Source organism: Doryrhamphus excisus, linkage group LG1 (assembly GCF_037039965.1).
Source record: "Doryrhamphus excisus strain RoL-2023G ecotype Guam linkage group LG1, RoL_Dexc_Guam_v1.1, whole genome shotgun sequence".
Lineage (NCBI taxonomy): Eukaryota > Metazoa > Chordata > Actinopteri > Syngnathiformes > Syngnathidae > Doryrhamphus > Doryrhamphus excisus.
This window is the reverse complement of record NC_136357.1, coordinates 22,609,232-22,740,953: the sequence shown is the minus strand read 5'-3', so window position 1 is coordinate 22,740,953 and position 131,722 is coordinate 22,609,232. Positions and strand designations below refer to the sequence as shown.

General features: G+C 41.8%; 6 protein-coding genes across 13 annotated transcripts; all 6 read left to right on the top strand.

The window, feature by feature from the left end:
* The first annotated feature begins 20,891 nt into the window (after positions 1 to 20,891).
* LOC131132688 (protocadherin-10-like) lies at positions 20,892 to 27,468 on the top strand. Its single transcript, XM_058078538.2, has 4 exons — positions 20,892 to 23,572; positions 26,435 to 26,496; positions 26,573 to 26,685; positions 26,756 to 27,468. The coding sequence occupies exons 1-4, from the start codon at positions 21,044 to 21,046 to the stop codon at positions 27,025 to 27,027; spliced, it is 2,976 nt and encodes a 991-aa protein (XP_057934521.2). The 5' UTR covers positions 20,892 to 21,043; the 3' UTR covers positions 27,028 to 27,468.
* Positions 27,469 to 33,224: 5,756 nt separating this feature from the next.
* LOC131132633 (protocadherin alpha-C2-like) lies at positions 33,225 to 40,862 on the top strand. 4 transcript variants are annotated; one of them, XM_078792188.1, is made up of 3 exons: positions 33,225 to 35,756; positions 37,482 to 37,518; positions 38,045 to 40,862. In XM_078792188.1, the coding sequence occupies exons 1-2, from the start codon at positions 33,333 to 33,335 to the stop codon at positions 37,491 to 37,493; spliced, it is 2,436 nt and encodes an 811-aa protein (XP_078648314.1). In that variant the 5' UTR covers positions 33,225 to 33,332; the 3' UTR covers positions 37,494 to 37,518; positions 38,045 to 40,862. The 4 variants fall into 4 exon arrangements, with proteins under 4 accessions (XP_078648314.1, XP_057934429.2, XP_057934428.2 ...); XM_058078446.2 differs by having other exon boundaries at positions 38,042 to 40,862; XM_058078445.2 differs by lacking the exon at positions 37,482 to 37,518.
* Positions 40,863 to 51,017: 10,155 nt separating this feature from the next.
* On the top strand, positions 51,018 to 74,788 carry LOC131132347 (protocadherin alpha-C2-like). The gene is made up of 4 exons (XM_058077888.2): positions 51,018 to 53,950; positions 57,908 to 57,966; positions 62,377 to 62,462; positions 69,123 to 74,788. The coding sequence occupies exons 1-4, from the start codon at positions 51,407 to 51,409 to the stop codon at positions 69,431 to 69,433; spliced, it is 3,000 nt and encodes a 999-aa protein (XP_057933871.2). The 5' UTR covers positions 51,018 to 51,406; the 3' UTR covers positions 69,434 to 74,788.
* Positions 74,789 to 84,786: 9,998 nt separating this feature from the next.
* On the top strand, positions 84,787 to 95,001 carry LOC131132582 (uncharacterized). Of its 2 annotated transcripts, XM_078792154.1 has the most exons (5): positions 84,787 to 85,094; positions 85,175 to 85,293; positions 87,472 to 90,318; positions 92,124 to 92,198; positions 94,225 to 95,001. In XM_078792154.1, exons 3-5 carry the CDS (start codon positions 87,536 to 87,538, stop codon positions 94,442 to 94,444), a joined length of 3,078 nt encoding a protein of 1,025 aa, XP_078648280.1. In that variant the 5' UTR covers positions 84,787 to 85,094; positions 85,175 to 85,293; positions 87,472 to 87,535; the 3' UTR covers positions 94,445 to 95,001. The 2 variants fall into 2 exon arrangements, with proteins under 2 accessions (XP_078648280.1, XP_078648278.1); XM_078792152.1 differs by lacking the exon at positions 85,175 to 85,293.
* A 6,503-nt stretch (positions 95,002 to 101,504) lies between these two features.
* hrh2b (histamine receptor H2b) lies at positions 101,505 to 107,500 on the top strand. The gene is made up of 4 exons (XM_078793778.1): positions 101,505 to 101,692; positions 101,953 to 101,982; positions 104,307 to 105,114; positions 107,048 to 107,500. Exons 3-4 carry the CDS (start codon positions 104,494 to 104,496, stop codon positions 107,498 to 107,500), a joined length of 1,074 nt encoding a protein of 357 aa, XP_078649904.1. The 5' UTR covers positions 101,505 to 101,692; positions 101,953 to 101,982; positions 104,307 to 104,493.
* Positions 107,501 to 111,751: 4,251 nt separating this feature from the next.
* On the top strand, positions 111,752 to 129,470 carry kcnip1b (Kv channel interacting protein 1 b). Of its 4 annotated transcripts, none has more exons than XM_058078340.2 (8): positions 111,760 to 112,305; positions 125,902 to 126,026; positions 126,086 to 126,155; positions 126,234 to 126,304; positions 126,378 to 126,485; positions 127,327 to 127,431; positions 127,504 to 127,566; positions 128,813 to 129,470. In XM_058078340.2, exons 1-8 carry the CDS (start codon positions 112,218 to 112,220, stop codon positions 128,858 to 128,860), a joined length of 678 nt encoding a protein of 225 aa, XP_057934323.2. In that variant the 5' UTR covers positions 111,760 to 112,217; the 3' UTR covers positions 128,861 to 129,470. The 4 variants fall into 4 exon arrangements, with proteins under 4 accessions (XP_057934321.2, XP_057934323.2, XP_057934322.2 ...); XM_058078341.2 differs by lacking the exon at positions 111,760 to 112,305 and adding an exon at positions 122,135 to 122,471; XM_058078338.2 differs by having other exon boundaries at positions 111,752 to 112,305; positions 126,086 to 126,304.
* The last annotated feature ends 2,252 nt before the right edge of the window (positions 129,471 to 131,722 follow it).

Sequence of the window (131,722 nt, the reverse complement as noted above, 5' to 3'; positions counted from 1 at the left end):
ACTTGTCGCACAATTCGTTAGGAGCAGCTGCATGGAGCAAATTCATGATATGCACCTTCTTCAGAATGATTTGGTTTATTTCCATCATGGTATATGTCGGGTGGGTAATGGTACACGTACAATAACTGGGTGTTTATCACGGTTAACTGGTTTCCGCAAACTGATTCCTTATTTATAAATGGAATATTTTCATAGTGAGACTATAGAAACCTTCTGACCTTAGCATTGCAGCTGCCAACGGGACGATTGAAATAATTATAGTGTAAAAATATAATTAAAGTGGTATCTCGGAGTGTGTGCCTCGGTTTGTGCTGTTTTTCACTTTAGGTCAAACATTTCTGTAAAAATGTTGAGCAATGGTCTCACCTTGGCCACCCCATTGGAACAGTTCTGACAGCGAGCAACAAGAAGACTTCGGACGAGAGGCGGCGTCCACCCGACACAATCTCAAAAAGCGAAAAATTGTGGCCTTTAATTCAACCCCAAGCAACAAAAGTGAGCGTGGAGGCTATAAAATGCCAGCCAATCACAGGGCACATATAGACAAACAACCATTCACACTCATATTCATACCTATGGACAATTTGGAGTCGTCAATTAACCTAGCATGTTTTTGGAATGTGGGAGGAAACCGGAGTAAAAAACTCCACAAACTCCACACAGGGATGGCCGAGGGTGGAATTGAACCCGGGTCTCCTAGCTGTAAGGTCTGCGCAGCCCCTTAGGTCAAACATTTCTGTAAAAATGTTGAGCAATGGTCTCACCTTGGCCACCCCATTGAAACTGTTCTGACAGCGAGCAACAAGAAGACTTCGGACAAGAGGCGGGGTACACCCTGGACTGGAGGCCAGCCAACCACAGGGCACATATAGACAAACAACCATTCACACTCACATTCATACCTATGGACAATTTAGAGTGGCCAATGAAGCTAACATTTTTTGGAATGTGGGAGGAAACCCACAGAACATGCAAACTCCACACAGAGATGGCAGAGGGTGGAATTGAACTCGGGTCTCCTAGCTGTGAGGCCTGCGCGCTCATCACTCATCCGCCGTGCGGCCAAGTTGTGATGTTGACGTTCATAATTCCAGTGTTTGTGATTTCACCTCGCCGCGACTGCGATTGCAGAATAATGAGGCAGTGGTGTGTGTTGGTTTGGAGAGCAACCTTCAAGCAGATGTTGCAGGAGGCGGAGTCTGCATACATTTAGCACCAAAATGAGTGACTTGTCACTTGGAAGCAGCCACGTTCCACCACACAGTGCCGGAGAAGTGAGTCACGGGTGTCAGATGTTCACAACTCGGCATTGCGTTACAGCTCCGATATAATCTCAAAAAGCGGAAAATTGTGGGGTTTAATTCAACCCTAAGCGACAAAAGTGAGGGTGGAAGCTATAAAATGCAAATGTAACCAAAGTAAATGTTAGCATATTGTTTTGGTATACAGCACTTGCATTTCTCATATAGCAGCTGGTTTGTGTTAGCGACTGCATGTTCGCGGTTGGATGTGCATTCGTGTCAAGCCCTCAAATGTGACACTTATTTGATGTACGAGCATTACCAGTAGCACTAATCTGTCTTTGATATTCACCATTAAGCCTCTGTAAAATCGAAACTTGAAAAAAGTTTGGAATGAGTACTGTTTTGTAGGAGTTCATGATAAGCCTATCCAGTGGAAAATCCTCCATAGTGGATGTCCTTTCATGTAATATTGAAGCTTTTAGGGCTTCTGTCAGAATAAAGCAAGTGGGAATTTTCTCCAATACACTTGTGCCTCACGACATTTCGCTTGAAATTTCACGACTTCGCCGTCTCATGGACTAGTATTAGTCCAGAAATATGCATATTTAAGCAAATGTTATGTATTTTAGCCCAAATTAAACTTTTTAAGCATCAATATGACTAAATGAAACAAAATAAAATAAGGCATTCAGAAGACGCATTCAAAGGCATGTAGTAATTTGTTTTATTCTACAGTGGTCGAGGTGTCAGTCATGTTGCAATGATGACACAATAGTCACAACAGGAAGTACCATACAGAAACCGTTCCCAAACTCTCCCAATGCTAACGAGTGTGAATCCAACCATCCATCCTTAGCCAATGTTGGGTCGTAGGAGCAGCAGCCAAAGCGGAAAAGTCTGGACCTTCCTCTCCCTGGCTGCTTTATCCAGCTCCTCCTGGCGGATCCTGGGGCATTCCCAGGCCAGTTGAGAGATGTAGTCTCTCCAATGTGTCCTGGGTCTTCCCCAAGGCCTCCTGTCGGTCAGATGTACCAGGTCGGCGCCACCTCAACTGCAGCATCCATACTCTGAGTTTCTTCCCAACGATGGTGCTTCTCACCTTATCTCTAAAGGGAGAATCCAGCCACCCTGCAGAGAAAACTCATTTGGCCGCTTGTACTACCCAAAGCTTGTCGGAATGTCGATGGAGCCCTTTGGGTGCCCTTGGGGTGCCCTTGGGGTGCCCTTAGCCCCCAGTGTGACTTTTGAACATTGTGTCATTTTAACATAGAAAGAAATACAGTATCCTCTTGAAGTGTTTGCATGTTAAGACATCCATTCTATCTGGACATCAACTGAACTCCTGATGGAACCCTTGAGAGCCTCATGCTGTACTATCATGAATTTCCCAGCAGATGTAGAGAATGTGTTTTATTGTGCTTTCAGCATCTATCTAGAATTGCATCTTTTTATCGAGAGGAATATTTCCTGTAACCAGTAAGGATATTTCTTCTTTATGTCTTTAAGCAGAACAGAGCTACATACTTCTTTAAATGTTATACTTCAGTATAGAAATAGCCAGTATGTCATAGAGAGCGTCAAAAAGCAAGGTATGGCTCTAAAAACACACAAGTAGGAGATAAAAAGCAGAATACAGAATAGGCGGTAAAGAGTCACGGGTGTGCTGATATCCTCCGCTCATGCCACAATCCATTTTTTTGCTGCAGGGGGAAAAAAACTGCATTGTGTTTCCGAATGACAGCGTTATTGTTTGCCAGTAGCTCTCCACTGAGCTAGTCACCTAACACCAAAGTAAAGAGGAGGGCAGGAGGGATTGCCTGCACGCTGCCCACCCAGGCAATCAACTGTTGGAGGACTTGTGGGAGGCGGAATTAGTCCTTCTTCGCTGGCTCTGACTACTGCTTTGGCAATTTCTATACCCAATACTTGGAGCCAGGCTGCCAACCCCAGCTTCATCTTTCCACTGACTGACTCCTTTCAAATCCAACACACGACACACAAAAATGGGCTAGAAAGCATGAAAAATGGTTATTTGGCATTTGGCTTTCCATCTACCGAAACCGGTTCTGTTGTGTACAACAACACTGAACTGGACTTTGGACATATGGAGCCTATCAGCCTAACCAGCCTCACCCCCAGGTGCCTCCAGGTGGTGCCAAAAACATCAGCAAACAATTCTGCTCTGATATAATTACATATATTTCATCTCGCTAAATCCATCCACATATGCCTCTCCTTCTGGATCCTGAGGTCTCCCCAGGCCAGCTGAGAGGCCAACTTGTCCTGGGGTACATTGGAGAACCTAGAGTGACACCACAAATGCTCAAAAAGTGACTATAGGGGTGTTACGTCATGTCTAGAGGCTTTAAAATGTATTTAGGAATGTTTTTTCTATGCTGTAACTACGAAAATATCTGTGCTGTCCTCACAACACGTGTCTGTATGCTACTAGACAGCCAGCAAACCAATGAAGAAAACTCTGCATACAAGGCTTGCTGTTCTTGCTTTATGAAGCTTTTTTGTAAAAATAAGTGGTAACTGAAACATACAGAAAAAATAAAATGAAGTTCCAATACTGCTCATGTTGAAGGCTAAACACACATCAGCTAACAGTTAGCTAACACACGTACACCAACTGCAAATGCAAGCTAGCAGTAGCATGAAGCTAGCGAACTTGACAAACAAGTACAATTTTTGAAATAGCAGATGCATCTATATAAGTGCTTTATACACCAATGTACTTACAAAGACGATAATTTCTCAAGAAACAAGCGTTTAGAGCAACTTTCAGTGTGTTCATGAGGTTTTCCCGTTTCGTTTCTGCCATGAGGCCAGCCTGCTTTTCACCGAGAGCAAACGACAAAGCTTGTCTATATAGGAGATCACTCTCTAGTGGCCCAAAACAATACTTTCTAGAGATGATGTCTCACTCTGTAAACTTTTTAACCTGAGCGTTTTTAACAATATTTATTAGGACTTTTAGCAATTTATTACTTTCATTTTAACACCGAGAGCAAACGACAAAGCTTGTCTATATGCAAGAGCACTCTCTAGTGGCCCAAAACGATACTTTCTAGAGCAGATGTCTCACTCTGTAAACTTTTTAACCTGAGCGTTTTTAACAATATTTATTGGAACTTTTAGCTATTTATTACTTTCATTTTAACTAACTTATGAAACGTATGAATTGTTAATGTCTTTGACCCAAAGACATGACAATATCCATCCATTTATTTTCTTTGCCGCTTTCACACTTGCATTAACAGCTATGGAGAACTCCACACAGAGATGCCAAAGCTGGGATTCCAATTCAAGTCTTCCCGAGTGGCCTACATGCTAACCACCACATCTCTGCTGGTTCTGGTTAGTACATTTTAGACCAGCCAAAGGGTCCTTCCAGACCAGTAGAGAGGTTATCCAACATTGTGTCCCCAGAACAGACTTGTGTGAATCCTTTGTATATGTCCTAAGTCGAACATTGGAGGAAGTCGTGCATTAGAGGTTTTACGTAAAGAAGAGCTTTTAACTGTTTGATATTTAAAATGGAATTTAATTTCCAGACACTTTTTGGTTTGGTGTGCTAATCGGGGAACTGGAGATTTGTTGATATAAAACAAAAACACATTTTTGCTGTAGACTACAAAGGTTTGATTGGACATCAACTGTGACGTCAGTGGTTTAGTTCTTCTTCAGTGCATTCCAAATGTGCCAAATATTGCAATGGCTAACATTGATTTTCCATTTTCATTCAGATTCACAATTGCTTGTTTTTCAGCCATAGACAGATTTTCATGTTGTTTTAACCTCTAAATGCCATCTGCACAGGCAAAACCTAATCTCCAACACCACCTCCAAAGAGGCAGCCTTACACGCTGACCTTTCCAAAGACGCACAGTGTCACTTTGGCTATTTCTGTGCAGCCTTTTCCTATTATTCACAGTCTTTAAAAGACAGAAAAAGAGGAGTTTGGCACCTAAATGTGACCCATTTTGTTGAAAATTAATTTGCAAATTAGAGTAGAAAGATTGGAATATGATGTATAAGTTAGAGACTTACCTTGAGGCGTTAGTTATAAAGTTATAAATGTAGTCAATAATCCATTTTGGCATGTTTTGACTTTGACCGATTCCAGCTAATATTAATTGGCAAGATAGAGCCCTCCTGAATGTGGGCTAGAATTTAAGAAGGGAAGGAGTGAGCTAAAATAGCACACCTTGTGCATATTTTAAATGGAGTATGTACTCTACCTCATGCTGTTCACGTCTCTCACTTGCACTTTGTAAATGTTACACTGCCAACTGCCACACGTGCTTTTGCTGTTGGAGGGTTTCAACGTATCAATTATACTCCTCAAGCCTCGGAGACAACAGAAACAAGAATAACAGATATAACAGACCGTGTCTAAGCAGATCTCCCACGTAATATTCGGCATTTTAGTTGGCGGCGATGAAACCATTCATACAGGGGTGTCCGAAGTGCGGCCCGGGGGAGTGATCCGCCACTAGCGGCTGTTAAAAACGTCATCTAACCGGAAAACTAAAAAAAAAACAGATAGGAAATCCAACAATAACTTGTTAGCAATACCGTATTTTCTGGACTATAAGTCGCTCCGGAGTATAAGTCGCACAAGGCCAAAAATGCATAATTAGATGAATAATTAGATAAAAACATACACAAGTCGCACTGGAGTATAAGTCGCTTTTTTATTTTGCTTTTTTATTTTACAAACTACTTGACCAAAACAGACATTATGTCCTTTTGGAAGGCAAGGTCTAACAATAAAAGAATAGAGAACAGGCTGAATAGGTGTAAGATATGCTAACACAATAAAATAAAGTGTCCAGTGTTTATGTAACAAACACATTTTTTCATTTATAAGCCAATATAAATATAAACAGCAAATCTATGAAAAAAAGTGCGACGTATAGTCCGAAAAATATAGTAATATTAACTATTCCAATACCAAAGACGTATTTATACATTTTCATAATCCCAAACGCCCGATCCCATAAAAGGAAGGAGGAAGACCGAGAGCGTGGAGGAGTGGAGCGTGTAGAAGGTTGCGGATTGTAGGGAACACATGCACACACACACGTGCACATACATAGTTCCCTTCCAAATGAGAAAACTGTAAATACTTTAATAATGTAATACTTGAGATATTTCATCAGTCACAACAGAAAAAGAACTATTTATGTCAAAGTATAAGTTATGCTTGAAATATATATTTTTACCAGGCAATAAGTGGATATCTTAAATGTCTAGATGGCCAGAGGGGTGGCCGGAAAGCCACCATTGGCCACCATGTAGCTCCACCTTTTTTTTCACAAAAGCTGTTTTTCTCCCTTTTTTAGTCGGGAACTGATATTTTCCCGAAACTTTGTTCTTCTGCTGATTAAAAAGTAGAAATTTACTTTTTTTCTGTTGAATGACAAGAGTCTAATATTTCTTTTGATTCCGTTTCATGTTTACATGTTTACATGTTTAGGGCTGGGATTGAATGAGTAAAGAGAAAAAAGTTGTCATTTTAAGCGAATAAGTTAATAAGTTGAAGTTGCCAGATGATTTCAGGGGAAGCTTCTTTCTGGTTTCTTGCTGCCCTGGTGTTCTTTTCCTTTTCTCTTTTTTATCTTCTCCGCATAGGGGTGCAACTACTGGTCATATGCCAGTCATAACAAAAACAGCTGGAATTTAATGAAAATAAAATTTTCTCTTCATAATGACAAAAAGCTGCAATTTGATGAGGATAAATTGGTAATTTTATGAGAAAAATAAGGATATTTTAATGTACAAAACTGAAATTTAAAAAACTCATGTTTAAAGTCATAAAATTATGAAGAACAAAAAAATGTTAACTTAATTAACTTGCAGAAATTGTTATGTTCCAAAAAAATATTCATAAAATTAAAGCCATTACAAGAGGAAAATTTAAAAGAAGGGAGTTGAAATACTGAAAGTTATGTACAGTAAAGTCTCGTTATATCGATATCGTTATAACGAATTACTGCTTATTACGATACTATTTTCATTTCCCGGCAAATTTCTAGTCTTTTATGATATAATTAGTTCCGTTAGTACGATACCCGGTTATTATGATAATCCGGTTACTACGATGCCCTTTTCAGCTCCCGCCAGCCAATTTGGTCTGCTTATATCGATACAAAAGCAGCTTAAATCAATCTTTGCTTAAGGATTTCAATACCAAAAAAGAACACGGCGAACGGCTGCTTCCAGTCAACTTTATTTTTCACACTTCCACCACCAGAGCGCAGCACACACACCGATTCCCGCACTTCCTGGTTCACAGGTCATGCTCAACCCGCCCCACATAGCTGGCCAAACACATGCCTGCAACAGAAGAACCAACTGACATAGCATACACACCTATTCCAACAAAGACACAAGCGTACAAATACATGTATTTAATTGTGTTGTATTCAGATATCTTTTTATCGCTTGCAATAATCACTGTTTTTCATATGTACATGCTGGCGTTCGTGGTTTCTCTCGTGTGTATAGATTCTATACACACGAGAGAAACCACAAACGCAGTTGGTTCTTCTGTTGCAGGCATGTGTTTGGCCAGCTATGTGGGGCGGGTTGAGCATGACCTGTGAACCAGGAAGTGCGGGAATCGGTGTGTGTGCTGCGCTCTGGTGGTGGAAGTGTGAAAAATAAAGTTGACTGGAAGCAGCCGTTCGCCGTGTTCTTTTTTGGTATTGAAATCCTTAAGCAAAGATTGATTTTAAGCTGCTCGACATTGTTCTATATTATAGAACAATTTTATGGGAATGAAGTCAAAATAATCCAAAAAAGAAAATTTACAAAGATCATTTAAGAGGGTCAAAATATTTGGAAATTTAAACAAAAAGCAAAAATGTGGGGTGAAAGAGCAAAGAGTGACGTTGCTAGTAATTGTGGGCTTTGCACTGTATGACGAAGCTAACTTGTTAGCATATCTACTCGTGTTGCTTTACAAAATATCAAAGTAGGAATTTTTCACTGGGTGGCCCTCGCTGGAAAAGGTTTGAAGGCCCCTGCATGAAAAGATGAACTTGTTGCGAACAGCGTGCATTTGTATGTTAGCTTATTTTAGCCAGCACATGCTATCCTGGCAACTTATGTTCGATTTACACGTGTGTCGGTTTGCTTTTCATTCCTCTGAATACGCCGTTTGAATGCAGTATCCGTCTGTCAGAACGATTATAGCGTTGCGTTTTTCTCGAGAAGGAACCAAAGAAATGACGCTGTGGAACACTTTGCTCCCGGCATTGAGTGTTCTCTGACTATTTGCATTTTGGTTAATGCAGTGTCAAGAATAATGTGCTTTCTGAATCTACATAATGTTTACATTAGACATGCAATTTCTCGGTGAGGGCAGTACGTAAGCTTATGGGAATCTCAGCTAAATTATGCTTTTAAATTGTGCTCATCGAGTGTGATCAATAAAAAGTCATCTCAACTGAAACGTTCTGTAATCATGAGAGCAAAGTGTTTTCATAGTAGTGAACCATAATACCCCTAAAGTACTACATTCAAGAAGTAGTGACATTATTTTAGTTATCGGCACTGGTAACGGCTTAAAAATAGTCAATATTGATTTCCCAATGAGAATATGGTGTCTTAAAAGGGTGGGGAGCATATCCATAATGGTATGATAAAATGATTACAGACATGTGCTGCCCTCTACAGGCACAACCCTGCCTTGCAACCATGACACTTCCAACTAAAGGGCACATTTGGGGCTTCTATCGATGCATGGTATGCATTTCTGCAGCAGATATTGTGTGCAGGCATACAAGGAGATGTTTTAATACGGCTCATCTGCGCGGTGACGTGGCGTCATCAGAAATGAGGCACTCTGCCAAAAAGTGGTGGCAAAGCTACAGGGAGGCTGGAGGGGAAAGTGAATAACTGCTATCAGCCTCTACTGACAAACAACCGCAGGCTTGACTGAATCGGGGAAAATAGAGCAGAGGAGGGACGGGATGGGGGGGGGGGTTTGGGGTGATGGGGTAGGCATCAGAGCGCAAAGTGAAGATGACAGCCTTTAGGAAATAAGTGGCAGCAATTGAGGGTAGAATGAGTGTCGGTGGAGGGAAATGCCATACAGGTGCGGCAGGCATTAATGGTGATTGGCACCTGAGCCATTGGCAGCGGAATGCAGCTCACCGCTCGCCGGTCAGCTTAGGAGCTGATGTCTCATTGCACAGGTGGTTATGGCCGATTTGTGTGGGGAGACTTGACAAGGCTGGCTTCCACGTCCAAGCCAAGCTTCGCTTATTTCATACATTACCCAGACAATTTGGGATTTTTTTTTCTTGGAAGATACGACAGTTGGGTATTTCATATCGTGGGAACGTGTGATGTGCACACCGATACTGAAATGTTCATGCTCGAAAATCCATTCTCAAATTAAAATGGACGCACACAGTCTCAGAGTAGCCAAAGTGCCACCAAGAAGGCCAGGGAAGCAGCACAGAAAGGGGGTGGAGCCACCTGACCTGGCCCGGCAAGGTGGACTGTGGTCGGACACATTCTCCGAGAACCTGACGGTGTGCTGCCATGTTGCTGAGAATATAATAATAATAATATTTAGCTGCACGGCGGTAGAGTGGTTAGGGCGCAGACCTCACAGCTAGGAGACCTGAGTTCAATTCCACCTTCGGCCATCTCTGTGTGGAGTTTGCATGTTCTCCCCGTGCATGTGTGGCTTTTCTCCGGGTACTCCGGTTTCCTCCCACATTCCAAAAACATGCTAGGTTAATTGGCCACTCCAAATTGTCCATAGGTATGAATGTGAGTGTGAATGGTTGTTTGTCTATATGTGCCCTGTGATTGGCTGGCCATCAGTCCAGGGTGTACCCCGCCTCTCGCCCGAAGACAGCTGGGATAGGCTCCAGCACCCCCGGTGAGGATAAGCGGTAGAAAATGAATGAATGAATAATACATTTAATACATATAACTACATCTGCTGGTCACATGTGGTATTACACGTGTTCCATGCAATCTGTATGGACGATGGAAGATGCAACACTTGGTATCACTGTGTGACCGAGTGATGTGTGGATCGATACTTCCGATACCTGCGCTCCACACTTGAAAATCCATTACCAAATCAAATATTGATACTTACAATATTGGTCCAATATGAGGGAATTATGACGTCACACCGCGAAATTGGATAACATTAACTCATTTAACTCATTTTAACTCATAACTTCCAACTTCACTTTCGTTTTGCGGCTTCACCTCTATCATGGCGGTACATCCCATCGTGCAGTGGTTCCCAGAGTGGGGCACCCGTACCCCCAGGTAGGGGTGCGTCAATTGCCATGGGGGGTATGTGAATAAATATGAAAAACAATTACCGCCTAACACTCAAAAATACTAGTGCGCCTGAACAGAACGACACAGATGCTCTTTGTGCATCATATCAACAAATCACGGCCCCAGCGGTGAAAACCTGGTCTTGGTTTCTTTACTACGCTGAGTAATCAAAGTGTAAAGGTAACTATAGGGGTGTTATTTCAGTTCTAGAGGGCTCTAATTATAAGTTTAAAAAATTTATTTAGAAGGTTGTCAAGATTTTCTATGGTGTAACTATGAAAATATTCTATCTATAAATAAGGACTCCTGTTTTGCGAAAGTCACTTATCATGATTTTTATTCTATTTTTACAATTAGCTGTGTTTGACCTCTGAAGCCTTGGGGGTCCTGTTTGAAATTGGCATAACCCAGGGGTCAGCAACCCACGGCTCCAGAGCCGCATGTGGCTCTTCAGCCTCTTTGTTGTGACTCCCTTTGCAATGCTCAATTTTTTTTTTAACACCCGAGTGGAAGTTTTTAAAAAATCCAACTTTGTGTGAGACCATGAATGCATCCTGGCTGAGTCCTGACTGGTGATTCTATGTTCTAACTGGTGAGGATGAGCTGACAGGATGCTATTCAGTTCTCTAAGTCGTACTTTCCCAGAGCTGTTTGACATTTCTCAAAAATAAATAATAATAAATACATAATTTTAAATACCTAAATCAAATCAGGTAAGTTTACAGTAATTGACACATACATATATGTAAGATTATCTCCGATACTAGAGACAAGAGTACTCCATCAACTCTTTGTTTTTTATCTGAACTACTTTGATACCCCAAAGTTCCTTCCAAAATTGATGTCCAAAACCAGGCTACTAATTTACTGTGCAAACACTACACTTCATTTTCTTCTATTCTCTTAGACTTTAGAAGATGTTTTTTAAACCTGTTTTCATAATAAAGGTTGCCGACCCCTGGCATAATCAGCGTTTCTTTAATATTCACACCAGTACAACTGTCATAATATGCATTGTTCAAGCAATATTAATTTAATGGTATATTTACAATCTAGCTGTAACATTGAAATCTTGCAAACATCAATTTAAATAATACAAATAATCTACTTAAAGGTGATAATAATCTGCCATGTCTTTTGCCAGACTTCCACATGAAGAAAACAACATAATCCTTCATTCAGTCTGACTGTGAAGAAGACAGTGAAGACTGTGATGCCAAGCACGTGAAGCTGCTTTCTTTCTTGCAGCCAGCAGGAGGAGACAACCTCACATCATCACTATGTAAATGAATAAGACTTCATATAACACATTGGAAGCAAATATGTCCATAAAAAGCACAAAGAAATATTAAAATAACCAACATGAATTTCCATATCAACACTATTCATCTTCCAGCATATTATGTCATATGTTATGATATTGCAATAATATTTAGTGAGAGGAGGTGTTGAGTACCTTGGTGTGTGCTTTCTTGTTAATTTGGATGTGCCGCCGCTTTCATTGTGCTGCTATGATGTTGTACTGTCGTATTTTCTATTGTATAGGATAAACAGTTAGCATTATTTTTATGAGAAGTTCAAATAATATTCAAGGTTATGGTGAGGCGGATGGCCAAGCAGAGAGGGAAGCATCTATGTATGCTAGGTCAACAATTCACAGTTGACCTCAGTGGACTGAAATAATGAGGAAGAAGCGAAGCTGCAGGAAGTAAAGCCTCTGTAGTTCATAAGGGATTACCCTAATTCCCAGACGAGAGGACACTGGTATTCAAACCGCACCCACTAAATTTAAAGAGAAAAACAGATCCGTAGATGAGCCGCACCGGTCTACTGCATAGTTAGTACACAGAAAGATGTCACCCACAAAGATTCAACATAAACAGCAGCCCACCAAAGACCAGACGTTTTGAAGAATGAGCTTGCAATGGAACGTGGAGCCCGGCCAAGCAAGGTGCACTGCGGTCGGATGCACGCTCCGAGCAGCCCATGTGCCGCCATGTTGTCATACCGGAATAACGGACGGATCTTCAGAAGTTGGCTCATCGTTGCTGAGGCTAGAACTACATCTCCTGGTCTCATTTGGGATTACATGGATCACATGTTCACGGTTCACATATTAGCCGTGTCGCTGTTTTAGACGGCAGGGTAGTCGCGGCTTATCGGGTAGAAGCGGCACTTTAATATTCATGGAAGCAGGCAGGATGGTATTATTATGCAAAGGCGAGATGTGCAACACGTTTGTCTTTGTTGAGAAGCATCCTGAATAAGTGGAATGGTTCGATAAATGTGAGACTTTGAATATGTATGAGAGAAATGTGCTGAACACAACCCATTGTTCTCAACTGCTTTTCCATAATTGGACATAATTATGATTGCCCCGGCTGACTTCAAATGGCAAACTTATTACACAGTCTCTGCGAGCTGTCGCCAAATGAGGTTAAAGTTGGGCACAAATGACATTTTCAGACGTCTCGTGCACGGTTATTCTCCTCCCACCTGCCGCTGCTGCTGTTCAAGGTCACTCAAAGCAACACGTCTGACTTTTATGTCAGCAAATCATAAAGCTGAAGTTGTGTGGAAAGGGAATGCCACTGCATTATGACACATGCTATTATAATCACTCTCTTATGAGGATTAAGTCAAGGGGTGCCCAATGTGGGACCCGGGCGCCATTTACAGCCTGTAGCTTGATATTTTATTGGCCCACGGTAGAGATACAATTAAACAAAATAAGAGAAGTAGCTGAAAATATTATAAATATAACATAAAAAATAACAAGTGTTATAGCGTACATATACATATACATATACATATACATATACATATACATATACATATACATATACATATACATATACATATACATATACATATACATATACATATACATATACATATACATATAGCGTAGCTTAAAGGGGAACTGCACTTTTTTGGACTTCTTCCCATCATTTAAAATCTTGATGTGAAACATGAACACATTTCTTTCCCTTTTCTGTATTGTAACACGATAAAACGAGTTAGTATGAGCTAGCTAACAACAGACATCATTGGAAACTGGAAAAGCCCTCACAAAAAAACTCCAACAGTGTTTCATTTACATAACTGTAGCCAAGCTACAACAATATTATTATTATTGTAGCAGCTAACACGTGAAACATTTTTTGTCTGGCCGACTAACACGACGCCTCGCTAACCAAAGTGGATACCTAGCTCTCCATTTGGCTACAAAGACTCAACAAGTTTTGGACCTGAGGACTGAGGCAAGATACGGCCATCCCAAGGAGAGCGGACATCATAAATGTTGTTGCTGTATCTATGCTGCTGTTGTTATTGAAGGAACTAGCATAAGGGTAGTGTTTTAAATGCAACTATTCCATGTTATCATGTGTGTGTTAATGCATGATCACAGCATGGATATCAAACCATGTAATGTTTTTAGAGGGATTTTTAGTCGGAATAGGTACAGTAAGTCCCAATGGTGTGCATTGTTAGCTAGCTCATATTAACTAGTCTTCTGGAGTCACAATGCACAGAAAAGGAAAATAAATATCTGTTATGTTTGTTTAAATATCTTAAATTTTAATAGATGCTTTGACGTATTTCCAAGTTGTTTTGCTGAAAGTACAGTAATTCCTCATCTTTTGCAGTTATTTGACTCCAGACCAGAATATTTATAAATATTAGACACAGAAAACCAGATTACCAACTTCTACATACATTTTTCAACATACATTTTTTTAACATACAACAGACTCCTATGACCCAATATGGTAGACATAAAGGGAAATAGTGTAAGATATATTTTCTCAATGTAACATTACTGACAACGAGTGACCAGTGTTTTTAGAATGTCTTAAATATAAGTAATAATAAATATAATGCCTTATATTTGTACACTACTTCATTCAGCCACTCTTTCCTTCAAAATGCTGAGTTCAGGCTACATGTGTAGTATTTACAGATGATGCATACTGTATATTTGACTAATAGTCAACCAAAGGCGGGGATTACCGTAGCTCTTTGAACACAACACGGCATTGACGCCTTTTACCACTCCTGTCATCATATTGTTGATACATTATACACTGTAATTGTTTAAATGTTATGGCTGCCAAAGCGATGCTAAATGTTTAACGCAACCTTTCCCAAGGTTGCAAGCACAACAAAGCAAACTCTGATCCTGACTTGTGCAGTTCCGGATCATCCTGTGGCGAGCAAGCAGAACTTGGCAGGCTATCAAGCGGCTGCTTCTGGAGACAAAGAAAAGAAAGATGGCCTTAAAGAGCTTTCCCCACTGATACGTGGGGCGGGTTTATGTTATCTCTGAGACATCTGCTTGTTGGCCCCTTAATTGTTTCGCCTCTGCACATCTGCCAGTGACCTGAATCGTGGCCTAATCTCCGGCCTTTAAGCGACTCCGTGTGTTTGCATCGCCTGCTTCATCTGCAAATGGAGCAGATTGTTTACAGACAAAGTCTCTTTAAAAACGTCTTATGTCACCTCTCATATCTTTATCATCAATTCTAATGATTCAATTCAACTCTTCATATAGGAAGTCATAAAAAGGCATTGTGTATATATTTTTTTTACAAACATAAGTACAAGTCAAGGTTGCACGGCGGACGAGTGGTTAGCGCGCAGACCTCATAGCTAGGAGAGCAGGGTTCAATTCCACCCTCGGCCATCTCTGTGTGGAGTTTGCATGTTCTCCCCGTGCATGCGTGGGTTTTCTCCGGGTACTCCGGTTTCCTCCCACATTCCGAAAACATGCTAGGTTAATTGGCCACTCCAAATTGTCCATAGGTACACTGTAAACTGTAAGTTATGCATACTCAAAGTTCTTAAAAAAGTTCTAATACCTTAATGATGTCAACTTTATTTAACATGTTACATTTTGAGTACTTTTAACTAATATGTTTTGATTAAATTAATCAGGCTTTTAACTAATATTTTTAAACTTTTCTTATGTTTTTATCTTTTTAGTCCTATTTTATGCTTTTAGTCTTTGGATTTGGAGGGGGGGGTCCGCCACACTGGGGGCTGTGTCGGGTCTGCTGAGGGGGTGCCATCCTTGGGTCCCTTCCACCTGGCCGGCTGGGGGGTTCCTCCCTTTAAAGTGGGGGTCCGCCCGTCTGTCGCAGTCGGGGGGCCGGCTGCTGGTCCCCGATGGCACGGCCTGCGGCTCCACCCAGTGTGGACGGCCCACAGGTGGCGTTTCCTTGATCCTCAGTGCCATGCCATGTCTCCCTACTGTGTGTGATTGTGTGTGTGTGTGGGTGTGTGTGTGTGTGTGTCTAGTATGGAGGGTGGGAGGGAGGGGCTTTCTTAATAATTGTTTTTCCTTTTAATTGTGGTAATTGTTTTTAATTCTGTAAAGTACTTTGTGTTGCATGTCTTTGCAGGAAAAGTGCTATACAAATAAAGTTGATTTAATTTGATTTGATAAATTGAACTATGGCTATATGAAGTAAGATTAACTTAAAAACATAATTTACATACAACTTAAGACACTGTAAATCCGAATGCTCAAAATAATTAATTGGTATAAATATAGTTAACTTAAAATTTTCTTAAAAGTTCTACTAAATGTTGATTGCCAGTTGCATTATCTGTCTTTTCGGTTTATTTAACTTGTAATTTTTTATTAATATGAATATGAAGAATTTGTAGTTACTTATAAAAAAGTATCTATTAAACATGATTAAATCAAAGAATCAATTAAGAATAAATCCATTGCATCAGATAGATTTGTACTGTGTAGGTTACACATGCACACCTTCTTCCTATGGAAAGAGTTGAAATGGAACGAAAATTAAAGAATGGAGAATGCATGGCAGAGAGAATGTGAAAAAGAAAGCTATTTCTCTCTTCACCCCAAAATTAAAAAGTATATCTAATATCAACTCCAAATATTAAAGCTCTGATATACTCAAATGTTTGAGTTTATGAACTCGAAAAAAATGTGGCAATTGATTGCCTCACTTTTTTGAGTTCTGCTAACTAATTCGGGTTTATGGTGTATGAATGTGAGTGTGAATGGTTGTTTGTCTATATGTGCCCTGTGATTGGCTGGCCACCAGTCCGGGGTATACCCCGCCTCTCGCCCAAAGACAGCTGGGATAGGCTCCAGCACCCACGCGACCCTTGTGAGGATAAGCAGTAGAAAATGAATGAATTAATGAATGAAGATCAAGTCATGTGACCCTGACCTCACTTCACCTCCACAGGTGTGGGCGTGTCTGTGCGGGGATATTAGCGTATCGGGACACTCACATTTGATGCTGTGATTTCCCATTAAGTAATTCAAAGGTTTAGCAATGGCATAGAAGACAATCCATACCAACAATACGACATTGTGTTGGACGTAGGTCTGCTGCAGGCAACTCACGATGGGAATATTCTCCTACGCGACCATCAGCTTCCCTCTGTGTGGAGCAGTCAGGACACGGATGTTTACAAAGCGCCCGCCACGAGCGACAAATCTCAAAGTCACATGTCAGTAACGTTGCTCCCAGTGCATGTGGATTTGTAAAAAGGGACAAAAAGAAAAGAATGCATCTGAGTATATTAGTTCTGCTACGTGAGCAAGCTCTGGAAGGGAAATGGAAAAGATGGCAGGTGAACAGACTCATTTTGTTGCTTCCGCAGAGAAGCATTCCATGTCAAATCCTCCAGAGCTTTTCATAAAATGTCTGACGCGCCCGTGTGACAACCCCAATACGTGTTTTGTCCAGCTTACATTTTAGCCATCCACGCTGAGCTTGGCTTCATAACGCAGGTGATGACCTCTCGGAATGATAGATTCACGTTGAGGGAGGGGGGGTTGAGTGATCTGTGACATTATGAGGGCTCCAAATGTGTCCCTCAAGAAGAAATAAATACCTGCAGGCTGCTTATATTTCATCATTTCTACAGACGTTCATAAGAAGTCAAGCATGCAAGAATAAATGTTGATATGATTTTACAGACCAGTGAATCAGGAAATCTATCCATAACAATCTATGCTTACAGTTCCAATACAGTAATCCCTCACATCCTCACCATTTTCAACTTTAAAAAATATACAAATTATTCAATCATGCTGATTTGTGGTGGAAATTGTTTTTTTAAAAATGGCTAAAGGTAGGTAAAATACAAATATAAGGCATTCAGAAGCCACATCCACAGGTTGTGATATGTAGTATTCTACACTGGTCACTAGGTGTCAGTGATGCTACTGTAAGACACACCAGTACCAGACTTGATCTCTGGAACAACAGGCTTTTATTTCAGGTCTAAATTGGGCTAAAATGCAACTATGCTCCAACTTCAAACACATTCTTCTTTTTGGGCTTTTTTCGCTTCAGGGGTCGCCACAGCAAACCATTCTCCTCCATCTGATCCTGTCTTCTAACATCTAAAAACTACAAAAATATTCTTATATACTTAACCTGGCCGGGTCTGGAACCAACAAACTTCTATAACGTCTGATGACTGTCTTATTAAAAGTGACTATAGGGGTGTTACTTCATGTTGAGGGCTCTAACAATGTTCAAAAACATATTTAGAAGGTTGTAAACAGGTTTATATGTCTTTCTATGAAAGTCTTCATTTCATTAATAAGGAATCCTACTTTGCCGAAATTCATTTATCGCGGTTGTCTCAGGAACCAATTATTATTCTCTACAAGAGAGGAGAAATATGATCTCAGGGAAGAACTAAATTTGAAACACTTCTATGCTAGGACTACGTTAAAAAGCCATAGCATTTCAGTATGTGGAATCAAACTATGGTGTGTATGATGTGCTATATATATCACTATATTGACACTTACTATGGTACCCATTATGTCATTGGATGCTCATATCACCTTGTACTTCGGCACGTGACAAAAAATTTAAAAAAATAAAATAAAAAAATTTTTTTAAAAACTTAAATTATAATAGAAAAGCAGGAAGTGAACAAATGTAACAGTTACTGATTGTAAAAGTACCAGATGGAGGGGTAGGATTTAATAAGCTTTGCTTCTTCCTACTCCTTTTGGACATGTGGAACTGGGAACTGATTATGGGATGCACTCAATTGTAATCTGATGCATGTTCAAATGAAATAAAACCATCACCATTACCATTAATTAACCAATTATGCGCAATAAACAAGCGACAACTGTCAACATTTCAGCTTTTTTGTGCCCTTTTTGCTCAATTTTTCCCATTTTTGTAGGTAATTTTTTCGTTCATATAATTTGCCACAGGCCAATAATAAATGAGTCGCCAGCTAGACTCCTTTCTTCAACATTTTCTCTTATTATTTCTTTTTTGAAAATGATTATTGTGTTGTCAGGGTGTGGTGAAGCTCCTTTTGACCCTGTTGTGCAGCATGGAGGAACTTTGACACAAAGAGGGGGGTGGACGGCGGTGGTAATTGTTATTAACCGCATAACCAGAGCAGTCAATCATTTTACAAGAAGCACAATTTTGCTTTTGGCATTTCGAGAGCAGGTAGGGCAGAAGATTTGCATGTTTTTTTTTTGGGTGAAAATCATAATTAGTTGACCTCGAAAAAAATTATTTCAACCATTTGAGCAACATGCACAACAGTTTTTCCCAGCTAAAAGCGATTAAGTGGAAGAAGCTGCAGCAGAGTACAATCCAACCTATTCTAATCCCACCCTTTTAAAGATAAAAAGCAGTTAAGGACAAAGGGATTGGTATTCTGCTTTTGCCCTTGAATGAGTGAAAGAGGGAGATAGAGTGTGAGTGTGTGTGTGTGTAGGCGAGAGCGACAAGGAGATAATCTCTTTTGTATTTTTTTTTATCCCTAAATGTGGTGGTTGTGTCGCCGTATTCCAGCTACTTAGCGTGCAGTGGGTAAGTGATGCCATGCACTTAGGCTGTGAAAAGCAGGTCAATATGACCACTGAGAGGAAAGCACATGTGCATCACATGGATAGCCTTGGGATTATTTCTCACAAAATGTCTTAATTCCTCTGTTCACTAATGATCCAGGGAAAATGCCCTCTAATCTCCATTCCATTAATTAAAAAGAGCATGAGCCCGTGGAAAAACCTCACCATCTGCTGCTGTTTCATTGCCGCAGACAGATTGTGTTTTCACTTTTCAGCCGAGGTAACTGTTTTTTTTTTTTTTTCGGGGGGTCGAGCATGCAGGGAGATGATGATAAACAGATCCAACTGCTCTGTTGAAGTGATAATACTCTTAAATGTTCACTCACAGACCGCCACGTTAGGCACGTTAACTTAATTGTGCCCTTTGTAAAAAAAAAAAAAAAATTGGAGAAATGATCATTTTCACTTTCAGTTGGCGCCTTCAGCGATAAGACCTCCCACACTCTAGCCGCTAACGGACCAACCCGGATGGAAACACCTCTCAGCGTACGCACCACAACAGTAGCTACATTTAGTCAAATGGGAGTATTCTTACCGTACACTGGACCACCACCAAAGAAGACGTAAGTTGAAATGTCAAGACTGAGATGGGAGGAGGGCAGGCCTACAGCGTATCTGGGCACGCCCATATAAGACAGCCCATGCATTGACGTCACAAAGCTCGGTGTTAGAAAAAACTCTCTGAAACACGAGAATTCAACGGGTTCAACACGATAATACAACATTCTAACAACATTTATAGGTCCGAAAAGTGGAAAAAGCATAATCGTTCCCCTTCTAATCCAATGTAAAGTAGTCAGTGTGCAGCTCAAAATAGCAGCATGCATCTGCTGTCCTCTCATACCCAAACAAACAACAAATAGTTGCTCTACATAACGATGTTCTTGAAGGTTGCCAGCACCGAGAAACTGACCAGGGTGGCTACAACCATAACGGCTAAAGCCAAAGCTGCGCCGACTGCAAGCGGTATGTAAGTTTAACATGATTACTTTGGTCAGTTAAATTTTCTCACAATGTTGACTTTGATTTAAATTCTGAGACAACAAATTGCTCAGAATTGCTCTAATGGATGGTCCAAAAACATCGGCGGAGCTACAGGGTGGCCGCGGCCACTCACCGGCCACCCCATTGGCCATCTAGACAATTCAGGTATCAACTTATTGCCACCCCTGTTTGAGTAATGGTCTCACCTTGATCACACTAATAAATATGTCTGGATCCGCCATGGCTCACAAGTGGCCCCCGGGCCTCACTTTGGACACCCCTAACTTAAAGCCTTGAGACTGTGGCATGAATTGGACTGGGTGCAATAAAGATTATCCAAGCAGATGTCCAATTGAACCAATGACACACACACACACAGTAATCTGTGATAGCCCACTTGAGCCCCCCCCCCACTCCCACTCCCTTTCCCTCTCTCCTTTCTCTCAGGCAGACAGGAGCTGCTTCAGTCCCACCAATGTCAAGTTTTATATATATATTTAGTTATTGTTCCCCCCGATCCCGCACCCCCCCTCACTGCACTGCGCGCCATCTACGAGCAGAGTCAAGTTTGGATGGGAGTTGAGACAGCCTCCAAATGGACAAACAGCGTGTGCAGCGACGAAAGGCGTGCGTAAAATGGCCCATAGTTTGTGTTTTCGTCTTCATCGTTTGCTTCTCGGACTCGGCTCGTGGTCAGATCCGCTACTCCATCCCAGAGGAGCTGGAACATGGCGCCTTTGTGGGGAACATAGCGGAGGACTTGGGTTTGGATTTGGATAAACTCTCGGCGCGCAGGTTCCGCATCGTTTCCGGCACGAGGAGGCAGTACGTGGAGGTGAATTTGGAAAATGGAGTTTTATTCGTCAACGAGAGGATAGACCGCGAGGAACTGTGCGAGCAGAGTTTGGGCTGTTCCTTCCACCTGCAGGTGGTCATAGAAAGTCCTCTGGAGCTGTACCGAGTGGAGGTGGAAATCGTGGACGTGAATGACAACTCTCCCGGCTTCCCGTGGACTGAATTTAATCTGGACATTTCGGAATCTGCGGCACCGGGGTCCCGCTTCCCGCTCGAAAGCGCGCAAGATTTGGACGTGGGTTCCAACGCGCTGCGCACGTACCTGCTGAGCGTCAACGAGCATTTCACTTTGGACATACAGACTCGAAGTGACGGCAGTAAATTCGCGGAACTCGTTCTCCGGAGCCCTTTGGACCGGGAGCAGCAGAGCGCGCACCAGATGGTTCTGACCGCGGTGGATGGGGGCTCTCCGGAGAGGTCCGGTACTGCGCAAATTGACATCACGGTCTTGGACGCGAACGACAACGCGCCCGTGTTCGACCAGACCTTCTACAGGGTGAGACTGGCTGAAAACGCACCCAAAGGCGCAGTGGTCATCAAGTTGAACGCGTCCGACTCGGACGAGGGCGCCAACGCTGACATCACCTACTCCTTCAGCGGGCACGCGCCCATCAAAGTGCGCCAGCTTTTCAGCGTGGACGCGCGCACCGGGGAAATCAAAGTGAAAGGGGTGATCGATTATGAAAAAGCAAGGATGCATGAGATTTACATCCAGGCCAAGGACAAAGGTCCCTCAGCTGTCGCGGTGCACTGCAAGGTGCTGGTGAACGTCTTGGATCGGAACGACAACCTCCCGGAGGTCATACTGACGTCAGTGTCTACACCTGTGCACGAGGACGCGCCCCCCGGCACCGTCATTGCTGTCATCAGCGTCACGGATAAGGACTCTGGGGAAAGCGGGAACGTGGATTGTGAGATCCCAAATCTGGTCCCGTTCCAGCTGCACTCCTCTTTTAAAAACTACTACACGCTGGTGACCAGTGATTTCCTGGACCGGGAGGGGGTGGCGGAGTATAACATCACACTGACGGCGAGAGATATGGGCTCTCCGCCTTTGTTCACCAGGAAAACCATTCTGGTTCAGGTGTCCGACGTGAACGATAACGCGCCCGCGTTTAAACAACCGTCTTATACCGTCTATTTGACGGAGAATAACGCGCCGGGGGCTTCCATTTGCTCTGTGGTAGCACAGGACCCGGATTTCGGACAAAATGCGTACCTCTCTTATTCAATACTCGATGACAACATCCAAGGCATGCCTGTCTCCACATACGTGTCCATCAATTCGGATAACGGGAATATTTACGCCCTACGATCGTTCGACCACGAACAGCTAAAATCCTTCCAAATCACGGTGCAAGCTCAAGACGCCGGATTCCCGCCTTTAAGCAGCAATGTTTCCGTGACCATATTTATTTTGGATCAAAACGACAACGCACCCGTTATCGTTTCGCCTCTGCCTCAAAATGGAACACCCCCAACTGAAGCAGTGCCGAGATACGTGGACGCCGGGTACCTGATCGGCAAAATAAGCGCGGTGGACGCGGACGGAGGTCAGAACTCGCGTCTTTTCTACCAAATGCTGCAAGCGACCGACCCTAGCTTGTTCAGCGTGGCTTTGTACACGGGGGAAATCAGGACAATCCGGCAGTTGGTGGAGAAAGACCCCACCAGGCAACGATTGGTCATACTGGTGAAGGACAATGGCCAACCGCCCCTCTCGGCCACAGTTTCCATCATCCTGTCAGTGGTTGACAGCCTGCCAGAATCCCAGCCCGATTCGGGTGACCTGTCACTGAGCCCCCATCACAGCTCCAACTTTAGCCTCTACTTAATCGTGTCCCTGGGCGCCATCTCCTTCACGTTCCTCGTGGCCATCATCGTCCTTGTTACAGTGAGGCGGTTGAAGGACAGAGCATCCGGCAGAGAGTCCAGCTTCCCCTCCGCCAACTTGTGCTCCTGCTGCTGGCGCTCGGGGTCACCCGGCGGCTCAGATATCTTCAAAAAGTCCAATTTGACCATCAGGATGTCTGCGGACTCCGCCGGCTGCGCGGAGGCCAACGGCGGCGCAGCGCTGCCGCAAGCGTACTGCTATAAAATGTGTCTGACTCCGGAATCGTCCAAAAGTGACTTTATGTTTCTCAAGCCCTGCAGCCCCGTGTTGTCGGCACGGCAGAATAACGCCAAGAGTACAGACTACCTGACTTCTGGCTGGAGCGCGCTGGACCGCAACGAGCTGGCCAACCGCAGGACATCGACTCCACCAGAGGTAAGTCCTTTAGTCCGGCGCCACTTCCAGCGGCACATTTTGCGGCTTCACTCCAAAATGTATGCTGGTTCATCATAGCATAAAGAAATCATATTTAAGCAAATGTTATGTCTTTTTCATATAAATTAAGCATTTTCAAGCATAAAAATGGCCAAATAAAATACAAATACAGGGAATAAATAAAAGGGAATTTCTACCAAGTAGGATTCCATATTAAGAAACTAAATATTTTTGTAGTTAGAGCATAGAAAACCGGTTTATGACTTTCTAAATGAGTTTTAACATTATGAGCTGTGGTGTCCATGTGTCAATTAGCATGAGAGGCGCCTTGAACGCCTTCTGGTTTGGTAATGGTAATGGTTTAATTTCATTTGAACATGCATCAGATTACAATTGAGTGCATCCCATAATCAGTTCACAGTTCCACATGCCCGAAAGGAGTAGGAAGAAGCAAAGCTTATTAAATCCTACCCCTCCATCTGGCACTTTTACAATCAGTAATTGTTACATTTGTTCACTTCCTGCTTTCCTAATATGGTTTAATAGTTTTTTTTAATTGTTTTTTATTTTATTTTGTCACGTACCGATGTAGGAGGTGATATGAGCATCCAATGCCATAATGGGTACCATAGTAAGTGTCAATATAGTGATATATATAGCACATCATGACTGGTTCAAGACTCTTCATCCTTGTATTTAGCAAACATCAACTGCTTGTATTGTTTCTTGAATTGGCTCATCGTTGTGCGATGTTTGCGTCTAACAAGCATGAAAGCTGTCCAAGCATCGCCTGCATGAATGTTATGATAGTGCAAGGTTTTATTTTTCATCAACATCATTTTTACATCGGTTCAGGGAACTTGTCACATGTTGTGTCATTGGGCCATTTATGGTGGCCCCCTCAAATGTACTGCTTGATGACCGTATACTGTATCTTAGGGGTGTACCATCATTTTTTTTAAATGCTCTAAGTAGATGAGCTTACATGTACGTCAACTTCTTTTGTGTTCACTTGAAAACATTCACTGTAAGAGAACGGACATGGTACCAAATAATTTGTGATGGGGGGGTTACCCATCAAGTATTCAAAAGACCTTATCAGCCAGCCCCCTGAAACGCCAGCGCCGTGGCGTTTGAAAACTGCAAAAGTTTGCCAGAGACCTCCAGAGCTGTACGCTGGCTGCTCAGAACATGTGTCCGAATACAGTGCACCTTTCTGGGCCACAGCAGGTGGCTCCTCCCCCTCTATACTCTGGTTCTCCTGACCTTGCAGCTTGGAGCATGAACCCACACACTTAAAACTACATTTTAAAAAGTAGATATTAAAGTTATTGTTATCATATCGGTTTCAGGAAGCATAAAGTTTGGCTTTGAGCAAAATGTTATCGTTTATCTCTAGTGTATATATATAAGAAATGCCAAATTCTACCTGGAGTGTGAGCTGCTAAATTTGCAACCACATTCATTATTCATTCCATTAGTCATTCCGTGCACTCCAAGTAATGTGATGCATCACACCGAGTCAATTTGTAGCTCATTACCTCATCATTATCTCGTTAGAGGTTCTTTTTTCCGACTCCTTCGGCATATATAGAGCAACTCGCAGGCAAATGTGAAATGTAAGCGCTTCTGTCACGGATGAGTATTCGATCGTGATTCGCGTATTTGTTAGGACCTTTCAGTCACAACATTGGGTACACTCGCGTAATATAATCATGGCTTTGACTTGCAAGAAATCTGAAAAATATTCCAGTCATCTCAAGGGAACAATTTGATTTGATGATGATGATGTTTTATCAGGGTTTCCGTAGCAGCAGCTTACGATATTCAAGCATCGTGTGACAGGTTGCGATCTTGCGATGTTAGCGCAAAAGTGTGCAGTATTTCCATAACGAGCCGCTATTTGACTTAAACCTGCATTTACTTTACTATCACCTCATACTTCGGTACATGACAAAAATAAATAAATACATTTTAAAAACTTGGAAAAAAAATTATATATATTATATTATATATTATATAAATATTAGGAAAGCAGGAAGTGAACAAATGTAACAGTTACTGATTGTAAAAGTACCAGATGGAGGGGTAGGATTTAATAAGCTTTGCTTCTTCCTACTCCTTTTGGACATGTGGAACTGTGAACTGATTATGTGATGCACTCAATTGTAATCTGATGCATGTTCAAATGAAATAAAACCATTACCATTACCATTACCATTACCATTACCATTACTTAGATGTCAGTTTTAGGGTGGAGGTCTCCAAAGTGCAGCCCGGGCGCCATTTGTGGCCTGATGCTTCAGTTTTAATTATCCTGTGGCACATTGTAAAAACTGAATTTTATTGAAAGACAGCAAAAATGGGGAAAATATGGCAAAAAGACAAAATGGAAAGAGAAAAACATGAAATTCCATGACTAATGTACAGTCTATAGACACACACTGTAATACGGTATGTAAGTATATATACTATAATATGTAATATTTTCAAATGTAATTTTATAAATTATTTTCATAAATACATAAGCTATTGATTGTTTGTAATGTTATTAAATATTGAAATATATGTCATGAGGGTGGGAGGATGGAACCTGCATCCAAACCTGCAGTAGCAGCAGCTGTAGCATTACACTAGCCAGGACCGCAAGGAAAGGGGCTGAATTCTGCCATTTTATTTGTTTCTATGATTGTGGCAACATTTGCCTAGTATGCGGCCCCCATGACTCGGAACGTTGGCCTGCGCAGCCTGTGAGCTGTCAGCATAACAAAAGGAGAAAAGGGCACCCCGGTCGAGCAGAAAACACATTTGCTGCACTCCAGCAAGTTATTGATTTACGTGTGCTGTGCTTCAACCATGCAGCTGAAGTATTCCAGCAAGGACTGGACCTGGGCCAAAAATCAACGCAATTCGGCATACAAGAGGTGAATATTTCTGAATATTATGGCACGTCTTGCAAATGTAGGAGCACGTACTTACGCTGTGTGTCTCCCTCTTCAGGTACAGTTCAGGAAACATGGAGGGGACTCTGTCACGTCCTCAGCAGTACGACGCCGATGCTTATTTCTGCTCTGTGGCACCACAGTACTGGACCTGGGGCAACCATATGAGCGGTAACGTTTGTTCAGACAGTCCGGAAATGCAGAAGAAGCAGGACGCTAAATCATGAATTGGTGTTTGCAGAGTGCAAGATGTCTCTTCAAGAGGAAAGCCATCCCAGCTTGGCGTGGACGCCAAAGTACGCCCAGCCCCAGTCTGAGGCAGCGGACTACCAGCACAACGTGTACATTCCTGGCACCACGTCGGGTTACAGCACGCTCAAGCTGGCGCCGAGAGGTGACTTGGATGTGTATAACACCTTCTCCACGTTTGGCAAGAAGAAGAAATTCATCTCCAACTATGAAGCGTCTTTGGACAAAGATGACGGGCTCATTAGCAATGCTATTTTCAAATGAGGCATCATCAATTGTGCTTATCAGAAAACATTTATGCTGAGGTTATGCTATGGAAACAGGATGCCATAACCGCACAGCATATGCCCAAATGTATTGAAATGATGGTCGTTATGGGCTTGTAATGAATGCAAGCATCAAACGTCAATACGATGCTCAACATCTCATAAAAGGTCATTGGGTCAACCTGGGGGGTCCGAAGTCTATGTACGGCCAACGTACATCCACTTGATTAACCAATCATGTAAAGAAAAAAGTTGTTAATGAGAAAAAGTTGCAATTTTACAAGAATAAGGAAATATGAGGAAAATATTATTAATATATATAAAATCATTTTAGTGGCATAAAATTCATTTTAGGATCAGAGATTTTAAATATTTTTAAAAATACCCTTTTTTTCTTTTATGAAAAACTACTGTACATTTTTGGAAAATTAGCCTGGGAAAAAAGATAATATTATTATAATAATTATTATAATAATAATAATTTTTATTAACTATATATTATAATTCTAATATATAATTATATTACAATTACAATAGTTATTAATAATTATAATATTGAAAAATATAATAATAATAATAAATAGTAAAAATATTATAATACAATTAAAATAATATAAAAATAACATAATTATTATTATAATAATTATTAATAATAATTATTCTAATTATAATATAATTATATATTATAAGTATAATATAGTTAATATAATATAACTATATATATGTAGTTAATAATAATAATTAACTATTATTAGTTAATAATAGTTAATAATTATTATTATTATTATAAATATTATAATAATATTATCTTTTCTTCACATAACGTTTCTTGAAATCTGTATAACCTCTGAGCATATCTTTACAAAATATATGTAGAATTGGTACAGTTGCATCCTTTCATTTTCCACAATGTGGCCCAGCCTGGCAAACGTTGGGACGCTCCTGCTGTCTACCAAGTCGCTCCGATAGAAACCGTAGGTCTTCCTTGCACATTACTGATGCTTTTCGTGTCATACCGAAGTATCACTAAAAGCAGTTCTGTTTTTACACGAGTCCTTATCCGTTGTAGAGCATCCAGCTTGTGCCGTGATCTCCTGTTATCCATGATGCATCTGTTCCAGTAGCACACTGATAGAAGTCATTTGTATAAAGTCTGTGTACAGTATATATTGTATAAATAAAGTCCACCTTTGACCCTATAATGTTGGCTTTTGGGGCTACAACAGCGCAAGAAAGGCCAGTATTTATGTAACAGTTGGGATGTGGTGACCATATGTGATGCAAAGAATCACAATTCAGGATTATAAAATTGCCTTGAAGTTGATATACGTTGATATATAGTTTATATAGTTTGATATATAGTAAATCCAAAAAATAGATGCCATTTTTGTATATCCACTAGAGGGTGAACGTTCCTCACACAGAGGGGACATTTTGTGCTTTGTTTTGGAATCCAGGTCAGTCAATTGAATTGTCTGAAAAGCGTCCTCTCGTTCGGCATTGCATTCTGTCATTTGACAGGATTTCAAAGCAAAAAGCAAAAGAAGCCAATTCACATTGTCACATTATTCTACATTTTGACAGTCATCCAACAATAATATAATATAATATAATATAATATAATATAATATAATATAATATAATATAATATAATATAATATAATATAATATAATATAATATAATATAATATAATATAATATAATATAATATAATATAATATAATATAATATAATGTATAATATGTAATGTAATGTAATGTAATGTAATGTAATGAACGACCGTGAGTTGTTTGATTTTTTTTTTTACTCTTTTTCTTTGCAGCCTGCCAGGAAGTGTGAAACCTCAAAAAAAATTATAAATTATATAAATTACCACGTGTTTTAGACAAAGTACGGCAATACGACACACACACACACAGTTTGTAGATATCCCACCGTTTTAATCTCTGGCTGAGGAGCAACTAACTCCTGAGGAGGGCTGAGGAGCGGTCCAACTGAGACAAACTGGTGCCTGACTAGTCTCCATCCTGGTCTTTCCATCCTAGTCCCTCCATCCTGGCCTCTTCATCTTAGTCCCTTCATCCTAGTCTCTCCACCCTGGCCTCCATCCTGGCCTCCATCCTGGCCTCTCCATCATAGTCTCTCCATTCTAGTCTCTCCATCCTGGTCTCTCCATCCTGGCCTCTCCATCATAGTCTCTCCATCCTGGCCTCTTCATCTTAGTCCCTCCATCCTGGTCTCTCCATCCTGGCCTCTCCATCATAGTCTCTCCATCCTGGTCTCTCCATCCTGGCCTCTTCATCTTAGTCCCTCCATCCTGGTCTCTCCATCCTATCCCTCCATCCTGGTCTCTCCATCCTGGCATCTCCATCATAGTCTCTCCATCCTGGCCTCTTCATCTTAGTCCCTCCATCCTGGTCCCTCCATCCTGGTCTCTCCATCATAGTCTCTCCATTCTAGTCTCTCCGTCCTGGCCTCTTCATCCTGGCCTCTCCATCTTAGTCCCTCCTTCCTGGTCTCTCCATCCTGGCCTCTCATCCTGGCCTCTCCATCTTAGTCCTTCCATCCTGGTCTCTCCATCCTGGTCCCTCCACCCTGGTCCCTCCATCCTGGTCTCTCCACCCTGGCCTCTCCATCTTAGTCCCTCCATCCTGGTCTCTCCATCCTGGCCTCTCATCCTGGCCTCTCCATCTTAGTCCCTCCATCCTGGTCCCTCCATCCTGGCCTCTTCATCCTGGCCTCTCCATCTTAGTCCCTCCATCCTGGTCTCTCCATCCTGGCCTCTCCATCTTAGTCCCTCCTTCCTGGTCTCTCCATCCTGGCCTCTCCATCTTAGTCCCTCCTTCCTGGTCTCTCCATCCTGGGCTCTCCATCTTAGTCCCTCCTTCCTGGTCTCTCCATCCTGGCCTCTCATCCTGGCCTCTCCATCTTAGTCCCTCCATCCTGGTCTCTCCACCCTGGCCTGTCCATCTTAGTCCCTCCATCCTGGTCCCTCCATCCTGGCCTCTCATCCTGTCCTCTCTGACAGAAGTCGTAAAAGACAGCGAAACAGAGGTCCTTTTTTGTCGGCTGTGTTGGCAGCTAATCGCTATAATCGATTTCTCCAGTGCATTTCAATCGCTTGCATCTACTCCTGTTTGAACTCAAGTGTAAACTGTCCTCTCTTAGAATGATGATTACATCGTTTTTTTAAACCAATAAAGTGGTTTATAACGTGCTTTGATGTCAGAAGGCAAGGTGACAAGCAGATATTCAAGAATGTCAGATGTGAATTAGGATTCAATATTAATAGACAAAATATTTTCAAAGTTAGAGCATAGAAATCCGTTTCTGACCAAGTAGGAGTTTTAACATTATTAGAGGACATGAAGTAACACCCCAACTGTCACTTTGTCCCTGCTATTGTTTACATTATATCTCAGCCATGGGGGGGGCAAAGGGAAGGTCTCTTTGTTGGTCTTGTTGGTCTTCTGGTTTTTGTGGCAGGCAGCCTGGTACCCTTGATGATCTTCTGGTCCCATTGGTGGGTGTCCTGGTTCCCTTGATGGGTGCTTTGGTTCCCTTGGTGTGTCTCCTGGTCCACTTGACGGTTTACTAGACCATTTTGTCCGATCTCTTGAACTTTTTCCAGGTCTTTTTGGTCCCTATCGTAGGTCTCCTGAAACACTTTGGGTCCAGAATTGAGGACGATCAACATCCTTTCACCAAGATGATGCTGCTTCGTTTCATCCTTCTGCTCGTAGGAATGTTCTGGCGTGCCGGTAAGAACAAAGGCCAGATCAATCAATCCTTTACTGAGGTTTGGGACGTGTAGCTGTTATGTAATTATCTTATTTGTCACTTTCACTGTTTTTGTACTGCTTCATGCTTTATGTTGGTCCATGGACCACACCTGTTTTTTATGACTGACTCTATATTAGCATCATCCCATCATTAAATATGCCTTTTCATGGTATCATTCCAAAAATACATCAAATATGAATATCATTCACTTAAGTGCCTGACTGTATTGTAATAAAATTAGTCATTTATTCATTGTTATTTTTGGATTATATAGTTATATTTTTCGGTTTAATAAAACTATTACATATCAACATTTTTAAAATGACAAATTTAAAGGAAATGTTGCCCATGAAAAAGGGCTAACAGTCCATTGACATAATGTGACCTGCATAATAACCAAGCGACAGCACATCTTTACACCGAAGAACTATAAAAAGGCATAGTGACACCTCACCACACCGCAATGTCTAGCTACTAGCCAGCTGTCAACTAGCACCATCACAAAGTAATATAATAGCATGACCTTGGGGTTTTTGGTGTGAGCGACGCTGGGCGATGAACATGGTAATATGTTCCATCAATGTCTTCTAGCCAAGCCAATACTTGGTCAGCTTCTGGTCCTGGGATCCTTCTGCTTGGCCACGGGTAAAAAATGACCAGCAGGTTTGGTACATGTAGCTAACCTCTTTGGGCCTGTGGAAACAGCGCTCTCTGGTGGACACATATGGTAGTAGAAAAATAATCATTAAGCGTTTCTATTTTTGTATGATACATAAAATATTTTTTTTCTGCAATCATGTTTTTTTATATATTATATTATATTATATTATATTATATTATATTATATTATATTATATTATATTATATTATATTATATTATATTATATTATATTATATTTATAATTTCACTAACCTCTTGGCCTTTTCAGACTCAAACACTAAACATGTTGTCACTGCAGAAAGACTTAACTTTTGTATTTATCAATGAAAGTAATTTCTGGTCTACCACAGGATGTCATGTCCTGTATGTGCTGCTTTGCTGCTGTTCATTTATTTAATTGTATTTCACCAATAATCAAATCATGTATGTATTTTTCATATATATAGTCAGTAATTTTATTTGCACTTATTTCTGCTGTGAACTTTGACATTGTATGATGTCACTTTAAGCAGTGTCAAAGCAGACCAGCTACTCCTATCTCTCCCTTGTTGCAGCACACTGAGACGCTGGATGAGCCTGCTTCAGTCACCTGGTGCCAATCACTGATTGGTATTTAAGCTCCTCCCTCCTACACACCTGTGCCAGATTGTACTGCCTTGTTCTCTTGTCCTGTTTCTCTTTGCACATGTTGGACATCCTTTGTTTAATAAACTCTTTATTTAATTCTCAATGCCTCCACGTCTCAGGGTCCTATATAACACTCTTTAGCTGTCACCCAGCATAACAAAAGTACAACTATTCAACTAAGTCAACTATTCTGTCACATAAGGATTCAAATGTGGTACTAATATAATCCACTTTGTCACTCATATGAAAAAAGATGAGTTGCTGGCTGTTTTTTTTTCTTTAAATACAAAAAAGGTTTCAGCATATCAACATGGGTTGGTATAAAAATAAAAAATAAACTGATAGTCCCCTAGTCTGGTGCCCTCCATGGGTGTCCTGGTCCCCTTTTTGGGCGACCTGGCGCCCTTGGTGATGTCCTGGTTGCCTTGGTGTGTCTCCTGGTCACCTTGATGGTTTCCTAGATTTTGTGCTTGAGACCTTGAAGTCACACTGACCACCATTGATTGACGCCAGGGCGGCAAATACGCTGGTGAAGATCACAATTACAATTTTTGTTTACCTTCAAATTATGCCATTACTGTCTTGATATTTTGTCTTTGTTATTATTATTATTGTTTTAATCATTTTTGTTGTTTTGGTTTTTTTTTTTATTTTCATGTTTATTTTTGGTCGTATGGACCAGTATGAGGGGTAATACGCCAGGATGTTCACGCAGTTCTCCCGTTTGCCACACGATGACGCCAAAGTACAGGTACTAATGAGGCACAATGTCAGCGTACATCAGGTCCAGGCACACGCAGTCGCCGTAACTCAAGGTTGCTATGGTAACCCGCAAAGAAAATCTAATTTAAACGCTATTAACGATTAATTACATTAGAAAACTGCAAGGCAGCAAAATCGGGTTTGCAACAGATAAATAAATAAAATGCAACAGAAATATTACACGCGGACGGGCTTTATATAAAAACGCAACACAAACTGCAGACTTTCAGTGTTCGGTTATTTCTAATGAACGTCTTTAAAGGCAAGAAAGGGTCTCCCTTCACGTGAGCAAGGCCACCCCAGGCCAGCCCCCACAAGCGCTGCACACGCCCCTGCAGAGGATCAGCGGTGCTGCGCGTGCACCGTGCGTGGCCTGCCTGCTGCAGCTCCCACGCGTGGAGGCAAGAATGACACCGGCGCGTCCTCACATCCAGACAGCCTGAACGTTTGCACGCATTTGAGACGGCACGATGGCACCTTCACGGACACAAGCGCTCCTCCTCGCCGCCGTGACATTCAACGCACTGTGGGGGTCCGCGCTCGCCATCACCCGCTACTCCATTCCGGAGGAGATGGAAGAGGGTTCCTTTGTTGCGAACCTGGCCACGGATTTGGGTCTGGATGTGCGCAGCATGGTGGAACGGCAAGCCAAGCTGGACGTCATTCACAGCAAAAATTACCTCGACATCAACAAAGACACCGGTGAGCTGATCATCCGCGAGAAGATCGACAGGGAAAGCATCTGCATGACGAAAACAACCTCATGCTTCCTGAAAATGGATGTCATACTCGAAAACCCCATACGTATCTTTAACATCGAGCTGGAGATCATGGACATCAACGACAACGCGCCAGTGTTCCGGAGGAAGACCATTTATTTGGATGTTTCCGAGGCAACCCCTCCCGGTGAGAGATTCTCCTTAACAAATGCTGTAGATGCAGATGTTGGCGCTAATTCCATCAAGACTTACTACCTAAGCAAGAGCAAATATTTCAGCATTGACATTCAAACTGGCAGCGACGGCTCCAAATATGTCGACTTGGTTCTTGATGGCAATCTGGACCGGGAGATGGATCAAGTGCATCATCTGATTTTAACCGCGGTGGATGGAGGGGTTCCTCCCCGATCCGGTACAGCCAGTATTATTATTAACGTGCTGGATATCAATGACAATGCCCCCGTTTTCAGCCAAGCCGTATTTGAAGTGGACGTTTCGGAGAACACCGTTGCCGGCAGCGTGGTTATGACTTTAAACGCAACAGATTTGGATGAAGGCACAAACGCCCAGTTGCTCTACTCGTACACGCTCTACACATCTGAGAAGACCCAGGAGCTCTTCTCGCTTGACCCAAATTCCGGCGAGATCAAGGTGAAGGGCGTGATTGATTTTGAGGAGATTCAGAATTTCGAGATGCACATCCAAGCTCAGGACAGGGGGGCCGCCCCGCTGTCGGGTCACTGTAAGGTGATGGTGTCCGTCACAGATTTAAACGACAACTACCCCGAGTTGACCATTAAGTCGCTAAAAAGCGCCGTGATGGAGAACGCCGCCGTGGGGACGCTGATCGCGGTGGTCGGCGTCGGCGACAGGGACTCCGGGAACAACGGCGAGGTGGAGCTCAGCCTCAGTCAGCAGGGAAGCCTGCCCTTCGCCCTCCATCCGTCCTCCGAGGGCTACTTTGAGCTTCTGATCTCAAAGCCGCTGGACAGAGAGATACAGAGCAAATATGAAATCACGCTGCGGGTGTCCGATAAAGGCTCGCCGCCGCTGAGTGAAAGCGAGACCTTCACCTTGGAGATTCATGATATTAACGACAATGCGCCCACGTTCCCCCGGTCCTTCTACACCATCCACGTTATGGAGAACAACCTACCGGGGGCGTTGCTCACGTCTCTGAGCGCCTTTGACCCGGATCTGAATGAGAACCAATACTTGGTGTATTTCATAATGGAGAAAGAGATCGTGAACACGTCCATGTCGATGCTCTTCTCCATCAACCCAGAGAACGGAGACCTTTACGCTCTCAAGACGTTTGACTACGAAAGAGAAAGGGAGTATCTTTTCCACATCGAGGCGAGGGACTCGGGTGTTCCTCCACTGAGCAGCAATGTGACGGTTCACATCATAATTCTGGACCAAAACGACAACACCCCTGTCATCGTGTCGCCGTGGCGGGCACAAGGGTCTGTGGTGGAAGAGGTGATACCGAGGTCGACGGATAAGGGACATTTGGTGGCCAAAGTGATCGCCATCGATGCCGATTCCGAGCAGAACGCCCGAGTCACATACCAGCTCTTGCAAATCAGCGACAGCAGCCTCTTCAGTCTGGACCAATACAACGGCGAGATTCGGACAACCAGGATGTTCAGCTACCGAGACCCCCGGCAACAACGTCTCGTCATTGTCGCCAAAGACAACGGCGACCCCGCTCTCTCCGCCACCGTCACCGTTAAAATATCCACAGTGGAAAACGCCATGGCCTTTTCAGAGACCACAGAGTTGCCGCTGGAGTACGACGTCTTCACAGACCTCAACTTGTATTTAGTCATCGGCCTGGGCGCCGTTTCCTTCCTGCTGCTCATTACCATCTTGGTTATTATTGTGCTGAAGTGTCAAAAGCCAAAACCGAAGGCCATCAAGATCCCACCGGTGAACAGGAACAGCGTGATCAGCAGGAACAGCGTGATCAGCCAGAGGAGCTCCACCATCGCGGACTCCACTCTGATCTCCAGCGACGCCTACTGGTACAGTCTGTTCCTGGCAGAGACCAGGAAAGGCAAAGTGGTTGTGAGACAGCCCATAATTCCCAAAGGAGCCGGGTATTTTGTGTCCAGTATACCCAGGAGCATAGGACCGAGCGAGACCACAGAGTCCAGAGCGTCCACCCTGGAGGTGCGTACCATTCCATGCAACATGTAGGGTGATGCTTTTCTTATACGAGCAATGCGTGCACAAACATATTACATCCATATTAGCCAACAAAATCAGAGAAAACGCATAAATGGTATATAATATATACATATATACACGTTAGCATGGATAGAGTGCCTACTGTCTCATCAATGTAACATTACTGACACCTAGTGACCAATGTAGAATACTACATATACCTATATTTGTATGTTGGATCATTAGGCATTTGTTGTACTTAAAAAAGCCTAATTTAGTCCAAAAATAGGTCAAATGTGGTTAATTATGCATATTTTACTAGTCAGGCATATCCCTTTGTGATGCGGAGTAAGTAAAAAACTAATGGATGGGGGAGGGGGGGCGTGGTCATTATCTTGGCAGGGGGTAAAAGTGCTGAAAGACCTGATCACAGTTAATTATTAGTAGTATTGAAAGAGCCAACAAGCAATCACATTGAATAATTAGGTCGATACAAATACCTCCCCCCCTCATATGCACACACCCACACACAGATAATGTTCCACTGTTCGATGTCTAACGTGGTATGTAGGTCATTTATCCCAGGTCAAAGAAAGCAGACACGGGACGGTTCCCTTCAAGGACAGGATGTGCTGAATGAGCTGCATCATAAGGAAGTCTGGTGCATCTTAAGCAGGATAGAGTCCAGCGCAACCTCTATGGTTAAAGACGGTCCCGCTCCGAATCCCGACTCCACCGACTGCAGTCATCCCTCGTCACTTTCAATTTCATGCCTTCACTTGACCGTGTTTTTTGCAAATTGTATGAAGTCATAAATCAGGCTGTTTTCTGATTCAATACAACCTACTGACAAAAAAGTATGCATATTTTAGCAATTTATATATTTTTTGTGTCATTAACGAGAACATGATTTCTTCATTATAAATAATGTCAAAATAAATACACTAATAGTTTGCACGGTGGTTGAGTGGTTAGCGTGCATGCCACACAGCAAGAAAACCCGAGTTTGATTCCACCCACGGCCATTTCTGTGTGTTTGTACCCCGGGTACTCCGGTTTCCTCCCCCATTCCAAAAACATGTTTGCTTCATTGGCCACTCCAAATTGTCCATAGGTATGAATGTGAGTGTGAATGGTTGTTTGTCTATATGTGCCCTCGGATTGGCTGGCCACCGTTCCAGGGTGTACCCCGCCTTCTCGCCCCAAGACAGCTGGGATGCACAAAATCTTTTTTTTTAATCAGGAGAAACAGAGTACAGAGGGGGAGGAGCCACCTGGTGTGGCCCAGCAAGGTGCACTGTATGCGGGCACACGCTCCGAGCAGCGAGCATGATGCCACGGAGGTCTCTGGCAAACGTTTTCCACTTTTCAAAAGGTGGCTGATGAGGTGTTTTGTTTGCTGGATGGCTTTTTATTTATCCCCATCGTCTTCCTCATAAAGTGAACGTTTGTTTACAAGTGAGTTTAGAGGAAGTTATGAAGTTATGTCTGATAACGTCAAAGGCAGGAGAAAAAAGGAAGGTTTAATGTACTCACCCTCACAGTACGGGTAATCTGGCGTCAAAGTGTTTTTTTAGAGGCTATTTTTTAATGTGACGGGATTTATCGGTATGATGTCGTCGTCGTGCATCCTTGATGTTTATCGTCCTTTCTCGATGATGCTCATGGTGTCTGTGCATTGTACGTTCTCACCTATTGTTCAACTTGTCTCTTTCTTCTATTCCGAAGTACTCAAAATGAAAGGAAGTCCGTTCTACAACTGGAGGTATGCTGGTTGCTATCTACGTGTCGTAGAGCCAATATTTCTCCAACTTTTTTTCAGTTGAATTTGGTTGGCTGTAAAAATCCTCGGGTTGCCTGCGTTTTCCCTCACTAGCTGTGCGCCATTGCCATGCCATTTTCAGCGATCATTTCAATTGGCCGGGCTCTCAAGGGTGGAAACCTATCAGCTTACCGAGAGCAGAGATTAGAATGAAATTGGCTGCCGGTCAGAGTCGTGTCGTGCACATCTGGCCGGCTCGGCCAAAATCCAGGACAAAGTGATGGCAAAAAAAAGATGACGCCTGCTTGTGCATGCTTTAGCAACACGTATGACTCCTCACTGGTCACCTTGTCTTGCTTTTTTTCTTGAATTGATTGACGTGTGGTGTCCTGATATAACCCCTGATTGTGGACATTTCCACAATGATGCCGCAGTAACCAGTCACCATCCACCGTTGCATGAGGGAGGACTTTCTGTAATCTTCGGCACGCTCGTGTCGATGCTAATTCCGTGTTCCGTTTCTCAGCAGGCAACCAGAAGGGAACTGCCGTGATATAATCATCTCTTCACGGAAAGCATTTTTTCCTCCAGTCCCTCCAAGCCGGCTTCCAACCCTCCAAATATCAGCCATGAATCATCACAGACCTTCTCCTTCCCTTTCCGGCATGCATCTGCATGATTCTAGAACACGTTTGATTTGGACCAAGAGGTGAAATTCTTCATTATTATGGACATGCCTTTTCCCTGTCAATGCAGCGGAAACGTTTGCTAGTGCTAAGTACGCAACAGGCCCAATCAATGAGTCAGGGGGGGCCTAATTCTTCCATGCAAGTGAATTGTAGCTCAGTCATCCAGTTTCAGTTTAATTCAGCGCTCATTTGATTGAATATTGGTATTGTACTCAACACAAAGAAAACTATGTAAGATCATTTTTATACTCTTTTCTAGGAGATTGTGGGCTTGGGCTTTATGTGTCTGTGATATTCTTGATGACATTTTGATGACTGAAATTATCAAGTGAACCTTGGGGGGGCATATGTGCTGTTGAAAATAACCTCACCTATTAGTTAATATCTACTTGTATTTTGCTGGCAGAACTTCCATTGCAGCGCTAATTATTTATTTCTAAGGTGCTTGGAATGAGTGAGGAGGGAGGGAGGAGGGAGGAGGGAGGGAGCCAAAAGACTTCCCCCAAACTCAAAAATGTTGAGTTAGAGCAGGGGTGTCCAAACTGCGGCAAACTGAGAAAATCAGCAGTAATTTCACAAGAACAAAGTCAAAATACAAAGAGGAAAAAGTCGCAATTTTATGGAAAATAACATTGTAATATAAGGAGAAAAAAATAATACAACTTTATTAGCATGAATTCAATATTAAAGAAAAAATATTTTTTAAAAGATGAGAAACAAACCAAACAAAATAAAGTTTTGGAAAACTGTTATAATATTATGGGAATAAAGGGAAAATATTATGACAAAATTTAAAATAAAAAAATCAGTAATATTACTAGAATATAGTCAAAATATTAAGAAATATTAATATATTTTAATGTGAATAAAAGCTGCAATATTATCAGCCTAAATTCCGAATATTCCTAATATGGTTTCCCTAATATTAGGATGGAAAAATAACTTAATTTTAGTAGCGTAGAGTTGAAACATTAAAGTAAGTTTTTGTAATATGAGAAACAAAACAAAATGATGGGAATAAAGTCCAAATACGATGAGAATGAAGACATAATGTTAAGGGAGGAAAACAGCAAAACCAGCGCTATTTTCACCAGAAAAAACTGCTCGTTTTCTAAGGAAAAATAACATCATATTAGTAGCAGAAAGCTGCAACATTCATAGTAATAAAATGCTTTTCCACTTTTGTGGCCGTCCCCAGAAAAAGTTTGGACACCCCTGATCTTGAGGAACGACCACATTGCTAAAACTGCAAAAAAAAAAAAAGTCCCATAAATGGAAGTTCATGTTTTTTCTCTCAATGATATAAGCTGATAAAAGTGGCAATAAAAACACAACGAGGGGAAAAAAACATGAAAAAGGTTTTTTAATGTTAAATCTCCATTTTTGTCTGTCAAGAAGGACATGAAAATGTCTTCATCTTGGTGATGAATGAAGGACATTCTTTTCTGGGTATTCTATGTCTTAACTTTTAATGCTGCTTCCGTGAGCTTCTTTCCAAGGGCATTTTGTGTTGCGTTCGTGTGCGTTTAGTGGTTTTGATGTTTTTTGCTATACTCTAGTTCTGAAAATACAGTAACTCTTTCAACCTTTTTTATTTCTCAGAAACAAGGGGCTGATTAAAGCAACTGATTTGGGTGCTAAAGGATGGAAGCTAATAGCCTGAAGTACAGTACGTGGTTGAAATCGCTATGAAGATAAGAAAAAAGGTTAAAAAATAAGCAGAAAAAGATGAATGGAATTGCAGCTGTAGAGATTGTCCACAATCCCGCTTTAATAGTCAGTGTTTTTACTGCTTTTGCTGAGTATTTCCGTTCCACTACACGGTGATACGTCGCAGGGCTCGGTATAAGGCTGAGGATCTTTTGCTTTGGAGAACATGCATTTGTGCAATCAATTTCTTAAAGCAGTCAATTGTTAAACGTATGATAAGCTCTTTGCGTGCCTTCTGCATTGTAAAACGATATGGATGTGGCCGAAACTGGCAAGAATTTAGTAGGAAATGTTGAGGAAGAGCCTCACCGGGAAGCGTCAGCACACGGCGAACCGACTGGCAACAAAAACACAATAAAATGTCACATTTGGACACAAAAAGTGTTGTGATTTAGCATGTGTCGGGACATTGCTGGTTCAATCGCTGCACAGCATTCAGAGGTGAAAACAACATGAAAAGCAGAGAGCAGCCTGGGGGGAGAAAAAAAAACAAAAAAAATCCTCATTTTCCAAGAATAACATCATATTATTATCATTTAGTTGCATAAATGTCAACTGTTAAAGATGAAAAGACATTTTGAGAAACAAACAAAACAACAACATTCAAAGACATACATTCAAAGATTTGGTTGGGGGAAAAGTTATAACATCACAAGAAAAAACTTTATTATGGAAATAAAGCCATAACCACCAGAAGAATATGTAATATATAATTTTTGGAAACAATAACATCATTTTAGGAACACAGATGAGTTGAACTATTGAAGGAAATAGATGTTGTTTTTTAAAGTCCTCATATTATGAGAATATTATCATAGCTATTGTGGAAAATTAGCACTCATTTTATAAGAATGAAGTCAAAAGAGAAAAAAAACGTCATTTTCCAAGAACAAGGTTGTATTATATATTATCATTCTAGTAGCATAAAGGGGAAATTGTCGTGAGAAAAAAAAAAAAAAATTTATTATATGGGTCAATTTCCAAAGATTTGGTTGCAGAAAAAAATCATAATATGATGTAAATAAAGCCATAACCACGAGTACTCAAACACAGTTGAAATAGTTGATGAATGAAAAAGCAGACGTAATCTTACCAGAATCAAGTCAAAATATGAAGACAAAAAAATAGTAATTTTAAGAAAATAATCTCATAATATTACAAAGAAAAAAACATAATTTTAGTAGCTTTGAGGTGAAATATTAAAAAAAAACTTTTTTGAAGTGGAAATATTATGATACACAAAGAAAACAAAATAAGTCGTCATATTTTTTTTAATAAAAAAATGAACTATTTAATTAATTAACTATTAACTCTTTAAGATAGTTTAGGGGGAAACCTATTTAAAATTATCTATTAAATTAGGTTGGTGGAAAAATTTATAGTATTATGGGAAGTCAAAAATATGAGAAGGTTTCTGAAGATTATTTAAGTAGAAAGTAGAAAAAACAACAGCAAAAATGGGGAAAGAAAAGTTATGATTTTTTTTTATTCCAGCCTGACCTTCCGATCTTTTTTGTGCTGATTGCCCCCCCCCCCTTGTTTTTCATGTTGTTTTCACCTCTAAATGCAGGCAAAGCCTATCCTGATGGTAAGGAACGCCCTGGATTTCTTTTTATTAATTGAATAAACAAAGAAATTGGACAAAGCCAATTGTTTACTTACTTCTGGGGGCCACTGGATTACAATCTCATTCATTTATTCTTTTTCAATAACAAACATTTGAGAGTCCTACTAAATTCTTGTGGGCCATTGCGGTTCCTCCCCTGCTGAAATACCACAATGTGTGGTCTTGTAGGAGATACAGTATAGAAGCAAGCTGGTGACTCAGCCTTTTGTTTTCCATGCGTTTACTGTAAAGTCCAGCACTTTTTACCTGCCGTTCTTTTCAATAAAGTCCACCTTTTGATATCTTCACTGTGATGGGATGGCACAGGAGGTGCGTTTGTTCTTGGCCGAGTGTCGCCACCACATCAGATTGTACACAACGCTTGAGAACCACATCCGACGTCCCATCCCAGTTCCATGGAACCCTGACCCGATGGGAGCCAACGGCCTTGCTTTTTTTTCCGGTCCAGTTCATTGTCGGGTTTTGATGTCGCTCATTTGGCTTTAATGTTCTGCTTGATGATGATAGTTGGAATAAAGCTTTTGAAATCACGCTCTCTGCTCTGTCTCGAAAAAAGAACAAGCTGAAGTTATGAAAAGTGACTCTCCCGCTATCGCTCTCGCTCTCTCTCTCGCTCTCTCTCTCTCTCTCTATTTCTCTCTCTCTTTACAACAGCCCCCACCCCCCCGAACTCCTCCCTCACATTCTGACCCACTTTCTCTGCTGTGTGCTCATTCTTAGAAACCAAACCTTCTCCTCCAGCATACAAACGTCGTCTTTGTGATGATGAGCAGAAGCATATCGACGTGGATGCTTGCATGGCTGCTCATGTTACCAAAATAAAGTCAAACTATTATGGGAATAAAATCAGAATATTATAAGAATAAAATCAGAATATTATGAAATAGTGAAAACGTTGAAAGTTGAAATAGTGAAAACGTATAGTATAAAACAGCAGAAATGCAAAAATTGGCAGTAACTCAGTAAGAATAAAGTCCAACTATTAAAACTTTTTCTATAATATAATAATAATAATGAATTTTAGTAGCATAAAGTTGAATTATTCATTCATTAATTTTCTACCGCTTATCCTCACAAGGGTCGTGGGGGTGCTGGAGCCTATCCTAGCTGTCTTCGGGCAAGAGGCGGGGTACACCCTGGACTGGTGGCCAGCCAATCACAGGGCACATATAGACAAACAACCATTCACACTCACATTCATACCTATGGACAATTTGGAGTGGCCAATTAACCTAGCATGTGTTGGCAAATAATGCAACATGAACTATCTCTGCAGTTGTAGGAAAAGGGTCCCTTTGTTTATTTAACACAGCACTTATATAGACCTCATGAACACCAGCAATGACGTGTATTTCCAGAATTCAGTCCTTATCTGGTCATGTTTCCTGACTGGACCTAAGTGTTTTGGCAGAACATCTAGTACCCGGAGAAATCCCACGCATGCACGGGGAGAACATGCAAACTCCACACAGAGATGGCCGAGGGTGGGATTGAACCCTGGTCTCCTGGCTGTGAGGTCTGCACGCTAACCACTCGACCGCCATGCAGCCCTATATTAATAAAGTTGAATTAATATATTGAAAAAGTTAGAATATTTTGATATATGTGCCCTGTGATTGGCTGGCCACCAGTCCAGGGTACACCCCGCCTCTCGCCCAAAGACAGCTGGGATAGGCTCCAGCACCCCCGCGACCCTCGTGAGGAAAAGGGGTAGAAAATGAATGAATGAATATTTTGAGTGTAAAGTGATTTAAGGTTATGAGAATAAAGTCCAAATATTATGGGAGGAAACTCATAATTACGAGGAAAAATCGAAGAAAGTTGAAAACACCAGCAAAAATGCACAAAAAACAGCTGCAATTTTCAGAGAATAAATTCAGAATATTACGAAAGAAAGGCATATTTTCATGACAAATAAGTCCAAATTTGACAAGAATAAATTGCCGGTGTCATAATATCATTTTAGTAGCATAACGTTGAAATATTGGAGAAAGATGATGTGTTTGTCAAGTTGTAATTTATGAGAAAGAAGAAAAAGGAAGAATAATGTCATTTTAGTTGCATAGGGATGAAATATTAAAGAAAAGGGGACTTTTTGAGGTCAGCACACAATGAGAAACACCAACAATGAATGCTGTGTCTTTGCTGTCCTGTAGAGGGCTCCGCAGGGGGGATACAAACCTGCTGGCCTCACCGCCACAGCCGTGGCCAATCAGCAGTTAGACCTTCTTAAGCCTTGCTGGGAGACTTGTTAAGACTGCTTGCCAGATTGTTGCCGAACCTCGCCAGCGTGGTGCAGCTCCTGGCATGTTGTGCTAAAGCTTTTTACGGTTATCTTTCTTCTTGGAAGTTTTTTTTTTCGTTTTTTGTATCTCTTTTTGACCTGTTTTGTTTTTGTCATATTAAAATATATAATATACATATAATAATATCTAAAAATATACAGGTGCTGACCGACAAGGCTTCCAACCCTCTCAGCAGTACTTTGCCCCAAAAGGCCTTGAACTCCTCTGCTGACTTTGGTCCATGAAAAGAAGAGGAAGTGGGTCGGGGGGAAAATAAGCGGTGCACCCGTGGCTACGTTTGTGTGTGCATGCGTGCCATCCATTGTGGCCGTGGCCCGCCGACATTCTCTCAGCTGACTTTGCAGCCTCGTACCCGTACATCGCAGACGCTGTGGAATTCAAAGTCCTTCAATTCTTCTCGTAATATTATGTATATTATATTTATTCACATCATATCAGATATCTTTTTACCCCAACCTCATTTTTCTACAACCACAACTTTATTTGTTGTTTGTCATGACTGTACTTTATTTTCTTTAAGATTTCATAATGTTCCTCATAATGTTACTAATATTTCTCCTAAAATGACAACTTTTTCCGGTTAGAATGTAACTTTTATCTCTTCAAATTTGGACTTTATTCTCCTAAAATTCCAGCTGTTTTAAAATCCAAACTATTAAGACTCTTTTATAATATAATGATAATAATGAATTTTAGTAGCATAAAGTTGAATTAATACATTGAAAACATGAGAATATTTTGAGAAACTGTGTCATTTTGGAGTAAAGTGATTTAAGGTTATGAGAATAAAGTCCAAATATTATGGGAAGAAACTCATAATTACGAGGAAAAATAGAAGAAAGTTGAAATCTCTGGAAAGTGTAAAAAAAAAAAGCAACAGCAAAAATGCACAAAAAACAGCTGCAATTTTCTGAGAATAAATTCAGAATATTAGGAAAGAAAGGCATATTTTAGGCATATTTTAAAGGCACTTTATTTGTTGTTTGTCATGACTGTAGTTCTTTAAGATTTCATAATGTTCCTCATAATGTTACAAATGTTCCTCCTAAAATGACAACTTTTTTCCAGTTAGAATGTAACTTTTATCTCTTCAAATTTGGACTTTATTCTCCTAAAATTCCAGCTGTTTTTTTCCATTTCTGGAATTTCTCTTTAAATCTTTCAACTTTACTCGAAAATAATCTTCTCGTTCTTCTTCTTGTTGTTCTATCTCTTCCATCCAACTCTCTCTTCTGCATCTGTCTCCCTCACACCAACTACTCTCATGTCCTCCTTCACTACATCCATAAACCTCCTCTTTGGTCTTCCTCTATGCCTCCTACCTGGCAGCATCCTTCTACCAATATTTTCACTGTATTGTATTCACTGATGTACTCCTTCCTGATCCTATCCATCGTGGTCACTCCCAATGAGAACCTCAGCATCCTCATCTCTGCTACCTCCAGTTCTGCTTCCTGTCTCTAGACCAAACAACATGGCTGGTCTCACCACAGTTTTGTACACCTTTCTTTTCGTTTTAGCTTAAACTCTTCTATCACATCACGCTTGACACTTTCCTCCACCTGTTCCATCCTGCCTGCACACGCTTCTTTTTCTCTCCTTGACCCCAAGTACTTCAAATTCTCCACCTTCTGTATCTTTTCTCCCTGGAACCTCACTCTTCCACTTGGGTCCCTCTCATTCCCACACATATACTCCTACTTCCTCTTAATATTAACTTTTCTTTTTGATTAGATGACAACTTTTTCTCTTAATATTTTGATTTTATTCTTGTAAAATTACTGCTGGATTGTCCATTTTTGTGGTTTATTACTTTTTTTATGTTCAATTGTTTTAAAATACTTTTCTTACATTTCCGCATATTATACTCTCATAATTGGATGAGAGTTGGATTTAAATGTCTTTTTTTCAATATTTTTATTTTGTTTTTCTAAAATGACTGATTTTGATGTAAAAAAATCAATATTAAATTAATTAATTAACTACTGTATTTAGTATGTATTTAGTATTTAGTAGTTTATTTATTCTATATTTAGTATTTGAAAAGACGGAATTTTTCTTCATACCATTCCATTATTTTGACTCTTTCTGTAAATATTTTATTATTTATTAATATTTTGAGGAAGTACATATACTACTTATCATGTCCATATACTATTTGGACTTTAATTATTGATGTTTTGTCCATTTTGCTGTTTTATCTTAAGTTTATTGAATATTATTATATTATATTATATTATATTATATTATATTATATTATATTATATTATATTATATTATATTATATTATATTATATTATATTATATTATATTATATTATATTATATTATATTATATTATATTATATTATATTATATTATATTATATTATATTATATTATATTATATTATATTATATTATTATTGAATTGAGTTGAATTACAGCCTTAGGCTGCACTTTGTAACATAAGCTGTGTTCTTATAGTATTTATGTACCCTATGTTGGAAAGAGAAAGTGAAAAGCAAAACAGCATCCCTTTTTAGGTTGGAGTGGATCGACCCGGTGCTAAACATTTCCATGTTGACTTTCCAATAAAAAAAAAGGCCAGGATAATCTAGTAAATATCCCATAATGCGCTTGTTCCCAAATCTCAAAATCTTTTTTTTTAATAACCTAATCCACCGCCCAAAAAAGGAACCGTGAAACCCAAACTCAAGTCAAATCACTTCTGCAATTCAACTGGTCACTTTGGCTCTATTGATGAATTCATCCATCAATAGAGTCCACCAGGTGCTGATGGAGGTGATGCACAGTGGAGATGAAGTGATGCAATCAGACCTGAGCAGGACCAAAAAAAAAAAAACGCTCTCTGGCGCCCTCTTTCTGCTTCTTTTATCCCTGAGCGTGATTCATCTTCCTGTGTCATAATGAGTAGTAACCTTTGCTATTATTTATTACACACGTCAAATACTTAGGAACGGGAAGAATCAAAGGCCGACATGGGAACAGAGTGATGTTTATCCTCGTTCGTCAAATGGAAATAGTTTCCAAACAAAGGCGGCCAGAGCACATAACGTGTGGAGCAGGATTTGACCCATTTGTAGAGGGAATCAGAACAGCAGGGAGGATGGCCTGGCTGGGACCCATGCACAATGGGGTCATGAGTCTTTATTACCTAGAGCCGCTGCTGGAAGCGGAGAGCCGAGATAAAGTCGACAGGCGCCCTGTGACGTGCCGATGGGCCCCCAACTCAAAGGAAGAATGGCCTCGGTGTGTGTGTGTGTGTGTGTTTTCTTCTTTGAGCCTGTGAGAAGAGATAAGTCAGTGACTGCAATGCTGCGGAAAGAGATATGAACAGGTTGTCATTCCCATCTGGAAAGCGACACCTGAGTAGAAATGTGTTATAGAATGTCATGTGAAAGGCCGAAGATGACAACATCCGTCTCGTCGCCTTCACCCAACATCACTGATGTTTTGTTTCAAAGAGAATTTGGATTGCAACGATTAGATTATTTCTGCCTTGTTTTCCCAAATGACTGAAGGGAGGTCTGATGGAGGTACACAACTAAGTGCACCGCAGCTTGGACTCCATCTTGAGTGATGCCTGTGGCAGATGATGCTTTTTTTGAGGGTGGGGGGGTATAGCATATATAGCATGTTGACACCATGAAGCACAGCTCCGTGCAAGGAGTGCACATGAAATTTAGGACAGTGATCACAACTGGCAGCGCAACATGCTGTTGTCATGGTAACACAATGTGCTGGGGCTTACGCAACAAATCCCAAAGTGATTTCTGCAAGCAAGAAGGAGCACTCGGCGAAGAAGGGAAGACATTGACTGACATGAAACACGTTTTGAACCACAGATAATGTGGTTGTAGGAGGTGCTTCTCAAATAGCGGGGCGTGGCTCCCTTGGAGGGGGGCGGGTTAAGGGGTTCAACTCAACATACAAAAAAATCCAAATAAAAAATATAGTAAATTCATTCATTCATTCATTTTCTACCGTTTATCCTCACGAGGGGCGCGGGGGTGCTGGAGCCTATCCCAGCTGTCTTCCGGTGAGAGGCGGGGTACACCCTGGACTGGTCGCCAACCAATCACAGGGCACATATAGACAAACAACCATTCACACTCACATTCATACCTATGGACAATTTGGAGTCGCCAATTAACCTAGCATGTTTTTGGAATGTGGGAGGGGAAAACCCACGCATGCATGGGGAGAACATGCAAACTCCACACAGAGAAAATCACACAGCCGAGGGTGGGATTGAACTCGGGTCTCCTAGCTGTGAGGTCTGCGGGCTAACCACTCGACCGCCGTGCAGCCCAGTAAATTAATTAACTAGATGAAATAAATCTACATTAAAAAAAACAAACATACTGGAAATAAATCCAAATAAATAAATTAAATATTACAAATTAAAAACATAAATGAGAAAAAATACATTTGAAATGGAAAATTATAAAAACAATTGTACGGCTTCCATAAAGTGCATATTATTCCTTATTCACCATCAGTGAAAACAAATGCACACAAATTGACACTAGAAATACCATGTATATGCTAGCAATTAGCATTAGCAATTTACATAGCCACATCCAGCACCTCCAAGTGTGTGTCTCTTGCTGGCCATACATTGTTTTTGCCTGAAAGTATGTTATGCTTACTTTTTTTGGCTGGTTAAACATACCATACTTAGCTTGTATCTTACTTTTCTTAGATAAACGTGAAGCAGCATTTTCAGCTACTCAACAAGAGACAGACTGGCGCATTGCACATCCCGATGGCAGTAGCTACCCCTGACGACGAAAACATTTCTGTCACCTGGTTTGCCCCCCAAAAAAACCCTCGCCCCCCCCCCGAAGTGAGTGGCAGCTAATGGCGGTATCTTCTTGTAAACATGCATCATGCATCGTCACGGATCAAGCGAATCAGCAAATGAAGGTGATAACTTCATTTATTACCAGGCGTGACTGGGTGTAATTTCCCTTTAATTCAGCCAATTAGGTGCATTCAACAAGGGCTGCACGTGTTTCAATGGCGCCCAGTATAGGAGCTGTCCTTAGTGCTGAATTGGTTTCCCCCAACTATTCCCTTTAAAGGGGAGTTTACGGGCGTGAGGCCAATAGATTCTGAGTTTACTACATACTAACCACTCATATGTGTGTCTCCAGTAACATTAACAAGTTATTTGGCGATACAATGCACTGCACCTCGCCGATCTTTGTAATTATTGTTATTGTAAAGGTTCATCACTAAATAAAAACAGCTTAACGCAAGGGTGTACAACATTTTATTGACCCATAGCATATAATTTAACAAGAAAACATTTTTTTAATAGCAAAAATCAGCAGTAATTTTATTTAAAATAATAAAAATATTAAGAGAAGAAAATTGAAAAAAATGGTTAATTGCAAGAATATTGTCGGAATTTTATGAAGATAAATAATATCACTTTAGTAGCTTATAGTTTTGATATTTTTTAAATGTTACTCGTTAAAAGTTGCAATAAATAAATCAACAAGCTAAACAAAATTGAGTAATTTTTAGACATTTTGGTTGCAGAAAAGAGATAAAGTCGTAACTAAGAGGAGGAAAATGACAAGAAGAAAGCTGAAATAGTTAATTTAAAAAAAACAACAGCAGTGAAAAAGATTACGAGCAGCAAATTTTACAAAAAGAAAGTCAAAAAAATGTTGTAGACTATGGCGGTTGTCATTGTATGACAAGAAACATTGAGGAAATATATCATATATTGAGGAATATAATGTCATTTTAGCATACAGTTGAAATATTCAAGTATGTTATTTTGTAAAAGTCATAGTCAAAGTCATGAGAAACAAAATAATAAAAAATAAATTGTGGGTATTAGGTTAGGTTGGTGTTATCATATTATGGAAAAAACTAATGTACAATGATTATTTAAGAAGTTTAAAATATTAAAAACAAGGCCAAAGGTCATGGTAATAAAATGATCTTTATTTCACAAAGAGATGCTTTACAAAATATATAAAGTGGCCCTTTCATTTTTCAGTATGCGGCCCTCGGTGGCAGATATATGGGATCCAGGACCGTGGGTGGACCCTTACATGGGAAACAGCACCCACACAAAGCTGCACAGTATATATGGTGAGGTTCATGTTGTGATTGGTCAGAGAAACCCGGCCATAGCCAATCCTTCCATGCAGTCTGCATGACAGACCTGACTGTATGTCCTCACCTTATGTAATCCTGATGCAGCAGAGCGCCAGACAAAGAACCCCTGCCTCGGGTTATCGTGTACAGATTGGCAACCTGTGGGTCTCGTTTATGTCTGTGTATTTATTTCAAGTACAAGAATATAAGAGACTCCATGAATTGATATTTCATTGCAGGTAGAGCCCCCTACCCCACCCCTTCAATGCACCACCGCCTAATTAGGCCGTGCAGGAAATGAACAGTCCATCGCCACCCACGGTATGGATGAAACCCATCATGTGTCTGCCTGCCTGGGAAGCGGACCCGAGGGAACGTGATACGTCTGCTTTCCGGGGTCCACCACAGGCGTCTTCAATGTCATGATGTGACCTGACAGTCTGGGGTCTACCACTGACAGTGATGCATGCGGAGGGAAGGTTGTGATTGCCAGCGCAATGTTTTCTCCCTGCATGCTGTGCCTTGCCCAAATGATCGTCATGCGGTAGGCTGCACCACAGAATCGCTACCGGCAAATGAAGCGTCCTCCATTGCAGAGAAAAAGCATGGAGCCCGCTTTTTTTTATACATTCGCCTTAAGCTGCGGTGGTACGGACAACACCCCAAATGCGTTTCATTGCAGCACACATTTCCTTGTCATGTCAGGCTGGCAAAAGGCAAGGCAAAACGGCCTTCCGTGCGAGCACCAGCTTTTAAAGCACTAATACGGTTAATACGAGTCTATGTGGGTATTTATCATCCCCATAACCCACACATTAGATCTTCGGGAAGAGAGAACTGGGCGGTGAGGGAGGAGGGGAGCCAGCGTCTGAGTGCGCGCTCGAGTGGGATGCTGCCTTCAAGGTCATGCTGCAAGTATTGGTGGCGTTACTTCTGGCTAGAATTTTCAAAATAGTCAACAATTATATTATAATAATTAATTTTGAATTCATATCCGTAATAAACAGAGTAACGTATCTATGCTAAGTTAAACCGAAGTACGCCATAATAGCCAAGATGCACTGACTGACTTTATGGTATGTACCTCCACTTCACAGTCAGTGTGTATTTTATTTTGAAGGTGCTGTCGTTTTGCGGAAGTACTACATGGTCATATTGCGGTATTTGACGGCTCTCGCTGCTCCAGTGGCAAGGAAACACACCCGTCAGCAGCGCGCATTGGAGACAAAAAAAAAAAAGAAACGCATCACGGACAAAGAAAATATGGGTGCCCTGGAGAGGATTCGCCACCGCCGGTTCCGACAATGGATGAGCCGCATCTGTTCCATTCAGCCGGACTTCATTTAGCCCACCTTAATGAGGTGCTGGGACGCGAGGTACTGCAAGCTAAAGAGGCGGAAGGCTGCGTTTAATCCGTCTGCGGATCCTATGAGTTTGCAATGGCTGTTGCGGGGATATGCCACCGGCTAGGGAGTCATGTGCCTTTTTATTATTTTGTGATATTCTCCTTGTTTTGTGGCCTTTCGTGTGGACAGTTGCGCTATTCTGTTACGGAAGAACTGGAAAATGGGGCACTGGTTGGCGATCTGGCGCATGACTTGGGGCTGGATATTCGAAAGCTGGCCAGCCGAAAAATCAAGGTAACCTCCAGCAGCAGCAGTAAGCGCTACGTGATTGTCAACCCCAAAAATGGCAAATTGCTTGTTAATGAGAGGATGGACAGGGAGGCGCTGTGCGATTCGTCCAGCAGCTGCCTCATCAATCTGGAGGTTCTGGTGGAAAATCCCACCGAGGAGCACCATGTTGAGGTGGAGATAGTGGATGCCAACGATAATGCGCCACAGTTCCCCAGGGACGAGTACCAGGTTGAAATCACAGAATCTGCTTTGCCGGGGTCGAGGTACCCGATCGAAAATGCCCAGGATCCTGACATCGGCTCGAATGCAGTTCGCATATATCAGCTGAGCACAAATGACCATTTTGCGCTGGTATCGAACAAGCCCTCCTTGAATACAAAGCACATCGAGCTGGTGCTCAAGAAGCCTCTTGATCGCGAGCAAACGCCTTACCACCAGTTAATTTTGAGCGCCGTTGACGGCGGGACACCCGAGAAGACGGGCACCGCCAAAATCAACGTGCGAGTCCTGGATTCCAATGACAACGTCCCCGTGTTTGACAACTCCGTGTACAAGGTGAAACTGTTGGAAAATTCGCCCAAAGACACCCTGGTGATCAAACTCAATGCCACGGATCTGGACGAGGGCACCAATGGCGAGGTGTACTACTCCTTCAGCAGCTACACTCCTGAGAGAGTGAGGCAGATGTTCAGCATGGACACCAACACGGGAGAAATACGAGTAAGAAGCAACGTGGACTACGAAGAGACCAACTCGTACGAGATGTACATCCAAGCTATGGACAAAGGTCCGGGGGCGGTGGCAGCACACTGCAAGGTGGTGGTAGAGGTGGTGGACGTGAACGACAACGTCCCTCAGATTGTGCTGTCGTCCCTGTCCAGCCCCGTGAGGGAGGACGCTCGAGCCGACACGGTCGTGGCCCTCATTAGCGTCACTGATCGGGACTCCGGCGCCAACAAGCAGGTGACTTTAGAGATCCCCGCAGGCCTTCCTTTCAAGATCAAGTCATTCAGAAACTACTACACCCTGGTTACCTCAGCCTTCCTGGACCGCGAGACCGTTGATGCCTACAATGTCACGCTGAGTGCCACAGACGGAGGAAACCCTCCTCTCTCCTCTCAGAAGACCATCCAGGTGGACGTGGCTGACGTCAATGACAATCCACCCCGCTTTGAGCAGACATCATATACGGTCTACGTGACGGAGAACAACGGCCCCGGGGCCTCCTTGTGTACCGTGAAAGCTCAAGACGCAGACATCAAGGAGAACGCACGCATCACTTACACGGTGCTCAATGACAACAACCACGGCATTCCCGTCACCTCGTATGTGTCCGTGAAGGCCGACACTGGCGAGGCTTATGCCCTGCGAGCCTTCGACTATGAATCACTTAGAGAGTTTCACTTCCAGGTCAAAGCCCAAGATGGGGGCATTCCTCCGCTTAGTCGCGTCGCCACCGTCTACATCTACGTCATGGATCAGAACGACCACGCGCCACTCATTGTGAAACCTCCGGGTAATGGCACACGCTCCTTGGAGACGGTTCTAAAGAACGCAGAGCCCGGCGCCTTGGTGACCAAAGTGGTGGCGTATGATGCAGATGCCGGTCCAAACGCCTGGCTGGTGTACGTGTTGGAGACCGCCACTGACCTGGACTTGTTCAAGGTGCACGAACACACAGGTGAGATCAGGACCACTCGAAGAATCCTGGAAGACAACTCCACCTCCTTTGCGCTAACGGTTTTGGTGAAGGACCACGGCCAGCCTGCGCTCTCCTCCACCGCCACCATCAATGTGGCTGTCGTTGAGGTGACCACCAAGGTGGTCCTCGACCCCAAGAAGATCATCCGACCCCACAGCACACTGCTTTTCTCAAACGTGACCCTCTACTTGATTGTTGCTCTGAGCGCCACCACCTTCGTTTTCTTGGTCACCGTGGTGGTCCTGGCTATTGTCCGCTGCCACGCCTATTGCACCCAACCTGGGTCCTGCTCCCCTTGCTGTGGGTCACAGAAGCCCCCTCCAGATGGCGGGAACAGTAGCGTGAGTGCTGGCGGCCCCGGCGGCGGCGCCGCAGGACAGCCGAATAACAATGTGGTGCTCCGTAGGGACCTTAAAGTGGAGCCTCACTACATCGAGGTGCGTGGAAATGGTTCCCTAACCAAGACTTACTGCTACAAGACCTGCCTGACAGCCACCTCTGGCAGCGACACCTTCATGTTCTACAACACGGGGCGGCCCATCAGTGGCACCTGGGGCAGCGGCGCCGACCGCTTCTTTACAAGTGGAAGTGGATTTGTACGCAGACTGAGCATGCCCGATGCGTCGCTGCAAATCTGCCCGGAGGTAAGTTTTAACACATTGTGTCTTTGATTGCATGACTGCTGTATGCGTGATTCGTTTTTATAAAAACAGCAACAAAAAAGGCAGCTAATGATTTATGGGACGTCATGTGACACACCTGGTAAGCCCACCCCCCCAAAACCTTGATTGATAGTATTTTGCTCATTTTAAATTTCTTCCTGAGTGCATTTATTTCACATAGTAACATCAAAATGAACGCTACACTTAGCGTTAGCTTTTCCAACTCCAAAACAAAAACAGCAGCAGTGGCAGCAGATCCAATATGGAGCGCTACCTTTGGCTCGTGGCCTGAGGCGCTGTGAGCGAGTCTGTGGTGAAGCTAGTCGCTCGGCAGCTAATGGTGTGCCGAGGTGTCACTACGCCAGTGACGTAGTTCTTGGGTGTCACAATGTTAACAACAATAAAAATAAGCTTAGTAGGACTAAGTACGTAGCTCGGTTAATATGTGGAAATGTCTTTTGACGCCTCTTTTGAGCTGTTTTTATCATTTTAAAACGCACGGAAAAGACAAAGACGTGTGCGTTCATGTCTCACATCAGCTAAAATGTTTATCAACGTTCCCATTTGCGACACTGTCGCTGGCCTCTGGCACGGAAGCCAACAACTGAATCCTTCTCTCATCCCGTGCAGTCGCTCCGCCTCGCCCAGCTCAGCACTCACACCGCATTAACGTCAGTCCTGATGCTTTTCTACAGCGCTGTGTGATTTTCTGATGATTCAGAGATTTGAGTCTCCATTTGAGGTTGTCATCACATCCACGCTCGGAGTGGGTCATGTAGTCTTCACCTCTTTGCTCATTCTCTGAGCAAGTGGGCTTGAACTAAGTGGTGTGTCTGAACGAGACCAGGGCCTGACAGTCGGACCTTACAGTTGATTGACTCCATAGAAGCCACTATAAGACTAGTTGTCGAGGAAAATTAAGATCAGAGGTTCTGGATTTGCTCATTTGCTACACATCCAATTAGTAAACCTAATCAGGATTGCCAACAGTAAAAACATCCATCAGCACTTTTGTTTTTATTCGTAAGATTTGCACTCCCGTGACTTTCATTTTAAAACTCAGTTTCATAAATTTAATATTAATTAAGCTCGCTTTAAAAGCAGCCTAACGAGTTCAGCAGCTGAAAACGTCATCCGGCAACACTAAAGTTGAAAGGTCACAGAGGAAGTGATGCGTTTACTCCACCAGCCCGGGGAACCTCACTCCATTCACCTTCACAGCCAGCCTGTGTCGTACGTAGGTAGGACCGTAGACAATAAAGTATACGATATACGCTCAATCTTATGTTTTTAGCTCATAGAGGTCTTCTTCATGGCTTACTATTACTAACGAGTGGCGTCTGAGTGAACTACGCCCTCTGCTGGTTGCTCCTAAATAGTTCAATTCATAATTCCATGCAACCAGGGACGCAACTAAGGATTTTTTCCTTAGGTTTGAGCTGAAGTTCATTGTTTTGATTAATAGTGTAATCCAGGGGTGTCCAAAGTACAGCCTGTGGCATTTTCTTTTTTTATTAGCCAAGCACGCTTTGAAAATATAATTTAAAGAGAAAACTTATTTTTTTTAATCTGCAGTAATTTGACGAGAATAAAGTGAAAATAATAATTTTACGCTGTAATATTAGGACTATTAGGACATCACTTTGGGTTTGATTCTTCGCTCTGTGTGGTGTCTGCATGTTCTGCTCGTGCGTGCTTGGGTTTTCTCCGGGTACTCCGTTTTTCTCCCACATTCCAAGGTTAGTTGGCCACTCCAAATTGTCCATAGGTATGAATGTGAGTGTGAATGGTTGTTTGTCTATATGTGCCCTGTGATTGGCTGGCCACCAGTCCAGGGTGGACCCCGCCTCTCGCCCGAAGACAGCTGGGATAGGCTCCAGCATACCCATGACCCTGGATAGATGGATGGACTTCATTCAGTTGATAACCAAAGGCCTAATGTCGCCACATGGGTTGATCCTCATCAATAATACAGGACATCGATACGCAAATCTATTGCTCAGCAGTTGTAGCGGGAGATTTGGTTTATTGATGGTATCCACAAGGTTGTCCCCTGTACATCTGTTACATGTTGGGGAAATGCTTCACAGAGTCGAGTGGAGCGAAATAAATGTGATTAACCTCCAGCCTCTTTTGCTCAGACCCGCAAATTAGGTTTTGTCAAAGAGGCTGCAGAAAATACTCCCCTATGAATTGCGCAGACTGAACATTATGTGCCGTCTTTATCTGGGACACTTGCTACTGTACGTTCTTCAGTTCCAAAGCCGTGGCCCCTATAGCGCAGACCTCCGCCAAGCGTCACAGATCCCCCATATTGTGATTTACAGCATAAATATTCGTCTGACATTTATTTGATCTAAACGTTTAGGTATCTTGAACATGAAAACATATATGTAGCAATTGGATTCAATATGATATCAATATTAGGTCAGTAGTTATTCAGAAAAATGGCATTTTCTTCTTGATCTCGCTCCATTTTGAAGATACAACAAATCCATCGGCAAACTCCACATTCCGGTGTCTTGGCTGGATATCATGGCGTTTGTTGCATGTTTAGAGCTTCATTTGTTGTCTTACATGATGAATTCCGTAATGAATTCCAAAGGTCTCTAATGCTAATGCTAATGCTAATGCTAATGCTAATGCTAATGGTTTAATTAATAATTAATAATCAGATTACAATTGAGTGCATCCCGTAATCAGTTCACAGTTCCACATGTCCAAAAGTAGTAGGAAGAAGCAAAGCTTATTAAATCCTACCCCTCCATCTGGTACTTTTACAATCAGTAACTGTTACATTTGTTCACTTCCTGCTTTCCTAATATAGTTTAGTTTTTTAATGTATTAAAAAAAAAATGTTAATTTCATTTTTGTCACATACCGAAGTACGAGGTGATATAACCATACAATGACATAATGGGTACCATGGTAACTGTCAATTATTGTTCTGGTTCACATTATCTATAATAATTCCATTATTTGGATATTTGGTCTTTTATATTTTGTAGAACCTGTTGCAAAAAAACCCTGATATTTTTTTAAGGACTCTGGCCTTTTTTTGTGGAGTTATATGCCCAAATGCCAAAAATGGTCCGATCTCTCAATGTTTCTTTAAAAAGTTCCTGGATCCAGATGGTGATCTGGATCCCCCTCAAACCTCAATCAGTTCTTCCATTGCCCATTTTTGACAACTTCTGAAAATTTCATCCAAATCCATTCAGAACTTTTCAAGCTATTTGGAACACAAACAAACAGAACCTCCATGCTGCGCTAGGCGGAGGTAATAAGCCGGTGACGAGTCCGACCAACACGAGACCAGTCGTGGCTGACTCAGTCAAGGATGTTCAGTTACTCACATGGAAAATGCTTCTGAAAGGGCCAAACAAACTTAATGACCATGAATGAGGAAGGCCATTAGCGCATTCTTCACTGAACTTAAAGGCATCGTCGCGTCTCATGGAGACTGTACAAGTGGCAAGAGTGGCATTTGTGTCAATGATCCTCCTCGCTTCAGACGAGACGCAAAGGGTGTGGTTGCCGTGGCAATGAAGGCTCTTGCTTATTGCTTTTACGGGCTGTAATTTACCACAGGTCTGCGGGGAGTATCACATCCTCACAAGCCTGCAAGGCCGTTACATCCCCGCCTGTCAGGGGCAGACGCCAAATACCCCCCCCCCCCCCCCCCCCACCTCCCCCACATGGCTCGGAGACAAGCAGGAAGCTTATTTAGGACTGCTGTTGCATGCATGTGCTGAAATATCAACATGTACGTCTGTGTGGGATCCAGAGCTGGGGTGTGCATCGTGATTATTTGATGAGACTCATGGAGCTGTATGAGATTTAACCAACTCTTTTTGGTCTTATCTCTCCATCGCCTCTCTCTCTCTCTCTCTCTCTCTCTCTCTCATCTGCTTTTCCGCTCACCTCTTGCACGCTCAGCCAAAAGCCCCAAATGCTGACTGGCGATATTCTGCATCTTTGAGGGCGGGAGTGCAGAGGTAAGTTGTGCAACTTTGATCATATTCCCAATCAAAAGCTTCCATGAACCCCCCCTCCCCCCAGAGCCTGAAATATAGTATATCTCATATTAGCATCTGCCACTGTCAGGATGACATATTTGACCCCCAGCATGTCGTTCTGCCCCTTTAGGGCCTTTCTCATCAGTGCATGCTTAGCACATGTCCTCTGCAGTGTAACACTATATAGGCCATTTACAAACCCCCACACCCCCCCCTCCCCCCGGCCACTTGCAGTCTTTAAGCAGGAAGCATGAAGGACGAATGAGTTATGACCTTTCTCAGATTAGCTGATGTACGCACGCATCAGTGTCTGCGCGTACAACTGCCCCCACACGCACTCTGTGTGTATTTATACACGTTTTGTCTGGAGGTGTGAACTTGTTAACACAGACAGCAGAGGACATTTAGACTCGAGTTAATACAGCACTTGTTAAAAAAAGAGATCGTACATTGATGAAGTCGTAACAAACAAATAAAACATGTTGAAATACAAGTAATATGTACTAGTGTGAAGTATCATTAAGCCATGAAGTCAGGCATGGCATGTCCCACATGATGGGGGGCGGGGCGGTGGGCGGTGATTATCCTCCCATTCCATGTGGAAGTGGTAGGTTTTTGGCTTTTCAGAAATTTAGTATAAATAAATTGGAGGCTAAATTCAACAATAAACAGTATGTGTATTGTAAACAGTAAATAATAGGAGTGTTAAGGTTGCTATAGGGGTGTTATGTAATGTCTACAGGGCTCTCATAATACTGAAATGTATGCTCCAACTATGAAACATTCCATTAGTTAACCTTGAATTGTAGTTAACCTTGAATCTCGGTCGGGTCTGGATCCAACTAACCGTTCTAAACCAGCGCTGACTGCGATTGTTTGTGTAAATTGTATCCAAAAAAAGACAGAGAGGAAGACGCAGCGTTATGCAGAAAGTATAACACTGAAACATAACAATTCAATTAGGAGGCTCATAACTTCTTGTTTATAGAAAGCTGCTCCAGCTCCAGTTAAAGTTTTCCAACAATAACAAACATATGAGATGGTATATGAGATCTGAATATAGAACAGCGCTTCCACATTTGTCTTGTAATGAAATATTTTTAATGGAGACATTCTCATTAGCAAGCAAGCAAAGCATTTTTGAAGAAGAATGTAGTTGTTTCATCCTCATCTGGCCCTCGAGTTTGTAATGATCAGGGTACAAAAAGTAGCATTAGCGTATGGAATGAAATGTTCTGCAAATGTGAGGCGAGGACAGCCGGAACTTTACAGACTAATGAGTTTTTTTCCTCCTCTTTGTAGTGAAATGTTATAATTTCATACTAACAATGCTGACTGTTCATTTGTGCAGTCGTCTGCTGGCGTCTGTGCGGCCTTTAATTGGGAATTAGTGTTAATTTCTATGGTGTGGAAGTATCCTAATGTGCATCATGTCATCAGGAGACTGTAACATGATGTGGATTAACATAAATCATCACCGCAATTTGCCGCCGCCATCTCGAGAATGTCAGAGCCTGTAATGTTCATGGACAGAGGAGACGCTCTCGTTAACACTTAACCCCAAACACAGGCGTTTTGTCATCTTCTACTCCTCGCACACTTTGCATGTTGCCATGAATTCACTGACCCACATTCCCGGAGTCGTCAGTGCAGAAAAAAAACCCGACACCAGTCCTTTCCTGCCATATTCTGACACACTAAAGTAGCATTTTTGCAAGTAAAAGCAGAACATTCACACTCCTTGGAGTGAACATAGCCATTTTGTATTCATGACACGTCCCCGCCCAACATAACAAGCCTTGCACTTAAGAGATTCTGGATGTACTGCATTGCAGAGGGCCCTGCCAGAGGAGGTCCACTTTTATGCTACCGTCAACGAGTGGTGAACATCTAGGCCACACAGTCATGAGATCGGGATCGAGATTTCCTCCCGACTCCAAATTGTCCATGGGGTGAATGGTTGTTGTTCTCTGCGATTGGTTGGTCACCAGGACTGGGGGTGTACCCCGCCTCTCACCCCTCTCGCCCCACCTCTCAGTCAGCTGGGATAGGCTCCAGCATACCCTAATAAGGATAAGGAAATATTGGATATAAGAAATGGATGGGAAATGATACAGAAGGGAACATATCAACCTACCTCGCTATATCGCAGTGTGTCATGACCAAATGATGGCTGTTTGGTGGTTATTAGGCAAAACATATACAAATACGAGTGACATGCGATATTCGGGTCACTAGATGGCAGTAATGACACAAAACATTGACATGACATTCCCTTAACAACGCATGAAGTGAAAAAAAGCTGTCCTCCCATTCCGTGTGGAAGTGGTAAGTTATTTGCTTCTTAATTTTAAAAGAAATACATTCCAGGCTAACTGGTTAGCTCGCTTGATCTTGAGTCCTTGTAGGAGTTACGCAATGTAAGGGTGTTTTTCATGTCGACAGGGCTCTAATAATGTTAAAAACCACTTTTTAGGTTTTCTATGCTCTGACTATGAAAATAATAAAAAATGATTTAAAAAAGAAGGATGGCTGGCTATAACTCCAATTTGTGCAATGGTTCTCATTGACCTTCCATCTTCTCTCATATTTACAATTATTTGTTTTTCACCCATTGTCAGCTCTCTGATTTTCATGTTGTTTTCACCTCTAAATGCACAGGCAAAACCCAATCTGAAGCAGACCATAGACATTCAGTGCTATAAATCAATTGAATCTGCACTGTCATAAGTAACAAGTGTGCAAATAAACAGACGTCTCGTCCTGTCACGATAATGGATACAGTATATGGATTTATCCCACGGTTAGAAAAAGCAGGTCAGTAATTCTGAGCCCTCGATAAATTGACATAAGTGTATATGCGTCCATCCACTCCATCTTTCTGTGGTACACAGGCTGGATGACAAGAGGGTTCACTCTGCATCTGTCTGTGCACATTGGCTCGAAATGAAATGAACACAAAAGACAGTGAGCATCCTCTCAACTATTAAGCCTCTTTGTGGAGGTGTTAGCTACACTGAGTGCTAGCAGTTAGCAAGCAGGCTCGAACATGAATGAAGGCACAAAGGCGATAGTAAGCCGAATGCCACAAATACAGCGTGGCTGTGCAGCGCAGCCTTCCTTCCGACACTCAACACTTACTGAAGCTATTGATTGGCGATATAATATTAAACGAAACAGAAACAGAAAAACAAAATGGCGCGCGTTCACAATATCGTGTGGTGCAGTCCAGCTTGTCATGCACAGGAAGTGGTGTTGTCTTTAGTGTCTCTCCTGAGCAGCCATAGTGTTGTATTCAAGCATGTTATGACATAAAAGGATGACTACCATATAAACTCACGCACGGGGAGTACTTTCTGTTTCCCAGCATGCAGTAGTTGGTTAATATTCTGCATTATACGTTGGTAGTGTCTGTATTTTTCATCTACTTGTTGCGGTGCTGTGTGTAGTTGTTTTGGCACCATGACTTCGAATGGCGTATGAGTTGGTAATGCCCAGCGATTCGTAGCTAATATTGCATCACACCGGTACACTACACTTGAGTGCCATCTAGTGGCTTAAATGTGACATGACGCAAGTTGACAATTAATCGTACAATTATCCACCCACAAGGTGTGTTATCGTGACAGGCCTGCACATGTCAGTCACACCTGATCCCAACTCAACAACAAAAGGGGGTGTCAACAAAAAGTAGCTCCTGACCCGACCCTATTAATGAGGACATGGACGCTAATGATTGCTTACATGTGGTATCCTTTCAACGTTTCCTTTCGACGATGCTTAGAGCGAATTCCCTGGCAAAAACACGAAGATACTAATGTACCTAAAAGCTTACATGGAGATGGTAATGTACCTAAAAGCATTCAGGTGTTTATCTAGGAGAAAGGTTTCACTGGGGCCTTACAACATGCATTAGTGGAACAATACTCTGTGAGAGAGAAAAACACAGGCATGCAAAGACGGCCGTAGGCTGTGGCATTGCTAGCATGTCATTTATTCCTGTCGTAGTGTGTCCCAGCAACTTGTACATGTGACACCATATGAAGGCATTTGGCCTTTTCCGTTGTCAGAGCGTGATATTCATCAGTCACGCTAATTATGGCAACGGAAGATCTTGAAACATTGAACGCTGCCATGATGAATGTTATTACACCCATTTGTTCTGGCTTATGATGATGACCATCAACATTTTCATGTTGTTTTCACCTCTAAATGCAGTATACCTATCCTAGCAAATAATCTGAAAGTGTTATTTAATAGAACACATGTTCCAATATTTTGGAAGGCACTCCTCTCTCAACATGTGCGTGAAAAACATCTTCATAAAAGCAGCTGATTCAACTCAATATTTATTTGGACGTCTCTCACTTGATGTTTTGTGCTTTTCAGTTCGGTCCACATGGAGGAGGCCTCTGTGATGCAGGGCGCCCAAGGAATGCTGGTCCAGAATTGGCCCACTGTGTCCAGTGCTGCTGGTGAGTGGGAATGTAGCTAAAAGCAAATTAATGATTAATGATTGTAATAATGAGTGTACTTTTAATATTGTGTATTTTAGTAGTAATGATTCAGGGGCTTTCCCCCGATTAAGTAACTTTCATACAAATGAAAGAAGTACAGTGGAACTTACTTGCTTAGCGTACACGCAGGTTCACCTTTTGCCTTGGTTTAGGTACATTTTCTGGTTAGCGTACAATATGATGTTGTGTTAATAATACACTGCATAAGAACTGTGTTCTTAATGTATTTTTATCACAAAACGTCCATGTTAGCAGCCGATTAGCTTTCTAATATACTGGAACCTTGGTTAGTGCTTTTCGATTAACATTGACAATTTTGCCTCAGTTAGCGTACATTTTCCGGTTAGCATACGATACAAAATTTTGCAAGCTAATAGAGCTTGCTAATAGAGTGCAACCTTGGTTAGTGTGTTTTTCACTTACTATGGCAAAGTTACACCCAAATTTTCCTTCAGTTTGGGTACTTTTTGCAGTTAGTATGGCACATTTTGTCATTTCATTAATACAGTACGTGAGTTCAACTGTATTCTTCATGTATTTTTACCACAAAACATCCTGCTAATCCTTGTTAGCAGCTGATTAGCTTTCTAATGTAGTGGAACCTTGGTTAGCGTGTTTCCTGTTAAGGTAGAGCATTTACGGTTTAAGTACATTTTCAGGTTAGCATACAATACAACACAGATCTAGCAGTGTTATTAATACACTGCGTCAGTCTAACTAAGTTTTGGATGTATTTATGTATTTAAGTGTTAGCGTGTTAATACAGTGGTAATTCTTTGCCAACAAACACAGTTACGCCACAAGACTCAAGATAAGCAAAATAAGCCAGAAAGTTGCGAGTGCAGGCATTTTAGTCAAGAAGGGGAGGAACACTGTTGAATCCAAGAAATAACTCATAGCAAAACAAGAAGGTGGTGTTCATGTTGATCTTGTTGCCACCAAGCTGTCTTTGTCAACAATTACATCTTTCCTTCCTCATATATATGCATTTTGTTGTTTTCCGCATGTAAAACCAAAATAGTGAAATTATCAAGATGGGCTTTGTGTTTAGATTTTGGGTTTTCTGGAAGAGATTCATTGAATTTACATTATTTCTTATGGGAAAAGTTGAGTATGTTTTGGTCGGACATTCAGGACTGGATTAATGGTGCGAACCAAAGTTGTGCTAGCATGAGAAAAAAATGTTGACCTATTTTTTTATGTCTCAAAAATATGGCAAAATTATTAAAAATCCTGATTAACAACATTATATTACGTTTGACAGTCAGATGCATTTAAAGTTGAGCTGAGCATCGAAAATCAAGAGGGACGAGCACCGAAATAGAGATAACAACTGCCGCATAGACACGCAGACCGAAACAGATGTTTTTGTTCACTTTTTGTAAAAAAAAAAAAAAAAGATTTACACCACATGGGCGGTGAGGATGAACATCTGTGGCACAACACAAGTAAATGTAAATGTAAACAGTGCCGACCCCAAACATGACCTCCACTTCAATATTTATACACACAGCTCAGCGTAAAAAAAAAGATTTTGGTTCACTGATTTCTTGTCAGACATTAGGAATTACAACATATGGACAAACGTCAGGGTGAGATGTTTCATCACAGTCACTCTCTCAGTGATTCCGTGGTAAAAAATACACTCCTGATCAAAATTTGAAGAGCAGTTGAAAAATGTCAAGAATGTGCATTTTGCACTGATGAATCTTCCGAAACATCTAACTCGAGCTTCAAAATGCAAAAAGATGAAATAGGACAGAGACAAAAAACAATGGATTGCAAAGACGTTCATCGGAGGATCAAAGGTTGGAGAGCACAGCCTTTAAGAGGCAACATCTTGGCCAAAAATGGGGATTGAATATGATTTGGAGTCAGGTATTCACACTGTCATGATCTCTTGATGTCAAAGGCAAAAAGCAGTGGGATTGTTCATCTGCGTGAGCACAGCCTCTCGCAGTCTTTCAGCATTGCTGAAACTTCTTCAAACATCCTGAGGAACAAAAAAGTCAAGTGGGAGACCCTGAATAATCCACCGGCCATGAGCCGAAGGATGCTATTGGATACTGGTGCTCAGTGTAGTTCAATAACCACAAGATGCCATCTGCCAGAGAAGACTAGAAAGGCCTCGTCGGGAGAACACCAAACATGGGACATTGAAAGGTGGAAGAAAGTTGTCCTCTCCTTTGACGCTTCTGATGGCTTCCAATGTTACTGGCATGACAAGGAGATCCCACCTCAGATGTTTTCCATCATCATGATCATTCAATAGAAGAATAGAGCTTCAGGTTGTGCAGGGGCATCAAACGGCAGGACTGAAGGCCCTTGTCTGTGTGGAAAAGACAACTCTGCACTTGACAAAGGACTTCTTCCAGAGGAATACGCTCACTCTGTTAGACCACCATCATGTAAACCCAGTGGTGAACATTTGGGGATGAATGGCCAGGAAAGTTTACAAAAACCAGTTCCAGATGATGGATGCCGTCTGTGAAGCCATCTTCAGCACCTGGAGCAACATTCCCACTCACCTCCGAGTTTGGCAACACGAGCACCAGCCCATTTAGCTGATTAACAGGAATGGCACCGCTGATCATCGCTCCTTTTTTGGACATTTTATTCAAATTTTAAGGGACTTTTGTGGATTTCTATGTGGTCTTAAACTGCTCCTTAAGATCCAGCAGTGCAAAGTCTCCATTCTTGCCATTTTCCACCGGTGTCTGTGCTGCATGTCTGCCACTGTAAGGCATATTTATATGTATCATTTCCTTCTGAAATAGTGTGTTGGATATACAATCTGTGCCAGTTGTTGGAGCAGATGGAAATCTGCCTCCTTGACTGAGCAAATCCTCAAATATTGTCTTGAAGAAGCGTGCGTTTGTGTAACATCGGTGCATCGGTCTGGATGGTTGCAGACGCATACACTGGAGCCAGGTTGGCTTTTTCAGGGAGACGTCTGCAGCGGATTGTTGATGATGAATTAGTCCGACGTAGTGGTGATGAATTTTAATTTCCGCACCCTCAAAATGGTGTTCATGTAAGTGGCCGAAAGACAGAAGATGACAGAAGCTATTATCAGTCATAAGAGGCTGCAGTGAAGAAAAGCAAACCCCTGAACACAGGAAGTCATTTAGGAAGAGGAAGAGCAAAGTCGAGGTACAATAGAGGGGTGATGCGGGGGCGAGGGAACGAGGGGGGGGGTGTAGAGTGAGAAAGGTTAAGAGGATTGGCAAGTTCCTGCAGTGGTGTTGTTGCTAGGGAACACCATGTGACTTGTTGCCTGGCAACACTGTCTAACTGAGCGATTGCTGCAGCAGCCGCACCCTCCATCAGCAGGGAGTGGGCGAAGGCAGTTCCCATGGCAACCGCTCCTATCTCTGAATGGGAGAATTAGAGACGGAAAGGAGGAGGATGGAGCGGTGACAAGGACGGGGGGAAAGAACAGAATCCTTGAGCGGCAGACTGGGGGAGGAAAAATAGCGTAGCGCCCGTTTTAAATGCAGGTTACAGTAGGAGGCTTCAAACAGCCGCTTATCTACATCAGGTGTCATGGCAACCGCCTCAAGCAGCCATACAGCCCGGCTTAGCTGCAGCGACGCCGTAATCCATTTCTGATGCATGTTTCCTGTGAAATATAGGCTCGCATGAGGCAGGGGCTGAATAGCAAATAGCCGGCTTCCCAAGCTCATACAGTCAAATTTATCATGTACACCTGATCCTGGATTCCGGCTCTACTATTCTAGCCAATATTCACCTGATTAAAATGTAAAAGAATTACTCTACAGTCAGCCCTCGTTTATCACCGTTAATCGTTCCGGACCTGACCGTGATGAGTGAATTTCCACCAAGTAGCACTCCCTATACATTAATGGAGTATTTTTGGTAGTATAGAGAGCATAGAAAACCTGCTTTTTCTCCTTCTAAGTACAGTTTCCTATGAGTAGACTTTAGATGTTCTCTACACCGTTCTGTCCAGTGCTGTTTCCAAACTGCTTTTAAATTGTGTAATCTTTGATTACTTCTCCGATATCAATGTGGTTCCAAGAAAATAAGAGCTAAAGAAAAGAAATGCTAACCAGGGGTCCACTGTGTTTTGTTTTGTTTTATTCTTGTTTAAAAAAAAATACAGGCCAAATTATGATAGATAGTTTGCGGTCCTGAATGCCCTCTTGAACTTACTCATCATGTCCTCCTCCCTGACCAGTGACAGCAGCTAAACAAGACCTGTTCCAAATGCTAGAGCCATTCCGTGGATTTATAGCGGGATTAAATACATACCAAATATCATAATCCTCAAAAACAGACCAGCATTACTGTATTAGGGGATTTACTCGACTAATGGTGAGATAAAATCATCTAATCTGACACTGATGCATCATTAAACAAGCTCATTTACACCGGGTAATTAACTTGTGTGCTTTTTTTTTTAGCAGATTGTGAAAACATGTAAAAATACAAGATTATCTTCAATAATTCTTGCATATATTTTCAAATGATTCCAGTATGTTCTTTTGTTTTTTCCTCTTGGCCCTAACCACGTCAAGTACTAGTTTCGGTTTTGGTGATGCCCAAACTACACGCTTCTGTCACCAAGTTACAATTTCATAATAAGCGACGTCTAACGTCTAACAACATATTTGAAAGAATAGCGACTTGAAATTGGCGTGCTGCGTCGTTAGGATGATTTCTGTAGCAATGTTTTGACTGGCGTGCAGTCTATTGTTGTGGCCGCTGGTACATGTCCATGCATGTAATTGACTTGATGAAGTCGTTAAAACCGAGGGGGGAGGAGCTCTGTACCAGACCGTGTGTAACGGCGTACGTACGTCCCAGAGGGACAGCAGTTGAAACCATTTCAGCATTCCAGTAATGTCATAAATAGCCTACAAAGACAAATCAAAAAGAATCTTTTGGCAAGGGTCTGTTTGATCTAAATAAAATCCCGCCCGAAAGTAGGTCAGCACAGAGAGAACTGGTGTGGGCCTGAGAGCACGGTGTCTGCAAAGCACCGCCCCCCACCCCCGTCTTCCTTACTGCTATGCCTCTCGCTGTCGACATCTCTCTGGTCTCATCTCACAGTCCCTTTACTATTTCATCTGTCACCTTTTCACCTTGCCATCTTATTTGGCTGCACATCATCTCTGCGTATAGATCCTGACCCCTCATGGCAATTTCTTATCTATTTTGCCAATTGTACCTGTTCAGAGTAAGATTACATTGCCCCAATCATCTGACACCAGATCCCAAGATTGAAATGTTCAAAAAATTCATTTGTCCATCCTCCCTTAGAATAGAAGTGTTCTGCTTATAGTCTTCTCTTCTATTTATCTGTCCTCAAAATACCAACGCATACATTTATGGTACCTTTAAATGTGGGGTGTGCTCATTTTATCACAGCGCTATACAGTCGAACCTCTGTGAGCGACCATTTTTTATGGGCCTGCACATTGTAGAAATAAAATAAACAGAAAAAATAGGGACTAGGGATGGGTACAGAAATGGTGCTTTTCCAGGTACTAAGCAAATTCGGACAGTACTCCCGAGCACAAGGGTTGGGCTTCCAGTCTCAAGCATCAGTGAGAACCGGGAATAACATTACGAGTTTTAGTTCAATTCCAAAGTCCAATGCCTTCTTCACCGGAAGAAATGGCTGCAAACACGACTAATATGATTCATGTTCACACATTCGTGGTGTAGATTTAACACAGTACCTTGTCTTTGATGCGCCACATCGGAGTTCCTCAAAGCAATCAGAACCGGCACGTCAAAAAGCCAGGTTTCAGGATGTGGAAGTTTGGTGTAAGCTTATTATCGGGACAGTCCGTCTCTGTTTGCAACTGTCGAGGGACAATCAAGGGACGCAAAACACTTCCAGCCTTCATAATAAGAGCGCTATCCTGTTGGGTGTCATTAAAAATACAAAATCCAGAATCTCAGGAACCGCAATCAAAGTGTTCAAATCCAAAGAAAGCCCAACTCTACCAAGCAGCGATTCACCTAAAATCAAACGGTACCAGGTTTCGGTACCAAAACGCCATTTCCATGAAGTGACACGGTGCTGCTCCTAACAACGTTCAATATCCAATTGACAAGAGAAGATGGGCAAAGTTTACACCAACATGGACACAAATCAAAGCTACAAAAGCTGAAGTCATGTTTTTGAAATAAAACTGCTTCATGAATGTCAATGAAAATACTTTGAATACATGATGACGTCATGAAAGGACCAAATATATATTTTAATCAAAGCAAAGCAAATAGAAAGGGAACCATTCCTAGCTGAGACTAATATCTCATAACAACAGAAAGATTTGTCTTTAAAATATGTACAGTCAAACCCGGGTTATTCTAGAAGTTCATTTTTCCGATAAGAAATCATGTAAATCCAATGAATCTGTTCCAGAAAGCGTTTGTTTGTTTTGTTTTTTTTTTTTTTATAGTTTCACATGGAGAAAATAATTTGACTTTGGATATTGTATTCTCGGGGCATGGAGTCGACCACAAATGGACCGTTCATTCAGATGTCTTAGACAATCCAGCTGTCGTGGGTTCAAGTCCCTTCTGTCCAACAATGCTCATGATTGACTTTATGTGACATGAGACATGTCTTTTCATTGCTAGATGGAGAGGGCGGTGGCGAGCTGTCACCCCCAGTCGGCGCCGGTGTCAACAGCAACAGCTGGCACTTCCGGTACGGCGCCGGACAAAGCTACGGCCCGCCGCAGGCCCTGAAGCCCGGCGAGATTCCTCCCGAAGCCTTCATCATCCCTGGATCCCCCGCCATCATTTCCATCCGCCATGACCCCGGCCCTGTTGACGATAAAGGTGACTTCATAAGCTTCGGGAAGAAGGACGAAGCCAAGAAGAAGAAGAAGAAGAAGAAGGATAAGAAGGAAAAGAAGGATAAAGGAAAAGATGATGGGGAGGAGTGAAAGGGGCCATTTCAAGCTAATATCATGATGCCATGATGACAGAGCCAGAAAAAAGCCAAATCAGTATCGTCTTTGCACCATATGCATTAAATGCCATATTTACACCGTACTGTTGCCAATCAGGCATTCGGCCCAGCCTGGCTCGCTGCAGCAAGCAAACCTGCTAAACAAAGGCTTTTCTCCTTACGGCTCGTTTGGCCTGCAACTTTAACTAGTCGAAGTTCATTCTATTCAAACGTACATTTAAAAGGTATTTTATGGGCTTAGTATCTACCCTGCCGATTTCTTCACCATGCCCAAGTTTGTATAATGAAAACCAAAACGGCAAAAAAAAAAAAAAACATAGAAAGGAGCAATTTGTATTTGACAATTGCCGGCAGACGATGCCGGCGATTATTCACCCCACTTTCAGCCAAACTAAAAAATGTGACTTTTTTGTTCTTTTCAGAATATGTAGGCATCAATGAAATTCAGCAATTTTGTAAGAAAAAAAAAAACAATGAGAAACTAAGCAGGAACAACTGACATGTGGACGATGAGATTAGCACCTTAAGAGAATTAGGTGGCTGACACGAGCAACACGACCGTTCAGTCTCCTTCGGTGTAACGGCACATTGCAGGGGTTAGGGATCTACCCATGGTTGCACCAACTATGCCAAGGTTTGTTCCCAGGTTCAGCTTGTTAGACAACTGCAAGATTTGATTGTACTATAGTCACGGAAAACTGCACTTTGTTTGGAATTTTACCCATTTTACCCAATCCCTACGTGACACATGGAAACACGTCTTTCACCTTATTGTACCACATCAGGATAAAATGTCATTCTTCTTATTATTATTATAAGTACTTTGGTCATTTTAAGCATGACTGGGCGCAACCATTTCAAAGAGCGCATAGCAACTAACTACTTCCAGCATAAAGAGCACTTCCTGTGTTGGGTACCACCAATCGCTGCAGACTGTATGAGATGCTGATGACTACTTTTAGGACAAATGAGGATTCAGAGTCTTATCTTCTTATCTTTCTTAGCCTAACACATGGAGGATGAGCTACAGGTTAAAGAAAGGGTAAAACGTCGGAGCAGCGAGACGTCACGCTCGAGAGAAATCGAGTGGCACACATCGATGGAAAGGCGCGGAAAACACTGCTCCAAGAGACTATCAACAAAGAATTATTATATTTTTGGATCAGACAGACAACTGTCCATCCAGTGGATCTAGCCGTGTTACTATGCCAGAAAAGTCATTTCTTGGTGTTCGCGCCTCCAAAATGAAGCACAGTTGGCGGTGTTTGGATGATTTTTTCGGCAAGTAAAAGACGTGTTCTTTTTTCACATAAGCATTGTGGGTGATGGGCAACATTCCAAAAAAGTGCCGTTTTCCTTTAAGGGACATTCCATGGCTGCAGCTAGGTTTAGCATGACGATTAGAAATAAGTATGAAATCATTTTACCAGTTACAGTAAGTAACCTACAGTAATCGGTTGACCATAGAGTCGTCATCGGCCCGCAAAGGATGAGACTATGAGGTTTAATATACCATATTTTCTGGACTATAAGTCACTCCGGAGTATAAGTCACACAAGGTCAAAAATGTATCATTAGGTAGATAAAACCATACATAAGTCGCACTGGAGTATAATTCATTATTGTACAAACTACTTGACCAAAACAGACATAACGTCATCTTGAAAGGCAAGTTCTAACAATAAAAGAATAGAGAACAGGCTGAATAGGTGTAAGATATGCTAACATAATAGTAAAGCTACACAAAAAATAAACATGAACGGAAAAGGTGTCCAGTCTTCATGTAACATAAACACTTTTTTCATTTATAAGTCGCTCTGGAGTATAAGTCGCAGGAACAGCATACCTACGAAAAAAAGTGTGACTTATAGTCCGGAAAATACGGTAAGTTTTTGTATTTTTCTAATTCCATCCTCTGCGACACGGCTGTCCATTTTCAAGTACCATCGTACTCGGGCAAACAGTCTTTACATGCTCAGTCTATGAGAAATTGAATTGAACGAGAACTTTACGGTACTTTGGAAAAGGGACAGACACCAAGTACTAGTCATTTGTAGAAATGGTTGAGAATCATTCAAAATATCCGCTATAGTCCTTTAGAGATATAACGTGAATGGTAAAAAAAAAAAAACACACTTTAATATTAGTGAGTTCAATTGTGTGACTTGGTATCATTTGCACCGGCTTTGTTGTTCGCTTAACTCTTTTCTTGTTGCCGCTTGTACTCCAGTGATGCAGTGTAACTCGGGAACATTCAGTATGTGCAGCTGATGCAACCGCCACCTGACCATTTGCCTCTTTTCTTGGAATACAGCACAGCTCTCCTGGGGGTCTCAAGCCAGCTGTGCACCAGCACCCCCACCCCCGCCCCAGTCTAGAAACGAACACTGACTCTCCAACTCAAACAAACATGGGACGCTACTCTCCCTCGTATACGCTCCAAGACTGATGGACGATGGCGTTCTTGATGACGAGAGTGAAATTATACGGCTGTATAGTGGGGACGTTCCCTCTACTTCTGTCTTTGAATGTTTCAGTAGATGTTCTTCAAGTCCATTGCCACCGCCTCAACTGCTTCAGTGCTTGTAGGACGTGCGTGCCCGCTGCTTGTCTGCCCTCTACTAGTCCCATATGCCCAAATAGACAGTCGGGAATACCATCTGTACTGGAAAGCCATTCCCCTTGCATAGACTGTCACTGTCGTGTCTTTGCATATTCATAAACAGACTACACACTCATCAAACATACACACCTTTGCCATGATTGCTTAGTTTTGGCCAATCTGAGGCTTATCGGAATACTGATAACAATCCATCTATCCAGCCGTCTTCTATTGTTTATCCATGGTAGGGACTTCATCCTAGATCAGTTTAGAGACAATAGCCACGTTTACATGAGGAGTTTTTCTCTTTCCGAATGACCTTTCCGAAAGCAATGGTATACATGGAAAGGAATATTCCAATCTCTTGTCTCCATGCGTCGCTATAATCAACCAGAATAGTCAATGGGGCATGCGCAGTAAAACGTAAACACCAACATCACGTGATACTGACTTCCTTGAGTTTTTCTTTCACTTGTTGGAATAACTCCGTATTGCCAGTTTTTCCTTCGTCCAGTCTTGAAATCTAGTTTGGATCAAAAACAAACTTTCCGCAGCAGTCCAGTGCCGATTACTCGCCTCCATTTTTTTTTAATCGAAGAACGTCTGGAGCTGGGTGTTACGTCATATCTCAGCATTCGCTGAAAGAACACACCCGGGAACAGGAAAAGATAAAGTTCAATCTTGCTAAAATATTATAAATAAGCTTATGAATGACTTGTGAGTGGCGTATAGAAGGGTTTAGATTCTGTTCCACAGATGGCGCTAATGCACACCAAAGCTGAAGAAGAAAAACACCACAAAGAACGCAGTCTGACAACTTTCCGTTTGAACTGTTTCAAGATACCTCAATCGGATTGGGGAAAGGAATATTCCACCCCTGTAAATCCGATTATATATTCATTCGGATTGGCACGGAATGAGGTGTATACAAAGGTTACATTCTTTTCGTTTGAGCAAATAACCCGAATGGAATTGGAATATTTGGGTCCATGTAAACGTGGCTAGTGTGTCCTGGGTCTTCCCCGAGACCTCCGACCATTCAGATGTTCCTCCCTGTGGAGGTGTCCGGGAGGCAATCTGACCAGCCCAGCCCCCCTACAGGAAAACTCATTTGTGCAAATAGTATCTGGGATTTGGTCTTTTTGGTCACAACCCAAAGTTCATGACCGTAGGTGAGAGTAGCAACTTAGATCGCTGCATTGACAGCCTCACCTCGCGGTGAGCCAAAAGACAAAGTGCTCAATTTACCTGTCGATCGACATCCCTACCCTCACCGAGGTTCTGGAAAATGATTACAAACCGGATAAAACTAATGTTGGCAGATTTTTCTTTTTTTTTTTTGCTGAAGGCATTTATTGTTTGCCCCAAGATGGTTAGAGATGGTGCAATCATCAGTGAGCAGTTGTTTTTTTTTCTTTAGAGATGTCCCCATCTCCATGCCTTTTTTATTGAGCGGAGATGGGTGCTTCATTTTTACAGCAGGCCGGATATTAAACTGTAGGGGAAGTAGTATCCACGTGGAAGTACTTCTGCATTGTATCATGAAAATATGTCTGCAAAATGGCCATTTTAAGGGGGTGGTACGAGCAGAGCTGCATTCAATACCACAAATTGAATTCGTCATCTGAGGACCAAACAGCGGTTAGCAAGGCTGCTATGCCACAGCAGAAAAACGAGAGTGATAGATGGAAAGGTACCGGAAGTCGGACATCCAGCCTATCTGTGTGGCGGCCTTTGAGAATATATGGATGAACTTGTGATCTGCCAATCTAGAACTCGATATCAGAAATCCGAGTGGGATCAGAGGCCAAATATGCTGATTGGGACATCTTTAGTTTTTAATTAAGTCTTTGTGGCTCGTTGCTAATATTATTTGACATTTGACATCATTTGAAACACATTTGAGCATTCAGGCATTGGAACTGGAAGTTTATCATCTCATTTCTTAGAACTGTCCTTGTTCCAGTCTCTGTTGGTGCTCAGACCAAACCATGCTCACGCGTCCTTGACCCCGCCCGTCCCCCTGTCCGTCCGTCAGGTGTACTCCTGTGCTGTCAGATCACCAAGTGGCTGTTTGCATGTTATAAAGCAAAGGAAAACAGATATTATATAAATATTATATATACCTAAATATGTTTTATTTCACCGGTAAATGTGTACTGAAACCACAAATCTGCGATACGCATCCAATACGCACTCAAACTCCAACAGTAACGCAGTTTGTGGCAAAACCTAAGAGTATCAAATTTTTTTTACTGCTGTAAAATCCAATCTTCTATATATACATGATGCTTTTGTGTTACGCTATGAAATGCCTTTTTTGTTTAGTTTTTTTTACAGAAAATCAACCCTTGAACTTGTGTTACGCTTTGAAATGATCAAGCAAACACTATTGTGAACTCATGTACACAAACCCCATGGTTATTCCTTGCTTAGTAGAGATAAAAAACCTTCAAAAAGATGACCAAAAAAAATTTAAAATAAAAAGTACAAAAAAAAACCCTGTCGATGTATTCGCCGCTTGTGTATAGTGAATGTTTGTCGGTCACTGGGTGTGGCCGTGGGTGGCACACGCTAGTTGACTGTGACAGTGCAAATCTGTTCATAAACTTCTTTTGTACACCTGCTTATTGTCAAGGTGATAATAGTGGTTCTAAAGAGTCCATCAACCTGGTAATGTGTTTTGTTAATAAGTCACAAATAAAGTTTTTTCTTAAATATCTCAAACTTTTGTTGGGACTTTTTGATTCTCGCTGCCTGCAGATCTTCTTCTCGCAGCAATTACTGATCACTTGTTCACTTCCTGTGTTTCACATGGACCAAGCTATGGTTGGATATGATGATTCAGTCTAGTGGCTTCTCATTGGAGGCCGCCTGGACACACACTCACACAGCACAACAAGAGTTGCGCTACTCTCATATATGGAGAATTACAGAGCCAGACCCGCTACCAGCATCATTACTACCAGCTCGGGACAGCTTCACTTTCACTTCCCAGCCACACAAGCTTAAGTTTCACTTTCGAGAAAGGCCCGGCAACTGCCTTATCGACTTTGTGTACTTCTGGGATCTTTCCACCTTCTCTTTACATTTTTAACATTCAAATTAGGCATGCACAATATCATTTTTTTCATACTGATACCGGTACCGATACCGGTATGATGCCGATATCTTTTTTTATATCTACATTTTTACATTTAGATTTGACTGTACTTTGTTCACACATAGAGGTAAGAAGGACTGGAACCAATTTGGATCAACTTGTCCTAATCAAATATCATGACATTACTACTACGACTACATCACTACTGCCAGGAGAGCCAGAGTATAGAGTGGAGGGGGTCCACCTGCTTTGGCCCAGCAAGGTGCACTGTATTCAGACACAAGCGCTGAACCGAGCAGCTGGTGCGACGCCACAGAGGTTTCTGGCAAACATTTTGCATTTTTCGAACACTGCAGTGCCAGGGTTTCGGGTGGCTGATAAGGGTTTTTTCATCCTCTGTGGGTTTTTATGCTCATCACGGAGCATTTGGTTCCAGTTCGTCCTCTTTAAGTGAGTGTTTGTTTACAAGTGAGATCAGAGGACGTTAACTTCACATGCAGGAGGGAAAAAAGAGTGCTTGATTTGCTCACCACTGCACAGTACAGGTAATTTTGTTTTTAGTTTTTTGAAATGATCAGTTATCTGAGCTATGTAATGTTCGTGGATTTATCGGTATGAAGTCATAACTCCCTCATATCTGCCCCATAATTATCAGTCCACCCCTAATTGTAATTCATGGATTGGGCTTTCTGTATGATATATTTGAGTGTGTTAGCTTCATTGGCCACTCCAAATTGTCCATATGTGGGTGGGAGTTTGTTTGTTTACATGTGCCCTGTGATTGGCTGGCCACCAGTCCAGGGTGGATCCCGCCTCTCGCCCCAAGACAGCTGGGATAGGCTCCAGCGCCCCTGCGACCCTCGTGAGGATAAGCGGTATAGAAAATGAATGAATGGATGGATATTTGATTCTAGCCCCCTGATTGTTATTAGCAGCCGAAGATCGGTGCTCCTGGTGAACCATGACCTCCAACGTTGAGCAAGAAGATGGAACTAAATGATGATGTTATACCAGTTTTGTATTGGAATTCACAAAGAGCTCAAGTCAGCAACAAATTAAATGCAATAAAGATATTTTTACGCTCTGCTGAATGAATATGACTGCCAAGAGCGAGGATTAACATATCCATGCTCAACAGATGGTGATCAGACTTTTACAACAAAGTAGAAGAGCATTTCCTGGACAGGGTCCATGTAGAGAAAAAAATCAGTTTATAGAAAAAAATAACAAACAGCATTTTTTTTCCAAAAGTGAATGTTTTTTTTATTTCTCTTTTTCACCTCTTCATGAGCTGCTTGGATTAACATAAAAAACAGCAAAAGCAAGACAAGAAAACAGTTTGCTACAAATGTTGTGATCAACTCCTTTCATCAACTCCTTGTGAGGAAACCAAAATGGGCAAACACTGAACACTCCACCACATGGAGGCCCCAGTCACATGATTGGCTCCCACGTGACATGCGGCGGGAGGATCCCCAACCATGAACGGGGCCGTCATCAAAGCAAGTTCAATCACAGAAGTCCACGTATCTCCTGGACACGGGTCAGCGGAAATGAACCTTTGGCGTATGGCAAAGAGGAAACAATTCCATGTGCAATTTTGGAAAACAGTCATGTTCCTTCCTGTTTTGCCATGTACGCTAACCGGTACAGAAAATTTGGGTGTAAGTTTTCGACCAAAGTTACACGGTATTTCAGTTTAGTTTTCCATGTTTATTTCCCCAAATATTTACTATAAATATTTTCATGTTTTGTTGTTGTTGTTTGCGTGTTACTTAACGTGCAAGGTTCCTTGAACGCCTTCTGTTTTACTTGTAACATACACCAGCTGCAATGCAAGAAGCTAGGCTACAGTTGTGCGGCCAAATGACGCCACATTAACAAGTTAATGGTATGTAAAAGTCATGTGAATGTTTTCAATGAAAGTTAATTTGTTACTACCAATTTTTTGCTGAAAATGTTATTTAAAAAATGTATAAGCCGAATGCATGTTTTGGAATTCATTTAATTAAAATGTGGTGTTTTAAATTTTATTTAAAAAATAATTAATTGCAAGTCAATTGAATGTTTCAAAGTTCACATCTACACTTACGGGACATTAAGACTCAATCAGTCAAATGTGTCTCAGAGCCAGCCAATCAGGTATAAGGTGAATAGTCACATGACACGAGTCATGTGTAGTGTGAGATTTGAAACTTTGAAAATTTGTCATGATTTTTAAAAATTGTCAACACATTCTTATTCAATTTTAGGGATCATTTAAATATTATGAATTATATTCAATTGAATAACTATAATCAAATATTTATTGATTGAACAAAAACAATAAAATAACCTAAATTCCATCCATCCATCAATTTTCTATACCGCTAATCCTGAGGTATGCTGGAGCCTATCCCAGCTGACATTGGGTGGTACGCAGGGTACACTCTGGACTGGTGGCCAATCGCAAGACTAACATAAAAAAAACTTTGGTAATAACGAAAAAAATGAACCATTCTTGTGTGTATTTTGATTATAATCAAAAACCAACAATAACCATCACATTCAAGGCAAAATCATCTTGAAAGATTTCAAGAAATGAGTATCGGCAATACGGTTGATATCGGATTGATCCCAAAATTTGTTACATAGCCCACCCCTACATGGCCACACCGATGCTCCTACACCGCTTACTAGTAAGTAACAATCTGGCATTCAAATCCAAGCAATAACATTCGACCGTTTTTCAACTAGAAAACGTTGGTGATCAAAAGCAGGCATCAGTATGACTACAAACTGGTGGGGGATTCAAGGACGCTGGTGTTAACATGGGACGCTAATCCTCTCCTCCATTTGAACAATGAAGCCTCATGCTAATTATTGTCTGTGTGTGTGGGGGGGTCGCCTATAATACAGTACATGTGTCGTGGGCGCCATCTGTCTGTAGATCCGAGCAATGATGCTTCAAATGCTCCCTCGTCGCCTGCTTTTCCCCTGAAGAGGCCATCTCTCCAGCAATGCTGCCATCTAACGGTACTACTAAGCTGGGTCTCATTGCTATTTGACCTATATTTGATTTTATATATGGAGACGTAAAAAGGTGTCTTAAAAGTAACATTGGTAGCTTTAAATAAAAAAAAGCAATGTTGTATAAAAAGTCGACTATGATGACGGCCTGTGATGATGATTGCATGTCTGTGTTTGGAGTTTTTGGGGGTGCACACCTGTGACCATGCTGCCGCCAGGTTTAATTCCCACTCACTCGAGGCAGAAAGATGCCCGTTTGTGGTCCACACTTGAGCTGCTTGATGTAATTTAGTTGCACGTATGGCCGGTCATTGGAGTTGTTACCAGATGGAGGTAAAAACGTCCATTAAATGATGTAGCAAGGGTACGATCCCCTTCAGGGTGGTGCCAATGTCCTTTGGTTTGCTTTTTGGGTGAAGCTGGCCATAGTGAAGTCGTTCCATGAGTCATATCTAAGTGTTGCTCAATTCTGTTTGTGCTGGGTGATTGTGTGTGTCTATTAGACTGAAAATATCTTCAATACAAATCATAAATATCACAGTCCCTCAGTGCTGTTCTGTAAAAAAAAAATATATATATATATATATAATGTAATATAATATATATAACATATTATATAATAATATACAGTGAAGAAAATAAGTATTTGAACACCCTGCTATTTTGCTATTTCTCCCACTTAGAAATCATGGAGGGGTCTGAAATTTTCATCGTAGGTGCATGTCCACTGTGAGAGAGATAAACTAAAAAGAAAAATCCAGAAATCACAATGCATGATTTTTTAACAATTTATTTGTGTGATACAGCTGCAAATAAGTATTTGAACACCTGTGTATCATCTAGAATTCTGACCCTGAAAGACCTGTTAGTCTGCCCATTAGAAGTCCACCTGCACTCCATGTATCATCCTGAATCAGATGCACCTGTTTGAGGTCGTTAGCTGCATAAAGACACCTGTCCACCCCATACAATCAGTAAGACTTTAACTTGTAACATGGCGAAGACCAAAGAGCTGTCCAAAGACACCAGAGACAAAATTGTACACCTCCACAAGGCTGGAAAGGGCTACGGAGCAATTACCAAGCAGCTTGGTGAAAAAAGGTCCACTGTTGGAGGTATCATTAGAAAATGGAAGAAGCTAAACATGACGGTCAATCTCAATCGGAGTGGAGCCCCATGCAAGATATCACCTCGTGGGGTCTCAATGATTCTAAGAAAGGTGAGGAATCAGCCCAGAACTACACGACAGGACTTGGTCAATGACCTGAAAAGAGCTGGGACCACCGTTTCCAAGGTTACTGTAGGTAATACACTAAGACGTCATGATGTGAAATCATGCATGGCACGAAAGGTTCCCCTGCTTAAACCAGCACATGTCAAGGCCCGTCTTAAGTTTGCATATGACCATTTGGATGATACAGAGGAGTCATGGGAGAAAGTTTTATGGTCAGATGAGACCAAAATATAACTTTTTGGTCATAATTCCAATAAGCGTGTTTGGAGGAAGAAGAATGAAGAGTACAATCCGAAGAACACCATCCCTACTGTGAAGCATGGGGGTGGTAGCATCATGCTTTGGGGGTGTTTTTCTGCACATGGGACAGGACGAGTGCACTGCATTAAAGAGAGGATGACTGGGGCCGTGTATTGTGAGATTTTGGGGAACAACCTCCTTCCCTCTGTCAGAGCATTGAAGATGGGTCGTGGCTGGGTCTTCCAACACGACAACGACCCGAAGCACACAGCCAGGAAAACCAAGGAGTGGCTCCGTAAGAAGCATATCAAGGTTCTAGCATGGCCCAGCCAGTCTCCAGACCTGAACCCAATCGAAAATCTTTGGAGGGAGCTCAAACTCCGTGTTTCTCAGCGACAGCCCAGAAACCTGACTGATCTAGAGAAGATCTGTGTGGAGGAGTGGGCCAAGATCCCTCCTGCAGTGTGTGCAAACCTGGTGAAAAACTACAGGAAACGTTTGACCTCTGTAATAGCAAACAAAGGCTACTGTACCAAATATTAACATTCATTTTCTCAGGTGTTCAAATACTTATTAGCAGCTGTATCACACAAATAAATTGTTAAAAAATCATGCATTGTGATTTCTGGATTTTTCTTTTTAGTTTATCTCTCTCACAGTGGACATGCACCTACGATGAAAATTTCAGACCCCTCCATGATTTCTAAGTGGGAGAAATAGCAAAATAGCAGGGTGTTCAAATACTTATTTTCTTCACTGTATATTATATTATATTATTATTATATATTCATTCATTTTCCGCTTTTTCCTCACAAGGGTCGTGGGGGTGCTGGAGCCTATCCCAGGTTTCTTCGTGCGAGAGGCAGGGTACACCCTGGACTGGTGGCCAGCCAATCACAGGGCACATATAGACAAACAACCATTCACACTCACATTCATACCTATGGACAATTTGGAGTGGCCAATTAACCTAGCATGTTTTTGGAATGTGGTAGGAAACCGGAGTACCCGGAGAAAAACCCACGCATGCACGGGGAGAACATGCAAACTCCACACAGAGATGGCCGAGGGTGGAATTGAACCCTGTTCTCCTAGCTGGGAGGTCTGCGTGCTAACCAGACTATAACCATATTATATTATATTATATTATATTATATTATATTATATTATATTATATTATATTATATTATATTATATTATATTATATTATATTATATTATATTATATTATATATAATGCATTGGGGCATATGCATTTGCAATCACTGGAGTTGCTGATATTGTATTAGTCTCTTCCAATAGTGTGTCAGTCATATTTGCCTCATAAATTCAATAAACACAAAGAATCTGCAGATATGAATACGCCTTAACGGTAGAATCAATATTGCGCTGATTAATTGTGATCCAAATAAACATTTAGAGACAGTAAATCAACTGCGGCCTGGTTATTATGCCGGGTTAGGCATTTCAGTGATAAAGTATTATGTATTCACCTTGAGGCTAAGGAACAATCTTCCACGCACCAAGGAAGCTTCATGTTCCCCACAGCTGCAGTAATGGAATATGAGGGCAAGCTAATGAATGCAACACACCAAGGCCTCATATAAAAGCCATTTCAAAGCGGTCTGCGGTTGCAATCATTCGGGTGACAGGAGAAATAACTTCCATTGGCTATTAACGAAGAGGGCGGGATCTGAAATGAGGCCCGTCAAGTGCCAAAGCAGTGGGAAACTACAGTTGCAGGTTCCGCTCATCCACTGGTTTAGCTGCGGGACCCACCACCACCATCGCCACACTGAAAATGGTGAAATGACTGTGTCATTCCTTTAAAGTGCATTTTTAAATTGGTCTAATTGGAAATCATAGTTTCCAGGTTGAATCTGATTTTTCTACTTTGCTTTAAAGCAAACGACACTCCCCCTGGACAAAATGAAATGAAACAATTCGACTTAAATGGTATTTTCACTTTAAACCCGAGGTTTCCTTGTCACGTGACTACGTGACGTCACGCCAGATCGCGCTTTTTGAGTTGGAAGTCCGCCATTACTGGTCCCTCGCATCGAAGGTGTCAACCGTGCTTGGAAACTCTAAAACAAGGTAAGAATTTAAATTGTAGATGTTATTAGGGACAATGAGGGCTTGCCAGGCATAGTTCTAATTAGTTAGAGGATAAACAACTAAAATTACCTCAAAGACTGTCGTAGTGTTTTGTGAGCTAATGCTAGCTAAACCAGGTTTCATTTATTTGACACGCAGAGGGCCAGTGCAAAGTTAATGTCGTTGCTAATGTTATTGTTAAGTCATGTCATGAAAGAATAAGCGCTTACGCTTATTATTTAGTGTGGTAAGGCCACTTTTACTGTCCGAGAATCCCCTTCACACACATACTGAAGTATTTAGTAGCTAGATACATGTGTAAGGTGTGTAAGATATGAAGTTCAGACGGTCTGTATCGTTAAAAGCTGAACACGAATTAGAAACAAATCAATGCAGCACTAGCGTATCGATACATCTCATTAGGATGCGTATATATCATTTTTGGCATCAAAGAGCTGCCACTGTAACGTTTCTCTGTCCTCCTGTCTCTGCCCGCACCGCTCTCACTGGACCTGCTGCCGCGCTCACACAAAACAAGCGCTCCCTCGTCCCTCTCCTGTGTCTCCTTGACATTTCATCAGAGCAGACCGCGATGAAAACAGCGGCAGAGACGGCATTGTACTGCGTCGCCTCACCAAACTTTCATAACACGCAAGTGTAAAATAAGTTTTTAGAAAAGATGAGAAGCCCTGCAGCAAATCATTTATGTAAAACGTGTGTGACAGCAGTACAGACGCATGTCTGACCCAGAGAGACGTCATGTGAGAGCAGGAAACACAGAGCATCACTGTTCCTCCACACTAATCAGTGTTAGTACTAATATTTTAAACAGTTTTAAAGTTTCTTCACAGACACAACTTTGTCTTTTTCATAGTAGTAAAGAGTTAACACAGTTTCTATTTTTATACTGTTTTATTACTGTCACTGTTTTATAATGCTGGATCACTGAAGTTTTAGAGAAGAGGTGAGCAGACCTGTTTTACACGTTAAGATGTGTAAATTGACGTGTTTACAGTTTCATTAGGGAAAAAAACCTAAAGACCACATTTTATTTAATTTCACATGCAAGTGTTTTTTCTTAAAACACACACTGGCCTGCTGTACTGCTTAGAACACTGTTTTTGATGATTTTTATTTATTGTTATTTTGAAAGGTGATGCCATTTTCAGAATCATCACAAATAAATGGTCTTTTTAAGATAATTTTTCTGTTTTTAATTTTATTTTCAGTGGAACAGTTCAGTGATTATAGTTTTATATTATAGGGAATTTTGTTTTTGTTGTGAAATTTTTTAGTTTTTGTTAGTATGTATGGTGTCTATGATGTCTATGTTTTTGAGTTTTTATATTTTATCTTATATTCTTTTACACTTTATTTACTTTAAACAGTGCTATACATGGAGCAGTGGAGATGCCAATTTCCCTGAGGGAATCCCAAAGGGATTAATAAAGTATTCTGTCTGCACAGAAAAATGATACTTTGGATCAACCTAAAAAAATACTGTAATTTGTGACACCTAAATTTATTAGTTTTAAAGTATTAAATTTATGATGTGGTTGAAAACATAAATGTTGATTTACTGGAAATACATTTTACCTTAAGACATGTCTGATGAAGGTATAATTAAAATTCTACTTTGTACTGAATCAGAAATTCAATTTAAGAAAACAAAAAAAATGCATGTCACAAAATTACAGCAAGTAACTTGGTTTATAACAAAGTAAAATCTATACTTATATGTAATGGTAGTTTTTTCCAAAATGACAAATTAAGTTGTAACAAAGTATAAACATTGTGAAAACTGCAACACAGTTTTTTGATGGCGGGCTCTTCTCCAGCAGATATCTGAAACTGTGTGTCGGCTGGACGGCAGGTTAAGTCTCCCACTCAAGCCTCACCATCGTCCAGCGAAGAAGGACAGTAGCCAGCCAAGAACGTCAGGTGCATTACAGACATTGGGTAATTACCATAAATTATGGACTATAGACTACTATATAGACTATATAGTATTTAAGCTGCACCCATTAAATTTAAAGACAATAACAGATTTGTCTCTAGATAAGCAGCACCGGTCTACAAGCCATATGTTTCCACGTTGTGACATGGAAACAAACATGAACACAAGCCTACCAGAAAAGCCTTCTTAGTCCTTCTCTTTAAAAGACGTCTTGTTGAACGAGCTTCCGATGGATCATGGAACCTGACCCAGCAAGGTGCACTGAGGTCGGACATGCTCTCCATGTTGCTGATGTTCCACCCTGGAGGTCGTAGAACCAGGTAGAGAGTGGGTGGAGCCACCTGGCGTGGCCCAGCAAGGTGTACTGTGGTTGGACACACTCTACGAGCAGCCCCGAGTGTCTCCTCTTCAGATATTTTCTCACCATTACTGATGATATAACTTCATACTGGCCACATTTGGTATCAGAGTTTACCCCATGAACCTCCTGACACCTGATGACTATTGATGATATACATGTTATCAAGCATGTACCTGTTGCTACAAGATCACAGCATGCTTAGAAAACCATAAAAGCCTGTTGGAGCTTTTTGGAGGTGTTCTAATAGGCGGACTAGATGTGTCGTGCATTAATTACCTGCATGCATCTTTTAGACCTTTTTACATCTAACTTGGAGAAAAAGAAAGATATGTGCATGCATGTCTCACACTTTCTACCATACTTTTACATGTTGACATTTTACTTCATTTTAACCAGCCATACATCCTTTTTATTTGATTTGATTTTGTCCATTCATTTCCTATTCCTGGTCCTCGCAAGGGTGCCAGGGGTATGCTGGAGCCTCATTTTATTTCACTCTAATTTAAGAGTGGTCTGGACTTTAGGATTTTATGAATTCGAATAACTTGGGGGTCAACCACCCGGCATGATGGAACAGTGTTCAACTTTAGGGTTAATGCATCCCATATTTCCTGCATGGTAATTTAAACACGGTCCCTACCTCGCCAGATGCAAGTCACCCCCCCTCACTCTCGCTCTCTCTCTCTCTTTCTCTCTCTCTCTCCATCTCCACCCCCACCCAGCTGTAGATGAGATGCTGGGAGGAGGGAGGATAGTGATGGAAATAAGAGAGAGGCAGTGGAAGGTAGAGGCGAGGAAGCAAAGAAGCAAGTGCTGGGTTGCGTTCAGTGGCAGCTAAGGAGACATGGGGCGAGCGTGGAGCAGCATCACAACCAAATCAGGAGAGAATCAATGCGGAAGCAGCCTGGCCCGATCAATGTCAGAGCTGGATACTGTAAAGTTTCACTCCTTTTAACCCGCTGTGCGACTTGAGGACTCCGGAGGACACGGCAAAGAGTGGAAACTTGGCGCTTCGTATTTGGACATCACGCAGGTATGACAGCCAAGCAGAATGTTTCTTTCATGAAATTGTCTTGCTTACATCCGCAAGGCGTGTGTGTCACTTCCCTTTAGAGTCCAAGCAGCAGCCACCCAAGTTAATAGACCCTACAGGGATGAATGACTACATGTTCTTTTTGCACTTTTGACATGGCTGGGTGCCTGTCATGCTGAAGATGAAGAGGAGGATGAGGGTGAGAGGAGCCTTGTCAGAATGTGTTTGTGTGAAAGTTATGACACGCATATCAACTCAATTTTTTAAACATTTAACTTTGCTTCCATGCAAAGCATTGTTGCCCGCTGGTGTTGTTGACATGAGACATGTATGTGTCATGAACCACACACACTCACACACATACACACATAAACACACACACTGCAGCATCTCTGTGAAAGGGTGTTACATCCTATTCACTTCTCACCCAGCCTAATGCCGCCTATGTTAGCACCACTGCGGGCCCCCGTTCAACACGAGCGGGGCAGCCGACCATGAAGGCAAGCCTGATCTCCATAAGGGCTACACGAGTGCCAGTAGTTTATTTTGCCAATAAATTATTCTGTTTACTGTCAGACAAATGAGATGTGTGCATGCGTTAGAAATGCTAATATGACATTAGAGTACTTTCTACAGGCGTAGTGACGCTTGCACGTGCGTATTGGGCCAAAATATGGCCGACGTGAGTTCCGTGGTTCCATGTGGTAGGGATCAGGTGGTCAAGTATCAGTACTTTTCAGGGTACCCCTATGCCCCAGCAATTATGGCTTAAAATGTAGGTCTCCAAAGCATGGCTCCCGGCACGTTCTAAAAATAGAATTTAACAAAAAAATAAAAACCCCAGCAAAAAACGGAAAACTCAGCAGTAATTTTATGGGAATATCAAAACATTAAAAGAATTATGCTGTAATCCAATAGGGGAAACATCATAATTTTAGGAGAATGAAAATGGCGTCATTGTAATACCAAAATATTTAAATATTGAAAAACAATAATTTTTTTCAAGTTGTAGTCTTATAAGAAACAAAAAAACCACCAACTACAACACAAAAAAACAAAAGAAAATTAAGTGGTCATTTTTGGAAAATGAGATTGGGTGAGTGACAATATTACAGGAATAAGGTCAACATTATGGGAATAAAATCACCAAATAAACCAAAAAACATAACAAATTGAAAAATAACTTTACAGGAATAAAGTCAAAATATAAAGATAAAAATGTAGAAATTGTACAAAAATAAACTAGTAAGATTATGAGGATAAAAGAATGTCATATTAGCAGGTCAGAGTTGAAATATTAAACAAAAACAAAGTTGTAATGTTAATGTCTTAATGTTGTGTATTTTACTTTTTATGCATGAAATGATTTCATTTAGCCAAAAAATATGTGCATTTTGTTTAAATATGCATATTTTTTAAATAATAGTTCCTAAACTAGAACTAAAATAGTTCCATGAATGAAGACATGAATATTCCCGTCCAGTCCAGGGTGTACCCCTCCACTCACCAGAACTCAACTGGGATGGGCTCCAGCCCTAAGACCCTAGTCAGGATAAGTGGCATAGAAAACGGATGGATGATGGATGGAAGATGGATGGATTGATGATGGAAGATGGATGGTTGGATGGGTGGGTGGGTGGGTGGAGATGGGTGGATGGATGGGTGGTTGTGTGGATGGATGGGTGGTTGTGTGGATGGATGGATGGATGGATAGATGGATGGGTGGTTGTGTGTGTGGATGGATGGATGGTTGTGTGTCCTGGTTTTCGGTCATCAAAATATGGTCACCCTCACATAAGCTAGCATGGATGCTTCTAGGATGTGGGAGGAAGCTCAGGTTACCGGAGAAAATCCAAAAAGGAGATTTGAAATCTCCATCTCCTGACAGTGAGACTAAGACGTAAACCACTTCCCCACCGTGTGGCTACTAACGATCATACGGAGGGACAACCAGACAAACATGGGAAGAGTCTTTCCATGTCATGAGCCATTGGTTTCCTCTTTTAATGCTTCCGTCTCAGTGGAAGCGTCCGGTTATCTTACAACTATTTCAGCCACGCTTATGTTGACTTAGTCGCCAGTAACCCTTTTTTTTTTCACGGTTTGGCAAAGATATTTTTTTGCAACTTATCTGCCAGTTAGGTTGCGTTTGTGTGGCATTAGAATAAAAGACATTCATTGCCGACTTCAGCTGCCTCGTTATTGCACGCTGAAAATACCCGTTTCCGCTTGTGTTGACAGTTCAAACATCTCTTTTCTCATCCTTCATTCTAAAAAAGTCTCGTTCATTTGTACAATTCATCCCAAAAGTTCACAAGTGTGCTTCCTTTGTCACGTAACATGTCTCTTCTTGTAAGCGTCTTATTTGTACTTGCAGATGCGTTAGACAGTTGGGAAATACTCCTTTGAATCGTCAAACGTTGGACCCAATAAGCCAGACGATGGGGAGAAGAGCGGCTGACCTGACCACTCCAGTTCCCGTTTTGGGCGTCCCAGCCTTGGTCGGAGCGCATGGTTGGAGGACGACAGAAGGCGACGCCACCGGAGGGGCACAGCTGCAGACGTGGGGTCTTCAGAGCTGCAGCGTCGGTGTTCAGACGTCCCCGGGGATAAGCAGAGTCCCTACAAGGCGGTGTGCGCAGCTCGTGGATAAACTCTGCACGCCATCGATTCCCAGTGCTCACCCGTCCAACAGCTACGTTAGCAAGGAGTACAAAGAGCTACTACTTCTAACAAATGGTGACAAGGAAGACGGAGCAAAGGGTGTGGACTCCAAGAGTAGAAGGGAACTTGTCGGGGAGGCCTTAGGGGATGTTGTCTGCTGTCAAGATCGCTATTATTGCTATTCCAGGACAATCAAGACCAACCCATCAACCAGCGTGGGCCCAAAACTAAAACCTCCTGTGCGCTACACCAACGGTAGTGTGGTTGATTCAGAGGCAATGGGAGGAATTAGCGTTGAAAGCGTTGGTGATGCCAGCCCAACTGTTGGAGACCAAACAAGAGTACACACGCATTACAGCAAGCCGTCTCGGAAGATGCTGCTGTTTTCTGCTCCCAGGCCTTTCAGCGCATCACAAAAAATATGCAACCACTGCGGCGGTAGACGGCCTCTCACAGCGGGAGCTGAGATTTCAGGGAGGAAAAATCTTACTGCTCCTGCTTGCCAAGCAGAGAAACATCTTCAGTCAGCCCACGACTTGCTCTCGGCCAGCAAACATCTTCAGTGGCCCCATAATGAGACAAACGTCCAACCGAGCAACCGTCAGCTCCATGAGAGCCCCGCCAACAGAGATGAAGAGACAGGCTATCCACAAGTGTTACATTGTGAAGAAGAAGTACTGCGATGGAGGAAAACATGCCCGCTCCATTCAATGAATGGACACGCCACCGCCATGACCCAACACCAACCCACCCATGCTAATGCTAACGCCATCGCTGGAGCCACAGTTGAAACACAAAACTATAGTTTGGAATCATTAACAGGCGTGCCCCTCGACAAGAAACCCCCCCGAACAGGAAGTCTCCCTTCAACTCCTCTTATGGCCACTGCCACTAAATCCAACTACCCCCCCACACAAATGCCTTTAACACACCTCCATGAGCCCAGTTTGCAAAACGTGTGTGTATCTGTGCACGCTGCCCAAGAAAAGACTCCGCCTCATTTGTACACAATAGCCACGGGAAAAACACACAGCGTTAGCATCCCTAGAAGCGCTCCGGTGCTAACGGCTGCTAGCACACTCATGTCCACGGAATCCACAGAAAGAGAAGATTCACCCAACCATCCCTCCAGATATTTAAGACTTCATAAATCCAAAACACAATTCATAGCTGCAGGTCCGTCACATACCGATTTAGCTGTTCCGCTGCAAAATAGCCCTGGTGCAGGTAATGCTAATCCCAATGGAAGGAATCCAAATGGCAAACATGGTCCTCAAGGTTCCAGTGCAAAAGTCCAGCCAGCCTCCTCACATTCCGAATTAACGCTGAAAACGGCATCTCTAAGTGCACTATCTTGTGCGAGACTGGAGTCTAAATCTGGGATGTCAGCTCCCATCTCTACAACCACTAATTATGCTTTGTACAGAAACACAGCCCTGAGGAGCTCTTCAACTCTTCAACCTCCATCTACACTGAAGGAAAAGCAAAGCAGCTCCAGTGCATCATGTAATTCTTTACTTAAAACAAGCAACGTGTCACATGAACACATTGAATCACTTTGTCAGAATACAGAGAAGCCTTGCAACACACAAACATCAGATAGCACTAATGAAGCGGCTCTCTGTGTAGTTCCCAGTCGGAAAAACAGGTCAAAAACAGCCGGGATTGCATTGTGCGGGCTGTCAAACGTGTCCAAACATTGGAGCAAAGGCAGCCTCGTGTCAGATGTGGTACAGAGCCATCAGACAAACAAACCAAGCGGCGAATTGAATACGGATGCAAAACTACTGAGCGCTGATCTCGTTTCAAAGAATCGTCCAAGCATAACGCAGGTGACTAAGCCCCAAATGAAGTCCAACAGCTCTTGTCTGCAGGGTTGCATTCAGGCCAAACAACAGAAGGGTGCACGTGATGGAGGCACGGTAACAGAGCACGGGGGCCAGTGTGCTGCATGCCCACCAGGAATAGCAGCCCAGCAGATGGATTCAAACACAAAAGAGCTTGCCTTGGGCGCATCAGCCGTGCATGCAAGCAGTACGCCTCAATCCGATGCAGATAAACACACGCATTCAAACGATCCGACCGCTTCTGTCACAGCAACAGGAAAACACCAGCCCAGTATCGCGACACAGGCAAACGTGAATGTGAGGGCGCCTGGCGTCTTCATGCACCGGTCCGAGTTCAACATATCATCAGCACAAGAACCTCACCGATGCCCAAAGTTGTCTTTAGTTGCAGCAGCACGATGCTGCAGCGAGGGGGAACTCACTTCCACTTTTCAACGCCTCGGGTCCGGTGGGGCTGAGGCAATCGTCAGCCGGGATTCAAAAGGCGGTCCCGCTGCTGGCCCCAAGCCGGACCCAGAGGACCTCATCCTGGCTCATTCCCACCCGACTGAAGCCGCCCTGTTGTTGCCTCCGTCCCCACAGTGCTGTAAATCAGCGTCGGTACAGCAGAGGCTTCAAAGCGTGGAGGCCAGTCTGGCTGCCAACAAGGACAGGATCGCTATGCTGCTGAACATCATCCATGACCTCGAGGCCACTCACACTCCTGCCACTGGGTACGTCGAGACGTGTGTGTGTGTGTGTGTGTGCATGGATTTAACCTCAGAGGAGTGAAATGTGGCGCTGAGGTGCACAACACACCAATTGTGGCTGTTTCCTTGGAAAAATGACCGGATGCAAGGGCCACTTACATATATATACTGTACAAAGTATATACTGTATTCAGTATATACGGTACGCAGTATATACTGTACACAGTATATACTATATGCAGTATATACTGTACGCAGTATATACTGTACACAGTATATACTGTATGCAGTATATACTGTACGCAGTATATGTAATTTTATGACATTTCCCTCATGTTAGTTAGACTGTATTCCCATAACATTACCACCCCCCCCCCCCCCCCCCCGAGCCTATTTTTCCCAAATTACTTGATTTTGGGGTTTTTTCTTATTAGAACTTTTGCTATTTCAACTGTATACCAATGAAATGCAAGATTTTTCTTCATAATAATTCTCATAAAATGCTTTTTTAATTTAACTTTTTTCTCCTGATATTTTGACTTTAAAATGAAAATGACTCTAAAATTACAGCCGTTTTTTTTCTCGAATATTTCACATTTTTTCATGTAATTTTTTTTCTTATAATTATTTTATTTTATTTTTTTTAAAGTTTTTTCCACCATCCAATTTTCTTCTGAATTCAACTTTATTCACTTTTTGGTTTGTTACTCATAATAATACAACTAGTTATTAAGTAACAACAATACTAATAGTGTTATTCATGATAAAATGTAAATTGTATAATTGTATCAACTTTATGCTAAATAAAAAGATGACTTTTTCTTTATCCACATTTTCTTCAATTAATATTCTGACTCTATTCTTGTGAAATTACTGTTGATCCTTCCATTTTTTTCTTGTTAAATGATAATTTTCTAATGTGCTGCGGGACAATAAAAAACATTTTCCCCAGCCTAGTTTGTTTCTCATAGCGTCAGGACTTTAAAAAAAACAACATATTTTTTACTACTAAATTGACATTATTATTATTTTTCCTTGTATTACCAGTTTATTCTCACCAAATTGTTGCCAAATCCAAGCTATTTCTTACATTTATACTATTGTTTTTGTTTTTTGTTCCAACTATTTCAAGTTTGTTACTGTACTTTTACTTTATACTTTTTGTATTTTGTATTGACTTTATTGCCATGATATTTAGACTCATAACATTATAACTTTTTCTGCAACCCAATTTTCTAAAAATGACACCTTTATTTTTGTTAGATTTTTTATGTAAAATTATGACTTTCTTGCCTTTTTTTCTTACTGTTTTCTTTGAATATTTTGACTTTATTCTTTACTCTAAAATTACTGCTGATTCTTTTTGTTTTTGCTGTTGTTAGAATAGTTTTTAATTTGTTTTTTTAGACTGTGTTGCGGGTCATGAAAAAACAACTGCAGGCTGCAAATGGCTCCCGGGTCGCACTTTGAACACCCCTGGTATTGTAGTTGGACTGCCAGTTTAATTAGGACCCAAATATAGTCTCGTGCAACTTCTGGGTGTGTAAAGGTTGCCAATTGTTTCCCTCTGAAAGTCCTCGGAGTTGGATAGCAGCGATTAAAATGGGCTTCCAGCGACGTGTCTCTGTCCATCATTCCCATCCAACATGGAGGGCTAATTTGTTGTGACTGTCTGAGGTCATGTTTGAGAATAACCCTCTCCCGGTACGAACTGTTTCATGTCGGCCAAAATGTGTGTCATACAATTAATTGGTGCCAAAAGCGCTCGTTCATGTCAGGGTGCTGAGAAAAAGTTCTGCTAATTTATTTTACACGCTTGTTTTTCACAGACGACGATCCTTCAAAACTGGACAGGATCTCAAAAAGTGTTCAACTTGCCAAAAGACTGCCTGCATTGTCTACAGGTGAGTAACATGTTGTGGGTCAGGTTTTTTGTTGTTTTTACAGATCTAGCGATCTATAAATAACTTTGAACATCAATTACAAGGAGTGACCAAAAGTCCTAGTAACGGAGGATGCTGAGTTTGGAAAATGATGAAAATGTCCTGGTTTTCATTGAAACATTTGGGCAGTCAGCTCCATGTGACAGAATTACTGAGAGGCTGCCGGCTGGGTGGCTTTTTGAATTAGGTTTGCAAAAAGCCAAAGAAAAAGCCAAGCAGCACAGAGTTACGTATGTTTTGCCGTAATGTTTTGTGTTTTTCATTGGGTTTCATTTTTTGTTGGACAATTGGACATACTCTAATATCTTCTCCCTTTTGGGTCAGGTGTTCTACAGATCTGTAAAGCTTTGAGCACCTTTTACGAGTGGTGACCAAATGCCCTGTTTTATGAGGACATGTCCTGTTTTCCCAGGACATTAGCCTCTTTTTTGAGGGTAAAATGATGAAAATGTCCTGGTTTTCATTCAAACATTAAACTGAGCAGCATTTGGGCAGTCAGCTTCATGTGACAAAATTCCTGACAGGCTGCCGGCCGGGTGGCTTTTTGAATTAGGTTTTTGCAAAAAGCCAAAGAAAAAGCCAAGCAGCTCAAAGTTAGGTATGGTTTGCCGTAATGTTTTGTGTTTTTCATTGGGTTTTATTTTTTGTAATTTGACATACTCTAATAGGTGTCTCCGTTTTGAGTCAGGTGTTCTACAGATCTGTAAAGCTTTGTGCACCTTTTATGAGTGGTGACCAAATGCCCTGTTTTATGAGGACATGTTCTGTTTTCCCAGGACATTAATCTCTTTTTTGAGGGTAAAGTGATGAAAATGTCCGGGTTTTCATGAGGACTCTCTGCTGATCCCAAAAATCCCTTAGAGGCTTTTTGAATGAGTGTTGCTAAAAAGCAGCAAAAAGCTGAAGAACAAGCAAAACCCAGGTTCTGTGCTGCTCACCGAGTTGAGGTCTGGTAAAACTGGGGACGTCGTGCACAACGGCGGTTAAATTTGCCCAATGCACAACGATGAGCCAATTCAAGAAACAATACAAGCAGTTGATGTTTGCTAAATACAAGGATGAAGAGTCTTGAACCAGTTATGATGTGCTATATATATCACTATATTGACACTTACTATGGTACCCATTATGGCATTGGATGCTCATATCACCTACTTCGGTACGAGGTACATTATTAAAAAAAAACAAAAACCTTGTATTATAAACTGTATTATGGAAAGCAGGAAGTGAACAAATGTAACAGTTACTGATTGTAAAAGTACCAGATGGAGGGGTAGGATTTAATAAGCTTTGCTTCTTCCTACTCTTTTTGGACATGTGGAACTGTGAACTGATTATGGGATGCACTCAATTGTAATCTGATGCATGTTCAAATGAAATAAAACCATTACCATTACCATTACCATTACCAAAATTCCCAAGTTCTTGCGACTTTAGAGGGTACATTTCCCCACCGGAAATATTAGTTCCGTTCCAAAAGGAAAGCTTCCTGTGTCTTTATGTTATTGGAATCATTTTTGTGCCGTCAAGCTGAATCTAATAAAAGGTTTACCGATGACTTTGCATCGTCAGACGTTTCAACTTTAGTTTGCACCCTCAAGCTGATTCGTTGCGTCAGGTGGAGCCAATATAAAAATAAGTCCTAATCAACTGAACCAGCAGTTCTGTTTGTGGAGGTTGAGAAAGGCCACAAAATCTAAATTCTTCTGATCTTTTTGAAATGGAAAAAAAAGGCTTTTGCACTACAAAGGCAGACCTGAGACGCCTTTATCTTGAAAGATTGCTCTTGAACTATGTGCTATGTATTTTCTAAATTGCTTTGACCATCCTCTGATGAATGTCGGTGTCTTGCCCTTGGCCGTGCTGAAATGTGACAAAGCACAAATCACACGCTGTGATGAATTGGGGGACGGTCCCATATGACATCACGGGCCGTCCAGCTTCAAGCGGGAGCTGAATGTGGTGTTGACTTCTTATCTGTTTTCAGTGTGGAGTACGACTTCAGGCAGCAGGAAAGGTGCTTCTTGGAGGTTCTGAATCATCACTCGGTGAGAGGAAGCAAGGCGGATCACATTCACCAGTCTGGGTCGCTGAGCTTCAGTTTGCTGGGAAAAGCCGTAAAGAACGTGAGGAAGACCAAGAAGAAAAGCAAAAAGCTCTACAAGATTCTCCTCAAGTGGCTGCCCAGGAAACTTCTGCATGTTTAGAATTTTTCACAATAAGAGAACCTCAGTTTTTGTTGTGAATCCGTTCCAAAATGTTGAATGAAAACCGAAACGTATGTAAACCGAGGCAAGTTTTCCTATAGTAAATGATGTGTCTCCAATTAACTAACATTAACATTGAGGGTTATGTAGCGAGTCAACTTACATTGTACAAAAACCAAAACAACATTTTTGTGAACATTTCAAATATTCCCCAGGCTGGGATGTACGAAAACCGAGGTTTGACTGTAGCGGTATGCTGATTTAGTGGTGGACAAAGGACTTCCCACAACTACCTGTAGCGTGATTTACCACGGTTTCCTGTTCTGGATTTTGTACTTTAAAGTTGCTTCTGATCTTTAAGATGTTCAGATCAATAATTTTTCCAATTCAAATAGGAAAATATTGTGTTTTTAGCACGTCTGTGTTGGGTGCAGGTTGGCCAAAGCAGATAAAACCATCAGGAACGTGTTTTACCATCATTCCTAACCAGTTTGCACTTGAAATTGCACAGATTCCTGTTTTTTCCAAATATATGAATTAATAAATCATACTGTTTTGTGGTTAAATATAATATAGCCTATAATTGGTTTTAAAAAATAATAAATAAAAGGCATATTTAAGAAAAAAAATTGCCTAAATGAAGCACTTTCAAGCATAAAAATGACTAAATGACTTGTGACTAAGTGACATAATGATATGCAGTTTTCTACACTGGTCACTAGGTGTCAGTAATGTGACTAATCTTCAGCGAGACAGATATTGGGTAATAGGAGTGTAACAATGACTATAGGGGTGTTATTTAAATGTCTATAGGGCTCTAACAATGTTAAAAAACGTACTTAGCAGGTCATAAATAGGTTTTCTATTCTATAATGAAGTTATTTGAATTATTGACATTCACTTAACCTGATGGGGTCTGGAACCACACTAAACAAGTGATTACTGTAGTATCCATGTTACATGAAGTAGCTTTATTCTTCTGTCCACCAGAAGATGGATGGATGGATAGATGGATGGGTAGGTGAGTGGATGATGGATGATGGATGATAGACAGATGGTATGACAAGATGGTATTAAGTGGTATTACGTCAGTAAATAATGCTAGCATTGATGAGCCAAACAAGTACAGAGTTGAAGTTCTCTAAACTCATTAGCCATTATTAATTCAAGGATTTTCATTTATCTTCTTCTGGGAAAAAATAAATATTATTTACATTATCCACTTTACAAACTTTCCTCTAGAACACTCTCATTTTCTTTACTTTTGTGTGCATTTCTGCAGTGCAGCGATGCCAACGAATTCAGTAAAATATATGCTAATCATGCACGGACCCAGTGCAGCATAACATAATAATGAATGGTTATTTATTCAAGAAGCCACGCCGTCTGATCCTTTATTACACAATTCTCTTTCATAGTAGTAGAACATTCGAGCCACACTTTATGAGCAAGGAGGGGTTGCGTTTAAAGACACCGCGTAATGTAAGGTGAATTCACGTTTTGATTTCCGGCAATACTCAAATGCAGCACATTGTACTTCCGCATTAAGAGTTGGAGTGAGCGATGAGATTATCCACTTTCTCTGTGTCACTCTTTTTATTTGGTCCACATATTCTCTTTTAATAAAGAACTCGCTGTGATGTTCAGAGTGTCCATGAACCCACCCGTGACTGGCGTCTGTAGAGAATGAGGAAGCGTCGTTGGAATTGTACTGCTGTTCAGGTGAGAATAAAGTTATTACGATGCTCAGACCCTTTAGGGAGCTCATGTGCCCCCCCTCCCCGGTCATAACAGAGAGGTGTGGCTGTCCGTGATGCGTGTGCGTCAATTACGTAACATGTACTAAGCTAATGTACAGTTAAGGTACGGTTTTCTCATCAAAAATAATGTATATTATGTGTTTTGTTCTTTGAGAGTCGCGATGACGTCATAGACTGGCTAAGGAGCGGACTTCCGGTTCCGGTTGCCATTTTATTAGCTTGTCAAGTGTGACAAGCTAGTATTTTTTCAGCTTTCCCATATGGGTTATATACCCAAAGCTAGCTGTGGGTATAGCTATCTTTTCAGCTAGCTTTTTTTTCAGATCCGATACTGAGTAAAAATCAGGCTGGTATTGGCGATATCGTGTCTGGTAAAAACATAAAAACTACAACACATTTAATTAATTTATTGATATTCATTTATTAAATTATTGATTTTATGTATTAAAAATTATTATTTAATTAAAAATATTTAATTTAAATAAATACATTATTATTTATAATAATGTATTTTTATTTATAAAATACATTTTATAAATTATTATTTATAATAATGTATAAATAATAAATTATTATTATTATATTATTAATATTATATATAAATATATTATTTGTTTAGTATTTATTTATTTTAAACCACGAAGTAGAATGTTGTTAGAAGGTCATATTATCGTGCTAAAAGATGCCAAACTTTCAGATAATGATGTTTGCGTTATAGGAAATGAGCCCTAAAAGAAGTTTGGGATGGCTCTGAACGCATCTTGTGAGATGTACATGGCTACAAGCTCAGCTCACGCAGTATAAGATTAACAACGACAAGACACAAGCCGATCGTACGCTACCCGGAAAATGTACGCAAACCTTGGCAAGAGGTTGGCTTAAAAGTTCCATGTTAACTGAAAAACACGCTAACTGTGGAATAATTGAATTACCACCGTTCCAAACGTGACCACCCAAAACTGCAATAGTTTTTAGTTTGCGTGTCAGCATTTGTTTGCTGAGGTTGATATGAACTTGTTTGATTAAAACACAGCCACACACACGTTTCTTTTTCTCTTTCCTTTTTTGCACTACCAAAAATAAACTGTGGGAAGTCTACCCTATTTATGGGTTTGATTCGCAGACGCGACTAATGAGTCATTTTGACGTAGAGACTCACTGGCAGTGTTCCCTGAGGACGGTGAGGGAGGGGGGAGGGCAAAGAAGGGCAGTTGGGGTTGACTGTCACTCCTCCTCTCGGGGTCAAGTGTCCTCCAGAGGGGCTTCGGAGGCGCAGTAATCCACCGAGATGTGAGAGATGGGCTTCCCTGCGATGAAAATGTGACGTGACAGGCAACAATGGAAGAGACACGATGGTGCAATTCTGAGACGGTGCCTTGCAGGCTTTAATGTTAGACTTTAAACTTGCTGGGTTTTTGGTTCATCAATGCAAAACGCGTAGCTAGTTTAAACCCTGGTGACCTCGGGGGTGCAAGAGCACGCTCCTTCTCCCGCCCGAATGCTCCGTTTGAAGGGTTGATCTCACCTTCTAAGTCAAGGGTGAGGGGATTTATACCAATTCATAACCAATTTATATTGAAGAATTTACAACGACCTGTTGGGTTTTTAATAGGGATGTCCGATAATTATCGCTACCAACAATTATCATAACGGTTGACATCAGTATCATTCCGATCATGAAAAACGATATTTGAAAAATGCTGTATACAACACATATGTGTTCATTCTATGACAGGAGTTATGTCATATGACACACATCGGTATCGGCTGATATCGGTATCGGAAACAGAGAGTTGGACAATATCGGCATATCGGTTTTCGGCAAAAAAAACATCCCTGGTTTTTAGTTGTAAAAACTCAAAGAAAATCAAAACACCGGAAACACCAGGCTGCACGGTGGACGAGTGGAAACACGACTCAGGGTGATGCAGCGTATAGTTCCACACCATTCAGAATATTAATATACGGTATCGCTTTCCTTTTTTTATGTCCAAATACTTCTCCATGAAAATGCAGTAACTTCCTTTGGCTCTGTTTGCGTTATTTTGCCGTGATCAAAACAAAAGCAGAGACTTGAGGCAAGATAGAATTCCAAAAGTCTGTGCATGATTGGTATATTTTTATTTTTTACATTTAATTTCAATATATGCATTATTTATACGCATGCATTCATCATGTTCCTCCTCATTTTAGGAAGAAAATAATATACAATAATAAATATAAATATATTTCTCTAAATAAATCTATAAATAAAAACAATTCTAAAATGCCATTTTTATATTTAATTAGAATGTATGCATTGCCAAACTGCATGAATTCATCATGTCCCTCCTCGTTTTCTTAATGAAATAATATTAAAGAATAAATGACATTACAGAAATAAATAACAAATACTATTAAATGTATTTTTATATGTTTATAACTTTAATGTTTGCATTATTTATATGCATAAATTTACATATATATTATATATTTTTATATTATATATATACATTATATATTATATAATATATATTATATATATACATTATATGATATATAATATGATTATATATTAACATTCAATGTTTTTATTATAATAATATTTTTATAAATAATATTAAATACAATAATAAATATAAATTCCCCTAAATAATTGTATAATAAATACATAAATGAATTCCTCTAAATTTCACTTTGGACATATGATTACAGTGCATCCGGAAAGTATTCACAGCGCTTCACTTTTTCTACATTTTGTCATGTTACAGCCTCATTCCACATTGTATTGAATTAATCTCTTACCTCAAAATTCTACACAAAATAATGACAAAATTATGACAATGTGAAAAAGTTTTTTTTTTACTTTTTTTGAATTTATTAAAAATAGAAAACAAAAAAATCACATTTACATAAGTATTCACAGCCTTTGCCATGAAGCTCAAAATTGAGCTCAAGTGCATCTTTTTTCCTTTGAGATCTTTCTACTGCTTAATTGGAGTCCACCTGCAGAAAATTCAGTTGATTGGACATGATTTGGAAATATAATAACTGTCTATATAAGGTCCCACAGTTGACTGTGCATGTCAGAGCACAAACACCAAGCATGAAGTCAAAAGAACTGTCTGTAGACCTGCGAGACAGGATTGTCTTGAGGCACAAATCTGGGGAAGGATACAGAAAAATTTCTGCTGCTTTGAAGGTCCCAATGAGCACAGTGGCCTCCATTATTCGTAAATGGAAGACGTTTGGAACCACCAGGACTCTTCCTAGAGCTGGCCGGCCTTCTAAACTGAGCGATCAGGGAAGAAGGGCCTTAGTCAGGGAGGTGACCAAGGCCCCGATGGTCACTCTGTCAGAGCTCCAGCGTTCCTCTGTGGAGAGAGGAGAGCCTTCCAGAAGGACAACCATCTCTGCAGCAATCCACCAATCAAGCCTGTATGGTAGAGTGGCCAGACGAAAGCCACTCCTTAGTAAAAGGAACATGGCAGCCCGTCTGGAATTTGCCAAAAAGCACCTGAATGACTCTCAGACCATGAGAAACAAAATTCTCTGGTCTGATGAGACAAAGATTGAACTCTTTGGTGTGAATGCCAGGCGCCATGTTTGGAGGAAACCAGGCACTGCTCATCACCAGGCCAATACCATCCCTACAGTGAAGCATGGTGGTGGCAGCATCATGCTGTGGGGAGGTTTTTCAGCAGCAGGAACTGGCAGACTAGTCAGGATAGAAGGAAAATGAATGCAGCAATATATAGAGATATCCTGGATGAAAACCTGCTCCAGAGCGCTCTTGACCTCAGTAGACTGGTCATGTACCTTGACCATATAGACAGTAGACATTAGCACACAGCCAAGATCTCAAAAGATTGGCTTCAGAACCACTCCGTGAATGTCCTGGAGTGACCCAGCCAGAGTCCAGACTTGAATCCGATCGAACATCTCTGGAGAGATCTGAAAATGGCTGTGCACAGACGTCTCCCATCCAACCTGATGGAGCTTGAGACTTATTGCAAAGAAGAATGGGCAAAACTGCCTAAAGATAGGTGTGCTAAACTTGTGGGATCATATGCAAAAAGACTTGAGGCTGTAATTGCTGCCAAAGGTGGATCAACAAAGTAGTAAGCAAAGGCTGTGAATACTTATGTAAATGTGATTTTTTTTGTTTTTGAGGTAAGAGATTAATTTAATTCAGTTTGGAATGAGGCTGTAACATGACAAAATGTAGAAAAAGTGAAGCGCTGTGAATACTTTCCGGATGCACTGTATGTGCATCAGGGTGACTTTTAACAAACGTATACATTTGCTTGGTCTGGCTTAAATAAAAGCGGGTTGTGACTTGATGACCAGTAATACCAGTAACAATAAGCAGAGATGTACTTGTAAAACTGTCGAGCTGCATGATACAATATGGGAAAATGTATGTCTGCTTTTACGGAACGAGAGCGACTCTTCACCGAGCTGCTTTATGGTTTATTTCCAAGGCGGATGAAAGAGAGCCGAGATGCTGAAGTGCATTCAAACACGAAGCAGAGCAGGCCATTAGTCTCCAAAGGCTGTGAATTATCCTGTCAGTCAAAGAAACATCACCTTGGGCTCGCTTGCGTCTGGTCTCAACAGCGGCATGAAGAGGATGATTGACAGCTGGCTTAAAATCAGCCATTATAGTCTGCAGCCACAACAGTTCTAATGAAGATTAGCAGCTGTAATTAACCAGGATTTGTGTTGGATGGAAGGCATTATAATAAAGCATCCATGGTAGATGGACAGCCTCTGAATCATTGCAACTAATCCTAATATGTCGCCAACCCCCATTGCCAGACAGTAACCCCTCATGTCCAGCAGATGGAACCGTGGAGTCCTGTTAAACATCTCATAACATATGGCCTGTTCAAAATGTGTAATACCCAGTTGGGACATTGCAACAATGGACATATTGGCTCTAAAGGACGTGCTAAGTAGAGCCTCAAAATGCCACCCAAAAATTGAGTAAGCAATTTATTGCAAAGAAGCATGAAAGGGAAATCGGTATCGGACGATCCCATTGGCTGTTTGTCAAGACATGGCGCCATCTTGGGCCCAGATGAAGGTTGTTACTGGTGCCGAGCGCAGTCCCGTAACCATCAGGCATCATCAGCGAGGGAAGGGAACAAAGGCCTTCTCCAACGCCAGGAGTTTGGGAATTTGGGATTAGCAGGAGAACACCAAATATGGGACATTGAGAGGTGGAAGATCTCCTTGAACGTCCTGGTGGCTTCCAACGTGACTGACATGACAAGGAGATCCCAAGGAGATGTTTTCCATCATCACGATCCTTCAATGGAACAATGGAGCTTCAGGTTGTGCAGGGGCGTCAAACGGCAGATGGCTACACGACTGGCTTTTTCACCACACTTCACAAAGAATCCAGTGGAGAACATTTGGAGATGGATGGCAAGGGAAGATGACCTAAATGGTCATCACTTCCAGACGTGGATTCCCTCCCTGATGCCATCTTCGCCACCTGGAGGTGAGGTCCGTCCTGTACTGCATTCAGTACTGACTCCTATCTTTGGGGGTTTTAGGGTCTCCTTGAGCTGTGGTCTGAAGCATTTGGTCAGCAGATGGACCTTCATGCTTGTTTACAGTACATTGGTCGCTTTCTTTGTTTCACTGACAACCTCCTTAAGATCCAAAAGATCAAAATGTTGCAGTTTTTCAACTGGTCTTAAGATCTTAATCAGGAGCATATTGACATGAGACGTGGTATTTCTTTGTTCTGATTCTCAGGGCTTCTCTTTCTTCCACGCTGGACTGAAGGTCAGCATCTCCAAAACGCTTCCTCTGTGTATTCTTGATCTCGCTCTTCAATCATCCATTTGATTTAGTCGTTTAGTGGAGTTATAACTTGGGATTAATGTGTACAAAGCTGTGGGCTCATACACAGTCCTGCAGTACTTTGGTTTATATATGATCCATTCAGCTGACTTTGCTTTTTTTATTCATAAGATGTTTCATTATGGTGCTCTTTTAATTTGGCGGGGTAAAAATGAATAAGTTGATTATGGTTAGATTAAAAAAAAAACAAATTAGACAGTTCAAATGTTTTAAACGGGCCAAAAACCTGACAAGTACAATGATAGAGAAAGCCAAGTATGGCTTGATGATTAGATCCATGAAATATTCGTCAAATGGTACAAAGCCTTAAAGTTCAGCTGCATGTTCTGACGCTAGAAAATGAGTAACCGATTAAGCTCCGACCTTGAATGATTAAGCTCCAACCGCAGGTGGCTTGGCCGCGTTACACGGTCAGTAAGTCGGTGGAAAAGTGTACAGGGTTGGGGGGAGAGACAGAGGGAGAGAGAGCGAGCACATAAACAGCATCCGCCTGGCAGGAGACTTTATTTACGAGCCGGGAGGACGTTTGCAGAACAATATGAGGTGAGGCATCACTTTTCTTACCAGTAGAATGAGGGTGGATGCTGAAGGCTCTTTGGGCAAACATATCACCATGAATGGACATGTTGCTAGGGCACGTATGTTTGCTGGTTAAAGATTCACACCATGGAACCCATATGGGAAAAGATGGATACAGTACACTCTACAGCCAGTACTACCTTTCTATAAACAGTACACTATACAGTCAGTACTACCTTCCTATACATAGTACACTATACAGTCAGTACTACCTTTCTATTCACAGTACACTATACAGTCAGTACTACCTTCCTATACATAGTACACTATACAGTCAGTACTACCTTTCTATTCAGAGTACACTATACAGTCAGTACTACCTTTCTATAAACAGTACACTATACAGTCAGTACTACCTTCCTATACATAGTACACTATACAGTCAGTACTACCTTTCTATTCACAGTACACTATACAGTCAGTACTACCTTTCTATTCACAGTACACAATGCAGTCAGTACTACCTTTCTATACACAGTACACTATACAGTAAGTACTATTTTCCTATTCACAGTACACTATACAGTCAGTATTACCTTTCTATACACAGTATACACTATACAGTCAGTAATACCTTTCTATTCACAATACACTATACAGTCAGTACTACCTTTCTATAAACAGTACACTATACAGTCAGTACTACCTTTCTATACACAGTATACACTCAATACTACCTTTTCTATTCACAGTATAGTATACAGTATACTACCTTTTCTATACACAGTACATTATACAGTCAATACTACCTTCCTATTCACAGTATAGTATACAGTTAGTACTACCTTTTCTATTCACAGTATACAGTCAGTACGACCTTTCAATAAACAGTAGAGTACACAGTCAGTACTACCTTTCTATACAAAGTATAGTATACAGTCAGTACTACCTTTCTATACACAGTACAGTATACAGTCAGTACTACCTTTCTATACACAGTACAGTATACAGCATACAGTAAGTACTACCTTTCAATAAACAGTACAGTATACAGTCAGTACTACCTTCCTAAACACTGTATAGTATACAGTCAGTACTACCTTTCACAATTCAGAATACAGTTTACAGTCAGTACTACTTTTCTATACACGGTAACTATACAGTCAGTACTACCGTTCTATACACAGTAGAGTTTACAGTCAGTACTACCTTTTTATACACAGTACAGCATACAGTCAGAACTACCTTTCTATACACAGTATAGTATACAGTCAGTACTACCTTTTCTATTCACAGTATACAGTCAGTACTACCTTTCTATACACAGTACAGTATGCAGTATACAGTCAGTACTACCTTTCTATACACAGTACAGTATGCAGTATACAGTCAGTACTACCTTTTTATACACAGTAGAGTATACAGTATAGTTGTGTTTTGAGGGTGATTGTCTATGTGGAATGTAAACTGTTGGTCTTTATGATGAATTTGTGGTGTTTATTTCACGGAAACGTCTTCAAGGTTTTCAAATCCAGACGGTAAATGAAGTATCCGCTTGTATGGATTGAGTATTACTAATACACCAGCATGTGAAATATTCAGATGTTATGTTGGCTTGTTGTCTCTTCTCGCCATGTGATGGCGGCGGGGCGGCGGCGGGGCGGTGACGGGCCTGTGACAGCGGTTCGGTGATATTTCTGTCATAACTGCTGTTTCATCTTCATCAGGGCCTCGCTGAGCTCAGATTGCCACAGCAGAGAAAAGGAAAAGCATGCAAACGTCGGGGAAGCTCTTTTCATTCCGTGACCTTTGAACCCGATGACTGATGAAGCTCTGATGAAGAGATGAACAGGTGGTGGAGCTAAGTGGACACGGAAGCCTTTTCAAGCAAGTTACGGCATAGCCCCACGCGTCATGATTTCCACGTTCCTCCACTGGTCAGTTCTGGTGTCTTTCATCACCCTGACCGTCGGTGGCAACGTGCTGGTATGTTTGGCCGTGGGCCTCAGCCGCCGACTGCGGCGCATTGCTAATTGCTTTGTGGTGTCGCTGGCGGTGACAGACCTCTTGATGGGCCTGCTGGTGCTCCCCTTCTCTGCCACGCTGGAGCTTCGTGGCGGGAAGTGGCCCCTGGGGGGCACCATGTGTAACATCTACGTCTCCTTGGATGTCATGCTGTGCGCCGCCTCCATCCTGAGCCTGTTGGCCATCAGCGTGGACCGATACCTTGCCATCTCGGCGCCCCTCAGCTACGTGTCGAGAATCACCTCCGCCAGGGTGACGGCGGCCATCGTGGCCATCTGGGCCTCGTCGCTGGCCGTGTCCTTTGTGCCCATCCACCTGGGCTGGAACACGGTGGACTACAGAGTGCAGCACTTGGACTGGCACGTGGGGGAGGAGGATAAGGACGGACGCTACTGCCAGTTTGAATGGAATAACAACTACATTGTTTTTTATGTCTTGTGCTCCTTTTATCTGCCAATGCTGATTATCTGTGGGATGTACCTTTGCATCTTCCGAGTGGCACGCCAACAGGTGAGCATCAAAGTCACTTTGGGAGCACCGTAGCACCCCCGCTCTGCTAATACCTTGTGCACGCTTTGTTGAAGAAACCACAACAGTCCCGAAACATCTAAAGACCTGCAATTCTCACTCATCCCGTTGTTTATCACGGTTAATCGGATCCAGAACCGACTGTGTAGGAAGCAGGACCTGTTATGCCCTGGATTCAGGCGGGACCACGACTGCTTCACGGATGCGAGGCGTCCTGGTGACAGTACACACTAAGACACTGGGAAATAATCAATATTAATTAATACATCGATGCGCGATGCGGTGCGGGTATGGATGCAATTGACAGTTGCGATGCGTTTGTGGGTATCGGTAAAATCCGATTCAAACGCCGTTTTATTAATGTTCAACTTCGCCCCATATGCTGTTCCCCAGGCGCCATGAATGCACCATCAGTAATTGGCGTTTTGTATTGAATACGGACGGAAGCCGTGAGGCACATCCAACTACTGGTAACAGCATGGACGTTCGTAGCAAGCAGCAGCGAGGAACTTTCTATATTTAACCCCCCCGCAACGTTTAAATGGGATGTTTGGAAACACTACGGATTCTCAAAGAACGGCGGAAAGCTCGACAAAACGTCCGTCATTTGCCGCGTTAAGAAGCCGTACAACGGGAGCACGACAACCCCCCTTAAAAAAGTCTACCGCCGCCTCCCCGTCTAGTTCCTCGTCCGACACCGGGGAAGAACCAAGCAAATCAGGTCAGAACAAGTGGATCTTCCGTTGTTTTCCAAATTGTCCAGGAGCTATTTGTCCGTCCCTAACAAGTGTCCTACGCCCCCCCCCCCCCCCCATTTTAAAAGTTTTCCACTTTCTGCTCCTCACTACTGTATTAGCCTAGCTGCTAGCTCATTCATATTAGCAGTATGTTTTGCACACAGGAATATAAACAAACATTGATTGCACTGTTGAAAGTGTCACTTTAACTTTGTTGTTGCTGTACTGTATTTTTTACAGCAGTAATTATTGTTGAATTGTCTGACTCCACCACTGAACCACTGCTATTGGAATTGCATAGCCCATGTGAAAGTGGGAGGAAAGTTGTTTTTGAAAAGTTGTTGCTGTTTTAAGATGGCAAAAAGAATGATGAAGAAGTGGTGCATAGTAAAAAAGACAAACAGCACTTTAGTTGAATTTACTGCCAAGTGCCGAGAAGGAAAAAAGCCAAATCCTTTTTGTAGGACCATACGGAATTCCATTTTTTCCCTTTGCTTATTTGCATCATATCGCAAGAAATTGCACCATATCATATCAGATTGCATTAATGTGAACTAAATGATGATCGCATTGCATCATGAAGAGGGTGATTCGTATCGCATCGTATCGCCAGAAAATTCCATGTATCGTTAAAGTATGGTATCGCTGGCAGTGCATCGAGATGCGTATCAAATCGTCCTCAGTGCTGAGATTCACACCCCTAGTACACATCCATGGCGCAACTTAAGTGTACTTAACAGTATTTCACAAGGTGTAAATAAGTATAAATATATATATATAGTATATTTTGTGATTTTCGGTCACAAATTGCATGCCAAGTGTGTCATTTATGCATAAATGCTTGTGGTATTTACTGCATGTCTAATATGTCTTATTTTCTGTTCTTATGTTGACTATATTGGATAAAAAAAATGTAAACATGACAATAGGGGTGTTATTTCATATCTTGAGGGCTCTAAGGTTAAAATCATATGTAACAGGTTTTCTATGCCACAACTACGTAAACATTCCATTTCTTAATATCGTGGTCGGGTCTGGAACCAATCAACATCGATAAACGCTGAGTTTGTTAACGCTCACTGCTCTTGGCCTCTTTTTGTCCCGTTACATGCTGGGGTTTCTGATAGAAAAGAACACACTGCAAGACTTACAATCTCATTGTCTCATATTGATCACAGGTGCAGCGAATACGCGCCGCCACGCCTTCTTTCGCCCGCACGGCGTCAACCGCAGCCGTCGCCAGAGAGCACAAAGCCACCATCACGCTCGCCGCCGTGCTGGGCGCCTTTGTCACCTGCTGGTTCCCGTATTTCACCTTCTTCACCTGCACGGGCATCAAAGAGCAGATGAACCCCCCCACGACGCTTCACTCTGTGCTGCTGTGGCTGGGCTACTTTAACTCGCTCCTGAACCCCATCCTGTACCCCGCCCTGAACAGGGACTTCCGCAAGGCCTACGCGGAGCTGCTTCTCTGCAGGAGGCCGGCACGCAGAGAACTGCGAGTGTACACACGATCGACCCTCTTGAACGGGCCAAGGCTTCCCCAAGTGTCGAAGGAGCACAGAGAGACTGAGATGAGGAATCTAAACATGCAAAATAGCCCAAATGATATTTCTAATGAGTCACGATGAAATGGACTGACTAGCATTCTTGCAGCTTCTTCTTTTTCTTTTTTTCATTCAACTATTTTATATTGTATATTATTTGATATTTTCATCCATTTGGTAGGAGCCACAATTTCAACAGCGATGCCAAATGTAAATAACAGGAAAAAGGAAATAAGTCATGAATCCCTAACTTTATTTGTTACCCGAGCAGGCTCCTTGGAGACGAAAGCGGTTAAAAGCGCTGCCAATGAAAGTGAATGAGTGACCAAGCGACTAAAGTTTGGCTTGACCATGTGACTGAAAGAAAAGGGGCTCAAGATTTGATGATTTATTCGCCACAGCATGTTGTGGAAGTGTTGCAATCATCATCATCATCATCATCGTCATCTGCTGTGAGAGTGTCAAAGCAACTCTGATCCTCATGCATCATGGCTACGGCTTCATGGCGTAGAAATGAACATTCAATGTCACGTTTACTTCACTGGAGACAAAGATGGCACCACCTTTCCGAGTTAGTTCCGTGAGTTAGTTCTTCTTGATATTTTTCTTGTGGCGTAGCTGTGTGAGTTAGCAAAGACGTGGGACACAGATGACTTGACTTCCTTTTCCCAGTTGATATATAAGGAAGTCCAACCCTCTGTGACATCATAAAGGGGCAGTTATACCACGCCTTTTGAAACCGACCATTTTGAGCCATGCCAAGCTTCTTTCAGGGCTCACTTCCAAATGCCCAGACCTCATACAACATTCTAAGTCATTTCTAGGTCATACAAGTGGAACCGAGTGGAACATCACTGGCCCCCTTTAAGTTAAGCACAGCATGTTGAGTGGAGGGGCTGTTGAGTTCACATTTGTTGGCTAAATAGCCTCAAATTAGGATGCTCAGATTTAGAACCCAAGAGGATACGAATGACAATATGCTCCCTGTTTTGTCTACTTTCATCCACCAGATGGCAGTCATAACTAATTATACATGCAGTTGGCTGATGTCTTATTGCAGGGGTGAGCACATATTTAGTCTCGTGGGCCACATTGAGTTAATAAAATTGCACGGGGGAGCCTGAATATATATTTATCACACAGGAGCACTTTAAACATCAGACCACATCAAACTCATTCATTCATTCATTTTCTGCCGCTTGTCCTCACGAGGGTTGCAGGGGGGTGCTGGAGCCTATCCCAGCTGTCTTCGGGCGCGAGTACACCCTGGACTGGTGGCCAGCCAATCACAGGGCACATATAGACAAACAACCATTCACACTCACATTCATACCTATGGACAATTTGGAGTGGCCAATTAACCTAGCATGTTTTTGGAATGTGGGAAAACCCACGCATGCACGGGAGAACATGCAAACTCCACACAGAGGTGCCACAGGATGGGATTGAACTAGGGTCTCCTAGCTGTAAGGTCTGCGTGCTAACCACTAGACCACCGTGCAACCCAACACATCAAACTTGTTGTTTTTTGTTGTTTTTTTTAACTAAACAAGACATCCGACTTGCAAGTCATGTTGCCAGTTTGTATGTTCAGAGTTGAAATACTGGCGGGGCAACTGGCGGGCCGGATTCAAACTCTTGGTGGGCCACATGTGGCCCCCGGGCTGTAGTTTGCTGTCTTATTGAGATGATTATACTCTACTCATCCATTACAGTTTAGAAATGCAACTATTTATATTCAGGCACTCAAATGGGATTTTTTTTCATGACTTAGTTGAAGTGGGTGGTGTTGGTGGGGGGGGGGCTCCCACGTGCTAAAATCATACCATCACACCCAAAGAAGAAGAAATCAACTAATATAGTGACCATGTTAAATAGTATAATTATTTTGGGGAGCGGCCAGTGGCATTGCAGTGTTTAAATGCATTATGCACACATTATGCAAGTGTGTGGGTGGTGTGGAGAAGGAAAAATCATTTTAATTTCTCTCCAGCTATTTCAGTCGGCAGTAGGAGAGTGTAAATACTGCGTTTGAATGAAGTCCAGGTTGGTGTCTGTGGAGCCAAATTGTCCCCGAGCGGAGCGCAGCAGGACGGCGTTTGTCAAGTACAATAGAAATATTCCCCCAGCCGTAGGAGACCTGACTGTGTAGGTGTGCTTTAAAATAGACTTTCTTAGGCCGGAGCTCTGATCATGACATCCATGTCACGTCAAGGACTACCATCATAAGCATATGACCCATTCAAACTATGGAACGCAAGTTTTGGAGTCATGTGAATAATTTTTTTTACTGCAAGACAACAAATTAACAGTTTTTTTTACTCCTGAAGACTGGGATCAAACCCACGCTCTTTGTCTTAAGAGGTAGCAGCTGTACCATTACACCCCCAGGCAGCGACCCTGTATCTATGCCAGCTTTGCTAAGCATTTGGCGAAATGAAAATGAAAACAAGGCACTTGCGCTTGGAGGGCTGAAGCATCAAGCATGGTGGTATGCTCATAAAGGGTTTTTAAGTACAGTATGTATAGCTTGGGGGCTGCACGGCGGACAAGTGGTTAGCGCGCAGATCAGGGTTCAATTCCACCCTCTGTGAATGCGTGGGTTTTCTCCGGTTTCCTCCCACATTCCAAAAACATGCTAGGTTAATTGGCCACTCCAAATTGTCCATAGGTATGAATGTGAGTGTGAATGGTTGTTTGTCTCTATGTGCCCTGTGATTGGCTGGCCACCAGTCCAGGGTGTACCCCGCCTCTCGCTCCAAGACAGCTGGGATAGGCTCCAGCACCACCCGCAACCCTCTTGAAGAAAAGCAGTAGAAAATGAATGAATGAATATGTATAGCTTGTACTGTTGCAACTTGTGTATGTTAAGAGATCATATTAAAGGAACGTGGTAGAAATTGGTGAAAAGGGCATAATGGAAAAAGAGAAGAATTGGAAATTTTGATTCCAATAATTTTTATTGGGGGGGGGGTTCCTTCACGACCCCTTCCCAAAATAGACCAGAAGCTGGTACTAACGTACATACAGTACATGTGATAATACCACTAAATATCCTACCATTTTTAGAAGTGTTGAGATTTTGCACTTTTTTCGTCTAAAGTGCAGCCAGGGGCCATTTGTGGAATCAATCTAATAATAATAATAATAATAATAATAATAATAATAATAATAATAATAATAATAATAATAATAATAATAATAATAATAAATAAATCTACAGATAACTTATGATTTAACAAGAGAAGTACAATTCAGTAAAACACAAAGCCAATAATGGAAAAATCCTCAGTCATTTTACAAGAATAAGGTCAAAATATGAAAAGAAAAAGTTGTAATTGACCACAAAAAAGTAGTCATTTCACAATATTATATCGGGAAATAATTTTCGAAGCATGAAGTGGAAATATTAAAGGTTAAAAAAATAAAAGAAAAAGAAAAAATGAAGTTATAATTTGTGGAAATGAAAGAATCCATCCATGTTCAGCGGGAGACAAGCAAGACCAGCTGAGCCTGGTCTCCCATTCAGATCATCACCAAAAATATGAAATGACAGTTGGGGGGGGGGGTCTGTTCAAGTAGTTAGCGGGCAAACAAACAAAAAGCTGCAAGAGAGAGAGGGAGCTAGCAACCATCTCTCAGCATTTCCCACTTGAGTGGAGCGAGAAACTCGCACACAAAAAGAGCTCCGTCTCCGCAAGCAACCTGCAAGATTACATAACCGCTTTTGGAGTCGTTTCCTGGTGGAACTGATTGTTGGCTTGCGGTCACGTGAATACACAAACTACTTCCTCTGGGTAGCCGGAATATATAAAAACACCCCATTTACTGTATGATTGGAGCTTTCAGTTCTTTCTGGTCTCTGTGCCGTCTAAAGACATAAACACAGCTAAAAAGAGGCAGCCAAGGACGAACGTGATGGGACGCACCTATCCCGCCTCAAGCCTTCCGAAAAGCCCCAGCAAGGTGCCATTTCCAACACGTGCTTCAGCGACATTGTTACCCAAGAACTACATTAGCGGAGATGTGTTTCTGTTTAGCATAAGTTAGCGTAGCGTTCCTTTCTGTGTTGCTATGTGAAAACAATGTGTGTTAGCAGAGTAAGTGTAAGTATGACATGCCATCATGAATTAATTAGATGCCTTTTTTTAGCTGTTTTTATATCTTTAGAACTCATCCATACGCATGTCTCACATAAGGATTGTGGATGATGGGTAAAATAAAAAAGTGCACTTTTCCTTTAAAGACTAGACAGACATTGTAAGAGAGGGAGGGATGGAGCTGCTATGGAGGAGCGGAGGAGGACGAGGAGGAGGAGGTGGCTAAGTGCTGTTGACAAATCTGTTCCAAGCACCAGGGGCTCCATCGAGCCTCCGCCGAGTCCCTCGCTGCAGATGAGAAAATAAAATGCGAGGTTAGGAGCGAGACGCTTTGAGAGGATGAAGATGAGGTTTTTCTGAAAAGAGCAGAGAGTAATCATCTTCAGGTACAACCTGTACGCTCCTTCACGCCTCGCTTTGAGGGACTGAATCTTGGAGTTCTTTGCTGTTCCTGCCAAGGTGGGAATTCTGGCACTTTTTGGCTGCTGGCTTCCCAACTTTCCTGAGCGCCAGAGGCTGGCTTGGGAAAACAAAGTAGATTCCATGAGAATTCAAACACACGTCAGCACTTTCTTCTACTTTTCTTGGACTTTGGTGTGTTAAAGAACCTCGGCTGCCATACACCAAAAACGCTGCCAGTCTTTGTGTTTGGCTTTGAAATCCAGAAGAAGAAGCCGGTCTCTCCCAGCTTGTGACCAAGGATGGCGGGTTGTACCAGCCGCTGCCAGCAGGGGGTGCTCAAGTTGATCCAATCTGTTCAGCGGCTGCTTTCGGGAACCCTCTCCAAAGGTATCCAACACTCTCCAGACAGTAAATCATGTTTGACTTGTGCCGAGAGCCGCGAATGGCCCACAGGCCGCACTTTGGACACCCATCACTGGTGCCCAAACTTTCCTGCAACTCAACTTGGTTGTTATCTGTGGCAAAGCGTACATCAGTAGGAACATTTTTATCCTCCAATTACACTTTTTGAATCTTTTTATTGTCATATTAAGATTATATTCTTATCATGATTACAGTTCATTGTGGGAATATTCAAACTTAATTTTTCCTTTATTTACTCATCAACGCCAGACCATTTTTGTGACGTTTTAATCTTGCGAGATCTTTTGACAGGCTTAGAAAAGCACAATGCTGGTATTTAAATGCTGTGCTGTGACCTGTATGTGTCAGTCATGCCTGGATGCATATGTTTTCAATGAAGTATTGATGCTATGATATACAGTATGTACAGTGTGTATGCTCGTGTGAACGTACTGTAAATACAGCATGCATGCATATGTTAAAAAAAGCACTCCCTTTGGTGTGTATTGTAGCAGTTCAGCCATGATATATATCCTATAGCATACGCCTCTGCATGCCTGCTATCATATGCATGGAAGAGTACACCACCACCACCACGGCCCACCTTCACTCCCACCCCACACATGCACACAGGTAAACCCGAACATTTAAGGAACTCATCTTTGACATTTTTTGCCTTATTTGCTTGCACACATGCACAGCGACAGCAAGCACGAACGTTAGCTTAGTCACCTTTTAAAACGCTCCACTTGCAAACGCCGCAGCATCCGTGTTCATCTTCATCATTTAAACATTGAAGGCTAAAAAGAGCCGGGCTCAGGGAGAAGCTGATACGAGCCTGAATCATGTTGGGAGGGGGGTACTTTCTTACATTCTTACAGGAAAGGCCAATGGAAGCACCTTTAAGCAGGACACTCTCACAAAAAGCTCATCTACCACACCAGGGGTGTCCAAACTTTTTCACATATTAAAAAGCGAAAGGATGCGGGTGCCACTGTTAAATATTTTGAACCCATGTCGGCCCGATCAGAAGAAAAACACTCAGCTTTTTAGCAAAGCTTATTACAGTAAAGTCTTGTTATATCGATATTGGTTATAACGAATTACTACTTATTACGATACTATTTTCATTTCCCAGCAAATTTCTAGTCTTTTATGATATAATTAGTTCCGTTAGTACGATACCCGGTTGTTATGATAATCCGGTTACTACGATGCCCTTTTCATCTCCCGCCAGCCAAATTGGTCTGCTTATATCGATACAAAAGCAGCTTAAATCAATCTTTGCTTAAGGATTTCAATACCAAAAAAGAACACGGCGAACGGCTGCTTCCAGTCAACTTTATTTTTCACACTTCCACCACCAGAGCGCAGCACACACACCGATTCTCGCACTTCCTGGTTCACAGGTCATGCTCAACCCGCCCCACATAGCTGGCCAAACACATGCCTGCAACAGAAGAACCAACTGACATAGCATACACACCTATTCCAACGAAGACACAAGCGTACAAGTACATGTATTTAATTGTGTTGTATTCAGATATCTTTTTATCGCTTGCAATAATCACTGTTTTTCATATGTACATGCTGGCGTTCGTGGTTTCTCTTGTGTGTATAGATTCTATACAGGCAAGTGTTTGGCCAGATATGTGGGGCGGGTTGAGCATGACCTGTGAACCAGGAAGTGCGGGAATCGGTGTGTGTGCTGCGCTCTGGTGGTGGAAGTGTGAAAAATAAAGTTGACTGGAAGCAGCCGTTCGCCGTGTTCTTTTTTGGTATTGAAATCCTTAAGCAAAGATTGATTTAAGCTGCTCGACATTCTTCTATATTATAGAACAATGTCGAGTGCATTATTGCCCACTTTTAATGCAGTTCGGCGCAGGATCGGATATATGGATAGTCCGGTTATATCGGTATTTTTTCCAACTCCCGAGAATATCGATATAACGAGACTTTACTGTATATTAATATGACATTTTTATCTTACGGGACACTTTTTTCTTGTTTTGTATTTATTCCAATATGATGACTTTATTGTCGTAACATTTTGACTTTATTGTCACAATATTCAAACTTTTTCCCAACTTCATTTTCAATAATCGCAACTTTCTTTGTTTTGTTTCTCATATGACAACTCAATTGCAATTGCAACTTTTTTTCAATTTTATGAATTCAGTATTATATATTGCAATATTGTGACTTGACACTTGGTCTTTATTCTTGTAAAATAAAAAAAATAATAATAAATTGATGCTGGGGCCACTTTACATTTATTTACTGTTTTTTATTTTTTTATTAAAATTTGTAAATATTTTTTTAAAATTTTTAAATTTAATCTGTATTTTTTAAAATTACAAATGTGTGTAATAGTATGAGTGTTACGTTTTTTGTAACATTACAATTTTTCCCCAACTTGATTTTCCAAAAATTGCAACTTTCTCTTTGTTGTGTTTGTTTCTCATCTCGTGACTATTTTTTATGCTATACACTTTACACACTTTACTGCGTTAATATTTTTTCTTAATTCTAATTTTTGTTACATTTGTTGGTGTTATTGTTTAATTGTATTTTCTGAGGGACAATAAAAAAACAGCTGCCGGCCATGAGTGGCCCCCGGGCCGTGCTTTGGACACCTGTGTACTCTTGTGTAAGGTCACATGAGCTTCTTGGTGTATTTCGCTCTTTATTTTACTTTATTTTATTCCCATTGTTCTTCTTCTGCCTCAGCTGTGAAAGCAGTGAACTGGAGCCCACAGTGTGTGTGTGTGTGTGTGTGTGTGTGTGTGTGTGTGTGTGTGTGTATGTGTGTGTCTGCGTTTAATTTTTTACATCACCTCACCACACACTTTTATATAACCACCATCATTGAGATGTATTTTTACCTTGGCCTGCCTTGCTCAATGGTATTTGTTGCATTGTCCTCAATGTACACATAACAGTATCAGTCATTGATTGGTACACCATCGTCATTCTTTACCAAGAAAAGTATGATTGATGTTGTCAGAAAGGTCATCATTGAACAGTGTGTTATGCTTTTAGTCGGAAGTGGTGAAGGCAGAGTGTTGGTGTTGGTGTTACTTTATTGGGCAAACGATCATCAACGTCTTTCTGCTTGGAGCGATGCTGTGCACAGTTCTGCTGCCATCTGCTGGCCACTGTGTTACATTACAACGTAAATATGGCGGCCTCGTTGGTTCAGTTTGACTTCAGTTGAGCAGCAAAGTTGCACAAGTATGCACTTTTCTGCTGTATTAGATTATTATTATAGGATTATTCTTGGGATTATTTATTTCTACCATTTTGTTTTATTGTTTGTCAGTTATCACTCGTTTTGTGGAGGCCCGTGGCATTTATTTATTTAAAATAGTAACATGTAGAAACACGGCCTGCATCAGAACATCCATCCATCCATTTTCTATGCCGCTTATCCTCACTAGAGTGGGGTATGCTGGAGCCTATCCCAGCTATCTTTGGGTGAGAGGCGGGGAAGACAAACATATAGACAAACAACCATTCCCGCCCACATTTATACATATTATTATTAGTAGTAGTATTAGTAGTAGTAGTAAAAATAGTGTAGGTATGACATGTTGACATGTATGAATGTACCTGCTACTGCATGCTCACAGCATTGTTGGGGCTTTAATAGAGTGGCCCATTACGCGCATTAATAAGCTGCCTCTTTTTAGCTGTTTTAATACCTTTAGAACGTGTGCATGTGCATGTCTCAAAAAATACAAACAAATACAAAAAGTGCACTTTGACATTGTAAGGGAGGAAGCCGAGTCCCTCGCAGAGAGTTGTCACTTCAGGATGTTTGATTAGGACAAATCAACAGATACAAAAAAAAGAAACATTAGAAATATTAATGCGTAAAGTGTTAATTAGTTTACATATTTTTTCCCATTTCATTGATTGACTGTGAACAATTGACTACCAGCTGACCCCCAGGTATGAATATTCATAGAAATAGCATCAATTTCCTTATCAAGTGTAGAATTCAGCCTTTTCTATTTTGGAAAGCTGTGTTGTCCATAATTCATGCTTACGGAAAGACATCCACACCTTGATTCTTCCTGCAGCTCTTTTGTCTCGTCATGACTTCACCGCATGTTGAACATGTCATGGAACACGGAGCGTGCTGGTGACGCGGCGAGGGGACAAACACACATTCAATAATTCAATGGCGGCTCATGAGCACCGTGACCAGCCCTTCTCTGGAGGAACATTACAGCCAGCCCTCGTTTAGCACGGTTAATAGGAACAGCTCCTTATTTACAAAAAACCTGTTTACCACCCTCTAAATATGTTTTTTTAAACAAAGGAATTCTCAAATTAGAGCCCTCTAGACATGAAATAACACCCCTATAGTCACATTTACACTCATATTACCCAGTAGACATAATAAGAGAAAATAAGACATATTAGGCATACATATAAAAACAGTTTACCTTCTAAATACAGATGTTAACATTATTAGAGCCCTCTAGATATGAAATAACACCCCTATATTCACTTTTACACTTTTGTTACCCAATATAGTAGACATAATAAGAGAAAATAAGACATATTAGGCATAGAAAACCTATTTATGACCTTTTGAATACAGATGTTAACATTAGAGCCGTTTAGACATGAAATAACACCCCTGTATTCACTTTTACACACCTATTACCCAATATAGCCCTCTAGATATGAAATAACACCCCTATATTCACTTTTACACTCCTGTTACCCAATATAGTAGACATAATAACAGAAAATAAGACATATTAGGCATAGAAAACCTGTTTATGACCTTCTAAATACAGATGTTAACATTATTAGAGCCCTCTAAACATGAAATAACACCCCTATATTCACCTTTACACCCCATTACCCAATATAGTAGGTAGAATAAGAGAAATTGAGACATATTAGGCATAGAAAACCTATTTATGACCTTCTAAATACAGATGTTAATGTTATTAGAGCCCTCTAGACTTGAAATAACACCCCTATATTCACTTTTACACTCATATTACCCAGTAGACATAATAAGAGAAAATAAGACATATTAGATATATGAAACCTGTTTGTGCCTTCTAAATGATGGAGCCCTTTAGACATGAAATAACACCCCTATATTCACTTTTACACTCCTGTTACCCAATATAGTAGACATAATAAGAGAAAATAAGACACATTAGGCATATAAAACCTGTTTATGACCTTCTAAATACAAATGTGAACATTATTAGAGCCCTGTAGACATGAAATAACACCCCTATTTTAATTTAGCATTGATCAACTGACAACTGCAGTTATTATTATATTAGTAACAAGGCGTCTTTGAGTATCACTTGAGTATCTCATTGCTGGTTTTTGGTCACCCCAACATAAGCACACCTTTCTAGGTTTGTAATTAGCGGACATAATGTCTCCTGACAAAAACAAAGTGTCACCTTGTCTTGAAATATTCAGCAAAGCCTGCAGTTGGCAAATTCCCAGAGAAGAAGTGTCCATTTCCATTTGACAAAGCTTTGCAGGTAGGGTCATTGATGGTGATATATACCGCTATCTTATTGCCTTTCAGCTGGCCTCACTTGTGTTGCTGCTCGCTGCCAATGCAATCACCCACACACTAATCACAGTCCAGCGTATCTTTAGTGCCGGGCCCAAGCCTCCGCAGCCTCAGCAGCCTCCGCAGCCTCCGCAGCCTTCATGGGCTATTTCTTTTTACATGCATCACGTTATGCTGAACTTGTTTCCCAGACTGTTGTTGTTGCATGTAAAAACGGGCAGCGATGAGGTCACGCGTGCATGGGTGGTGTGTTGCAGCATATGAGCCGATAATGAAAAGATAATGAAGTTATATACTGCAGTGCAGCAGCCTTGGCGCGGCTCTGTGCAGCGTGAGACGGTGCTGAAACGCAGTTTGAGATGGCAAACATCTGTCAAGGGAACTGCCTCGGTCTCTGATAGCGCTCTGAATGCCGAGCTGGGTTGGGGTTTTTTTCACCCCTCTGGCGAGAAAGCGATGAGCTATAAAATGTAGAAGAAACAATGTCATGCAATAGAATAGGACGGGTTTGGGCAACAAGAGAAGGTGCAAAACACAATCGAATGTGATCCAGTTGGACATTTTTCAAAATGTCTGTTATCAAAACATTAGGAACACATAAATTGTGGATGTTGTGTCAATTCTACACTGCTGCAAACATCTATCACAAGTCAAAACTGAGCATTAGCGCCTAAATATGTGATGTTTTGGGTTTAGTTTATTACCTATCCACTTTTGGTGCATATTCATCTATCTATTTGAATTTGAATGCAACAATCTGTAACTGTGATTGACTGGCAAATATGTGATATTGTTTCCATATTGTTTCCATTTGTTTCCATTTGATCTGCTAAATCGCTTCTTTCCTCCTTCCTCTGTTGTTGTAATTTTGATGGCCAGAATTGCGCTGTTCGTGAACGCACCTCGCTCGCCGTGACGGTGATTGGTTAATAATAAGGAAGTGTTGTGTTGCCTTTGTGGATAGCGCTACGTCGAAGCGAATGTATGACGTTCGGAGCTGTTCACACCTTTTGCAGTACTAAGGTGTGCGATAGTGTTTAAAAGGCTGCTGTGTGTGTCTGTCGAGACCTAAAGACTTTAGTACAGTGTAGTCCGCCCGAAAAAGTCAATATTCAAACAGAACACATATCATTAAAAAATACATCCTTCCTGTGTTGTAATGTTGATGGCCAGAATTCCGCTGTTGATGAACGCACCTCGCTCGCCGTGACGATGATTGGTTGATAATGAGGAAGTTTTGTGTTGCTGTTGGTGACAACGCTGTCGCGATGGCGAAATGAATGCGTAATGTTGGAAATGTTCTCTACTTTTGCCGAACTAAGGTGGGCGATAGTGTTTAAAAAGTTGCTGAGTGTGTCTGACTTTAGTACAGTGTAGTCCGCCTTTTGTCTGAAGTCACTTCTAATGAATGAACCAGGAAGTAGCCTACTGGCCTGGCAAACGACATTTTGTGACATGTAAGTTAAAACACAATAGCAATAGAGTAAAATAGTAATATAGTTCAATAATATAAATAAAAGGGATAATTACGAAAAAAGATATAGGGTTGTCAGCTCCCGGAAAACAAATACCTTATTATTATTGTTTGCCTCTGTCTGTGTGAAACATATTTTAACCTATTTGACCCAAAGATGCATCATGTCTGAATTGAACTGTTGGAAAAAAATACTAAAGCGTTTAAGCAAATATTCTTTGGTGAGCTGCTCAAAATCAGATAGTAGCTCACAAGCTACCTGTTGGAGACCGCTGTGATTGCTGTGATTATAATAAGAAAGCAAAGTTGATAAAAGTAAGTTACACGTACCTCATACAGTAAACATGATGTCCCTGTGGGACAAAAAATGAGCTCCTAACTAATTAATTGTGTCAGTCATTGTGATAAAAAGGCACATTTGACTAGATCAGAAGCTAGGCTGACAGCCAGCGAGCTGCTGCCAACGTGGGGCAGAGTGACCGCCAGAGAAAGTGTGTAAACAAAGATGCCGGAAAAGGAGAACAGCAGCGCAATTGACAGGTTGGCGAGTGATCAGATACGCTGGCATTGATTGGCTTAGCCTGTGACAATCTGTCATCCACGGAATCTGCATTTTACAGACCCAAGTTTGGATTCTCACGCTAGTAAGGGACGAAGCGCATCCCGAGTCCACTCAGTATGGGACGGTTGGCAAGTCATAAAAAATGAAATACAAGAAAGATTCTTAAAAAGAGAACTACTCCTTACTTTTAACCCTTTGGTTGTCTTGCAGGCGTTGAAGCTCCTCTCTGATCTCCTTGTAACAGCGCACAGAATCCATGACCCCCATAGCATTCAATAACCTTTGAGGATTTAATCGTATTTCTAGAATGTGCCGAAGGCCAGTGGTCCGCAGGCTGCTTGAGCCGGTACGGGTTTACCTCGGTTACTCGGTTCCCAGCTGGCCAGGCTTCCGTGTCGTGGAGGTCAGTGGACATTGCTCGACTTCACAACACGTTTTCACCGTTGTCCCTGACCGCCCTGTCCTCCGTCTTCCTCCCCCTGCTTTTGCCGTTGTATATTGATCTTTCCTTCCAGGCGCTTCGTTTGAGTCATGCGGTGCTGTGGTATGCGCTGATGCTACATCATATTTCTCTGACGTTTTTTTAGACGGGTTGGTCGTCACCATCACTTTGTGTTTTGCAATCATGTCTTTAAGTCTTGCATAACAAGACAATAATAGATTCCGTTTATGGGTTTAAGCTACTATAATCATAACTTACTTATGTACTGTACTTCTTTTCAAGAACAGCAGAAGCTGGAGCTGCAGTGAAAAGGGGAAAAAAAACGTGTATCCATGAATTTTTTACAAGTAGAGCTTTTCTCAAGCAATCATTCACTTTCTCACACACAGCAAAAGATAGATTGCGGTGCAGAGACGCTTCACCTCAGTCAATGTCAAGTATTGTAATATTCAAACCCGCATTGCACATTTTTAATGAGGATGGTGAGTTATCCTTGCCGTATGTTAATAAGGAAGAATTTTTGATCAAGCTGTGCAGATGATATGATACGTTAAATGAAGTGCGACTCGCATAGCACAACAGGACACTTCAGTATTAGTGCAGCTTTTCTCCGAAAGCACATGGTAACATTTTATGACATGGATTTACATGAATATTCAGTAGCACTCCAGTCCCTTGAGGAGCAATGCGCAACCTTAAATTTATGTGATGTTCAAAAACGATAAATTCTACATGTTTATGACCTGATTCCAATAGGCTTGGGTGTTTGGGCATGTGAGTCTGCCTTTCGTCATCTCTGTTTTAAATATGCACATTTAGAACGATTTCTCATAGTGGGGGGTGGCTAAACCTTTTCCACCAAGGGCCACATACTTTTAAAAAAAGATCGAGAGATGCGGGGGTCACTTTTTAAACCAACCCAACATTTTTTAAACCAACCCATGTTGAGTATGATTTTTCTCTGTACGTTAAGCTTTTTTCTGTTTTTAATTGGCCTCCTCCCACAATATTTTAACCTTTTGTTGTACATTTTTTAAATATTGTGTTTTTATTCTCACAATATTTTGACTTATTGACTTCATTATTATAATATTATAATAATATTATGATTTAATATATAACATTTAATATTAATTAAATATTAATATTTAATAATATTTACTATTGATATAATAATGATAATTATTAATATTTAATAATATTTACTATTGATATAATAATGATAATTATTATTATATTATTACTTTTACCCAACCCAAATTCCATAATATTTACTATACAGTTTTGTTTTTGTTTTTAGTCTTTTAGGCTTTTTTTCTACCTAATATTCTAAATGTATTCTTCTCATATTTTGCCTTTATAATGACATGTTCTCACAGAATACTACTTGCAGAAGTCCTCCACATGCTTAGCACCTGATTCCAATAGGCTTGGGTGTCTGGGCATGTGAGTCTGTCCTTCACTGTCTGTCCCTCACAGACACATGTTGACCCCTAAATTAACTAACCATTCAGCATGAAATTGAACCTTTTAATGAGCGTGTTTCGTCTCTCATCAATTTTGGAGCCAGCAGCAGAGTCACCCTTGACGCGCATACGTGCAAATATAGCAAGGAAGTTAGAAGTTAGTGAGAAACTACTATTATACGTCAGTTTCAGAAATCCTTTGCCAGCTGTTATTGACTTTCAGCGAGCGCTGCATCAGTTGGATACGCTGTGAAGCCGTGGGCAGGCAGGGAGCTGGAAGGGGGGAGTGGGGAGACGGGGCAGGCTGACAGATGAGCGGAGGGAGCCACAGGAAAGAGGGAGTGGCGCACGGGAGGCAGGATCGGCTGCTGTGTGTTTTATGAGTGCGCGTTCGGAGCATGAGATGAGGAATCCAAGGGAAGCATCTGACACAGGAGAGTCGACGCTGTGCGAAAAAGGCATGAGGTGAAATAATCCAGGGGGTAAATTGTAGGGAGACCAAGCGGGAGCGACAGGACGACAGCAACGTGGAAAAGAAAAAGAATTGTTAGGATTGTCCAGAGCCGGTTACCACGGTGACAGTATGGGTGCAGTGGTGGGAACTTTGACCATGCAAACCAAGCAGAGGAGACCAACAAGAGGTACGTCAACCTTATGGAAGTGCTTCTCTGTGCAACATGTGCTTGCTTAACTTGCAACGTCGTCTTCTGTCTTCCTGTTGTCTTCCCAGTTAATGAAAACATGCCAATTAACGTTAATGCCACCCATTAATGGGAGTATACCGTTTAAATCCCCCCTCCGTACTGTAGTGAGTCATATCTCATGCACTGTGGTTATGATGGAGAGATTGCAGTGTGCCATCAGGCAGGGTGTCCTTGCACATAAAAGTGGCGAGCACAATCACTGTCCCTGACTCTGTGGCGGCGATACGTGCACAGGGACACACGTAGGCGCCCCGACCAGGTTTGGACAGGAGCGAAGGAAGGGAAACAAGGGTTGCATGTGAATTAACACACAGCTCACATATCATACCTCTCTCTCTCTCTCTCTCTCCCCTCACGCTTGAGAAGCCTGTTGTCATGGCGACTGGATTGAAGGGCCAGAAGAGAGTGAACAACGATGTGTCGGGGATGAATGGTGAATTTGTTGCAGCGTGATGAAGAAGATTGGAAACACGGCGGCAACCTGTGTGATGAGGATGAGACATAAATATAAGAGGCCGTGGATATTCAATGTGGGCTGTGGAATATTATGAAAAATACAATCATCGTTAAAGTTGGTCTTGTGGAAAGAGCTGTATTTTAAGACCCCCCCCCCACTATTGACACCAACTTGATGAACAGGTGTGTTATTGTGGATGAAATACCTGTTTGCAGCTTTCAAAATGTGTTTTTTCACATTATTAGAGCCCTCTAGGCATGAAATAGCACCCCTACAGCCAATATAGTAGACATGATTAGAGAAAATAATAAGACTCTTGCTTGTAGATGTACAGGCCAGTGCTGTGAGTAGTGATGTTTGGATCGACAGTGAAATATCGATATTTATCGATACGATATCGATCTTCATGCTCTGAAATTGATTCAAAATATCAATATTTTGATACTTCAGCCAATCACTCAGCAAGCCAATTTTCATAGTTAGAGCAACAAAAGTTTGTTTACCACCTTCTTTTTAACATAATTAGAGCCCTCTAGACATTAAATAACACCCCTACAGTCACATTTGCACTCCTATCGCCCAATACAGTATAATAAGAGAAAATTAGCTAGCATTGTCACACTCTCCAAGCGGTTGGAGCATTGGCATGAGGCAACCGTGAGACAAACAAACAGCGGCGGATAATGTTTGTGTAAACACCTCAAGCTGGTGTCATTCACAAGCGATGCTTTTCCTCCAGGCTGTCGTGGCCACCTGACACATTTCTAATTATCTCCATCACTTCCCTCCCGGCACACGCTCCTCGTCAAGCTCAGCCGTCTTTTTTCTTTTAATGCTGCGGCCGCTGAGGGTGATTGCTATAATCACTACTTTGCAGCTTTTGGCGGCGGTTGGGAAGCAGTTATTTCAAGATGTTGCTTTTCATCCTGGAGGCGGCGAGAGAAGAAAGCTATGGCTTAGCCGCGTGACCTCGCCATCTCACCTTCATCTCATCAACGCCTGACGATTTCAGTTCCACACCTTTTTTTTTTACTCTTTCACTCTTTTTTTTTTTCTTCAAATAATGGAACCAACCATGACGCCACGTTGCTAGAATACACGTCATCGTGTTTGGACATTTCACTCAACATCAGGGGCGTCACTCGGTTCTGAGGACGGGGGGGCACAGGGCGATCAATTATATTCATTCATTCATTCATTTTCTACCGCTTATCCTCACCAGGGTCGCTGGAGGTGCTGGAGCCTATCCCAGCTGTCTTTGGGCGAGAGGCGGGGTACACCCTGGACTGGTGGCCAGCCAATCACAGGGCACATATAGACAAACAACCATTCACACTCACATTCATACCTATGGACAATTTGGAGTGGCCAATTAACCTAGCATGTTTTTGGAATGTGGGAGGAAACCGGAGTACCCGGAGAAAACCCACGCATGCACGGGGAGAACATGCAAACTCCACTATGATGAAAAAATTTAAATTATCAAATAAAAAGTCACAATTTTTAGATAATAATTCAAAATTATTAGATAAAATGTCAAAATTATGAGCTAACAAGTTGAAATTGTGAGATAAAATGTCAAAATCATGAGATAAAAATTCAAAATTATTACATAAAGTCAAAATTATGAGCTAAAAAGTTGAAATAGATAAAAATTCTAAATTATGAGATACAGGCAGAATTATTAGATGAGATAGAAAATTCATAATTATGAGCTGAAAAGTTGAAATTATGACATTATGTGCCCTGTGATTATGCCAATCACAGGGCACATATAGACAAACAACCATTCACACTCACATTCATACCTATGGACAATTTGGAGTGGCCAATTAACCTAGCATGTTTTTGGAATGTGGGAGGGAACCAGAGTCCCCAATCAATTATATAATAATCATTATTATATCATTAATTAGGGTGGCACGGCGGTCTAGTGGTTAGCGCACAGACCTCACAGCTAGGAGGACGAGGGTTCAATTCCACCCTCGGCCATCTCTGTGTGGAGTTTGCATGTTGCATGCGTGGGTTTTCTCCCACATTCCAAAAACATGCTAGGTTAATTGGCCACTCCAAATTGTCCATAGGTATGAATGTGAGTGTGAATGGTTGTTTGTCTATATGTGCCCTGTGATTGGCTGGCCACCAGTCCAGGGTGTACCCCGCCTCTCGAAAATGAATGAATGAATATCATTAATTAGCCTATTATTATTACTATCATCATTATTCTTCTGATTATTGTTACTACTACAAGTAGTAGGCTAATACATGCTTTTGCAGTGTTAATTTTTTAACATTTTCAAATTAAAATTAAAAAGACCAATAAAAATATCAAATTATTTACGGGGGCTTAAGAACATAATTTAGGGGCGGGGTGAAGCTACCTAACATTTCAGAAAATCAACATCAACAAACATTGAAACAAACACCAACAAGAGATGGAGCCAATGAACTAAACAAATCAATATTTCACAAAACATATAAAATACGGAGCAAATTAACAATCCAGAAAAGCAAACAAAGGTCTAAACAATTAATATTTCAGGAAAAAAAAACATTGACAAGCAAATTCAATAAAAGTGTAAAAAATAAAAAGAGCTCCAAAAAAGTTATGAATATATGAATAAAGGCGTCCGAGATGGAGCTGATTTGTGTTTTCAAGGATTCTCCTCTCTCAGGCTGAAACAGACATCGGATTGGGATCTGCGAGTCCAAAGGCAGCAGAGAAGGCGGCCATTCCGTTCTCTGGGATGTTTGCTCATGAAATTGCGTCTGCGTGCTGACGTTTCCCAGACAAACATTTACCCACAGGCCCGTCCCAGCCGTCCGCCATGTTGTCACATCATCAACCGCCAGCCCTTCGCGTCCCAGCGAGCGTTCTGTCAGCTTGCTAAGTCGTGGCTGTCCTTGCAGATAAAACGGACGAGGAGCTGGAGATGACGACCGTCTGCCACCGGCCGGAGGGTCTGGATCAGCTGGAAGCCCAAACCAACTTCAGCAAGCAGGAGCTCCAGATCCTCTACCGCGGCTTCAAGAATGTAATCACAGAGAAATATTCCACATTTGACATCTTAACCAGCTTGCTTCCTCTCCCCAGGAATGTCCCAGCGGAGTGGTAAACGAGGAGACCTTCAAGCACATTTATGCACAGTTTTTCCCCCACGGAGGTAAATACTGGCCCGCGTCGGCGCTCTTTATGTGTTGGGAACAGGCCTCTCAGGTCTTTTTGGTGTTTTGGGCTGCAGATGCGAGCATGTACGCGCATTACCTTTTCAACGCTTTCGACACCAGCAACAACGGCTCCATCAAGTTTAAGGTGACAGCACGTTCAACCGCATGCTGGGGGAAAGACTCACTGACGCACTGATGATATCTTCTCTGGCTGCCAGGACTTTGTAGTGGGCCTGTCCATCCTCCTGAGGGGAACCCTGAGGGAAAAACTGGAGTGGACCTTCCACCTTTATGACATCAACAGAGATGGCTACATCAACAGGGAGGTGAGGACGTGCATGGTGGGTCATGGTGGGCCATGGTTCTGTCATGGTGGGTCATAGTGGACCATAATGGTTCATGGTGGGCCATGGTGGGTCATGGTGGGCCATGGTGGGTCATGGTGGGCCATGGTTCTGTCATGGTGGGTCATAGTGGACCCTAATGGGTCATGGTGGGCCATGGTGGGTCATGGTGGGCCATGGTTCTGTCATGGTGGGTCATAGTGGACCATAATGGGTCATGGTGGGTCATGGTTCTGTCATGGTGGGTCATAGGGGACCATAATGGGTCATGGTGGGTCATGGTGGGCCATAATGGGTCATGGTGGGTCATGGTTCTGTCATAGTGGGTTGTGGTGGGCCATGGTTCTGCCATGGTGGGTCATGGTGGGCCATGGTTCTGTCAGGGTGGGTCAGAGTGGACCATAATGGGTCATGGTGGGCCATGGTGGGCCATGGTTCTGTCATGGTGGGCCATGGTGGGCCATGATGGGTTTTGGTAGGCCATGGTGGGCCATGGTGGGTCATGGGTAACCATGGTGGGTCATGGTTCTGTCATGGTGGGCCATGGTGGGCCATGATGGGTTTTGGTAGGCCATGGTGGGCCATGGTGGGTCATGGGTAACCATGGTGGGTCATGGTGGGCCATGGTGGGGCTTGATGGGCCATGGTGGGCCATGGGTAACCATGGTGCGTCATGGTGGGCTATGGTGACCCCCTGCCCCCCCAATACCCTCCTCTCCCATCCCTCCACCCCTCGCCCCCCTTCCGCTCCTCATTAGCTCGTTGGCCCCTCCCCTCTTCCAAAGTCTGTGCAGGAAGTCAGTGTTCATGGTTCCTTTTGCAGGAGATGACGGAGATCGTGAAGGCCATTTACGACATGATGGGCAAGTACACCTACCCAGCACTGAAGGGAGATGTGCCACAGCAACACGTGGACATCTTCTTCCAGGTGTGTCTGTAGTTTGGGGCTCCGTGTGTCGTGTTCGACTCCGCTCACCCGCAATCTGCTGTTTTGCCCCAGAAAATGGACAAAAACAAGGACGGGGTGGTGACTTTGGAGGAGTTTGTTCTGGCCTGCCAGGAGGTACGTGTTCCTCCTTCCTTCCTACCGTTTTTAATTGGCAATGAAAAACAGCAAAAAGGGAAAAAAACAGCAGTCATTTTCCAAGAATAAAGTTGAAATATTTACAACAACCAGCCATCATATGATGACCAAAAAAGGCAACAATTTTGGAGAATAAAATTTTAATACGTCAACATGCAATTTCTAGAAGCATAGAGATGACATTTTAAAAATGTTTGTACTCTATGTACTGTGTGTAGTGTATGTAGTGTATGAAGTGCAATACTGTATGTAGTGTATGTAGTGTAGTACTTCATGTGCTCTATGTACTCTATGTACTGTGTGTAGTGTATGTAGTGCAGTACTGTATGTAGTGTAGTACTTTATGTACTCTATGTACTGTATGTACTGTAAGCAGTGTAGTACTGTAGTAATGTATGTACTGCATGTACGGTACTGTAGTATGTACAGTATGTACTGCATGTACGGTACTGTAAATACTGTATGTATTATGGGTACTGTAAGTACGTATGTGCTATGGGTACTGCATGTACTGTATGTACTGTAATGTGGGTACTATATGTACTGTGTGTACTATGGGTACTGTGTGTACTGTATGTACTGTATGTACTGTAATGTGGGTACTGTATGTACTATGTGTATTATGTGTACAGTGTGTACTGTATATACTGTAATGTATGTACTGTGTGTACTATGGGTACTGTATGTACTATGGTACTATGGGTACTGTATGTATATTGTATGTACTGTATGTACTATGGTACTATGGGTACTGTATGTATATTGTATGTACTGTATGTACTATGGTACTATGGGTACTGTATGTATATTGTATGTACTGTATGTACTATGGTACTATGGGTACTGTATGTATATCGTATGTACTGTATGTACTATGGTACTATGGGTACTGTATGTATATTGTATGTACTGTATGTACTATGGGTACTGTATGTATGTTGTATGTACTGTATGTACTATGGTACTATGGGTACTGTATGTATATTGTATGTACTGTATGTACTATTGTACTATGGGTACTGTATGTATGTTGTATGTACTGTATGTACTATGGTACTATGGGTACTGTATGTATATTGTATGTACTGTATGTACTATTGTACTATGGGTACTGTATGTATGTTGTATGTACTGTATGTACTATGGTACTATGGGTACTGTATGTATATTGTATGTACTGCATGTACATCATTCCAGCGTGTTTACCTGCTGCCTGTGTTCCCAGGATGAAACCATGATGAGATCCATGCAGCTCTTTGAGAACGTGATGTAGGAGGGGAGGAGCAACCCAGGGCTGCTGGCCAATCAGGGGGCTTGCTGCGTGGACGCATACAGCGTGTGCGGCACACGCCGTCTCTCGTCCTGTTGCCCTTTTTTTAAATCCACCAGCCGACTGAACGCAGACAAAGACTTGCATGGCAGAGGCGGACTTGAATTGTTTAGTGGCGAGGAAGAGAAAAAGCATGGAGGTCAAACTCACGTACCTTTTTGTAAAGGTGGGCCGCTTCCTTGTTTTCCATCGGCCGCCGCACATTTGAAAAATATCATTTCATAATAATCCCAATATTTGGAGTAAAATAACATTTTAGATCAGGGTGCGGGAAAAGTTCTAAATATTGGAATAAAGTCAAAATTATGAGAAGAATTTATAGCAAGGAAGTTGAACTAGTTGGAAAATTAGAGAAACAAATAAAGAGCTGAGATTTGATGAGCATAAACTCCTCATATTATCTGGGAAAGTAATAACATGGAAAAGTCCAAATATTATGCCAATAAAGTCAGAATTTACAAAGATTACTTAAGAAGACAGTTGAAATATCATTTTACGAGAATATAAATGTTAAGAGAAAAATATTATGAGAATAAACTTGTCATATTATGAGGGGAAATTGCAGCATAGATTTAAAATATTTAAGAAAAAAATGTACATTATGAGAACTTTGGACAACTTTGGTTGTGGAAGACGTTCTAATATTAAGGGAATTAAAGTCCAAATAATACATGGACGAAGTTCACAGATGGGTGAAGAACACGGTTGAAATATTAGGAAAAAACATGAAAAACGGGTAAAAAGAGCAACAAATGAATTAGCATGACAGAGCTGAGATGCAGTGTTGTCTTGGCATCAATAGAAGTTGTAAAAAAGAAGGAGTGGGTCTTTTTGCCATCCAAAGCGCTGTCGGGAACCACTGGGTGGGGTGAGGTTTGAGCCGTTTGAGTCGGTTTCAGTCCATGTTGAGCTGGCCGTACGACGTGTTGATGTACGTTTGTGTCTGTTGAAGGTCTTCCTTTCATGCTTTGCCTTTTCTGTGTCTCTGTGTGTCTTTAAAGTGTCAAGACTCTGTGGGTGTAAATCTCATGTGTGCATAGCGAAGCCTGCTGTGTTTGTTTGCGCTTGCTGCAGTGTGGCGCGTGTACATAGAGCCAACCTTCAGGTGAAGGCTTCGTTTTCGTGTGTACAAATGGCAGCTTTGGATGTTTCCATCCACCATGTGGGGCGGGGGGTACATCCTCCATCCAATGCTAAATGCAGAAGTGCTGAGTGAGCTGGGTGAGCGCTGGACTTCCCTGCAATGAGTGGCAGTGTTTGGATTATATAGTAAAAAGGGCAGTAAATTATGAATCATTTTTTGCATCTCTTTGCTACTTGACGTACAGTGTATGTGACATCATAGCCTCGGGTCCTGGTTCCACATGGAGTTGCTTCATTTCATCCGGAGGAAAGTCAACCAATTCTAAGCCATACCGGTAATAAAAGTATAAATCCTTACATTGTCTTTTACTTTTCTTTTCCCCGTAGCTTTGACTTGAAATGACTTAAAACATACAAGAAAAAATGCGGAACTATCCCAGCACTGTGTTGGAATTAGGAGGGAACGATAAATATCCAGACAATATTGACGCTCCAATTAATACCCATCCATCCATCCATTTTCCTCCACTTATCCGGGTCGCGGGGGCAGCAATCTCAGACTTCCCGGTCCCCGGCCACCTCCTCCAGCTCCACCGGGAGGACACCAAGGGGTTCCCAGGCCAGCTGTGAGACATAATCCCGGCCGGGAATGCCCGGAACACCTCACCAGGGAGGCGTCCGGGAGGCATCCGGACTAAATGCCCAAGCCAAAGCCCAAGTCTCTTAGGGTGAGTCCAGCTACCCTACGAAGGAAACTCATTTCAGCCGCCTGTACCCGTGATCTCATTCTTCCGGTCATGACCCAAAGCTCATCACCATAGGTGAGGGTGGGAACATAGATCGACCGGTAAATTGAGAGCTTCGCCTTGTGGCTCAGTTTTCTTTTCACCACGACGGTCGCGCTCCACCAATTCCATATTTCCGGAGCACCCCCCTAAAAGGCCCCGCGAGGGACATGGTCGAATGCCTTTTCCAAGTCCACAAAGCACATGTAGACTCTTGCCGGCTCTCCCCTGCCGCAACTCCAGAGTAGAACATCCAACAAAGTCCAGCCCCTTTCGAGGAATTTGGTTTCAGACCCTAAACTGTGGGACAGCTGAGTCTGACTATAAATAAATATGTCATTGAATATTTTATTTTACACCATGAAGTATATTGAGATCGCAGGGTAATTTATAAAAGTAAAGTATAGTCAAGGTAATAAACAATGGAATAAAACGGTTGACAATCATATAAAAATATGTGAAAATGGTATTTTGAACAAAAAAGTTAAATAATAAAACCATGAAAATACACGATTAACTCAGTAACAACTAGTGTAAAAATTAAAACTTTATTGACAAGACACACATGGCTTCGCTTACGCTGACTGACTGGTTAGCTGGCTAGTTTTTTAGCTCCCTAGCTTGTTAGCTCGCTAGCTTGTTAACTCGCGAGCAGTTGCAATGTGATGAAAACAATGAGTAATGCTGTAGGAGCGTAAAGGTGACTATAGGCGTGTTATTTCATGTCCACGGGTTCAAATAGCTTTTAAATGTACGGGAAAACGTACCCACAAAGTCAAAAGGAGGATGTCTGTTAGAAGTTAAATTAATTTCCACCAATAGGGGGCGACGTTTGAGTTATCCATTCATCTTCAATGGGGAAAATTCAACTGAAAATATGGAACTGATTTAAATTTATTGTTGTCATCAATTATTTATTTTTACGTTTGTAATTACA

Excerpts from the sequence above, each read along its gene's own strand:
- LOC131132688 (XM_058078538.2), top strand. The coding sequence starts at position 21,044 with ATGGACAAACAGCGTGTGCAGCGACGAAAGGCGTGCGTAAAATGGCCC. Across the intron at positions 23,573-26,434 it reads GGACATCGACTCCACCAGAG|CTGAAGTATTCCAGCAAGGA; the intron begins GTAAGTCCTTTA and ends TCAACCATGCAG. Across the intron at positions 26,686-26,755 it reads CTGGGGCAACCATATGAGCG|AGTGCAAGATGTCTCTTCAA; the intron begins GTAACGTTTGTT and ends TGGTGTTTGCAG.
- LOC131132633 (XM_058078444.2), top strand. The coding sequence starts at position 33,333 with ATGGCACCTTCACGGACACAAGCGCTCCTCCTCGCCGCCGTGACATTC. Across the intron at positions 35,757-38,041 it reads CCAGAGCGTCCACCCTGGAG|CAGGCAACCAGAAGGGAACT; the intron begins GTGCGTACCATT and ends TCCGTTTCTCAG.
- LOC131132347 (XM_058077888.2), top strand. The coding sequence starts at position 51,407 with ATGGCTGTTGCGGGGATATGCCACCGGCTAGGGAGTCATGTGCCTTTT. Across the intron at positions 57,967-62,376 it reads TTGAGGGCGGGAGTGCAGAG|TTCGGTCCACATGGAGGAGG; the intron begins GTAAGTTGTGCA and ends TGTGCTTTTCAG. Across the intron at positions 62,463-69,122 it reads CACTGTGTCCAGTGCTGCTG|ATGGAGAGGGCGGTGGCGAG; the intron begins GTGAGTGGGAAT and ends TTTCATTGCTAG.
- LOC131132582 (XM_078792152.1), top strand. The coding sequence starts at position 87,536 with ATGGGGAGAAGAGCGGCTGACCTGACCACTCCAGTTCCCGTTTTGGGC. Across the intron at positions 90,319-92,123 it reads ACTCACACTCCTGCCACTGG|ACGACGATCCTTCAAAACTG; the intron begins GTACGTCGAGAC and ends TGTTTTTCACAG. Across the intron at positions 92,199-94,224 it reads ACTGCCTGCATTGTCTACAG|TGTGGAGTACGACTTCAGGC; the intron begins GTGAGTAACATG and ends ATCTGTTTTCAG.
- hrh2b (XM_078793778.1), top strand. The coding sequence starts at position 104,494 with ATGATTTCCACGTTCCTCCACTGGTCAGTTCTGGTGTCTTTCATCACC. Across the intron at positions 105,115-107,047 it reads TCCGAGTGGCACGCCAACAG|GTGCAGCGAATACGCGCCGC; the intron begins GTGAGCATCAAA and ends TATTGATCACAG.
- kcnip1b (XM_058078338.2), top strand. The coding sequence starts at position 112,218 with ATGGCGGGTTGTACCAGCCGCTGCCAGCAGGGGGTGCTCAAGTTGATC. Across the intron at positions 126,486-127,326 it reads ATGGCTACATCAACAGGGAG|GAGATGACGGAGATCGTGAA; the intron begins GTGAGGACGTGC and ends TTCCTTTTGCAG. Across the intron at positions 127,567-128,812 it reads TTGTTCTGGCCTGCCAGGAG|GATGAAACCATGATGAGATC; the intron begins GTACGTGTTCCT and ends CTGTGTTCCCAG.